Here is a 143,824-nt window from a genome sequence, read left to right as displayed (position 1 = left end):
GACTGGTGGGCTGCTGTCCATAGGGTTGCACAGAGTCAGACACGACTGAAGCGACTTAGCATGCATGCATGTATTGGAGAAGGAAATGACACCCCACTCCACTATTCTTGCCTGGAGAATCCCAGGGACAGAGGAGCCTGGTGGGCTGCTGTCCATAGGGTTGCACAGAGTCAGACACAACTGAAGTGACTTGGCAGCAGCAACAGCAATAAGAAGACTAGCTCCTTCGCCTGTAGTGGGTACCAGCTTTTCAGGGGCAGTTGGAAGTTCTCTGGAAGTGAGATCGCCATGCTGGGGGTGGTCCTGTGGGTGGGAGAAACCCTGCCAGGGTCAGGCAGACACATCTGGATGGATGCCAGGAGGAAGAGGGGTTTGACATTGGCTGGGAAAGATTGAGGGTGGGAGGAGAAGGGGATGACAGAGGATGAGATGGTTGGATGGCATCAGCGACTCAATGGACATGAGTTTGAACAAACTCTGGGAGATGGTGATGGACAGGGAGCCTGGCGCACTGTAGTCCATGGGGTCGCAAAGAGCTGGACACGACTTAGTGACTGAACGACAGCAAGTGGCATCAAGGGTCTGTCACTCACTACAGGTGTACAAGCCCAGCACCCGAAGCTCATTGGAAAAGTAAGTCTGTCCTTACCGAAGCTTTCAGCAAGCTGCCTTGTAGAACAAATATGGGCAAGAAGCATCTGGAGGCATCTCAGAGTCATCTCACCAGGTTCCCTGCATCAGAGCGCTCCTGTGATGAGCCCAGCACTTGTGGAGAGGGGAGAAGAGCTGCCTTCAGCTTCCTCATCGTTCCCCATGCCAAAAGTCATGCTAATCCCCTGACCACCCTCATTAAACACGCCATGCACCAGCCACTATGTCTGATCCAAGGGAAAGAGTCTCTGTCTTCTCCTGCTTTAAACCAACCTGACTATAAGAGACAAATGTAAATCAGTTCATTTCATTCAGGTTTATCACACTACATCACAGGAAAATTCTGACAAAACATGAAAATAATGGATCTCTCAGAAAAAGACAAATACCATATGATATTGCTTATATGTAGAGCTAAAAATGGTGCAAATGAATCTATTTACAAAACAGGAATAGAGTCACAGATGTAGAAAACGAACTTACAGTTACCGGGGGGTAAGAGGGGAAGGGGCACATTAGGAGACTGGAGTTGACATGCATGCTGAAAGTGAAAAGTGAAGCACCTCAGTTGTGTCTGACTCTTTGCAACTCCGTGGACTATATAGCCCACCAGGCTCCTCCGTCCATGGAGTTTTCCAGGCAAGAGCACTGGAGCGGGTTGCCATTTCCTTCTCCACATATACTACTATATATAAAATAGATAACTAATAAGAACCCACTCTATAGCACAGGAAACTCTACTCAATACTCTATAATGGGGCTTCCCGGGTGGTCCAGTGGTAAAGAATCCACCTTGCAATGCAAGGGACACTGGTTCGATCCCTGATCTGGGAAGATCCCACAGGCTGCAGGGCAGCTGACCCTGGGCACCACAACTAATGAGCCTGCCCTCTGGAGCCCAAGAGCTGCAACTACTGAGCCCACGGGCCTCAACTACTGAAGCCCGAGCAGCCTAGAGCCCAAGCTCTGCACCAAGAGAAACCACGGCAACGAGAGAGGCGCCAGTGCAAAGCAACGAAGACCCAGGGCAGCCAAAAATAAGTATTTTATAAAATACTGCATAATGACCTACATGGGAAAATAATCTAGAAAAGGGCACGTGTATATGTCTACGTATAGCTGATTCACTTTGCCATACAGAAGAAACAATACAACATTGCAAATCAACTATACTCCAATAAAAAATGTATGAAAAATGAGTTTGTGATCTTGGTTCTTCTATATGTGATGGGCGCGGATAAAGTAGCTCAGAGTAACTTATGCTTTAAAAATAGGGTGGTATGTCTGCCCATTAAATGCACGTTCCTTCCTTTTATAACACATGAAGCATGAATTATTGCCCTTGAAAGAAAATAAGTGAGAGATTGTTCTGTTCCTGCTGACTTGGGGCTGGTTTTGGAAAGGAGGTCAGGACAGTGACCTCAGAAAGTGTGGGCTCCTTTGATGAGACTCTGAGGAGGCGGGGGGTCTCATCAGTCCACACAGACAGGACAGCAGCTGCTTCTCATCCCTTCGGCTGGGTGCCGGGTCCCCTCCCCCTCCTAGGCAAAGCTTATGTCCCAAAGGAAGTGTGGCAGGTCTCTTGAGAAGGTTCGTGGAAAGAGCTGGTTGGTTCAAGAGTTTAGCCCAAGTGACGTCTGCTGGGAGCATCTTTCTCAACCCGCTGGTCACCATCTCTGTAAACTAGGCATCTTCAAGCACATAGCGCAGTCACTCAGCATCTCAGTCCAGGGCTTTGTGCAGAGAACTTTTCTCTCCTTGGCACTGATGGCTGGGGCAACAACAGAGCCATGCCGCGTACGACTGTGCCCGCCGTCACGGTCCTTACATGGGAGACACAACATGGAACGTGTTGACAAATAAGTTCCTACACAATTGACTTATATTCTAGGCACAGGTGGGGAACTCACATTTTAAAGGAAAACCGTAGGGGAGCCCTTAGAATTCATATTTGCTTTTCTCTGGTTTTATGTGGTTTGTGGTAAGAAGTTTAATATGTTTAATTTGGTTTTTTTTTCTATTTTGCCCCAGCATTCATGTATGGATGTGAGAGTTGGACCATAAAGAAGGCTGAGCACTGGAGAATTGATGCTTTTGAACTGTGGTGTTGGAGAAGACTCTTGAGAGTTCCTTGGACTGCAAGGAGATCAAACTAGTCAATCCTAAAGAAAATCAACTCTGAATATTCATCGGAAGGACTGATGCTGAAGCTGAAGCTCCAATTCTGGCCTCCTGATGTGAGGAGCCAGCTCATTAGAAAAGACCCTGATGCTGGGAAAGATTGAAGGCAGGAGAAGATGTGGACAACGGAGGATGAGATGGTCGGATGGCATCATCGACTCAATGGACGTGAATTTGGGCAAACTCTGGGAGACAGTGAAGGACAGGGAGGCCTGGTGTGCTGCAGTCCATGAGGTCACAAAGAGTCAGACACCACTTAGTGACTGAACAACAGCAACATATTTAATTTGGGGCTTCTCAGGTAGCGCAGTGGTAAAGAACCCGCCTGCCAATGCAGAAGACACAACAGACACAGGTTCAGTCCCTGGGTGGGGAAGATCCCCTGGAGGAGGACGTGGCAACCCACTCCAGTATTCTTGTCTGGAGAATCCCATGGACAGAGGAGGCTGGCGGGCTGCAGCCCGTGGGGTCACAAACAGTCAGACACGACTGAGCGACTGAGCGCACACACGTATTTAATTCAGTGACTTTGGGGTAAACACACAGCTCTTTCCTCTTACATATTATTCAAATATATTATTAATGACAAGACCAAACTTGGGGCGTTTGGGAGAACAAGATAGGAAGGGAATTAACATCACTCCCGAATTTGCCTCCAGAGCCTGGCCGGGAACAAGACCAGCACCCTAGCTTGGTGATTCCCAAGTTCCCTAACAGCGATACAAATACTGCCTGAGTGAGGTCCAGTTTTTTCATGGATTATATGATGATCAATTTCGAGGGCACGTCGAGGGGTAGAGAAGCTCATGATTAACTTCTTGGAGCGACCTGCACATACGTGGGCAGCAGAGTCGGTGGGGACCACATCTGCTCTGTGACAGAGGCACTGGTGGACTGGCCCTGAGAAGGTGGACGTGACCGCGTTGATATTCCCAAACCGTATCGGGAATGCAAATCCTATTCCTTCTGGGGTGTTTAAAGATCACACTTCTAAATCATAGAGCCATCTGCCCCAGTGCCTGTGGAATAATTGGGCTGGTTTAGAATCCATTTACGAGCGGCTGAGGCCACGACGCGGCCATCACGGCCAATGTTATGATATGATATTCACGGAGAATCGTCCCTTGGCTGGGACTCAGCCCAGCTTCTCGGGCACCACTGGCTCTAAGATCCGTGGAGATGTGGGCTTCTGATTGCTTCAGCTCATAAATATGCTAATCATGAACATCAAGTGACCACAGAACACAGATCTAAAAGAGATTTATGGGCGTATAAAAATAAAATGGATGGCATCGTCTACACCAGCAGAACATGTTAAAATTGAGGTTAGCACTTGGTGTCCGAGGCGGCAGAGGAGACAGGGACTCTTAAGGGCCTGACTTGTGGTTCTGAGCCTGAGTGGCAAGGGTGCGCTTTGGGGAAAAGCACACTCAGACGCTGGCATCGCCAGGAGGGGTCCCTGCCAGCTGTGGTGCCAGGTCAGCTGTTGGGTGGTGAAAGCGCACATTTGGGATGCTGTGTGGGGTGACTTCTGGGGGAGAGGAGGTTAACTCGGCTCCTCAGGGCCCAGGCTGAGGATGCCTTCTTGGCAGGCAGAGCCGAGGCTGGGCCGTGGATGTCCCAGCAGGCACAGCTCGCCCTGAAGGGACCCAGCCCTCGGAGGAGGCCTTGCCTGGCTGCTGCCTGTGCTCGATTTCTGCTCTGCGTGCAGTGCTTTTTGGAGTGGAGATACTTCTTCCCTGTGGCTTTTTATTATATCCGTATCTTCCATTACAAAATAAAATATCCTTTAAAGAAGGGCCTCCAAACAGAGGAATTCCCACCGAACAGAGATGCCAAAAACTGCATTCCTGCGTGCCAAGTCGCTCATTCATGTCTGACTCTTCACAACCCCGTGGACTGCAGCCCACCAGGCTCCTCTGTCCATGGGATTCTCCAGGCAGGAATACTGAAGTGGGGTGCCATTTCCTCCTCCAGGGGATCTTTCCGACCCAGGGATCAAACCTGTGTCTCTGATATCACCAGCATCGGCAGGCAGGCTCTTTACTGCTAGTGCCACCAGGGAAGCCAAAAACTGTAAATCTTCTAATTATTATCAGCGGACAAAACACGGCTCAGGAAATAGATGTACATTGTGACAATCATTGATTCGTGTGTTGTTTTTATGTAGAACAACTTCCCTGAAAGTTGGCTAAGAAAGAGACCAGAGAAACAAACCCCCAAAGATCAAAAGCCCATAAGAGGGATTCAAGTGTCGTGAAAACCAGCCTGTCTCCGTTCACAAGGCGCCCGTGTAGCCGGGGACCCTCCAGCTACGTTCACAAGGCCCCCGTTGCCAGCAGCAGGCTGGTTATGTGTCAGACACGGGAGGAGCCTCTCTGAGCCGCCTGGGGTTGATGTGGGATGCTCACGGAGCTGGCTGGAGACAGCGCTCTCCAGTTCGCTTTAGTCCACTGGTCCTGGCAGAACGCGGGCCTCAAGGCCATCAGGAACGCTGCATTGCCAGCAAGGTGCCCCCGCCCTGGGCACCACCTGTTTCCCGGGCTCCTGCCTTGTTTCTCAGCCTTTCTGAGTCTGCCACGCCTGCTCCCCACTCCGGTACGTCCACGGCAGCTTTCTCAGCTTCCCCTCCGCCTGCTGCCTGTGCCTGCCTCTCCATCTCGCTCTTTGGTCCTGCTCCTAACCCCCGTGACCTTCTGGGGTTTCAGATCCTGCCACTGGCGGCTTTATTCTCTTGCTACTTTCACGCCCAAACTCTCAAGACAGGGATTGTGACGGGCCCAGCCCGTCTTTGCAGGCCAGTCACCTTCACGGTAGCTGATCAACCACGGTCAGCCATGGCCTCTTTCCTTGGTGCCACGGGGGTGATGGCCACAGTGGTGTCTACGCAGAGGGCAGGCACATTGGCTGGCAGGTCCAGCATGACAGGGCCGCAGGGAAGGGTCTGTGAGCAGAGGGACAGGGGAAGGCTGGGGTGTCTGCTGGAGACTGCCCCAAGGAGGCGAGCTTTGAAGACAGGCGAGCTCAAGAATCTATACCAACTATACCAATCTATACCAACCAATCAGACATTTTAATAGTGCCCATGTTTGTTGCAATATTGAGCTCCTCTATTTCCACAGTTCACAGAATGTTTTAGAATGACCTCAAGTTTCACAGAAGGGAAGCCCTTATAGACTTCCCATGAGGGTGTGAATGCTTTAAGGGTGGTTGCTGTGTCTTACTTCCTCTGAGATCCCCAGAACTTATTCTAAGTTCTTCCCGGCACACGAGAATTACTTCAATAAAAAAAAAAAAAAAAAAACCCAAGTAGCCGAGAAAACAAAACGTAACAACAGCAAGATCAAGAGCTCACAGAAAGCGTTCCTGAGTCAGACGAGAAGGGGCGGCGGCCGTGAGAGCAGTTTGAGATCAGTCTGACCGGAAGACGCTGGCCTTTGGAGAGCCTGCCTCCCCTGGTTAAGTTCAAGGTTTCACTGCTTGAGCTCAGGTTCAACCACGACACACCCAGGCCCAGCCTGTGGGCTGCGTCTGAGCCACAGTGCCAGGCTGAGGGGCAGGGGCCCAGGGCTGTGTGACCCAGAGGGGGGTCTCCCAGCTGCCCACAGCTCCGTAAACAAAATGGACCGCATCCGATGGCCCCTCCTCTCAAGGAAACCAACCTTCGTGTGTGACTCCTGAATTCTTCAGAATTTCTCCCTACCCCCCACGTGCCATGCAAGCTTGGTTCCGTGTTTGTTTATCCCCTCTGAACAAGGAACCCAAAACCGCAAGTGGACAAAAGCATGGAGAAATCAATATTTTAATAGTACCCATGTTTGTTGAATTACTGAGTTCCTCTACTTCCACGGTCCACAGAATGTTTTAGAATGACCTTAGGTTTCACAGAAGGGAAGCCCTTATAGATTTCTCACGAGGGTGTGAATGCTTTAAGGGTGGTTGCTGTGTCCTACTCCCTCTGAGGTTCCCAGAACTTTTCCTACGTTTTTCCTGGCACTCAACAGAAACGTGATGGATGCCAAAGGGTTCGTCTCCTCTGGTTTCTTGGTGTAAACTGTGAGCAATGCCAGAGGCTGGGCTCTGATCTCTGTGTCTTTGGCACGGCAGCTGGAACCTCTAAAGCACCCAGAAAACATGTTTAAATGAAAGAATCGATAAAAACTAGGTGCTTGATGGTGGCTATTGTCTAAAGAATAAGCTGTTAGTAAGTTCATACTAAAGTGCAAATGACTGATATGACACGCTTTCTGAAAGCAGGCATTTGTTTGGGTGAGGAGCTGGTGTTCAGGAGAGAGCAAGGCCTGTGGGCTTTTGACAAATTGGGAAGGGAAGCAATGGATAGCAGCAAAGACTGGGATAGAAAGGGGACCCCAGACAAGAAATAACTGATTTTCAATTTTTTCCTGGAGTCAGCCCTGCATACTTTCAAAAATTTGATATCTTATTACAAAAAATAAAATAAATAAAATCTAACCTTGTATTGTGGGTAGAAAATGATTTGCTAACTAGTTAGACACTCTTGGTCAAGGCAAGATTAGAAGAACCACTTCCTTCCACCTGATTCATTCATTCATATTCTCTTAACTCTAGGCTATTAATGGCCCAGCAAAATTTTTGAGCAATACCCACTGTCCCTATGACTTTTTTCAGCTGGCTATCATAATTTCATCTTTATTCACTGTATCATAGTCATACAGGCCTGTTATATCTGTGGATGGATGAGGTTGCATAGAAAAAAGGAGGACTTCTTAAGGGAGATTTTTTTACATGAAAGTTAAAAGACTTCAGAGCAAGCACACATATGCTAATGACATACAAATGACATACAAATCATATGCAAATCTATCTCTCCTCTCCTCAGCCCTCCTCTGCTTTGATGTGGCCCATGGGAAGCATTCTCCTGGAGACCATTAATCCAAAGAGTTGATTTAACAGCTTTCCCATTCTTTAACCTTTTGTTATCTAATTGCCTTCATTAGCTTGGATAATGCATAAATGCATCCTAGAATTTCATAAATAAGAGCCCATAATTTCCACAAAGGGATTTTTATTTGGTGAGTACTCATATATATATATCGGAGAAGGAAATGGCAACCCACTCCAGTACTCTTGCCTGGAGAATCCCATGGACGGAGGAGCCTGGTAGGCTGCAGTCCATGGGGTTGTTAAGGGTCGGACACAACTGAGAGACTTCACTTTCACTTTTCACTTTCATGCATTGGAGAAGGAAATGGCAACCCACTCCAGTGTTCTTGCCTGGAGAATCCCAGGGACGGGGGAGCCTGGTGGGCTACCATCTATGGGGTCACACAGAGTTGGACATGACCGAAGCGACTTAGCAGCAGCAGCAGCATATATATATATCTGTGTGTGTGTGTGTGCGTGTGTGTATACACACACACGCACACACACATACACACACAGAAGCTCTATCTTGAAAGATGTAACAGAAATTAGAATGCAAATAGAAGAAAACTGTATTCATAACAGTTACCACTTTCAGATTAAGTACATGGATAAAAATGCCAGCTTTATGCCATTCTTTAACAGTTGTCCTTTGAAATTTATTGTTGTTGTTCGGTCACTGTCCCATCTGATTTTCTGGGACCCCATAGACTGCAACATGCCAGTCTTCCCTGTCTTTCACCATCGCCTGGAGTGTGCTCAAACTCATGTCCATTGAGTTGGTAATGCCATCCAACCATCTCATCCTCTGTCGTCCCCTTCTCCTCCTGCCTTCAGTCTTTCCAAGGATCTTTTCCAATGAGTCAGTTCTTCACATCAGGTGGCCAAAGTATTGGAACGTCAGCATGAGTCCTTCCAATGAATATTGAAGGATCATTTCCTTTAGGATTGACCAGCTTGATCATACTAACTCCCTTATGTGAGCTGTGGATGTCAGGCAAGTTGTTCATAAGTTTCCCTTTAGTATCTCTCCTTCTTGATGGTGGCAAAGAGCAGGAATATGAAAATATGGAAAAGTACTCAATGACAGGCTTTCTTCCTCGGCCATGACCTGCCCCCCACCTTGTTGTGGACAGAAAAAGAAAGGAGAGCAGTGAACTCTGTTTAGAAACGTGTTGCCCTCAGGGGTCTTATTAACATTGAATTGCATTTAAAGGAGATGAAGGGGGAAGCTTTATGATGAATCAACACTCACATTTGTTTGCATATCTGCTAATATTGTCCTTTCCTCTGCACATTATTTATCAACGGATTTTCTCACTCCCAGATTTACCTAAGAGCTCAACATCTTATCTCATGAAAATATAAGAGAATAGCCTCAAAACCATCATGCCCCTGTTGGTGGGAATGTAAACTGATATAGCCACTCACTGTGCAAGACAGAATGGAGATTCTTCAAAAAACTTGGAGTAGAACTACCATATGAACCAAAATTGGAAAAGGTCACATGTGCCTCGATGTTCCTTGCAACACTATTTACAATAGCTAGGACACGGAAATAACCTAGATGTCTGTCATCAGATGAATGGATAAAGAAACCATGGTACATATATACAGTGGAATATTACTCAGCCATAAAAGGGAACATATTTGCGTCACTTCTAAGGAGGTGGGTGAACCTAGAGCCTGTTGTACAGAGTGAAGTAAGTCAGAAAGAGAAAAACAAATATCACATATGAACGCATATATATGGACTCTAGAAAGATGGTACTGATGAACCTATTTCCAGGACAGCAATGGACACACAGACACAGAGAACAAGCTTACGGACATGGGCGGGGTGGGGGGGGAAGGAGAGGGTGGCACAGATGGAGAGAGTAACTTGGAAACATATGCACTACCGTATGTAACATAGATAACCAATGGGCATTTGCTGTATGACTCAGGGAACTCAACCCAGGGCTTTGTAACAACCTAGAGGGGTGGGATGGGGAGGGAGGTGGGAGGGAAGCTAAAGAGGGAGGGGACACACCTATGGCTGACCTGGGAAGGTGTGGCATGGGCCGACACAATACTGCGAAGAAAATTTCCTTCAATCAAAAATAAATAAGTTTGGAAAAATAAAACAGTTGTGCCTTTTCAAAGAGGAGCTGCCATCCCAGGCATGACTCTGATCCATAGCAGACAGAGCTGATCAGGCATAAGCAAACAAACAAAAAGCCCTGAAATGATGTATCTTGCTTAGGTTCATACAATGCAGATTCAAACCCAAAACAATTTAGCTTCAGAGTCCACACTTTTAATCACTAGGTTAGGCTGCCTTGTTTCTCACTGGATTCACATGACCCCCTAAAAACTTCTGCATTGTGCTTAGTCAAACGCAAGAGGGAATCCAAGGATTAGGTACTGGAGGTGGTCCAAGGCAAATTAGTCACCTTCCGAATTGGGCGGAAAACATACATCCAGAAGTACATCAAGAAATAGAAGGGCATTTTTGCTTATAATCTCGGTGCAGGAAGTGATGGTCCAATCTGGTTATCATCTGAGCTCCAGGGGGCGGCTGGGCTGTGTGCTGCCTGAGATATGAGTCTGCATTGCAGATGAAGGGCCCACCAATTATTCCCAGGGATCAGACTGAAGACTTCGGCTGAAGCCGGAACAGAAAATGCCTCAGGTTTTGAAAACTGTAGCCAGCGAAGAAGATAAGGTGGAAGGCAGCCAGACAAAAATCAAAAAGATCCATGGCTGCCTCGGACAGGGCAGCCTGTGATCTGCGATGCTGCAGAAAGCACGGGATCCAGAAGGGGAACGAGACAGTCGTCAGCGGGCGGGTCTGCGGCTAAGTTTTCAACGCAGGTACGTGTTCCTCCTTGGAGAAGAGCGTTTGGGGCCATCTCGAAAACCCTTCTTGTCAAGCCCACCTTGGTTACCGGCAGTACCCCAGGGGTCAGGCAGGGGATGCAGCTCCTTCCAGCTCAGAGGGAAGGCTGGACGCTCCCTGATCTGTCATTTACCACCTTCTCCAGTCTGCCTTCCTCTTTCTCCTCTTAAGTAAGTGTTATTCACTCAGTCGTGTCTGACTCTCTGCAACCCCATGGACTGTAGCCCACCAGGCTCCTCTGTCCATGGGATTCTCCAGGCAAGAATACTGGGGTGGGTTGCCATGCCCTTCTCCAGGGGATCTTCCCTACTCAGGGATCGAACCCTGGCCTCCTGCATTGCAGGCAGACTATTTACCATCTGAGCCACCAGGGAGGCAACTAACTACATTGGTCATCACAAAATGAGGTCACATTCTGAGGTCTTGGGGCTTAGGATGTCAATAGGTGAATTACAACGGCACACAATTCAACCCATAGGGAAACTTAGTGGCCTGAGATTTGACTGCAGTCACATGTCCTGTAGGTCTGGAGGTCACACGGAGCCCAGTGGGAACGGCTTGTCCCTGCTCCATGGCATCTGGGGTCTCACGTGGGAAGCCTCATGGTGAACCCTGGCTGGGAATCAATGAAAGGCTTGATGGCTCACGTGTCTGGTGCCTGGGCTGTGATGCCTCCTAGATGAGGACTGCTGAGCTGAGTTCACCCTGAGGTCTCCCATGTGGTGGGGCTTCCTTTCCATGTGGCTGCCTCTGGGTTGTCAGACTTCACCTGCCAGCTCCAGGCTCCCCAGGGGAGGGCTCCAGTGGGTGAGGCAGAAGGCGTGCCGCCTTTCATGGTCCACACTGAAGTGTCAGGGCATTTCCCCTCCTCCGCACTCGTCGGGTGAAAGCTGATGGAAGCTCCCAGATTCAGGGGGAGAGGAATTCAGTTAAAGGTGGTGATGAGAGAACGGCAGCATCACGTTGTAGAAAGACACACAGAACAGGAGATGTTGAGGGGACATTTGGGGAAAGTGCAAACAGCCCCAAGAATCCCCCTCCACACAGAGTTGGGGCTGGTGGGTCGTGAGGTCTTATATGGCCTGCCTTTGAGGATTTCTTTCTATCTGCCATCTATCTTTCCTTTTCCCTTTCCTTCTTCTTTTTTATTTTTGTTAAATATCTCCTTTTGTGTACTCTCTATTCTTTCTTGATCCAGTTTTTCCATAGGAAAAAAAAAATCTATTTGAGAATTCCTCTATGACATACAACAATACTAATTCACAGTTTCTGTCCTAGAGGACCCAGGATAAATCATATCAGACCCTGGTGAGACTTATAAAACAGTAACAGAGAGCCAAAGCAAAGGGAAACTCCTTGCCAACAAGTAACAATTCAGTGTTTGTGCTCTAAACGAACCACTGACCGCTGCAAGTAGCTTTCTGTTTCAAAGAAGATTGCACAAATCCTCATGGAAAAGTCAGTATGGAGTGTTTCCATCTCAGGGAGAGAAGATACAGGGAACACTACCTGTCAGGAGAGAAACTGCAGGCAAGCCTTTTCTGTCTCGAGATGGGGGCTAGCATTCACCAACAATAATTCAAATTCTTCCAGACCTCAAAAAGCCCTGTCTCACCTGCACCATCCTGACACTACAGGGATTTCCAGGTACGACTGTCATCCTCAGTAAAGCCGGGCTACGGGTTTCCCCAGTTGCCTACAACAGACTTGCATCCTCTGATTCCTGCCCTCAGCTCACACAGGGTAAGGATCGCGGTTCACATTCTGTGCCGATTGTCTGCGGTGGTGGCTTCCAGGACTGCTAGCCCTCTGGTCACTGGGGAACGCCCTCTCCCCACATGCAGGAAGCTGAGTTGGCCAACAGTAGGAGCTCAGTGCAGAACGGTTTTCTTCTGTATTCTGGAAGGGATCCTCAAGCCTGCTCCACGTTTCTGATTTATTTCTTACAGTATCAGTTCCCATATTAAGGGAAGCACAGTGACTGAAACCGCCCTCCTTGGCCAGGCACCGTAGTAACCATTTGCATGAGTTGTTTTGTGACAGGAGGTCCTGGTAAGGAACATGGAACTAATGAGTCACCACCAACCGGAAGAGTTCAGGAAAGGGTAAAAAGGGGCACAACATGTCCGACCACCTCCCAGAATCCTTCTCTCTGGCGTCCATCTTGGCTGGACAAGGCGTGCACCACCAGGAGGGGCTCTGAGTCAGATGACTGGCTGAAGACAACCCGGAAACTAATCCCATCACCTTGAAACCCGAGACTGCAAGCCATGTGGCAGAGCAGTCTTCCTGGGTTCCCTTACCCTCCTGCTCTCCACCCGGGTGCCCTTTCCCAATAAAATCTCTTGGTTTCTCACCACACGCGTCTCCTCAGACAATTCATTTCCGAGTGTTAGACAAGAGCCCAGTTTCCGGCCATGGAAGGGGTCCCCCTTCCTGCAGCACCACTGTTTACTCTTCCCCATGCCAAATCACTTGCCTTATTGCACTTCTTGAATTATTTTAATTTTTTTAATTTTCTCATCCACACCACCCTTGTCACAAGTCTTATAGACTTTTCCTTTGGTTTCTTGGAGACCTTTGTTGCATCCCAATAAGGTCATTAAACAATCTAGAAAGCATTATTCTGGGTGTTCAGTTCATTTTCAGAGGTCTTTCCTGACCCTGACAGGTTAGGGGGTGACCTCACATCCCTCACCTGTTGGGTCATTCCCACGCTTTCTCTATGTGTGCATGGGCATGTGTACTCAGCCTGAAGACTGTTCAGTCAGACTCAACACTGGCCAAACAGCTGATGGACAAAGTGCCAGCACCCAGCACCCCTGTGCCCCATGGACTGAGAGAGACCCTTTTACTCAAACGTTGGTGGAGGCAGCCTGGAGCTCTCTATCAAGATCTGCCGAGCTTCCATGTGGGGTGGTTTGCAGGTGGTCCTTGGACACCCTGAGCTGGCTGGGTGCACACAAATCTCCCCAGGCTTGGCCACCATGCCTCTCTCCATCCTCCAGGAATACCGTCTCATCGGGACTGTGCAGTCCAGACTCCCCCATGCTCCTGACCTCAATGTTCCATCATTGTTCTTATTTTTTTGTGGACACGCTAAGCATATGAAAAATGGTGATGGTGGTGGGTGTTCTTTTGGTATTGAGGGAGCTGTTCTGGACAGCCAACTGCAAAACAACCTCCATTTATAGCAGAAGCTTGGCTGCCAAGTTTCCTGGTCCCTGAGAGGGGAGTCGGGAGGGGTGGGGGAGAGATGTCTCCTTATGGCCGCCTGTCTGGCAGTCTACTGTTCGGGGCAGGAAAGAGAATGTGTGTAAGATGCTCATTTGTGTGTCTCAGATTAGCGCCCTGTGGATGAACTTTCCTTTCTACAATGTGTATAGTTAAGTGTGGTCATGCTTTGCTGTCTTTTGCTTTGTCTTGGAGTCCTGTTTCAGAGGCTGCTAGTTGGAATTCATGCTTGATAGCAGCATCCTAGTAGACTTTCTGGCAATCTTATTTCTCTGTCATAAATGATTTTCATTAGCTACACATATAAACATTACTGGGTGTCAAATAGTTACCAACCAGCTTTAATTCCATTGAACAGTGGACTCATCAGGGAATCAGTAACTTGTGGTTGGTTCTCAATTATGTGGGGGGACTGGCTGAAGTTAAGGCAGAAAGGAAGAGAGGGAGGAATAAGGGGAGAGAAGAGGGGGAGGTGAGGAGAGACTCAGAGAGGACGGTCTGAGCTCCTAAACCCAAAATCTGCCAGGTAATTAGAAACATGCATGAAATAAATGTTTCACTTACTGACTACCTGCATATCAGGAAGTAAAAGCACTAATTAAAAGAGAAAATGCAACATTTAAATAAGTCAAGCACATTTTGTTTCATATATGCTAATATTTTATGGTTAAGAGCCATAGCCAGAATACAAATGCTATCTGGACAGTTTTGTTGATATTTTTGTTATAAATTTAGAAGCATAGAACATACTAGGCTTTTTATAAACGTCACAGCTTATTAAGTCACTGGAAAGCTGGCAAAAATCCACAGTGTTTCCGTATTTCAGTAATAATTCCCAGGCTGTTCTTCTGTGTATTCCCTTCTCCTGCCAAGTGCCTCCACCAAACAATTCATTTATTTCACATTAACTTCAGTCGTGCTCCGAGTTACCTCATCCATAGCCTTAAAGGAATGCAGTTAGCCCTGCCAAGTATTTTTGCATGTTTCTGTTTTACTTATAGTTTATCTGCTGGTTTCCATAGCCTTTGATTCCTGACATTAACTGGCACAAGTCAGGATGTATTGGAACCTTCACCTACTTACTGCTAATAGATGTTCCCTGAATAGTGTCTCTGTGGGGAGACGTCCTGACCGTGCAGAATTTTCCTCCGATAGGTCACTGAGAAGTCTTCCTGACATTGAAATTTATTTGTCATTTTCCCTTCAGGAAGATTGTTCCCCAGGGTGAGTCGTTCCCTTGTACCAATGAATCAACCAGTCTGGATCATCCATACATGTGATTCAGTTACATCTGATTTTTATGAAAGTGGCTCAGTTTTGTCACATGCCTGCCATGCTCTCAGATTGCCATCAGCATGGAGAATTGCCAGAGATGATGTCTCGGTACGAAATCCTGTGACTTTTCACCGGGAACACATGGAAAATCACAGTATCTTCTGCCTGCCTAAAAAATAATGATGATTACCTTTAAACTCACAATGTATAAATTTTTGTCAGAAATTCTACTCACAAAGGAATGTGAGCTGATAGCTTTTTATGTCGACCTGAGGATCTCTGAGTGAGTCATGGCCCCAAGAGGGTTCGGGAGACTCAGGTCTAAATACCACCCTAATTAACATTGTTCAGTGCAGCTCAGTCACTCAGTCATGTCCGACTCTTTGCGACCTCATGAACCGCAGCACGCCAGGCCTCCCCGTCCATCACCAACTCCCTGAGTCCACCCAAACCCACGTCCATCGAGTCGGTGATGCCATCCAGCCATCTCATCCTCTGTTGTCCCCTTCTCCTCCTGCCTTCAATCTTTCCCAGCATCAGGGTCTTTTCCAATGAGTCAGCTCTTCGCATCAGGTGGCCAAAGTATTGGAGCTTCAGCTTCAACATCAGTCCTTCTAATGAACACCCAGGACTGATCTCCATTGTTAGACAAAGATGAACTCATTTGCTGTTGATTCACAGGGCACCTGAAACATGATTGCTCATTGTGAAGGGAAAGAAAACTACATTCCACTACACCATGTAGGCGAAATGTTAATTCTGGAGTTTATAAGACCTGATGAAGCTTGAACAAGCTAATAATATTTCACCAAAGAGAAGCTAATACCAGGTTGATGAATATGCCCAATAAGAAAGCATTTTCAATTCTGCATGACACGCTCTTGCCCCTTGTACTATAAATAAGAGTCGGGGACAGTCACTCACATTGCTGCAGGCTGGAATTGTTTACCATCTGAGGTCACTAAAGCTTATTCTGGATCACAGGTTAATGACCCAACTTTTTTTTTCTAGAAGGAATGAGCCATGGGTGAGTGTGTGTGTTAACTATGTCAGCAGCTAATTCAGTTCCTCTGTTCACTAGGTCCGGGTCTATTTTGAGCAAATGATATCAATAAAGTTGATAGAAGGTGCACGTGGCATCATCACCCGTGATGCCTGCACATGAGTGGCCACTTGGGGTTTTCTATACCAAGCAAAGATTTTGGCTTTGGTAATGAGAGATGCAGAAAGACAAAAAGCAAGAGAAAGAAACCCAAATACTAGGCACCGATAACCTAGAAAGAGGCAAAGGAAGGGTTGTTCTTGCTCAGTCACTAAGTTCTGTCCGACTCTTTGTGACCCCGTGGACTGCCACAGGCCAGGCTTCCCTGCTCTTCACAACTCCCAGAATTTGCTCAAACTCATGTCCATTGAGTTGATGATGCCATCCAACCATCTCATCCTCTGTCACCCACTTCTCCTGCCTTCAGTCTTTCCCAGCATCAGGGTCTTTTCAAATGAGTCAGCTCTTCATATCACGTGGCCAAAATATTGGAGCTTCAGCTTCAGCATCAATCCTTCCAATGAATATTCAAGACTGATCTCCTTTAGGATGGACTGGTTGAATCTCCTTGCTGTCCAAGGGACTCTCAGGAGTTTTCTCCAACACCACAGTTCAAAAGCATCAATTCTTTTGACGCTCAGCTTTCTTTATAGTCCAACTCTCACATCCATATGTGACTACTGGGAAAACCATAGCTTTGACTAGACAGACCTTTGTTGGCAAAGTAATGTCTCTGCTTTTTAATATGCTGTCTAGGTTGGTCATAGTTTTTCTTCCAAGGAGCAAGCGTCTTTTAATTTAATGGCTGTAGTGACCATCTGCAGTGATTTTGGAGCCCAGAAAGATAAAGTCTCTCACTGTTTCCATTGTTTTGCCATCTATTTGCCATGAAGCGATGGGACCAGATGCCATGATCTTTGTTTTCTGAAAGTTGAGTTTTAAGCCAAGTTTTTCACTCTCCTCTTTCACCTTCATCAAGAGGCTCTTTAGTTCTTCTTCACTTTCTTCCATAAGGGTGGTTTCATCTGCATATCTGAGGTTATTGATATTGCTGCTGGCACTCTCGATTCCAGCTTGTGCTTCATCCATCCTAGCGTTTCTCATGATGTACTCTGCATATATGTTAAATAAGCAGGGTGACAATATACAGCCTTGACATACTCCTTTTCCTATTTGGAACCAGTCTGTTGTTCCATGTCCAGTTCTAACTGTTGCTTCCTGACCTGCATACAGATTTCTCAAGAGGCAGGTCAGGTGGTCTGGTATTCCATCTCTTTCAGAATTTTCCACAGTTTATTGTGATCCACACAGTCAAAGGCTTTGGCATAGTCAATAAAGCAGAAGTAGATGTTTTTCTGGAACTCTTTTGCTTTTTTGATGATCCAGCTGATGTTGGCAATTTGATCTCTGGTTCCTTTGCCTTTTCTAAATCCAGCTTGAACATCTGGAAGCTCATGGTTCATGCACTGTTGAAGTCTGGCTTGGAGAATATTGAGCATTACTTTGTGCGGTAGTTTGAACATTTTTGGCATTGCCTTTCTTTGGGATTGGAATGAAAACTGACCTTTTCCAGTCCTGTGACCACTGCTGAATTTTCCAAATTTGCTGGCATACTGAGTGCAGCACTTTAACAGCATCATCTTTTAGGGTTTGAAGGTCACAAAACATAAGTCAGCTAATTTAGTTTAATTTTATGTTCTATTTGAGCCCAACAATGGATAGTCCCTCTGCTTGGAGTCAGAAAAATGTGACAAAGGAGAATTGTCAGTGCTGGGATTCCCCGATTAAACCTTTCTCATTCTTATGAATTACTCAGGAACATGAAAATGTTGAGGATGGTGTAAGTGCTGGTGATGTGGCTTTCTTGTAAATTTCCCTTCCTTCCAAAGTATTTGCAAGGCAAACTGTAGTTCCTCAGATCTCTTGAAATTGGGGCCGCTTTAAAACTGAGGTCCACCTTGAACATCAACTTGATGTTCTGAAGTCCCATAAGCTTTACTGGCATTGTTTCACTGCTTAAACCTTCTAGCAACAGACAAATCCCATTATTTTTCCTGTGAAAAGTGCTACCCCTCGAAAAAAGCGCCCTGTCCAGTTTCACTGGAGAGTCCCTTCCAGACTCCAAGGACAGTGTCAGTGATGTTTAAACCACTGCAGAGCTTTAGAAAGACTTCTTTTTCATAGGTCGACAAAACTGTAGTATCAAAATGTGATGAAAATACTGCCTGGTACACACACACACACACAGAAACACAGTGCAAACTCAGATTCATCTAAGAAAGCACATTTATGTGGATACATAAAAACGCTACTTAAAACAATGGCAAATAGAATTAAGGAGCACCAAATATCTGATTCTCCATGAACAAGTATGATAAGCCAGGGATACAAAGAAATTTTCCAGTGAAAATAGATATAATATGTACTGCAGAGGGGAAGAAGAAGAGCTTGTTAATAGGGGAACACTCTCCAAGGCTTTAGCATTTAATTACTTGGCAAAGACCTTGAAGATTGAAGTAATGTTACACGTTTAGCTCTTGAAATCTTTCTTTTCAGTGTATTTTTGTATGCTAAATTAAAAAGCCACTCACAAAAAAGTATTTTGTATCCATTCATTTTGTATGAATGTATAATACAATGATTCCATCTCAATATTAAGAAAATGGGAAACCCAATTAAAAATAGCAGAAAATTACAGAGACTTCTTACAAAAGAAGATGTACAAATGAGCAGACACATAAGATGCTCAACCCTGCTAGTCATCACGGAAATGCAAATTAAAACCACCATGAGATGCTAACACACAAACCCACACACACAGTAGAATGTCTGAAATCCTAGTTTCCTCACCTGTCTATAAAATCTATTCCCCCTTTTCCCCAGATAACCAACAACCTTGTTTCTGCCACTAGAGATTAGCTCAACTTTAACAGAATTTTATACGAGTGTGCACGATTTAATCTTTCACCTCTGTTTTCTTTTACTCAGCAAAATGATTGTGAGGTTCATCTGCACTATTGTGTGTGTCGTAGTTTATTCCTTTTATTGGCGAGTGGTATCTCACTGTATGGATATATCAGAATCTGTTCATCCTGCTGATGGGCATTTGGGATGTTTCCTGTTCTAGTCTAATAAATAAAATTGCTGTGAGCATTTGTGTACAACTATTTATGGGGTATACGTTTTAATTTCTGTTGAGTAAACATCTAGGAATGGAATAGCTATATGATAGATACCTTTTTTCTTTACATTTAAAGAAACTGCTAAAGAGTTTCACGAAGTGTTGAATTGAAGTCAACTGAAATGCTTTCTGCCCAGCAACACTCAACTTCTCTTGAACACACTCAATGATTTTAAAGCCCAGCACCCTGTTTGCAATCTCTTGCAGTCAGATGGTGGCCTTTTCAGTATCAATCAGGTCATGTCACTTCCCCCCTCAGCCACCTGCCGTGGCTGGATGAAGGTGGAACCACACAGAATCTCAACCCCAGCTGAATAACCCTAGCCTGTGAGACCTGGGACAGCCGCTCCCTGGACCGGCCACTCATCCCATCTGCGCCGAGATCCGCTTTGCTCCACACCTGGCTCCTGAAATAAGCCAAGCTTGTCTGGCTTCTGGGAATTTGCCCTTGGTCTTCTCCTTTCCCGGAACACTCTTTATTCAAGCATCTCATGAAGCAACTTCTTTGTTCTCTCTACTATCTGATCTCTTCAACAGAAACTTCCCTGAATGTCTCATCTCCATGGCGACCCAGTCTCACTCGGTCTACCCTCCCTTCTCTGTCCTTCAAGGCACTCTGCCGTGTGAAAGGACCCGCGTGTAGCTGACCGGTCCCTCTCTCACCAGAGCATACACCCGGAGGGCCGGGGACGTCCTCTGTCAGATGGTCCGGGTGTCGCTGCCTCTTCAGATCCCCAGAGAATCCGTGCTGGACGCCACAGACCTCTGGGGCTCATGAGGAGCTCACGGTAAACCTGGGTGGTTTCAGAGCCCCAGGCCATGGGCTTGGAGGTCGTGCTCAGGCTGAGAGGAGCCCTACTGACTTCTGGTACAGCGCCCGGAGCACACGGGTGGCCCAGTGCAGGAGACCGAGTGGAGAATTACACACGGGGTCCTAAGTCCTTCCCTAGAATGGACACCGGCCCTCTGCTCATCCTTTACTTTCAGGACGTGCGGCATGGCCCCTGCCCGCTCCGAGGGCACGTGAGGATGAGTGGAGGAGAAATGATTGCAGGAGGAGACAGATTGCAGGGGGCACCGACGTGCCCCCCTGCCTTTCTATTCACTGGACCCAGAGCATCTAGAACTCAGTCACCAGAGCCTGCCTTACCCTTGATTTGCGGTAGATGCTTATTCAGTGAGACTAACCATGTTCATATCTCAGTTTTTCTTGCCAGGAAGGCAAGGTCCTAAGAAAATCCCTAAGAACTGAGTGCCCTGGGTCCCACCTCCTCCTGGCACGTTTTCTTAGGCAGCGTTCTCTTGTGCTCCGCTTTCTCTCCCACTAGAGATGATGTACTTGGTTCTGCATTAACACGGCGCCTGTGTGCATGCTCAGTCGCTTCAGTCATGTCTGACTCTCTGTGACCCCATGGATTGGAGCCCGCCAGGCTCCTCCCTCCAAGGGGTTATCCAGGCAAGAATATTGGAGTGGGTGGCCATACCCTCTTCCAAGGGGATCTTCCCGACCCAAGGTTCAAACCCACATCTCCTGCCTTGACAGGCAGATTCTTTACCACTGAGAAAGCCCTAGCATTAACACAGCAGTGAGAAATTATTAACAATATCAGCCTGCCACGAAGTATGGATATTACACATGGTCGTTCCAGTCTGGGAAGGATATTTTTTCTTTCTGGTGCTTTACAGTTAGAAGGCAGGAGTGACCACCTACTTCTAAAAGGATTGTTTTCTCTGATGCTCTCTATCTTGTTAGTTTTCATCACTAATCATATTACTGACTTATACTGAGCAGCTTATCCTCTGCCCAGAATGATGGACTGAAGTTAGGAAAAAGCAGGCCTGTCTCTGAGTGTCCCTTCATTTCTGTTGGTACCAAGGTCGAGTCTGTGCATAGAATGATGCATAGCGTGTTGGAGGTCTGAGGATCTTCCATTCTGACTTATACAGGAGCAAAGCAGAAGCCTGGGAGGCTGAAGGAGTCCCCTGGTTACACCATTATCTAGGGGAGGATTAGCCATGAGAACTTGAAGTCCCCACTGCTAGCCATGAGCCAAACTGCCTAAGAAAAAAATAGGCAATCTTATTTTTAGTAAGTAGTTGGTTCTTTAAAAATTCATTCTTTAAAAGGCCGAAATAAGACTTCCCTGTTGGTTCAGTGGATAAGAATCTACCTGTCAATGGAGGAGACATGGGTTCAGCCTCTGGTCCGGGAAGATCCCACACGCCACGGAGCAGCTGAGCCCGTGTGCCCAAGTCCTGAGCCCACGTGAGGTGACTACTGAAGCCTGTGTGCCCACGGCCTGTGCCCCACAATGAGAGACGCCAGCGCAACGGGAAGCCCATCACCGCCATGAAGAGTAGCCCCCTCACAACACAAGAAGGGCTGCTCTCAGCAATGAAGACGCAGCACAGCAAAAATAAACAGATAAGAAAGGTTGAAATAATTAAACCGTGGTTCAAAAGGACACACACATCCCAGCATTCACTGCAGCACTGTTTACAATAGCCAAGACGGAGGCTACCCAAGTGTCCGTCCACAGATGAATGGGTAAAGAAGATGTGGTACATGCAGACAGAGGAATATTACTCAACTGTTCAAAAGAACGAAATCATGCCATTCGCAGCAGCATGGATGGACCTGGAGTTTATCAAACTAAGTGAAGTAAGTCAGACAGAGAAAAACAGATGCCAGATGATACCACTTATATGTGAGTCCAAAAAAAAATTATATAAACAAACTTATTTACAAAATAGAAACAGACTCACAGTCTTAGAAAGCAAATTTAAGGTTACTGGGGGGAGGGTGGGGGGAGGGACAGACTGGGAGTTTGGGACTGTCGCGTACCCACTGCTGTATTTAAAACAGATAACCTACAAGGGCCTACTGCATGGCACAGGGGACTCTGCTCAACACTGCGAAATGGCCTAAATGGGGGAAGAATTTGAAAAAGAATATAATAGATTCATGTATACACGTAACTGAGTCACTTCACTGTACACCTGAAAGTACCACAGCATTGTTCATCAACTCTACACCAATACAAAATAAAAAAAAATGTTTAAATCTATCTTAACTCAAAGATGTCGGTAGGAACACACTATCTTCTCATCAGAAAGAACATATCACTTAATTTCCATTGAAGTTGAGTCTGGACTTACAAAGCACTGGCAAAGCAAGCCCTTGAGGTTTCCATGAAATTTCATCCTGTATTTCTTGGAAATGACATGGAAATCCTTCGTCACTGAGAGGAACTAAGTGAGATGTAAATTAAACTTTCCCCAGCAATTGTGTATAATTTATAGATGTCAAACCCTTAGAATTGATGTCATTTTTACTCTGTAGGAGATTAAATTCTTGCTGGATCTTCATGAGCAGAAATCATGAAGCTTATATATTTTGGAACAATTGAAGAAAGAACTGTAAAACGAGAGGTGAAATTCTTTTTTCCCCTAAAGACCAACAAAATCTCCATGGCGCTGTCTGCTTAAGCAACACATTCCGACAAAGGCAATGGGGTGCAGAGGTTAAGAGCATGAACTCTGGAACCACGCTGTACCCGCCAACCCCGCTGCCTCTTACCGGCTGTGAGACTTTGCCCCTGCAGTGCCTGTTCCTGTAAACTAGGGATGCTAAGCCTAGTGGCACCTGCCTTAGAAGGTTGTTGGGAGGTTGGATGAAATGCTACAGAAGCATCAGTTATTGTGACCTGCTCTGTGTAGATCTGCGTTACTCACCTCTTTTTAAAAATATATTCTATGTATATTTTATTGAAATACAGCTGATTTACAATGTTTCATGGGAATAGCAAAATGATTCAGTTCGGTTCAGTTCAGTCGCTCAGTCGTGTCCGACTCTTTGCGACCCCATGGACTGCAGCACGTCAGGCCTCCCTGTCCATCACCAACTCCCGGAGTTTACCCAAACTCATGTCCATTGTGGAGAAGGCACTGGCGATCATGTCCATTGAGTCAGTGATGGTGATGCCATCCAACCATCTCATCCTCTGTCATCCCCTTATCCTCCTGACTTCATCTTTCCCAACGTCAGGGTGTTTTCCAATGAGTCAGTTCTTTGCATCAGGTGGCCGAAGTATTGGAGTTATATACCTATAAATACATCTATTCTTTTTCAAACTATTTTCCATTATAGGTCATTACAAGAAATTGAATGTAGTTCCCTGGGTATAGAGTAGGTTCTTGCTATTTATCTATTTTAATATAGTGGTGTGTATCTGTTCTTCCCAAATTTCTAACTTATCCCTCCTGCCCAGATGCCATCGGCAGTGGTGTTGCTGTCATATCTGTGGTCTCTGATGGAACAGAAGCACCATCCTCCCAATAAACACTGCCGGGTACCCACAGCCACCGTTCCTTGGAGGGATCTCAGATTTGAATATAGTGCACATAATTACATGACTAATATTAACTAATTACAGAGGTTGTGGGGGTCACCCCAAGCCTGAAAGTGAAAATGTTAATCATTTCAATCGTGTCCAACTCTTTGCGACTCCATGGACTATAGCCCGCTAGGCTCCATTCTTGTCCATGGGATTCCCCAGACAAGAATACTAGAGTTGGTAGCCCTTCCCTTCTCCAGGGGATCTTCCTGACTCAGGGATTGAACCTGGGTCTCCAGTATTGCAGGCCTATGCTTTATCATCTGAGCCACCAGGGAAGCCCTAAATGATCAAACTTTAGGTGCTTCTGACCTGCACGTATTTAGGAGGTGCTGGCTTAATAGATAGCTATTGTTGATGTAATGTCATCATCATGATGACCTTCATTATAATATATATTTTAATATGTACACAGGAATTGAACCGGGGTCTCCTGCATTGCAGGCGGATTCTTTACTAGCTGAGCTACCAGGGAAGCCCCAATATAAATTTTAATGTATCCATTCAATGCATTCAATATACATGTAATAATTTAACTGTGTCCGGAGAGCTAGGAAGAGTTTAATGCAGATTTTTCTTGGGAAGATACATTTATTAAGGCAATTACATTATTTTTATGAGTCTGGACTAATTATCAGATTATTTCTCCTCTCCTGAAAGGAGGAGGATCTGGACTGAGTACATCACACTGAGGGGAGGAAAGGGCAGAGAGCTGAGAGCCCAGGGAGGCTCCAGGGGGTGGCACTGGGCCCCTCTCACAGGACTCTGGGGGCTTTGGGGTCTGGGAAGAGGGAGAGAGTCTGGACTGTCCCCAGGATGTCCCTTCAACCCTGCTCACCCTTCAGTCCTGCAAAAGGAGATGGTACCTTCGTTGATGTGAAATCTCCATCAAGCAGCAGCTGAAACTGCTCAAGTGGCTAGAATGTGTAGTTCGTACCCAGCACCTAGCAAGATAGGAAGCAGCCCATCCCAGCTGCGTGGAGCCCAGGCTCAGCTTCTCGCCCTGGATTGCCATGACTTCCCTTTCTTTCCTATCACCCCTTAGTTATGCATCGTGTGTCTGGTTATAAGCAAAAACTTTCCTACACTTTCTTGGTCATCAAGTTAAGTGTTTGAGTTGAGTCATCTTCACTAGAAAAGAGCTCACATTAAGTATTTCTTTTTCTTTACAAAGGTAGAATATGAATATCATGCTTGTAAGAAAGGACACTTGTTTTGTGTACATGATTATATTTTCCAGACAGGAAACATTGTCATATACAGAATCACTGAATTACTTAGCTACAGTTTCCCTTTGTCTATATGCGATGTGTTTGTTACATGTTTGTCAACCAACATCCTGCAAGTAGCCAAGGAAGCTGTCGCTACTTTGAAATTCTAATCATAATAATTGTAAAATTACAGAGAAACTGATGGGCATGCAACAACCAGTTGATAGAATGTTGCTGGTGAAAAACAGATTTGTAAGAAAGAGACATGTTAGTCACTCACTCATATCCGACTCTCCATGACCGCATGGATTGTAACCTGCCAGGCTCCTCTGTCCCTGGGATTCTCCAGGCAAGAACGGGTAGCCACTCCCTTTTCCAGGGGGTCTTCATGACCCAGGCATCAAACCTGGGTCTCCTGCATTGTAGACAGATTCTTTACTGTCTGAGCCACCAGAGAAGCCTAGATTTGTAAGAAAGAGCGAGAGGGGCACCCTTACATCTACAACCAAACCTCTGAGAGTATGGTAAGGAAATGTCGCCTCACCCATTTTGTCTGATAAGATGCGGAGCTGGGGGAGAATGGGTCCAGATGTGGCAGCCCAACAGAGGGACCACGAGTGCTCCTGGGCGTGCGGAGAGGTCCCTGTCTCCTGCTTCCCAAACCCTGATAAATAGGAGGATGTGTAGGCAGGGACCCTTCTTTAAAAAAAAAAATTGAATATCTCTTTGGAACAACATGAGCTGGAAATCCTGATGGGTGAGCACCCCCTATAAAGAGACCTCTCTTCCGGCTGCCCCAGCATCCTACCTGTGACATTTGAGAGCCTCCTAGGGTCAGCGCACTGCCTTGGCCACTTTGGACCAGTTCTCATCCACACGCAGCCCTGAAGGGAGCATCTGGGGCAGCCCAGTGGTGTCGCCATCAATACAAGCTTCGTGGAGTAAGGCCACCCTTCCCTTTCCAAACTGGCTCCCTGGGAACTCCTTTCACGGTGCAGACACAAAGCTCAGCCCAGTCTCTCCCGGGCTCCCATGGTAACCTCTGTGGGCCTTCATCACAGGACTCCCAGGACTAGAATTGCCCCTCTATCTGCACCCTTTGAGGGCTGCTGGATCTGACCCTGGTAGCCAGGACATAAGGAGTGGGCAGTTTGTGTCTCTTCTCATGCCTTGCTTCTCAGCTTGTGACCCCCGAGGCACCGGCATCTCTGGGAAAGGCAGAGGTAGGACCTCCAGCCCCTGGGCCTGCAGAGTCAGCGTTCATGCAGTCAGAGGCCCAGGGATGCAGGTCCACGCCCAGGGGTGGGATGCGGGTCCATGCCCAGGGGTAGGATGCGCGCTCCTAAAGCCCTGAAGAGGCAACTGCCTCTGTTCAGGACGGTCTTCGCTTCCTAAACAAATTCTGGATCATGGGAGGGCTGGAGAGAAACGGAAACACTCACGTCTCTTTCATTCCTACATTGGAGGCCGCCCAACCGTGAACTCAGACATCAGGTCTCCTGATGTTCAGGTGACTATTTCTGGAGCATCGCTGAATTTTTTCTATGGAAAAAAAAAAAGAACTCAATGGTCTGCATACGACTTGCTTGTTTCTCCCGTTTTCAGCTGAACATTGCACCCCAAGAATGAAAGACGGAAACTGACTGTCATGAAATACAGCTTACTTCTTCTTCTAGAGATCAAGGGAAAAAAAACACTCTGCATCACCTTCCAAATGAATTGTACCTGAAATTTAACCCATTTACTGAGTTGCTTCATGTATCCTGTATCATCCCACACTGGAACTGGGGTGTCATGCCCATCCTTGGGCTTCCCAGGTGGCGCTAATGGTAAAGGACCTGCCTGCCAACGCAGGAGACATGAGAGATGCGGGTTTGATCCCTGGGTCGGGAAGATTCCCTGGAGGAGGGCATGGCAGCCCACCCAGTATTCTTGCCTGGAGACAGAGGAGCTACAGTCCATGGGGTCATGAAGAGTCAGACACAACTGAGCGACTGAAAACAACAACAAATGCACCCCCCCCCCACACACACACACATTAAAATAAAGACTAAGGACATGGCACTGTTGTGAGTTGAGCTTGACCAGGGGCCATCTCCCTCCATACAGCATCACTTTGGGATTATTCCATAATTCTGCTGCATCTGTTTTGTTAAAATTTGTACTGGGTTTAAAGCCAACCTCCCAGAGACCTGAGCTGTGTGTCTGTGACCTGTTTTCCCTGGAGGCACTCCCATCCCAGAGCCAGGCAGGTCTTGCTGGCCTCCTGGTCTGGAATTCTCTGCGCCCTTGCTATGTCTAAATGTGTGTGACTGTGTTACTGGCTTCTTCCATCAAAACCTCCCACCGCACTGACTTCGCCCATGTGACACGGGGCATGTTCAGCCACCACATGGATAACCACCTCTACCCCACACTTAGATTTAGAGTTTAAAACGTTAGAATGCCTGCCCTTGTGGCTCTTAAAATTCTGCTTTGACCTATTTCAGTACATCCATGTTTATCCTGGAAAGAAGCTAGCACAGTAGCCGTGGCTTCTGTTTTGAGTAGAGTCAGAGGCAGAGGGTGAGCGTGGCTCTCGCTGTCCCAGGCTGACCGACCCCACTCAGGGAAGCAGAGATGTGCTTCCCTGAGGTCAGGCGACAAGGCTCCCAGGGCCCAAAGGAGGCTATTTCTAGGCTATCAGCCAGCTGGCCGACCTGTGTCTGGGCCCCTGAATCTCACAGACATTTTCCTTTTACACATGGAGAGTGAAAAGGGGTGCATTGAAGAGAAGATGCTTTACTAACAAGTAAAAGATCTGTTCATGCCCCGCCAGTCCCTAAAGGTTCAGGATGGAGAGGGGACTGGAAACGCACAGAGAGCCCCCCTGCCCCCAGTCCCGGGTGCGTGGGAGGTCTGCTCTGCACCCCATCTCCCAGGGCACGAGAGCCCCCTGCCCCAGGAACGGTGGGGCAGGCATGGTGGCTGGAGCGGCGAGAGTCTATGAGCTCAAAAATGGCACAATAGCTCTTAAACAGTGACTCTGTGATTGGAAACCCAACAGTTCATTTTCTGAGGGCAAATCCTGGCGTGAGTCCCAAGGTGGAAACCACACCGAACAAAGGTGTCACCATCATTTATGTGGTCCTCCCCCTCATCATTCCCCCATCCTCCCCACCCTCCCCCACCCTCCCCTCCCCTCCCCCACCCTCCCCTCCCCTCCCCCACGCTCCCCCACCCTCCCCCACGCTCCCCCACCCTCCCCCACCCTCCCCCACAGATATCACCCTCTGATTCCCCCTGTTCTGTCGTGAAACACGTCTGGGCTTTCTGCTCTGGGGCCAGGCCTGGGCCAGAACAGCTCCCACTTGAGGAGACAGTAGTGGGGAGTGGACTCAATGGACACGATCGTGGGCAAACCCCCGGAGTCGGGGGGGTTTGCCCCACCCTCCCCCATGCTCCCCCACCCTCCCCACCCTCCCCCATTCTCCCCTCCATCCACTCTCTCCCTGTTTCTTTCTCCTTTGCTTCCTTTTCTCGTTTTTTCCCCTTCTATTTTTTAGACAAAGTACTCAGTGTCTCCATCAAATCCACTCCAAACGCGTCATTTTGAAGGGCCCCATGTATTAATTGGGCTCTGGGCTCTAAGTGGGGCAGACAGTCCTGTGTCCGTTATGCGGCTCTCCTGTTTGGACACCTGTCAAAGCCTTGCCAGACACCAGGGAAGGCCAGGTGTGTTGTGGTTTTCTTTTATCCATGAATCAGTATCAGAAAGTACTGGTATGGCTGGCTCTTAAGTTTCTTGGATTTTTGAGATGTTTTTCATACCAGTTCCAAAGATTGTTTTATCAGTGACCTTTGTGAACTAACTCTGCAGTAAACAGGAAAATATTCAGCCACTGTGAATTAAGTAATACTCTGAGATTGTCTAGACAGTGTGAGGAGGGCAGTGGATGGAGCGGATTCTTAGAAATGGGAAGCAAGTCAGCAGCAGGCTTCTCTACCAAGGGGACGCCCGTGTTTTCCTGTTGCAGTCTCTCTGTCCGTCTGCTCTGCACTTTCGCTTCTCCACCCTTTGGTCCCAGGACACAGAAGGATTTGTTTGTAGCCGGGTGTGTCTACCCTTTCTTCTGATTTAGTAACGGGGTGTAATGTCAGCGACGGGCTCATCTATCATATTTCTTCAGTCTCCTCGCTGCCTGGAAAAGTTAATAGGTGAAGAGTCGCGGGTTTTACAGGCCAGGAGAATGCGTAATCGTGGAAGGTAGGCTGTGGGGCTTTAGCTACAAAGAGGGGAGACTTGAAAGGGAGGACAAACAGATACGCTTCCTTGATCACGCTGTTGTTTACACACAAAACCCATCTTCAAGTGCTTTTCTCCTCCCAGTACACAAAACGGTGTGTTTATGAGCCTGTCTTTATTTAGAGCGTATTTACACGGTAGGTGTGAAATAAGAAGTTATGAAAAAGACCCGATAATCCGGTCATCATTTACTGAGAAATCAGGTGACTGTCTGATGAATGAATACATGCAAAACTACTGTCAGAAGAACTTTCTTTCTGAATGAAAACAAAATAAATCAGAGCTCTGTGTCAAGGTCCATTAGGAGCTACAAGAAAATATAAAGTAGGGCCTGGCCTGTGCCAAGCTTACTTGCATTTGGGAGCAAGGCGGCGTGCAGATGAAGATGGTAATGTATCACGTGGTCCCCTCGAAGGACCAGAGAGATGGGCTGATGGAAAAGATCAAGTTCCTGTTGTGCCCAGGACTCAGAAATGGGTCGGCAGTGGTGAAATGGCTCTGAAAGGAGGAGAAAGGGAAAGTGTTAGTCGCTAAGTTGTGTCTCTGACTCTTTGTGACCCCACGGACTGTAGCCCACCAGGCTCCTCCGTCCATGGGATTCTCCAGGCCAGAATACTGGAGTGGATTGCCACGCCCTCCTCCAGGGAATCTTCCCGACCCAGGGACCAAACCCAGGTCTCCTGCACTGCAGGCGGATTCTTTACCTGCTGAGCCACCAGGGAAGGGAGGGGAGCCCCAGACAGATGAGGAGGAAGAAGGACACAGCCATGAAGGCGGGACAGGGCGCCCTGCGGAGTCGGCAGGCAGAGGAAGCAGCGGCAGGCGAGGCTGGGTCTGGAGCCAGGAGGGCCCCACAGTGGGGTCTGGACCACCGGGGGTTCCCGAGAGCCCCCGCCAGGTCTCGCATACCAGTTCACTGGGGTTGGAGCTGGGACCCCTCCTGTCCCCGCTGTACCCCACAGAGGCTTGTGGGGCAGCATCTTCGCTGGGTCTGCCCCCCGCCCCCAGCAGACCAGGAACCAGGGACTCGTGTGCAAGCAGTTCACGTGGAAACAGGACAACAGGGGGAGGTCAGCCAACAAAGGAGGGTCCATTCAGGGACAAGGAGGCACTTCTGCACGTAGCTACCATGAGGCACCATCAGGGGGACGGGGACCCCTTGCAGCCAGGTGGCGTGACCACAGACCCACCCCGGGTCCTGGCCCCTCTGCGGTCAGGCTCTCCTGGGTCCTGCATGCCTCTGGGAGGTGGTCGCAGGGAGCAGAGGCTCAGCCAGCAGGTGGGCAGCTGGGAGCGTGGGAGCAGGCAGGGCTCGGCCCATCTTCACAGCAGCCGCGGGGCCCTGCTGGACGTCTGGGTGAGATGCGTGAGTAAGACGCCAGTGGCACTTCCCCAGGGACACCCAAGCAAAGCTGAGTCGCCGTTTCTACAGGGCTTCTCCACAGACTTGTTTTCAGTGACCGTGACCGGGTCCCTCATCTGTGGCCACCTTCGGGCATCAGGGATTATCGGAGCCTGGGGTCAGGGGTTGGAGACGGGCCCCTCCCTAGATGCCAGCACCCCTCCACCTGGGGGCGTCGGGGTTGAGGGAGGGGTGCAGGGGTGCCTGTTAGGACTTTTCAACGCTCCCCGGAAAGACAATAAGAGCAGACTAGTACTCTTGCCTGGAGAATCCCATGGACACAGGAGCCTGGTAGGCTGCAGTCCATGGGGTCGCTAGGAGTCGGACACGACTAAGCGACTTGACTTTTACTTTTCACTTTCATGCATTGGAGAGGGAAATGGCAACCCACTCCAGTGTTCTTGCCTGGAGAATCCCGGGGACGGGGGAGCCTGGTGGGCTGCCGTCTGTGGGGTCGCACAGAGTCGGACACGACTGAAGCGACTTAGCAGCAGTATGGAAAGACACCAGGAGGAGGATGTCAGGAATTTGGGGTCATTATTGGAAAACTGAATCTTTGAATACCATGTTTAGGAAGCATAACAACTTGTCACTTCCAAGGAAGATTCCCTTTGATCTCTGCCTGCTCTCTCCTCTGGGAAGAAGCTCAGTGGTTTCTGGCAAAGTACAAGGATGGATGTTGATGAACACGAGAAATGGGGAGCGAGCCTGAGCAGAGACCCCTGTCCCACTCCTATGTCCCTCGAGAAGGATGCCGGGGGTCTGATTAGTGGATTCAGTTAAGCCTGACAGAGAACCCCAGGTACCGCGGGGTCAGGCATCCCGTGCCGTCCAGCAGCCTCACCTGGCACTGTCTAGACAGAAACCTCCCCGGGGCCGCTGCACCAGAGACCAGGGTCTCCCCGAGAGGATATGAAGGAGCAGGGCTGACCAGCTTTCTCCGCAAGCCTTTAAAAAAGAACCTCCCTCCCAGCAGCACCCTCCCCGCTTCATCAGGACCCCTTCCTCACTTTGAAGCCCCTCCTTCCTTGTGCTCACAGAGAGGTTGAGCAGAGAGCGTCACGGCTGGAGAAGAAGTCAGCTGGCCACTAGGAAATCAAGTCACCAGATGTCCCCTAGCCCCTGCAGAGGTCACGTGAGCTGCCCGAGCCAGAGAAGATTTTACATGGAACAGAAGCAGAGACAAAAGAGGGTGCAGGGCCGTGGGGTGAGTCCCCCGTCTCTCTTTGTTACCATCCACACATGGTGGCTCAGAAGGGAAAGTGCCTGCCTGCAATGCAGGAGACCTGGGTTCGAGTCCTGAGTGGGAGAGATCCCTTGGAGAAGGGAATGGCAACCCACTGCAGGATTCTTGCCTGGAAAATCCCATGGACGGAAGAGCCTGATGGGCTAGTCCATGGGGTCGCAGAGTCGGACACGAGTGAGTGACTAACACTTTCACTTTTTTTTTCTTTTACATCTGAAACTAACATAGTAGTGTAACTCAACTAGACTTCAATAAATAAAAATGTGTATCATGCATAGGACTGCTGCCTTCATGTTTTCCAGCGCTAACCAGCAAAAACACCTGGAAGGTTGTTCTCACTTCTCCCCGCTTCTGTGGCAGGCCTAGAAACAGCAGGAGTGTGGATCCGTCTCTCCTTCCCAAGGCCTGAGGCCGGGGTGCTGTTGTTATCACTGTGCTGGGACAGGACAGTCTCTGCTGTATGCACGAAGAACCTTTGAACTTGAGCTAAAACTCTGAAAAAAGCACCGCCCCTGCCGCCCTCTAAGCCACGCCCGGGCTTCATTCCAGCGTCTATCCAGTGCTCACAGGTGCCGAGAAGACAGGCCAGGTGAACACAGACGCGCTCCAGAGGCCTGTGGTCCCCCGGAGGAGACCGGCCGCTTCCCCAGGAACCCCTGGGTGGGGGTCCCATGAATTCAACAAAGGCCAGCGTTGCTGTTTTGAGGGAGGGAGAGCCTGGGATTTTGGGGTTAGCGGATGCAAACTCTTATAGATACGGTGGATAAAAACAAGCTCCTGCTGGATGGTACAGGGAACTATATTCAATATTCTGTAATAAACCATCTAGGAAGAGAATATGAAAAAGGATGTGCTCAATCGCTCAGTTGTGTCTCTTTGTGACCCTGTGGACTGCAGCCCGCCAGGCTCCTCTGTCCAGGGGATTTCCCAGGCAAGAATCCTGGAGTGGATTGCCACTTCCTCCTCCAGAGGAATTTCCTGATCCAGGGATCAAACCTGGGTCTCCTGCAGTGGCAGGCAGATTCTTTACCACTGAGCCGCCCGGGAAGTCATGAGAAAGAATGTATATATATAAAGTGATTTCCTTGTGGCTCAGAGAGTAAAGAGTCTGCCTGCAATGCGGGAGACCTGAATTCGATCCCTAGATTGGGAAGTTCCCCTGGAAAAGGAAATGGCAACCCACTCCAGTATTCATGCCTGGAGAATCCCATGGACGGAGGAGCCTGGCGGGCTGCAGTCCATGGGGTCACAAACAGACATGACTGAGCAACTTCACTTTCACTTTCATATATATATATATATGTATGAAAAAGTGAATCACTGAAAAATAAATCATTTTGTTAATTTTTGCACTTACATCAGAAGTTAACACAACACAGTAGGTCAACTATACTCCAACTAAATAAATTTGAAACAAATTGTGCTGATACTACTTGTGTAGCCGTCTTAGCAACCCCAGGTAGGGGTCCTGTGCGGCCGGTGTAGGGCTGACAGGATGCGGCCCGGAGGTGAAGGGATGGTCCGGCATCCACCCTCAGATGTCGCGAGGTCAGGCTGACCAGCAGCCAGGTTTGGGGAGAACGGGTCCCCTATCCCTTCCCCCAGCACACAAGCATCTCCAGGGTGGCCGAACCCCAGGGGGAGGGACGCCGAGAAGAAGATCAGCCCGTCCCGGAGGGACGCACCGCTGTTTGCACGGATGCTGTTTCCGCTGTTTGCACGGATGCTGCCGTTGCACCATTTTCATTCATAATCGTGGTGACACGGCTGACGGTTACGGCTCCGTCCCTCGCGTGGAGGCTTCCTCTGTAAACAGGGTCCTCGCCTGCCTCCTCGGCCTCCCCCTTCTCTTTGACACTCCAGCTGATCCCTTTCGGATTCCGGGTCTGTTTCTGCAGTTTCTCGGCGCTCCCCGTCTATTCTCGAGGAGCGCAGGGAGGGCCTTCTGGGGGCTGGGGGAGCTGGGCGAGCCCTTTTGTGAGCCCGTTTCTCCTTTGTATGCCAGCCGCGCCCGAAGATGCCGGCTGCCTTTTGTCTGGGCGGAGGGCTGTTCCGTTGCCTGGCAACGAGCAGGCGCCTCCAACTTGAGAAACCACTTTCTCTTCCCGTCATGTGTGTGCTCGGCCAGAAAGACGACAGAGCGACTGGGGAGCCCGCGTCCCCTCTCCCGCCTGGTCCTCGCCTCCTGGACCGGGTGCCACAGATGGTTTCTCCTTGCAGCTGATGTCTGATAATGTTTCAAGGGACTGCTCTGGGTCGTTCCCAGAAAAGCGGCCTTTCTCTTTCTGTCTGGAAGGAGGCGGCCTTGTCTGCCTCAGGGAAGGAGGAGGGAGTGCTTTGGAGGGAGTGATGTTTTCCTCTGGCCTCTGGGTAGCCAGGCGGCCAGGCCAGGTGTCTGCCCCACGTCCTGCCATGAACCTGCCAGGCAGACGGGAGCACTGTGAGCCTGGCCCATTTCTATGCTTCCTGTGCGGCTGGCCGCTCCAGGCTGGGGGTTTTCTTAGAAATGATGATGACGACTAGGGTTTCTTCTCATCCATCTTAGACAAGACAGTCGCGTAACAGCCAATCCGGCCGGCTGACACAGATCAGCGTCAAGTCATTACCCCATTGTTGCTCCCACCTTTCTGTTTTTATCGTTTGGAGACAATCAAGGTGCTCTGAAGCCGGGTGACCGAAGGTCAAACTCCCTCGGAGTTTTATGAGCCCTGTGATCTGGGGGAGGAAGTAACAATAAAATCCTTCTAGTAAGTCAGCCACGTGGGTTGAGCTCGTTCTCCCTGCCAAGTATTGTGCTGAGCTCCAGCAGGACTGTCACAGCCTCATCCCACGGGCATCCTGGGCAGGTGAGTCACTCACCTTATCTACCCACTGTGGCTCAGTGGAGGATGATTAAGTTCCCTTCCTGAATCCAGAGACAGCCCTGGGCATCAAAACCAGTGGCCTCCCCCGGAGGACCTTGCTCCCTGCAAAGCGGCACATGGACGTGCCGTGATGCTGCGCCTGCCGCTGTCTGAACACAGTCCTGACTCACAGTTCCTAGTGCAGGCGCGCAGGGACGCTTTGCTCAGAGCGAGATAAAGTCAGTCCAGCTCAGCTCAGCTCAGCTCCCTAGCAGAGGGTACCAGCCACCCTGTGACCGCGAGCAGGATGGCCAGCAAGGGGCAGGAGCTTAGATCTTGTCACCCGAGACCCTGCGTCGATGACCAGCAAATCTGAATCAGAGATTCCGTTGCCCACGACTCTCGTAGCATTTGTTCTAACGTGCGTGCACACTCAGTTGTGTCTGACCCTTTGGGACCCCATGGACTATAGCCCTCTAGGCTCCTCTGTCCATAGCATTTCCCAGGCAAGAATACTGGAGTGGGTCACCAATTCCTCCTCCAGGGGATCTTCTTGACCCAGGGATCGAACCAGAGTCTCTTTGGACTCCTGCACTGGCAGGCAGATTCTTTCCAACTGTGGCACCTAGAGTCTAATAGTGCTTGCTTAATTTTTAATAAAAAGCTGATATTTCTGTGTATAAGTAAGTCTGAAACAGCAGTTGAATCTAATTGTAATTACTCCTGGTGACATCATTTTTGCCACTGCGTAATTTTTGGTTAAGGACCAACAATTCTACATAAAAAGGATACTAGATCGCTTTCCAAGTCTTAGTCCTACATCTGGAGCTCAATTATCGCAGCTGCATTTTTTTTTATTGTCCCAGGCTATGTGTTAAATACAAACTATATATGTACTTTGAACTGAGCTATAAAAATCTGCCACTAGGTATTGGACTAAAATTGTATTTTCCAAGAACAGGCTTTGATCAAAAGGTAGGATTTTATTAAAGGACTGCGAATATTTCATAGCCCTTCTTATGTGCTTGTCTGAGTGTGTGTGTGTATGTGTGTGCAGACACAAATAGTATCATCAGTCGGATTATGTTCCCCCAAAATCCATATTTTGAAATCCTAATCCCCAGGACCTCCGAAAGTGACATCACTTGGACATAGGGTCTTTGCAGATGTAGTTCAGTGAAGATGAAGTCACCAGGACGGACTTTGGTTCAACTGGACTGTGTCCCTAGAAAACGGGGAAATTGGGACACAGAAGCACATACACTGATAATGTCAGGTGATGATGAACGCAGGGACCAAGGTGATGTGTCTACAAGCCAAGGACCACCAAAGACCGCCAGTCAGCCACTAGACCCTGGGGGCGAGAAACAGGTTTTCCTTCCCGGCCTCAGAGGGAACCAGACCTGCCCACACCTTGATCTCAGACTTCCGGCCTCCAGAGCTGTGGGCCAACGCGTTTCCACTGTTTGATCCACTCAGTCTGTATAGTTTGTTACGGCAGCTCTAGCGAACCCGTATAAGTTTATAGATGACGGACGGATGGAGAGATAGATGACTGGCAGAGAGACGATAATTAGATGATTAGATTTAGCAACCTGCTTTGTATCCAGTCATTTTCTTTATACGTAGAGAATCAGACACGACTGAGCGACCCACACATACATGTATATATATGGTCTGTTTATACATATATATATTTATATATATGTGTGAATATCTATCTGTATGCCTGCCTACTCAGGCACTTCAGTCGTGTCCAACTCTTTGCAACCCCATGGACTGTAGCCCGCCAGGCTCCTCTGTCCATGGATTTCTGCAGGCAAGATTACTGGAGTGGGTTGCCATTTCCTTCTCTGTATATCTGTGTATTTCTATATAAATTTTTATTGAAGTGAAATATACATTCAGACAGGTGCACGTACTGTAAGTGGACAGGCTGGCAACTTTCTCAAAGTGGACGCACTTGTTAACCACCATCCGGAATAAGAAAGAGAATATGACCGGCCGCCCCAAGAGTCCTCCCTCCCATCACAATCTGCCACCTTCCCAAAGGTGTGGCTATCCTTATTTCTATTAACACAGGTTAGTTTGCTGATCTTGAAATTTATGAACGTAGAAGCGTATAATACGTCCTATTGTGTACCTGATACTTTTTCCTATTATGTTGTGCAGTTTGTCCATAGTGTTGGGTGTATTGGCATTTCATTTGTTTTCACTGCTAGACAATATTCCATGGTATGAACATATCACACTTTATCTGTCATTTTACTACTGAAGGTCATAATGTTGGCAACTTGGGACTCCCACGAATAATACTGCTGGAAATATTTTCGTTTAAGTCTTTGGTACACATTTGTATGCATTTTGGGTGAACATATGCTTAGGAGTAGAATTGCTGAATTGTAGAGCATGCATATGTCGAGTTGTAGAAAATACTACCACTTTCTACCGTAGTCTCAGTTCCACGGGCTCACCAACACTCATTCCAAATCTTTTCTTCCTTTTTTTTCCTTCTTGCTTGCTTTCTTCTGCTCTCTCTGTCTCTCTTTCCTTTTCTTTCTTCTTTTCTATTTCTCGTACTTGCAGCTATTCTGATGAATGTGTGCTGTGGCTTAATTTTATTTTCCTTTCCCTGCTGAGTTTGAGTATCTTCACGTGTTCTCATATGCTTATTGGCTACTTGGATAGACTCTTCTGTGAAGTACCATTTCAAGTCCAGACTTTTTTTTTTTTTAATAGTTTTCTTTTTTTCCCTTATAGATAAGCAGGCATTCTTCATTTATTCTGACAAGTCTCTCGTTAGCTATATGTTTTGCACCATCTTTGGCAGCTTTGGAGTTTGCATTTCCAAGTTCTTGTTTTTTGTTTGGCGTTGCTGTGTCTCATGAGGGCTGTGCTCTGGTTGCTGTGCGCGGGGCCCGCTCTCCGTGTGGTGTGCGGGGCTCTCACTGTGCTGGCTCCTCTCGCCGTGGAGCACAGCTCTAGGGCGCACACGCCTCGCTAGTTGTGGCGCAAGGGCTTAGCTTCCCCGCAGCACATGGGGTCTTTCTAGACCGAGGATCAAACTCATGTCTCCTGCTTCAGCAGGAGGATTCTTATCTGCTGTACTACCAGGGAAGTCCCTCCAAGTTCTTAATAGTATCTTTTCATGAACAGAAGTTCTTAATTTTAATGAAAGCTTATCTCTCCCCCCTTTCTGGATAGCACATTTTGCATTCTATTTTTTCTATAATTTTGCCTACTCCAAGATCATAAAGATACTTTATATTTCATGTTTAGATCTACAACCCACCTGGAATTTATTTTATGTATGAGGTGGGAGTCATAATATATTTGTAAAACATGGACACTCCATTAATTCTGCAGCATTTATTGAAAAGGTCATCCTTTTCCCATTATATTACTGTGTCATCTTAAACTTATATTAAATAAGTGCATATGAATGGGCCTTTTTCCAGGTTTTCCTTTAGTTTTTTATCCCTCTGACAGTAACAAACTATTTTAAAAACTGTAATAAAAGCCTTGATATCTTCTAGGACAAATTTTCCAATTTTTTAATACTTTTTCAGTATTATCTTGGCCATTCACAGTTTTGAAACAACTGATAGTGTTTTGATTGAGGTTGTGTTGAGTCTATAGAGCAAATCACAGACAACTTCCAGCCTCTCAGTCCATGAACATAGTATGTCCTTTTACTTATTTATATATACTTTGATTTATTTCTATAAAATTTTCAACTTAATTACTATCATTAGATTAATTCCTAGTTGCTGTCTTTTTGATGTTATTATACTTTGTATTATATCCTATTCGCTTATTACTGGTATATAGAAATAAAATAGGTTTTTGCATGTGAACTCACCAGTGAAATTGCTAATTTGGTAAATTGATTTTAATAGTTTGTCTGTGGACACATTTGGGTTTTCCATAGGTAATATCATCTTGTCTGTAATAAATACACTTCCGTTTCTTCTTTTCAAATCCTCATACATTTTCTTTCCTTAAGATATTGGCTAGAAACTCAAGAAGAACTATTCAGTAGAAGTGGTGGCAGTGGGCATTGCTGTTGTTTGATCTCTAAGTCGTGTCTGATTCTTTTGGGACCCTGTGGACAGCATAGCCCGAGGAGAGCCCAATCTCCTCTGTCCACGGCATTGTCCAGGCAAGAACACTGGAGCGGACTGCCATTCCCTCCTCCAGGGGGTCTTCCCTGAAGGCAAGAACACTGGAGCGGACTGCCATTCCCTCCTCCAGGGGGTCTTCCCTGAAGGCAAGAACACTGGAGCGGACTGCCATTCCCTCCTCCAGGGGGTCTTCCCGACACGGGGGGCGGGGGGGGGGGGACCCGGGTCTCCTCTATCTCCTGCATCGGCAGACTCCTTGCTGCTGAACCACCAGGGAAGTCCTGCTCTTAGGGAGAGACCTGTAAACACTTTACAATGAAAAAAGATGTTTTGTATAGCTGTAGTGCACCTTTATCAGACTAAAAAAAATTCTTTTTATTCCTAGTAATTTTTAAATCATATATGTATGTTGAATTTTATCAAATAATTTATTTGTATCTATTAGAATCATCTGACTTTTCATAACATAGTGAATTACAATAATCAATTCTTGAATCTTAAATCGACTTTGTATTCCAAAAATTAGTCTTGGCTTGGTTTGATGGATTACACATCTCATATATTGACTGACTCAGTTTTCTATATAATATTTCGTTCAGGGTTTTGGCATCTATATGAAAGTGGTGGCTTATAATCTTCCTTTTTGGTAATGTCCTCATTATATTTGCTATTATGATTATGCTGTTTTCATAAAAAGTTGAGAAATACTCCCTGTGTCTCTATGACCTGAAATAGTCTGTATAAGGTCAATGTCTTTTTCTTCCTTAGAAGTTTGCAAATTTTTACCAATGAAGCCATGTGGCCTGGATGTCTGTATGGGGATGGGGAATAGAAGTTTTTAATTAATAAATTTATTTCTAAGATATAAAGCTCTTCAAATTTTCTATTATTTTTGTCTTCATTTTGGTAAATTGTGTTCTTTCAGGAATTTACCCTTTTTATATAAATTTTCAAATTTATTGGCATAAGGGTTATATATGATATTCCTTACAATCTTTTCAAGGTCTATAATGTCTATAGTGATTTTCCTTTAGTGATATTCTTAATCTGGGCAGTATTTGTCTTCTCTCTCTCTCTCTCATTCGCTCAATCTTGTCAGGAATTTTAAAATTTTACTACTCCTACAGGAAAATCAACTTTTTAACGTATCTATTATCTTAATCGTATATTTAGGTTTTACTCTTAATTCTTATTATTTTTATTCCCTTTGTGTTTAATACGTTTGGGTTTTCAAACTCCTTGATCATTTACTGGGATTATTTAATAGTTAGCCTTTCTTCGTTTGTAACATATAAATTTAAGGCTATGAATTTCTTTGAGTCTGGTTTTCACCTCACAAGTTTTATTGTGCTGCATTTTCATTATGATTTAGCGAAAAATATTTTCTAACTCCCTTTGAGACAGCTTCTTTAACTCATAGGTTTTCTTTAAGTGTATTACTTAATTCCCAATATTTGGCAGTTCCTGGCTATATTTTTTAATTAATTTCTAGCTTGTTTCCAGTGTGGCCACATAACACAATTTTTAGTTTCAATGTTTTGAGACTTCTTTTTTTTTGAGATGTTTTATGGCCAGCATATTTTCAGTTTCATCAAACGTTTATGGGCTCTTACCAAAATAATCATATTCCTCTTTTGTTGGTTGGTGACTGCTAATTTAATTTTGGGCGCACTTAAAGAACACTTGTGTTCCTTGATTCATTCCGTTGGCTTCCTGGAGAAGAAGAGAACTTTAAATTTCTGAATGCTTACATAGCCATCAGCAAGAAAGACAAGCTCTGTTTGTGGGACGTGCTATCAGTCAAGCCAAGTGGCAGCCAGTCTGGGGACAGATTTGCCCTTCATCCGAGGCACCTCACATCCCTGGGTGGGGGATCTGGACTTGGAGGTAGACTTGCTCTTCTCTGCAGAGGCTTGCAGAAGTGCTCTTTTTCCTGTGGTCCTAGGTCTTCCTGTTCATCCTTCCTTTCTCCTCCAGTCCCCCGTCTCTCTTTGGCCAGGCTCTCATTGGTCCCTCTCAGAAATGACTGCCAAGCTTCATGCCAAGCTTCAGGCCAAGCTTCAGGCCAGTAGCCTCTTAGCTGGTCTCACTGCCTCTCATCTCACCTCTGCAAATAAGATTGTTTGTAAAATCCACACCACCAAGGTCACCCCTTACAGGGGCTTCCCAGGACCTACAAATAAAGCCAATCATGGCTCTATGACATCTGAGGCCCCCTGACCAAGCCCCACCCCGCATCCTGTCTCATCACCCTGTGTACCGCATGCGTGGCCATGGTTAGCACAGCCCCTCACTCAGGTTTTAGGCTGTGCTATCGGTGTGGGACGCTTGCCCCATCCTCACCAGGGCCTATTTAGTTCCACCTCCCTCTTAGCACCCCCTCTGGTGAGCCTCCCGACCCCCTCATGGCCCCACAGCTTGTCCTTTCCTGCCATCCTTTCCTGTTTTGCTCCCACTGCTCCATCCCTCTCCAGCGCGTGGTGTCCAGTGTCCTGCTCCGTCACACCACGATGCTGGCTCCTGAAATGCACAACCTTTGTTGAAAGCATGCTTTGGTCTCCTCCTTCCATGTGACTCCTTCAGAGTCACTTGATAAATGAATGTGGAATGGAATACCCTAGAGTTCTGCTACTGCCCATAGTGACTTGTAAAGTATGTGCACTTCTTAGAACCAGTTTTTCAAGTGAAATGAGTCATCGGAAGGTCAGGCTGGATCAACGTGATATTTTGTCAGTAAGTATGAAGCAGGAAGCATAAACAGGCAGTAGCCCAGAGCTGAGGATAAACAAGATTAAGGAGAAAGGGGAGTGTGGGTCGCCGTCCAACTTAGAAGATTAGAATTTTCACTTTCTGTGTATTAAAAATAAATCAACTATCTGAAATCCAAGGATGTGGTTAGTGTGTTCCCTCCCCCACCATCCCTTGGAGGGCTTGGCCTCTCGATGGCCAGCGTTTCAGAGTCTGCCTCTATAATCCTGAGCTCAGATGTAGCTGCAGCTTGGGATGCTTGAGATGGGAGGTATTGAATTGGCAGAGAAAAGTAACCAAGAAGAAGCTGAGACGTCTTTCCTGATTATATTTCACGTCCTCCTCCCTTTCTGTAAAGAAGGGGAGTGAACTGTTCTATTACACACCATGATGCAGCGGGCTTCTCATCAGTGCAGAGCCCAGCCTGGAAACCTTGATGCAGGGGTCAAGTCTGTGTGTCTTTCATTCCCTTCTTTTTCTGCCGACAACTGCTGCTATTTCTTTCCCCAAAATGACCACAGCTTAGACATTTCGTTTCCATCCTGTCCCCTGTAACCAGCCCTTGCCTCCATTGTTTCCTGCTGGTTCTCGGGCCACCAGTGTCTCTCCTCTTGCAGCCACTTCCCATGCCTCTGCAGAGTTATCTTCCTTAATCAAGGTGTGGTCACGTCACTCTGTTCTGAAGAGCACACGATGGGTCCACATTGTTTGGCCAGCCTCGTTCCATTCCCTCTGCCTAATTGTCAAATCACCTCCTTATCCAATCCTGTCTGCTTCTTTTTGCCAAAATCTAGTGCAGAGTTTGCATGACTTGGTGGTTAAGAGGATGCATTTGGCTCCACTGTTTGCAGGCTCTGACACCAATGACGCCTATGTGCCTGCGTATCCTCACAGATAAAGCAGGTGTAATAATATCTCCTTACAAACTGATGGTGTAAATTGAGTGATTCTATATATAATGGTACCATACCTGGACTAAGCTGTGAATACGAAGATAATACTTACTGCAAGGAAGTGGATCTGCTTAATTCAACCAGCTTGTGTTTGCACTTTCCTCTCAAATTCTACAGAATCATCTGGACTCTGGAGCCTTTCAAGACTGTGACCACATCCCAGGGTGCTCACAAAGATTAAGCTCTCCTCTGTGCTCTGCGCCCCTACCTTCTTGGACGGGCTCTTAGCAGACTGACAGGCTAGCAGGTTCTTTTGTGACGGTTCATTTTTGTGTGTCAACTTGACCAGATGTGGGGTGCCTAGATTATGCATTCTTTCTGGGTGCATCCGCGGAATGCATTTCTAGATGAGATTAGCATTTGAATCAGCGGCGGCGCAGTAAAGCGGCTCGCCCTCCCCCAGGTGGGGGCGGGGGGGTAGGTAGGGGGCATCCAGCCGTCCACCGAGGGCACAAGAGAACAAAAGGCGGAGGGCGGAGGAGCCTGCTCCTGTGCTGCCTGCCCTCCAGGCGGTGCTGAGGGGTGCTGGCCTCCACCCTCAGACTGGGATTCCTGCTCCCTGCTTCTCAAGCCTTTGGACTCAGACTGAATTACAGCACCAGCTCTCCCGGGGGTCTGCAGCTTCCAGATAGCAGATGGTGGGACTCCTTGACCTCCATAACTACTTGGCCAGTTCCTCACAATAAATATCTATCATCTATCTATCATCTTACTGGTTCCTCTGAAAACCCTGACTAATCTGGCTTGCAAGTAGTTTATGTTGATCTCCCCTAGCTAAATTTTAATCTTAATTTATTATTTATGAATCCATTTTCTCAGTGAATATTTATTGACACAGTGTTCCTGGCTTTGCAAACTTCTGCTTAGGGAACACATCCTTGGTCTACCTTGTGATCTGTTACTTTTATAATACAACAATAAGCTCACAGTCTAGAGCAGACTTACCCTTTTAGTACTAGATCATTAGTGCTTATGTTAATTACATCCTGGAAGCATCTGCGTTTGCATTTTTTCACTTTCGGTAAAATTTCCTGTAGGTATTTCTTTAGATATATATAAAATAAATATGTGTATAATATATGTATATGTACATTTCATCAAAAAAGTGAAAGTGAAAATGTTAGTCGCTTAGTTGTGTCTGACTCTTTGTGACCCCATGGACTGTAGTCTGCCAGGCTTCTCTGTCCATGGAATTCTCCAGGGGAGAATACTGAAGTGGATAGCCATTCCCTTCTCTAGGAGTTCTTACTAACCCAAGGATCAAACCTGGGTCTTCTGCTTTGAAGGTAGATTCTTTACTGTCTGAGCAACCAGGGAAGCCACTAATACATTTCATACAAGATATAAAAATTCTATTCATATATAAATTCCATTCATATATGAATTCCATATATGTGAGTTCGATCTCTGTCTATATATGCTTGTCTGGTGGCTCAGACAGTAAAGAAATCATCTGCAGTGCAAGAGACCCAGGTCAGGAAGTTCCCCTGGAGGAGGAAACGGCAACGCACTCTAGTATTCTTGCCTGGAGAATCCCATGGACAGAGGAGCCTGGTGGGCTACAGTCCATGGGGTCGCAAAGAGTTGGACACGACTGAGCAGCTAACATTTTCACCCCACACATTCTTACCTGTGAAAAACATTCGTTGGTTAATGCTTTCGAGTTTTCACTGTGCAGCAAGTGGTTGGTCTTCACAGAAGCTCTGGAATGAGGTAGCCCAGAAGCCCCTCTGTGAGAGTCACCATGAAAATGGGCACATCAAGTCTCTAAGCAAGCCTTCAGTAAAGAGAATGATTAACTTTAATTCAGGATTTTTCACACTTATATGGCCTTGCACAATTTTTCCTAAGAAATGAGGTGCCAGGAGTTCTTATAGCTAAAACTCTATCCCTAATAAGCAATTATTATGTGTTTGTGGGACTGAATGGACCCATAACAGATCTGAAAGATCAAATATTAAATAAATCGCTATGCTACCATGGCAATTTTACTATTTGTGTAAACATATGTATGTATATGGGCTTCCCCAGTGGTCTCTATCTGGGCCAGTAAAGAATCTGCCTGCAATGCAGGAGCCTCAGGAGATGTGGGTTCAATCCCTGGGTTGTGAAGATCCCCTGAAGAAAGGCATGGCAACCCACTCCAGTATTCCTGCCTGGAGAATCCTATGGACAGAGGAGCCTGGCGGGCTACAGTCCGTGGGGTTGCAAAGAAACTACTTAGCTCACAACAGAAACTACTTAGCGCGCGCACACACACACTTGTGTATATAAAAGTTAATTAGTGATTAAGCTTATTAACTAAATTCCTAAAGTTCTGTTCATTCATTCCCTAGCTGGTAGAAGTTAAAAACCATAATGGCATTCCTGTAGTATTCAAGTGTATCTTTTTTATTACCTGTCTTTTCCTGAAAATGTTAGGCGCCTATCTGATTTGGCTGTACGTGAACTTGAATAGTTAATAACCCAACCCCAAACTGTCCATCATTTCCCTATTTCAGTGCTAGCTTCATTTCACTCGGAATTCTTATGGTAAATGAAGAGTCTGTTCCTTGATTTTCAGCCAGTTGAAAGAATGCATAGGCTTTTACCATAAATTAGTACACTAACATGGCTTTTCAGATGTGTGGACATTAGGAAACACCCATTTTTTTTCTTAGGAAATACTGACAATATATCCTTTAGGGGTAGACAGAGTAATGGGCCCCACAGGTGTCTCTGCCAGTCTCCAGAACATGCAGATGGGATAAAGTTGCTGACCGGCTGGCCCTGAGATGGGAGGGCGCCAGATGACTCGATGGGCCCATGTGGTCGCGAGGGGTTCAGAGTCCGAGAGACACCCTGTGAGCCAGGCTCCGCTGGCCGCTGCCAGCCTGGGGGTTGATGGGGGCACGAGCCAAATAGTGCAGCCCTGCAAACATCCTGACTTCAGCCCCGTGAGACCCATCTTGGACTTCCCACCTGCAAGACACCAAGATAAAAAAAATGCAAATTTACCACCAGGTGTGTGGTTGCTTGTCCCAGCAGTGGTTGGAAAGTAACAGGTGCCCTCCCCCAGTGACTTGTGGGAAAGGAGGGAAGTGGTTCTTCTGAAAGTCAGTGTTGGTTTGGCTTCCCTGGTGGCTCAGCTGGTAAAGAATCCGCCTGAAATGCGGGAGACCTGGGTTCGATCCCTGAGTTGGGAAGATCCCCTGGAGAAGGGAAAGGCTTCCCACTCCAGTATTCTGGCCTGGAGAGTTCCATGGACTGTATGGTCCATGGGGTCACAAAGAGTCAGACACGACTGAGCCACTTTCACTTTTCAGGCTATTGGAGACAGATTTTTGCTTATTGTGTGTGCTCAGTCGTGTCTCTCTGGGACCCCGTGGACGGTAGCCCGCCAGGGTCCTCAGTCCATGGGATTCTCCAGGCAAGAATCCTAGAGTGGGTTACCATGCCCTCCTCCAGGGGATCTTCCTGACCCAGGGATTGAACCGGCATCTCTTAAGTCTCCTGCACTGGCAGGCGGGCTCTTTAGCACTAGAGGCAGAAAAAAGCTACCAGGGTCCATGAGGTAGGCACAGGGCTTGACCCAGTTGTTTAGCCCCGCAGACCCCTCCCCACCGCTCACATGGGGCCTGGGATCCCTCCCCACGGCTTTGTCCCTGGTTCCAGCATCAGCCTGGGGCACGAGGAGGAACCAGCCTCATGGAGACCTGGGTGGTCCCCGAAGCCCCCAGCTCCTGCCACCGCTCAGAAGCCACCTCCCCACCCCCACCCAAGCTGTCTCTGAGCTCCCTCTGCTCTCACAGTGAAGTAACTGCGCGGGAAGCTCACGTCTCTGGTTGTGAGCCTCTTTGATAGCTCGGTCCATTCCTCCGAGCCTCCCTTTTTTCATGGCCTTTCTCAGGATGTGAGTCGGGAGCCAGCCTTCCATCTTCGTGCAAACCCCTCCTGATGCCAAACATGCAGGATTTCACCTTCCGAAACGTCCCTTCCGGCTCCTTTTCTCACCTCCCCGACAGCGCAAGTCCCTGGGTCCGAGCCGCTCAGCGTCTGGTAGCAGAGGTTCCCCGGGGAGCCAGCCAGAAGCGCAAACCCAGCACCCGGCCGTGTGGGACAAGGTTCGCCTTCGTGCAGCTTCCGGGGCCTCTTCCGTGCCCATACAGTCTGAGCGCCATGGCCCACCATCCCCACCCTGCCCCCGGCGTCTCCACGCTGGCCCTCAGGACCCAGTCTGCCTCCCAGGACCTTGGTTCGCAAGCCTTCGTGGGCTTGCTTCCTCGCCCCCGCACCTGCATGTCAGATGCCCTGGGCTCTCTCGCCAGACCCTTCTTCTGAAACTCAACCTGTTCTTCTGGCATCTTCTCATCGATCCACATGGCTCCTGGGGTCACTTACCCATCCCTAAACCCAAGGCCCTGTGTCCAGCTGAGTGCTCTCTCCATAACTCCGGGCTGTAATGTATCTGCCGGTGGAGCTCTCCGGCCCCCAGGTCCCACCAGGCACACGGCCCCCGGCCCACAGGATCCAGCTCCGTTCCAGGCTATGCTCCGTTTCTGAAGGAGGCAGGGTCACTTCGACAGTTACCCTCAGGTCAACCCTGATTCGTATCTTTCCTTAATCTCCTGAGTAACCCAAGCCCAGCAATTCTGTTTAACGGGGAAGCTTGCTGTGCTGCATCCCACGGGGTCACAAAGAGCTGGACACAACTGAGAGACTGAACTCAACTGGGGCACCCCCGGACCTCCTCATTTCAGGGGACTCTCCTGTGACCCTCCTTCCCTCCCTCTGGGGCACAAGTGCAGCGCAGTCCTGCTGTCACCTCTACAGTGGCCTTAACTGGATTCTTGTCCCTAGTCTCAGTCCATTGTGACCCGTTGTCTTTAAAAAAATACGTAGTCCTGTAAGTCCCTTAATTAAGAACATGCAATGTCTCCCTGTTACCTATCGACCAAGGTCCAAATCTCTGTTAAGACATTCACATTTGCCTCTCATTTCTTTTAGTCTCCTTCTGGTCAATGTTTTATATCAGTGACTCTCAACTCTACCTGCAATTAGAATCATCTTTGGTGATTTAAGGTGACTCCCCCGGTGGCTCAGTGGTAAAGAATTCGCCTACAATGTAGGAGGTGCAGTTTCAATCCCTGGGTCGGGAAGATCCCCTGGACAAGGAAATGGCAACCCACTCCAGTATTCTTGCCTGAAAAAATCCCACGGACAGAGGAACCTGGTGGACTACAGTCCATGGGGTCTCAAAAGAGTTGGACACAATTTAGTGACTAAATAACAATGGTTATTCTAGAAGAAGGGGTTGAGTTTCATAATTGATACTTTAAGACAATCAGTGCCGGAGACCTGCTGTACATCAGAGACTCTGGGTATGGAGTGGTATAGACATTATAATAGGACTAGACAAAACTTCTTGAAATTCAAGGCCATACTACTTGCCATGGTCTCTAGCAGGTGGCATCCTAAGTCCCAACCCTAGCAAAGAATCATCTCTGTGAGGGAAATGAAAGAATATTCTTTGCTTTGCAAAGACAGCCCTTCTTGTAATAACCATAATGGATTTCACTTTCATTCCAACTTGGTAAAGATGAAAGTGAATGCAAGAAATTCAGTAAAATATGATCTTTCAGGAATTAAGACTTGCCAGAGGATGCATTAACTTAATTGGTCTGCATTAATAGAATGAGGCAAGTAAGGGTGGTCTTCATATGTATCATAAGAGGATATTTGTTGTATAGATTTAAGGGAAAATCATAAGGTGATTTGTGCATGTGCGTGTGCATCCAAGGATGAACTACTCGTGTGTGTGTGTGTGAGAGAAAGAGAGTGTATGGGTGCAGTTGTGTGGCTGTGGGGTCTTGAAAGCTCTTTTTCATACTTGATTTGTCTCTGAAGGCTGGTGAGCACAGCCGGGAATTCCGAGCAGGGACCAGCCACACCCTGATCATTTGCCAAAACCAGAGAAGGGGGTGCTCTAGAGCCAGGAAGCTCGAAAGGCTCTTTGAATTGATCTCCCTGGTGGCTTAGATGGTAAAGCATCTGCCTGCAATGCAGGAGATCTTGGTTGGATCACTGGGTCAGGAAGATCCCCTGGAGAAAGAAATGGCAACCCACTCCAGCATTCTTGCCTGGAGAATCCGATGGATGGAGGAGCCTGGCGGGCTATAGTCCATGGAGTTGCAGAGTTGGACACGACTAAGCAACCAACTCTTTCACTCTTTCCCTCCTAAAAACAGAAAAACTCAACTCTGGTGGAAATGAGCAATAGAAACGGACAGCAGAATAATCTTACACGATCTTATTCTCAGATAAAGTAGAGTAAGGAAGGGAAATGATGTTCCTACGTACAGCACCTCACACGCACACCCATTCACGACACCTACAAGAAACAGAACCCATGAGGCTTCAGCGTCAACCAGAAGGGATGAAGGAAATAACAGAAGATACTAACGAATGGCGTAACTCAGAATTAGCACAGCTCAGGGAGGTGGGGAGCGTGGTCAGGGATGAAGAGAGAAAATCATGTTGGAAGTGAGATCTAAATCAGAAGAAATACAAAGCAAGAAGAAGGGAACGTTTTAAGATCAAAAAGAAGAGATTCAAGACAAAGTGGAAAGATTGAGACAATAGGCAAGGAAGTTTCAAAAGAAGTATAGCATAATTTTCTAAAGAAGAGAGCAATGAAATAAAGGGTTAGAAACTAAATGTCAATCCATCTTCCCTGAAATAGAAAGGAAAGCCTATGCTACATACTGAAACGAGACCCAGCTTTCCTGTGGGGGTGAGCCCACAGGACCGGCAGGTGGTGACGACAAAGGGAGACCGACCCCACGTGTTTGACTTCTGTTTATGGGGACAACATCAGGATTCAAGAACATCAACGTGAAGAAGAAACCAGCACAGAGAACAAACGTTTCAAAGCCCTTTACCTAGTTTTGAAGTGTGGAGCCACGACATCGCTATGGTTTCTATACTTAGGAAAACTCACTTTCCGTTTGTGATGAATTTATCCAGATGCTCCATCCAGACAAACAATCTCTGCATGATGGATCTCGTCCACTGAGCACGTTGTCTTTCCGAAAGCCTTATCCAAAGACCCTTCAGGGAGGAGCTGGGCCAGCTCGGTACCATCAGCTCCGCTCCCACGGCAGTAAATTAAGAGCTCCGAGGGCAACCCCGGAGGAGGAGTAAGGTCATCTCCCCCCCTAATTAAAAGAAAACAAAGCTGTGTGGGCTGACGTGTTTACTTATGCTATTGACACGCATTTCCTGTTTGGAACTCTCACTGGATGCAGGGGTCACTAATGTTCACACCTGCCTTCCTTTTCTGGGACAGCTGTTTTGATGGTCTCACAATGAATGCTATCATTTCGTGTCACAGCCACTCTGGCACTTGTGATGTTCCCTTACGCTTTTCAAAGAAGAAGCTAGTAGGACCATGGGACCCAGCAGGACGAAGAACTGCAGATTTTTTTCAGACGTGAAAGAGAAAGAAGATGTCTGAAAAGTTCATTCTAGGCTCTCTGAACACAGCTAAGTGCTCTGGCACCACAGCTGGCCACTTAGTAAGTCCTTTCTGTATACAACTAGACAGCGGATACTGCTAAAGATAACGTGATAGAGTCTCCCAAAGGCAATAAAAGTCCACAGAAAAATTAGTTCTCCATCTTTTAGATCAGAAAGTAGGCAAGTTTGAAATATTTTATGAACATTTTAAGTATGGGATTTCTCAAGAAAGGGAGTTAACAAAGGAAATAGGTATTTTCTTATCCTGGAAATAAAACTGAAAGAAACAAACGAGTTATTTACTTTCTTACCTAATAAGTAAGTCAAGTGTAAAGTCCTATAGGTGATTTTCCAGAAAGGGAAAGAGAATTTCCAGAGAGGGCGTTACAGCTAAACTGAATGAGCAAATATTTGGGACAGACTGTGTGCAAAGCATTTCCCCACCCTGGAATTCCACAGAACATAGTGGTTTCTTCAGAAATAATAAAGGGCACTACACCAAAGTCAGAAACTAATTTTGACTTTTAAATATTAAAATTTAACTTTTGCCTATTGTTGATAGATGCCAAAGTCCACACAGTATCTTAAGGATTTACTTTGCTTGTATGGAAATGGAAGGAGAGTAAGAAATTATTTTTCTTTTTTAAATTTAAATACATATATATTTTATTGAAGTATAGCTAATTTGCAATGCTGTGTTAGTTGCAGATGTATAGCAAAGCGATTCAGTTATACACACATATATGCATTTACACATACATACATAGTCCTTTTCAGAGTCTTTCCCGTATAGGTTATTACAGACTATTGAGTACAGTTCCCTGTGCTGTACAGGAGGGGGCTGCTGCTTAAGGCACAGTTGGGAATAGCCCATAAATAAGACCTGGGGATTTAATGATCACAGTCTCCAATGCTGTACCATAAACTTCAAAATTGCTGAGACTAAGGTCTTAATTGTTCTCACCACGAAAAAGGAAATGACAGCATGTGAGAGGATGGCGGTGTTAGCTAACCCTGAGGGGGACTCACGTTGCAATAAATACATGCATAAAAGTCAATACCCCTTAAACTCACACAGGTTTTATGTCGATTATATCTCAATTTAAAAAAAAGACTTTTGTCCTGGAAGTGACATCCAAGTACTGACATCTGTTACCTCTCAAGAGAAAAGACGCACTTGTAGTGAAAAGTGGCAATTTTGACTACAGAATGAGAAGCCGTGGCTTTGCATCTGGGAGTGTGTGGAAGTGAGGATCTGCCTGGTAAGGCCCGTCTGTACCTGTTACAGCAGGAAATTGAGTGAATGTGACCATTTTGCCTTCTAACCGACTCTTTGAGCCCCCAGCTAATTCCTGCTTAACACCATTAAGTATCAGTGGTGACCTGCTGGAAGATTTTTGTTTCAATAACAAAGCAAACCCATGACTTGAGCTGGTGAGCGTCTTGGACCACCTCACACCCCCTGAAAGTCAAGGTCCTATGAGAGCAAGAACAGATGCTGAAGAACATTCTTGGCTGGCACCTTGGTGCTGCGATTTGACCCTAGAGGATTTTTTGTGTTTAGGAATCACTTGTGCCGTGTTGAAACTTTCCTTGGTTTTCTTCTGCTGCCCAACTTTGCCATGAGGTACATTGTTTTACTCTTTCACTAAGCATTCCGAACAAAAGAAAGAAAACTTGGCATTTTGGCCTATTAATTTTTAAGTGGTTTGTGATAAGTTAAATCAACGATAGTAACAGGCGTTGTCCCCAGACAGTGTGGGGCTTTGTAAAGAGAAAAGATGTTAGGTTGACAAACGCAGGTGTAGATCACTACTCTTTTTAATTATCCACTGTGCAACTTTAAGTGGCTTAATTGACTTCTCTGAGCTGTGAACTCATTCTCTGCACAAATATGAGCGGCTACACCTCCTGCTGTAGAAGAATCAAGAGATCAGAACCCCCAGGAGGGGTTCAGGAAGTTCTCCTCTTATCTTCTTTGTCCTTCGCTCAGCCTTGTGACCTCATTACTGTGGATAATTGAAAGTAGGTTGTTGCTGTTGTTTTAAAGTTTCAGGGGTCCTGCATAGGTCTTGGGTCAAGTATCAACTGACCCGGGATCTTCCTGCTCAGGAATGTGCAGATGGCTGGATGGACGGTGGGCAGGAGGGCAGGACAGGGCAGGCGAGCTGGCCGAACAGACCCAGATGGAGCAGAGAGCTGCCCTTCTCCCTGCGGTGCCCATGGGAGGGTCCTGAGCCCCTCTCCCAGCTTGGCTTCCAGCCTGGGCTTCCCTTGTCCTGTCTCAGGTTTCAAGGACACTGGTCACCTGGGGCTGGCACTCAGCCACCCAGAGCTTTCTCTCAGGCACTGCACGTGATTCACATCCTTCCCAAACACGGGGAAGACTGGATTCCTTCTGAATCAAGGGGGAGGGGGTGGACACTCGGGCTAGAATTTGCACATGTTTTGAGGTCTGTTTTGTTTTGCTGAGAGCTAGCTGGGTAAGGCTCACCGAAAGCATTTCATTCAAACAGTTTTTACAGAACAAAGTGTTGTGTATTTTAAAATGAAACCCAACAGGAGATGGCCAATGGCTCAGGGTTGGTGGGTCAGGCGTGGAAGCTTGGGGTCATCCAGCTGACATCTGGCCGGTGTGGCTCCTCCCGGACTCAGCCAGGGTGCCTTCATGCTGGAGATTTCACCGAGCACCCAGTGAGTCCACCTAACTTGAGCTCTAGTAGAGTTGGGCAGATGCGTGGCGAATTAAACACCTCTAATGACTCATGCCCTGGAGTGTTTTTATAGAATGTAATGCAGCAATTGGAGGCCGTGTTCCAGGCTGCCCTGTGAGAGGGCAGTGGAGACCTGCTCTATTTTTAATAAGTGAGGTCATGGAGTATTTATATGTACCCTTGGGGCGGCCCCACCACCGAAACAGGAACGTAAAAACGTACACTTTTGTGACCCTGTGGCTTGCCAACTTCCAGTTTCATTACATTTAAGCATTTTGTTACTTTGGTATAAGGCAATAGGGAAGAGAAACAAAAGAAAAAGCTTCACGGATGAAGAAAGCACTTTCTTTTTACCTCCCTCCCAAATGTCATTTTCTTTATTTAAAAAGATCAACAGACTTAGTCTATTAGTCCATGGGATATTATTTGGTGATTAAGAGAAATGAACTATCAACCCACAAACTGGCATGGAGGAATCTTTTTTAAAAAACTCTCTCCCAGAGCTTTCACTTCTACTTCTTTTTTATAAAAAATGTGTGCTGAAGTATATAGTCGATTTACAGCATCACGTATTTCAGGTGTACGGCACAGAGATTCGGAGACAGTGGGAGACAGCCCTACTCCCGAGAGACTGGGCAGAAAGGATGAGTCCCGTCACGTGGCGAGTGCTGTGCAGAGAAGGGGATCTTCAAGAGGGATGTCCGGGGCAGACTTGCAGGATCAGCAGGAACCAGCCAGACCCAGAGGAGGGGAGGGCAGGAAGGCTCCGCAGCCGGCCCCTCAGACTCCCTCCGGCAGCCCTCCAGGTGCCAGGTGGCTCTCCCGCCCCCAGCTCAGCGTGGACGTCTCAGCGACGGCTGGGGGCGCAGGGACCCTTCCTCAGCCTCTAGCGGTGCCTCCCTCCCTCCAGGGATCGTCCGTCACTGTGTGGATTATCCTTCAAGGGACCATCTCCAAAGTCCATTGGGGCAGTTACGCTGCTCGGTAAGCCCGTGGGCCATTGGAACCACAGCATCTAACACTTCTAACTCACCTGGCACATAGCATCACAGCCACGAGGGGTCTCGGGAAGCCTCCCTCCCTTCTAACGCTAAGGACCGAAGCCCTGAAGTCCAGTCTGGCTAGCGCTTTCCCTTCACAGCAAGGCTATTTCTCAGAAGCTAGGTGAGAAGGACAGAGGGAACTCGGGGAGCGATCGCTTCACTCGGGCACCTTCACTCTTCAATACTGTGTTTATCACATCAAGGGCACAAATCCTGTGTTTTGAGATCAGCCCGTGGATTGCGATGTACATACACAATCCAAGCCGTTCTCAGGATGCACCGCCCACCCCACACTCCTGCCCAGGTGTGGAGACTTCTGGGGGCATGTGACATCCCCCTGTTTCCTAGAAGAGAGCCTCTGGATCAGCGGTCCCCAGGCCCTGCCAGAAGTAAGACGCAGGGATGCTGGGCGGGGTCCCCAGAGCAGGTCCCAGCCCGCTAGCAAGGACTGAGAGCCGGCCCCTGAACCAAGCACCTTGGTTTTGTCTTAATTTACCTCCTGGACATTGTCTGTTGCTTTCTGTTTGCTGTATTGGTTTCCAGTTTTCTTAAAAGAAGACAGTGCAGTGCAGCCCTGAATATGCAGCCGGTGGCTGTCTCTGTGGCTGAAGTGAAAACAGGGCTGAGAAAGGCCCTGGGGGTGGATGGCTGGCTGACAGCATCCTCAAGCAAAGCGTCTTTAGAGGGCAGGTCGAAACAGTGGATCCAAGACAAAACCACCACCACCACCAACAGCAACAAAAAATCCCTGCCGTATGAAGATATAAGCTTTCCAATTTCAAACTTTTCAGTTACTCTGTTCATTGTGAAAAAGAAAGCTCCATTTTGCTGTGTATCTGCCTGTCTAGATCCCTCTGAGTTACTGTTTTGTTTGCAAACCCTGAGGGCTGTTGGTGTTGAAGGTGCTCTGTCTGTGCTGGTTCTCTGACGCTCAGGAAGCAAGCCGGCTGTGTGGGGAGCTCGGGCCGTGTCACCCTGGTCTGGGTGGCGGGGTCCCTGGCCGGCCCCGCTGCTCAGGTTTCAGCTGCAGGGTGGCCGGGGCATACACGTCACCACCCAGACCAGGGGGCCTTTTCTCAGAGGAAGGACCGAAGCGAAGGGAACATGCAGTTGTTGCAAACGAGAGGAGCTGAGACCAGGTTTGCAAACAGGCACGTGTGCAGCCCAGACGGGCCTTGGGGGTCAATGAGTCCCCTCAGGTCTCCGCCTCTGTGAGCCCGGCCCCGGTGGCGACTGGACATTCTTGGGGGGGGGACGCAGGCGAACGGGAGAGCTGAGGGCAGGGAAGGTGGTCTTGGAGATGCGGCTCAGGGGTGGTGCTCCTCTGGAACTCACATGGGCCCCGGCCATCCTTCCGCTTGCCCAGCTGTGTAGCTGCTTCTGGGTGTCGCTTCAGACAACACGTCTGGGAGACCATCGCCACCCTTGAGACCCTCAGCGAGCCCAAGGCGCTTCATCCAGAATGCCGATGTCACTGGGGGTCTGTCCTCTGCCTGTCCCAACAGAGCTGAGTCCTGGAGAGCAGAGGCCAGCCTGCACCTCTGTGCCCGCCAACCCGGCACAGTACAGCTGCTCATCAACATGGATAGAAAACAAGGTCCTACCGCATAGCACATGTTCAGTATCCTGTGATAAAGCATGAAGGAAAAGAATATTTATAAAGAACGCATATATATGTATAACTGAGTCACTTTATTGTACAGTAGAAGTTCACACAGCCTTGTCTCCAATACAAAGCAATTTAAAAAATAAAATACTCAAAAAAAAAGAAATTAACACAACGTTGTAAACCAGCTATATGCAGTCTGCTCAGTCAGTCATACCCAACTCTCTGCAACCCCGTGGATTGTAGCCCGCCAGGCTCCTCTGTCCACGGGCTTCAACAGGCAGGAGTACTGGAGCGGGTTGCCGTGCCATTTTCCGTAAATCAACTATACTTCAATTTAAAAAAAAAAGAAATACTTGAGATGAACAAGAGCCCGGGACCCATTCAGTAGGATGGGGGTGCTGAGCGCCAGCTCTCACTGCCCACAGCCCTCCAAGCTAAGCACCCAGTTCCTGGACCACAGGAAGTAGACCCCACACACCACGGTGGCTTTACTGTCTCTGTGCTTAAGCTAATCATTCCTACACACTTTTCCTGTTTTCTCTGAAATGCCTCTTGTCTTCCATAATCATATACATTTTGGAGCACTTCCTGTGCCTCTGTTCTATTGTTTGCTTGATTATAAAAAAGAGGCTGCCTTTTTTTAGACTGAGCTATGAATTAGTCTATTGCACTCAAGTTATGTAACAGGTTTCCTTTGAAACCGAATAGAAATTTTGCATTTTCATCCCCTTCCAAAATTTTATGACATAGCAAAAACGGGTTGCTTGGTTTAATTGATCCACAATATAGTTAATTCATTCAAGAAAAGTGCCCTAACTTTTCCTTTTATCACTCATGATTTCGTGAAAATGTCTTTTTTCTGTCAAACATGGATATGCTTAAGCTTCAGCCACTAAGGAAAGATGTTATACAAAAATATCTAATGACAATAGAAAAAACAGGCCTTACATATTAAATAAGAAAGTGTGTTAGAATTTCTATTACAATATGATCCCAAATGTGAAAAAGTTGGTAATCTTCTCTGGTTGGTAGGCTTATGAATGATTTTCATTTCCTTTTCTATGTTTCTCTGGATTGCTGTTTTCTGAGATGAACAGAAATCTCCTCGTATCAAGGGGGGAAATGTTATAAAAATCTTTAGCATTTTGGAAGCTTAAGCTCTGCATCTCCTTGACCATCTGAAGAGCGAGGAGCCCGTAATTCACAGGAAGACCAGACGACTCTCCAGAGGTGCTCAATCTTCACTGCTGCTCTAGGTTTACAGCAGGAGGGAGGTCATCAGTACTTAAGGTTAGGAAGGTGAATCTGGGAAAGACCGGAGTGCCCTGAACGAACAAGTCATCAGTGAGCAGGAGAGGCTGTGGACCCAGAAGCAGTGTCATTTCGGGGACTCACATATGCAGGGAGCTCTAAGAGAACAGCCCTCCAGGAAAATCACTGGGCGTGTCATGGAAGGTCACGCCTTCCACGGTGACTCTGTAGCAGCGCCCAGCGTTGCCCAAGGAAGCACAGCACCAAACCACGCTACGGCTGACCCGTAACATACGATGGCACAAGACTGAAGTGAGACAGACTCTCCCATCACGTCCACCAGCTCGAGATGCTTTTTTCAGAAATAACAACTCCACAAGGAGGAGAACATTTCCAAGTGTCTGCTCCATAAACCAAGCGTTTTACATATGGCTTTCTGTTTAATGTCTGGAAAATAAATAATATCCCCATTATACAGATGACAACACTGAGACCTGGGGAGTAATAGCCCCAGAGGGAGGAAGAGGCAGAATTATCGTCCACAGCTGCCCCCAGGTCCATCCAACCCTACACCTCCTCACCACCCTGCACCCCCTCAGCGACAAAATGTGGCGGCTGCACCCCCTTTCTAGAAAATGTTTGCTTTTTGGCCACATAGCACGGAGTGTGGGATCTCCGTTCCCTGACCAGAGCTCAAACCTGCACCCCCTGCATTGAGCACGGGGAGCCTTAACCACCGGACCAGCAGTGAAGTCCCAGCTGCACCATCGTGAACAAGCCTTGTCTCCTAGCGTCAGTTTCTGCCTGTAAAAGGAAGTGACTGAGTTAAATGGATTTTCATTTCTCTTCAGCCCTCGCATTTTATGCTTCTTGACTGATTTCACTCATATGCTAGATGACGGCTTAATACAGGTTTTAGTGAAACGCTGCACTCCTTTCGGCATTAACTGCAACCAGTCCCACGAGCAAAGCACAGCAAAGTCAAGTCAGGTCACAGGTTCAGATGACAGAGGATTCCAGAAAGGCCGCCACCAGAACTGCATTTCCAGAGGCCCAGGCTTCCTTCCCTGAGCAAGAGCAGGACGCCGGTGAGACCGGAACATTGCCTGCAGTGGGAAAGTGAGTTTCTGAGTGGCACACTTAACTAAGCTTTTACAGCATGATCGCGCTCTCCTTCCAAGAGTCACACGATATGTACCGTTGAGGATACACAAGTTAACTTTTCATCTTGTTGGAATTCTAATTTCCTCAGTCTTTAAAACAAGACCCCAAAATGGCAAACGGAACCCCTCCCTCCTTCCCTCGGAGACTGAACTAGGATTGAAATAAACATGTCCGTCACACATGAGCATGAGAAGAAATATTTTCAGTGCCTCCTAAGGGTCTGGGCTTGAGAGGCGGCTAGACAAAGAGAGGATGAACAGACTAGCGCTTTAGACAATGAGTCAGGCAGCCGTGGTGGCTCTTCTCCGGTTCAGGCAGCACTTGGACTAAGGTTTGTCTGCTTGTGATCTTTATCTAGAATTCTCTGTGTTTTTTATCCAGTGCTCAAAATGGGAAATTAAGTTCATAATTTTTATGAATGTGTTTGTAAAGGCATAGTTATTATTTTTTGAAGTTTAAGAGTTGCATGTGTATTTATTGGGGTATGATCGACATACATTACATTTACATTTCTTTTTTAATTTTCTTTTTTTAATTAATTAGTCTATTTTAATTGGAGATAATTACTTTACAATACTGCGGTGGTTTTTGCCATACATCGACATGAATCAGCCACGGTTATACAAGTGTCCCCTCATCCTGAAACCCCCTCCCACCTCCCTCCCCACCCCATCCCTCTGGGTTGTCCCAGAGCATGAGCTTGCACTGGCCATCTATTTTACATATGGTAATATCCATTTCAATGCTATTCTCTCAAATCGTCCCACCCTTGTCTTCTCCCACATAGTCCAAAAGTCTTAACTAATGACTGAGGACTGTTGGGACATAGAGGTTATTTGGGTTTTTTGGATAAAGGAACCTGTCTGCCAATGCAGGAGATGTAAGAGACGAGGGTTAGATGCCTGGGTTGGGGAGATCCCCTGGAGGAGGGCATGGCAACCCACTCCAGAATTCTTGCCTGGGGAATCCCACGGACAGAGGAGCCCGGCGGGCTACAGGCCATGGGGTTACAAAGAGTCGGACATGACTGAGCGGACAGGCATGTGGAGGGGTGTCTAAACTTCCTCTGTGTTCAAGGGCACACAGGCTACACCTGGTGGCTGGAGCCACCAGACTCGGCCTGTGGACAAGGACGTCTCGGTATCTGGGCTCAGGGGGGCGGGGAGGTCGTCTGGGATCCAGGTCTGCCGTCAGGCAGCCGACGGGTTTTTGCTGGTTCTGCCCCGCGTTTGAAGTCATGTGACCACAGACACGTTACTTACCTTCTGAGCCTCCGAGTCTGGGAAGGCGGTTGAGTAACCCTGCTTCTTTGTGAGATGGCGGAGAGGCTGGCAGCAGACAGCCCAGGTGACCGGCCAGCTGAGGGATGGGCACAGGCCAGGAGTCCACTGAAGGCTGACATCAATGGGGAGAAAGAGGGCGTGGGGTGGAGTGTCCTCTCCAGGGAATCCCGGAGGGGCTGGAGAGGGGCGAGGCGGGCCCTGACCAGGGAAGGCCACGCTGCTCGGAGGAAGCCCAGGGGTGGGTGTCAGTCACAGGGCTCTCCTTCCCTCCTGAGACTGGCGGGTAACACGGTGTTTTCTTTCTTTTTTTTTAAGCATCAGGCATTGGACGACTCCACCAACCACTCACCATCACCTCGAAAGTAACTCTCACTTGCATTTTCTCCGGGGCGCTGTTCTTGGTTCTTGTGTTTGCAGGAAACGTGAGTTCACAGACACGTATCTCCACTTGCCACGGGTCCCGGGTGCCATCTCTGCACTGGTCTGCCCCAGCGGCCCCTGCAGGCTGGAGAAGCTCGACGGCTGAGCCGACACCATCAGCCAGAAAGGCCTGGGGCTGTGGCCGGGGCAAACGGGTGACCTGCAGAGGCCAGGGGGCTGGCTGACCGGAAATGATGCAGCAGGGCAGGGCAGGGAGCGGCCCTGGGGGGTGGCGCGCTCCGGTGCCGAGGTGGGGGCCTGGGGAGCCCCACGACACCCTCAGTGGGTTACACTGTCCTTGCTTTTCTCCCAGATTCGGTCATGGTCTGCCCTGGCTGGATGGCTAGTCCTGGATGGACAGCATGCGACTGAATAATTCTTTCATTTAGAAGTATGAAATCGCACCATGTACTACCAAAAACACTCACTTTAATTTGAGGGAGGAAAAAGATAATTTCCATCGTTCATGGGCTCAGAGTGGAACGGAACGCAAGACGGAACCCACCGAATGGTTTTCATCGGCTTAGAAAGTGGACGCTATGAATTTTGGTAAAGATATATGATCTTGCAATGCTAGTAAGTCAGGTTTGCAAAATTCACTTTTAACAGATGCTGATTAATCTGTAGGCAGCCATAAAATAAGAAGTTATAAGTTTTAAAAGTTAATTGTTTTATAGCATCCAAAGCTGTCGCCCATTAATACTATTTCTTTCTGCAGACCAGCAAAAGCACAGATGGAAAGTGTTTTTTTTCCTGACCAGTTATACCATCATTTTACTTGCAATGAAAGAGCATGTCTGAATCAAAGGCTTACCGGGCGAAATAAAGCTTTCCTATGGGTACTCTTTAGGATGGTTCCATCACTGATTGTCCTGGCTCTTAATATTTCCCCACTGGTTTCAGTCACCGGTGAGTGTGTTATTTAGAATCTGATGAATTACAAGAGTTTTCAAAGTAAGAATAATTACATGATCCTTGTCTAGGGAGTGTGCCAGGGTTTTAATCTTATAATGGCAAAGATAAAATTTTAACCTTACGTATGCCTGAGGTTCTATTAAACTATAACATCCAGAGCAATTTGGATTAAACTGCCCTTCACTGTGTTGTCCTCAGGAGACTGTTGTGCTTCTGATGCTAATGGGAAAAAAAAAGTGTGGGTTTTGAAATAAATTGCCCACAAAACATAGTTAAAAAAATTCCCTTTCAATGGTGAGGCAGAGGGTTGGTGTCGATTGAACCAACAGATGAGCAAATAAAGCTGCAAGGGGAACTGCAAGTTGTTGTATCATTTCAGATCTGTTTTTAAAAGAAAGCTACAGACAATGGGGTGCACAGTGTCGCTGGGTGGGGTGACAAGGCAGAGACAGAACAGAGCGTGAGCCCTGTCGTGGAGGAGAGGAGTCGCGGAGAGTAAGTCATATCACCCGCGAAGCTGTTTGTTACTTTTACAGGAAAACAGTGATGTTTCCTTATCCATCAACCATGCTGTTTCTGCATTCCACTGGGGGTCAATGGGGGGATTTTCCAAAAAAAGCAAGTCTTGGATACTTCTTGTCTGTTGATCCAAGCAATTCATATCGTGTTTCCAATAGTTTGCATCTCAGTGTTTATGGATGGATGTCCAGCCACCCACCCCCTTGTGAGAAGGAACTGGAACCCTGCTTGACAGGTCTGAGGTCTGGAGGAAAGGGGCAGGACTGGGCCCCCATCTCAGCAGAAATCCCTCCAGAAATCAGGGCCAGCACGTGAGAGACGGAGAGGGAGGAGCAGCAAGCAGCAGGACCTACTGGGAAGACGTTTAAAATCATAGGGCGTCTCAGTATTCCAGGCGTGAGCCCTGCCTTGGGGCAAAGCAGATTCATAGGATCATAAAGAGACCAGCTGATTTGCTGACTTTCAAAGTATTTCTTATCGACAGGTCCTGTTCTCAAACGTCTTCTTAGTCAAGTCTCTAATACTGCAACGCGTGCTCATTGGCTCAGTCGTGGCTGACTCTTTGCGATCCCAGGGACTGCAGCCTGCCAGGCTCCTCTGTCCATGGGATTCTCCAGGCAGGAATCCTGGAGTGGGTTGCCATCTCCCACTTCTGGGGATCTTCCCAACTCAGGGGTTGAACTCATGTCTCTTGCATCTCCTGTCTTGACAGATGGGTTTTTTCCCACTGCACCACCTGGAAAGCCCATAAAATAACATTAGGAAAAGGGCTGCAAAATAAATAGTAAAAAAATACAGGAGGATCTGCTCTAGAGAAAGCAGGGGCCCAGAGAGGTGCATTCTAGATGGTTGTAGGTGGTTCTAAATCAAAACAGCGTACTTCAAAAGCAAGGGAATTGCTGACTCTGGCTGTTCAGCGTTCAGCTCAGTGGAAGCAGAAATGCTGCCAGAACCCAGGTCCTTTGAAACACAGTGGGACGATGTTCAGTCCAGCGCACAGTGTGTCCATGGGAAATATATTTCAGTAGGAAGTACATTGTTTAAGAAGCAGTAAGTAAGTAAAGTCGCTCAGTCGTGTCCGACTCTTTGCCACCCCATGGACTGTAGCCTACCAGGCTCCTCTGTCCATGGGATTTTCCAGCCAAGAGTACTGGAGTGGGTTGCCATTGCCTTCTCCATTAAGAAGCAGAGGGATCTACATTTCAGTGTACAAGACTTTCCATTAAATGGTTGAGTGAATATACCAGGTGTGAAAGGGGTCACCTTTTCTTGTCTGGACAATTATTGTCATGAGGGGAAAATTCATTTAGTGACACTGACAAAGAGGTGGCTGTTAACATGTAGACAACCGTCCGCACACGTTGGTCTTGTTTTTCACGTCAGCGCACTCGTGTTTCAGGGCATGGAGACCCCAAACATGCGTCACTAACCAGTCTGCTCTCTCCGCCCATCACCTGGAATCTTCTCCGAATCAAGGTGCTGTTATCCACGTAACAGTCTTCCCACTCTCTCCCTCTCAAGGTAACACTGCTGTCAGTCCAAAAGAGCCTGCTCTAGGCTCTTCCCTCGCTCTTACAGGGTGAGTACCAAGGATGTGTTAAATCACGGGGCCGTGGCTTGTCAGAAGCAGGTGTCCCAGCCGTATAAAAACTATCGTATCCGTGAAGACGAGCAGTCTCCAGGCGCTCTCTTCGTCTCTGCCCCGCATCTCTGTTCCTGGCACCGCCCTCCATGTGATGGGAACGAGCAGCCGTGGAGCTCTTCCTGGAGGGAACAGTCCCGCTCGAGGATCTGCAGGGATGGAGAACCAGCACCCGTGCCCTGCAGCAATGCCCGTCTCCCGGTCCTGGGAGTGCAGCCTGGCTGTGTGACGTCTCACCCTAGAGGACACCGGCCTGTGGGGCTCAGAGGCCTCCCCGCATCGTGTGTGTAACTACTTGTTATTTAAAGTCAAAAAGAGAGGCCGGGAAACCTTTCCTAGTTGGGACACGCCCCTTCCCCCATCTTTCGGGATACCCCACCTCCACAGCCCAGGTTGGCTGGCTGGAGATCTGGGGGTGAAGAGGGTGGAGCCTGGAGAAGCCAGGAGGCCCAGCCCCTTCTCCCCCTTCTCCGGGTTCAGAGCCAGGCTGTCCCCGCACACCAGCCCGAGGACCAGGGTGTCCACAGTTTTAAGGCATCTTTGCTGTTTTTCATTTAGTATCGGTGTCCACGTTCCCATACGACAGCGCTCTTGAGATGGGTGTATTTATTACCTTAGATGACAAACTCAGATTTTCAAGCACATGGCTTTTTAGGTACTTTTCTGTGTCTCACGCAAACGCCCGTGGTGATAACAGAGCTGATCAGAGGATGCTCTCTGGGCTCCCGGGGGCTGTGGGCTGGAGTCCAGCACAGTCCTCCTGGTCCATCTGATTGGAGGTGAGGAAATCTAGGTACTTTCCCCCACCGGCACTAAAGTCCTGGGTAAAATGAGTAATATCACAGGACACTGGGAAAACCCAACAAGAAATTTTCAAGTGTTTTCCCAAGCATTACTCCTCTGAAAAGCATTTATGTCCCATCACCACGTTTATTATAAGATGTATGCCTGTGTGGCATAAACTGTATATAAGGAACTTTTCCCTCTGAGATATGCAAAGTGTAAATCTGAAACAATGGAGCAGAAATAAAGCATCTTCACTAGAGGAATGAAGATACTGCATTTTTGACATGTTGGCATAGTCACTGTTAATTTCTTTTTTAAAAAAAAATTATTTTAGGACTTTTCTAGTGGTCTAGAAGTTAACAATCTACCTGCCAATGCAGGAGACACAGGTTTGATCCCTGCTCTGGGAAGATTCCACAGCCACCGGGCAAGTAAGTCCGTGCACCCCAACTACTGATGCCCGTGCTCTGCAACAAGGGGAGCCACTAAGTGAGAAGCCTGAGCGCCACAACTAGGGAGGAGGCCCTGCTCTCTGCAGCTAGAGAAAGCCCCCGAGCAGTGATGAAGGCCCAGAGAAGCCAAAAATAAAAAATTAAATTAAAAAAATTATTGTATTGAGGCGTAGTTTATTTACAACGTTGTGTTAATTTCTGCTATACAGTAAAGACACTCAGTTACACATAAACCTACATACTTCTTCCTATGCTTTTTCCATTACGGTTTATCACAGGATATTGAGCATAGTTTCCTGTGTTATAAGTAAGATCTTGCTGTTTATTCATCTTTAATAGTGTACATTAGTTAGTTAGTTAGTTAGTTCAGTCACTTAGTCGTGTCCAACTCTTTGCAATCCCATGGACTGCAGCATGCCAGGCCTCCCTGTCCATCGCCAACTTCCAGAGTTTACTCAAACTCATGTCCATTGAGTCAGTGATGCCATCCAACCATCTCATCCTCTGTCGTTCCCTTCTCCTCCTGCCTTCAATCTTTCCCAGCATCAGGGTCTGACGTTGTTTTTTCAAATAAGTCACTTCTTCGCATCAGGTGGCCAAAGTATTAGAGTTTCAGCTTCAGCATCAGTCCTTCCAATGAATATTCAGGATTGATTTTCTTTAGGATGGACTGGTTGGATCTCCTTGCTGTCCAAGGGACTCTCAAGAGTCTTCTCCAACACCACAGTTCAAAAGGATCAATTCTGCAGCGCTCAGCTTTCTTCATAGTCCAACTCTCACATCCATACATGACTACTGGGAAAACCATAGCTTTGACTAGACAGCCTTTGTTGGCAAAGTTATGTCTCTGCTTTTTAATATGCTGTCTAGGTTGGTCATAACTTTTCTTCCAAGGAGTAAGCGTCTTTTAATTTCATGGCTGCAGTCACCATCTGCAGTGATTTTGGAGCCCTCCCCAAAATAAAGTCTCTCACTGGTTCCACTGTTTCCCCATCTATTTGCCAAGAAGTGAGGGGACCAGATGCCATGATCTTAGTTTTCTGAATGTTGAGTTTTAAGCCAACTTTTTCACTCTTCTCTTTCACTTTCATCAAGGGGCTCTTTAGTTCTTCTTCACTTTCTGCCATAAAGGTGGTGTCATCTGCATATCTGAGGTTATTGATATTTCTCCTGGCAATCTTGATTCCAGCTTGTGCTTCCTCCAGCCCAGCATTTCTCACGATGTACTCTGCATATAAGTTAAATAAGCAGGGTGACAATATACAGCCTTGAAGTACTCCTTTCCCTATTTGGAACCAATCTGTTGTTCCATGTCCAGTTCTAACTGTTGCTTCTTGACCTGCATACAAATTTCTCAAGGGGCAGGTCAGGTGGTCTGATATTCCCATCTCTTTAAGAATTTTCCTAGTTTGTTGTGGTCCACACAGTCAAAGGCTTTGGCATAGCTAAGGTGGGGGATGTGGGGGGAGGATGGATTGAAATATTACACTGACTAATCCCAAACTTCCCATCCAGCCCTCCCCCACACACCCCCTACCTTGGCAACCACAAGTCTGTTCTTTATGTCTGTGAGTCTGTTTCTGATTTGTAGACAGGTTCATCTGTGTCATATTTTGCCACTATTAATTTCTTATTGTGTCATTACTTTAATGACTGTCAGATCTGCTATTAAAAAAGGTTCAGTTGTTAAAAAAATTTTGGAAAACAGTATTTAATAATTCTTAAATGCTGACTGCAAATGAAGCATGTGAAAAATTTTCTCAGGGGTTTAAGTAAATTATTACTAAAGAATTGAAAGTAAAAGGAAATAACTAATCCTGGTCTTTGAAGTCCATTTGGAATTTAATTGACCATTAGGCCACCAACTATCTTGGCACATGACCATTTAATAATGAGAAACTCAACCTTACATTAGGAATGAGAGTAGCATAATTCATCAAAAGCCACACACCATTTGCATTGCTTTCGGTGGAGATTTTGGGGGAAAAGTGCAGAACACACAGTTTTAAGTGATTTATGAGCTTTTTAGTAGCGTTATAGCCATTGAGTTCTGGCAGTAATGAGACTGTTTGTTGACAAGTTTTGTTTGACTTGGGCTGTGATGGCTCCTAGTCTGCTGCCTTAGAAGCTGAGGGTGAAGTTAATGAAGGCATGGAGGCAGTACTTTCTGAAAAACCTTAGTGATGCTGATAAAAAAAATCTTCAGGGTTCCCACCAGGCTGAGACAATACTACCGCCTTATGAGTGAGTGAGAGTCGCTCAGTTGTGCCCAACTCCTTGTGATCCCATGGACTATACAGTCCATGGAATTCTCCAGGCCAGAACACTGGAGTGGGTGGCTTTTCCTTTCTCTATGAGATCTTCCCAACCCAGGGATCGAACCCAGGTCTCCCACACTGCAGGCGGATTCTTTACCAGTTGAGCTAATTGAGCTACAAGGGAAACCCAGGAAAACTGCCTTATATTCAAACAAAATCAAGTTGGGAAATTGTATTGCTATTCTGACAAATTTCGTTCAACTCATATGGACCCTGTTATCAAGATATCAACTTAACAGTTAATTATCAGGCTTGAACAAGTATTACTCTCATGTTAGCACTGTGATATACGTATAACCTGGAGAAGGAAACAGCAACCCTCCCGTATGCTTGCCTGGAGAATCCCATGGACAGAGGAGCCTGGCGGGCTACAGTCCATGGGGTCGCAAAGAGTTGGACATGACTGAGCAACTAACACACATATGTATAACCAAGAAATATGACCAACACCATTTTTGCAAATTTTGATCTGAAAATGGACATAACCTTGGTTCCGCCGTTGGGCTCTCCATGCTTAGGACACTGGATAGATCCTCACCAGCTTCTCTGTCCTGAGAGGTGGAACCAGAAGCCTCAAAGGAAGGATTCTGTCTTCCCTTTGCGTGAGCTCTGCTGCCCTGAGAATAGCATTCTGCCTCTCTGGACTGTAGGTCTCTGCCCTTGATTCTAGAAGGTCATGGAGCATTGTGACTTTCAAGCTTTGTGCAGATGAGGACCATTCATGTAACATTAAAATCTCCAGCAACCACCATACAAAGAGCAGGATTTCCTTCCTTCTCCACCGATGAAAAGAAACAAATAAAATACATGCATTTATTTAACTCCAGTCTATAAAATCATTAGAGCTTTGACTCTTAGCTAGTAAGCGTTGTGCTAATTACATACTTGACATTATAAGTGTACCTTATTAGTGTACTGATTCTACAGCTGAAGACATTGAGACCTTGAGAGATTAATTAACTTGTTCAGGATCACAGAGCTGGAAAGATGTGGATTATCGAACCTCCAAAATTTACCCTAGACCCTAAACGCTATGTTCCAGACCTCGTGTGTGGCACAGACAGAAATGCCTATCGTAGGCTTCAGTGACACGTGAGTCTAAGGAAATTCTTCCTCGCCAGTCCCTGGGGCATCAGATAAGACGACTACACCTGTTTATTCATCCATAAGCACTGACATGGGCTTCCTAGGTGGTGCTAGAGATAAAGAGCCTTTCTGCCAATTCAGGAGACGTAAGAGACGTGGGTTTGATCCCTGGGTAGGGAAGATCCCCTGGATGAGGGCATGGCAACTCACTCCAGCATTCTTGCCTGGAGAATCCCATGGACAGAGGAGCCTGGAGGACTGCAGTCCATGGGGTCGAAAGAATCCAACATGACTGAAGCAACTGAGCACATTGGCTTACTCAGAAGCAGTGATGGGCTCTGGATGGATGCAGAGGGTAACAGATACATAATCAGTTGTGTTGGCAATCCCATCACTGGCTAATAATGGGTTTATTTTGATTCCCATGACTGTGGGATGCCTCAGATTAGAAATGTGGGAGGCATGTACGCTTTTGGAGAAGCTGACTTCAGATGAATAAACAAAAAGATAACTCGAAACTTCTTCACATGGACACCACTGTATTAATTATCAAATGGTATAAATGCCTACATTTAAGGAGGTTTCCAGGGTAAACAACAGGTAGGCAACATTCCCTGCCCAGATTTTCAGGTACGGCTCAACTGTCTGTGAGTATACTGTTACATAGTTGAGCACCTCTGAAATAATTTTGACTGTCTCTGCTAGAAGAACCTGATTTTCCACTGTGAACACTGGGCAGGTATAACTGAACACTGATTTTGAACTTACATCCAGTGGACACCAACTGACCTCTGATAATGTTTATGTCATGAACCCAACTCCATCGCTGCATCCAAACCAGAGTCCTTAAGCAGCTTTTTGCTGGATTAATCTCAGGTGGGATTCAGTAAGACTCTTTTACCTGTAGGACTCATTTATTGGGGTGCAGGGTGGAGGTCCCAACAGTTCCACACACAAGTTAATCAAGGGCACATCTTTTATCTCACTGTTACATGAGGTCGGCATTTTGTCTAATCGAGCAGCATCTTTCTAATGCCGCACTCCATATCCATACGTGTGTATTCATAGGGTGTTCTAGCTGAAATGTACATTCCAAGGTGTTATCTCAGTGACTGATGTTAAATTGTCCCTAATTGGAACATCATTGTTATTGTTTAGTTGCCAAGTTGTATCCAACTGTTTAGCAACCCCATGGACTGTAGCCCGCCAGGCTCCTCTGTCCATGGGATTTCCCAGGCAAGAATATTGGAATGGGTTGCCATTTTCTTCTCCAGGGGATCTTCCCAACTCAGGGATCAGATCCACATCTCCTGTATTGGCAGGTGGATTCTTTACCATTTACCAGGGAAGCACCCCCTCACAACAATTTGCAATATCTCAGTGTATTTATATAAATCCCATCACGAAAGTTATTTGAATGTGGTTTAAAAGAAATCTTCATTCCTAATTAATTTTTAACCACATCCTTTATTTATTAACTTGAATCTTTACTTCAAATAATCAGCAAGAAAAAACATTTCCCTACAGGAATCCACTGATGCTGGAGCGATCTTCATGTGAGACCACTTTGCAGATGCCAACTGTTCTCCTTTTTCCAAATTCCATTTGCTGTTTGAAGTTTGACTAGCAAGTATTTACCAGCAATTCATATTTTTAAAGGAGTAGCAGAAATTTTCTTAACAATGTTTTGAATAAGCAGGAATATTGTCTCAAAGATACTTAGATTGAAAAATAAATAAATTCTTCAAGAAAGTGTCCCAAGATGCAGAAATATGTGATGCATTCTCAGTAAGTGCCAAAAACAGGACACGCTGTGTCGGCTTCACTAATTGAAGTAAAAACAACAACAAAAACCCCTCCACCTTACGTGTTGTTTTCAGTCACAAGAAAGAGTATCTCAAAAAAAATTTTATTGACGTATAGTTGCCGCACAACAGTGTATGTCACAGGAGAAACAATGTGGTGATTCACAATTTTTAAATGTTACACACCATTTATAGTTATTACAAAATACTGATTTATGCTCCCTAGGTTGTACAATCTATCTTGGTAGCTTATTTTATCCCGAAAGTTCACCTACCCCTGTATTGCTCGTCCCCTTTCTAAACATAAAGAGTGCTTTTGAAACTTTTCAGTAGCCTGACATTTCCCTACAAATTCTCTGAACAAAAATCTATCAGTTCTTTTACTTTTGGCCAAAATAATATAGTCCAGCTCGGCCTCTCAACATTTGTTTTATATTAATATTTTACTGGCATTTTAGTTGCTGTACCTAATCTGTGGCTCATCAGATCATTTTGAACAAAAATTGAAACCAGTCATTTTTTTTTTTCCAAGGGGGCATATCCTCCAAAATATTTGACAGACTCAAGAAAAAGAATGTTTGGAAGGAGGCGTCCTCAAGTAATGAAGATCGACCAGGTTTCGGACAATGAGCACATCAGTGAACATGCCAGGTGTGGACTTTAGACTCTAATGGAAGGAAACGCTGTACAAACAGTAGAAATTATAAATAAACATATTCTTTGCAAGTTACATAGAAAACTTTGTTATGAAAAACACAGTAGGAGAGGGGAGAGAGAGCTGGGTGTCACGTGGGTGATGTCTTGATGCCGATGGGAGATCGTCCAGGGCAAACTCATGGCACCATGTGCTGGGGCTCCTCGCCTGCATCGGAAAGAACTTGACACTTTTTCACCCAGAATGAAACAGGGAGCCAAGTATTGCCTGAGAGAAAGCCCGCTGTGCAGAGGGAATGGAGAGACACAGCTGTCCTTTCTGGGTTAAATCAAGTCCCCCAAAGAGACACCAAAGCCCTAACCCCCTACAAACTGACAGACCACAATGATACAGCCATAAGTTGTACTGCTCACAAAATCCAGGCTTTGGGTTTACAGAGGTTGTTATTGTTATTTAGTCCCTAAGTCATATTCACTCTGCTACTCCATGGACTGTAGCCCGCCAGGGTCCATGGGATTTCCCAGGCAAGAATACTGAAATGCGTTGCTACTTCCTTCTCCAGGAGATCTTCCTGACTCAGGAATTGAACCCGACTTTCTTGCATTGGCGGGTGGATTCTTTACCACTGAGGCACCAGAGAAGCCCTTTAAACATGGTGCGTGCTTGCTTACTTGCTAAGTCACTACAGTCGTGTCCCACTGTTTGCGACTCCATGTGAGCCCTCCAGGCTCCTCTGTCCATGGGATTCTCCAGGCAAGAATACTGGAGTGGGTTGCCATTTCCTCTCCAGGGGATCTTCCCGACCCAGGGATTGAATCTGCCTCTCTGGTGTCTCCTGCATGGGCAGGCGGGTTCTTTACCACTAGTGCCACCTGAGAAGCCCTTAAACGTGGTAGAAGAGTGTAATTTTTTAGACTAGAAAGGTGCCTCAGCAAGTATCTAATCCAGGCACCTGCATGTGTTTAGATGGGAAGTATTACTACTTAGGGTAAGTGTGTTACCTGTAACCGCATAGCTATAAATTGCAGGAACAGAAGCAGAATTCAGAGGGTCAGCTAGTCCAGTGTTGCCGCCACAACTGCAACTCACGGCTTTCATGCCCGTCAGTGCCGGCATGCCGGAAACGACTTTAAAGTGCATTTCTCTTGATGTGTCTGTTAATGGTTATTTAGAACAGCTTACTTAACACTTTTTAAGAATCAAACAATATTAGAAAAAAAGTAACTGTATTATTGTATTTATGTTCTTTTTTCACCCATTTGCTTTTTCCACTAAATTGCAGCATTAAAAAAAAAAACCCTACAGTTATTATTGTGCCGTTTAGCAGACATAGTCACTTGGAGATTACTTGGAGGGAGACGGGCAGCCTGTGTAGCAATTTGCATTGAAATGTATGCTAGACGCTGGGTGATAATCTACAGACAGTGCATCTCCTTGTATTCTCTGCTCGTCATACACTGAAAGGAAATATTAGCCACGTGTGGGAGAACCTACACCATGGGCCCGCGAATGCCCGATCCTGTGTCTCACTCGCTGCGCGGGTGGAGTGGGTGGAGTTTCCAGCACGGCTGCCCGTGTCTGTTCTCGGCCTTCAGTTCGCTGTTCTCCTCGCTTTTGTGGTCTGTTTTCTCACGATTGCTCCTGCGGCACCTCTGCTGGCCCCTAACTCTCCAGTTCCTTATGCTGTGGGTCCTGACACTTCTCTTTCCACTAAGAACATTCTCCTCCATCCCACGTGACTCTGGCTGGGTGGTTACCTCTGGGACCCCTGTCCTCACACACCAAATGGGCCCCTGGCCGAGCCTGGCAATCCTGGTGTCCCGTTTGCCCTTCTCAGCAGTAGATTCAAGGCATAGAGACCAGGTAGGACCAGCTGGAGTCCTTCTGTGATAACCAACATGGAGATGCTGGCAGAGAGGCTCTTTCTGCCGCCGGGTCACTCGCTGTAAAGACCAGAGACCCAGTTGTCTTTCTGACCACGTGGAGAGAGTCGGCCTGCAGCTGTTGACGACAGAGCCAACGGGGAAAATGAAACCAAAGAAGCTGAGAAGGGGGAAGGGAGGGAGGGGAGGGGAGAGAGAGGCTGGATTATATCCTACCATTTAAGCTTTAGACTTCGGGTCCCAAAGTGCATCCCATCTAGATTTCCTGCTCCAGGTCAGTAAGTTTTTTTTAATGAAGTCAGGGCAACCCGTGGGTACCACGGGCTTCAAATGCCTTCTACGTCTTTTGCCCTTTCTGCTTCCTAAAGACACTCAAGCAGGTCCCGTGACTTTTCTGTCCCCCTCGGTCATGGGCACACTCACTTTCTCAGACACTAAAAACCCCGCTCCCACGCTGATCAAAGACGTCCCCTTTCTTCCTGGTCAGACAGCTCTTCCGTTCAGCTCAGGGATTCCCTGAAATGCAGGGATGGGCGAGGAGAGACGAAGGCTGGCATTTGTCCTGCAGTTCTCGGTGCCGTGGCTTTCCCCTGGGTACATGGCTTCCACAGAAGGGAAGGGAGACGGTCCTGCCTGAACAGTGTCATGGTCTGACTGTCTGTTCCTTGTTTGCCAACGTCTAGATACGGGGAATTTCCAAACTGCGGAGTCAGGAGACCCACCCTGACCCCGTCTTCCCCTCCACCTTCCTGGGAGAAGTCCTTTGGCTGCATCCCACTCAGCGACCTTTCCTGGTCCCCAGCTGGTCCCTGGGGAAGCCTGGTGCGCCCTTGCCTCTCCACCCCGATTTCCAGAAGAGCGTGTTTCTCCTCCGCTGCCCGTCTTTGTTTCTGACACTGCTACTTCAGCCTTCCTGCTTCTCCAAGGAAGAGCCAGTCGATAGTCTCTTCCTCCAAATACGCCCACCAACTCCAGGAGTTGGCCCCCTGGGGCTCCTGGAGGCAGACTTCTTGGTGCCGTGCAGGTCTTGTGAGGGTCTCGAGGGTACCTCCTCTTCGTAAAAGTGCATCCTTGGTAGTCAAAGATTCCCCTGTATGTCTGTCAGTTGACTTGAGAGCACAAAATCCAAAGTAGACCAGCAAGTGCCCTCAGGGACCACAAGCTCGGACATCAGTCCCTTGACTTGCTCGTCTCCTTTCATTATGGCTGGTGGCACATGATGGGTGAAGGATCTCAGAGGACCTTCTGCAGGGGCTGTGACTTTTCTTATCACCGATGGGGGACAGTCCCATCCCACAGTCTTGAACCTCTGAGGCACGAGGGAAGTATAATGTATTGATAGTATCTCAAGACAGTGATTTCAGCTTAGATTGAGTCCACGGCAAGCCAAGGAGTCCTGACAGGTACACCACCTGAATCTCATCCATTCCTGAGGCCTTGGGGTCCACTGTTTATAGAAACTAACTTCTCCCCTGGAAATTTCCTATAAATGTCAGATTGATTACTGCTGTCTCAAGTCCCTCCCATTCACTTGGCATCCCCTGGGAATTCCCCTCTGCTTACACAGAGGTCCCAAATACTCTCTTTCTCACTCTTTGGCAGCAAGCGCTGGATGGGTGTACAGACAAGTCAGTGCAGAGATGGACCCGCTGCCATTACCCTGGTGTGTTGGACCAGTAACGTTCCACGTGAAAGTGCGTGAGCAGGGTTCACTACTGCCAAAAACGTCAGACCGTTTTCCACCCCCACAGAAAAGTGCACAAAAAGTCTCTCTGTAGAGACTTGTCCAACCTGGAGAAGTAAACCTTATTAAATGATCTCAAGACAATGAGGACTCTCAAAGAAAGGGCAATGAGTTGACATCAGCTTGAAAACAATGGAAAGGGAAGTGGCGCATCCTCTGGCCAAGCCCGTAAAACAGTAAGGAAGGCGGGTCTTAGCTGCTACAAAGCCAGTGTGTTCGTAATGGCAACCAGGTCAACGCGCTCAACAACGCCAGCCTCCCCAGAAACCCTGGCTGTGTCCTCACCCACAGCATGGGCTCTTGCCCCCTCCACCAAAGCCACCACTATCCTGGTTTGACCCTGATCGCTTCCTTACATTTCTTTATTGTTGTATTGCTGTCATTCAGTTCATAAGTTATGCCTGACTCTTCGCGACCCCATGGATGGCAGCACGCCAGGGTTCCCTGTCCTTCTCTGTCTTCTGGAGTTTGCTTAAACTCACGCCCACTGAGTCGATGATGCCACCGAACCATCTCATCCTCTGTTGTCCCCTTCTCCTCCTGCCTTCAATCTTTCCCAGCATCAGAGTCTTTTTCAATGAGTTGGCTCTTCGCATCAGGTGGCCAAAGTATTGGAGCTTCAGTTTCAGCATCAGTCCTTCCAATGAATATTCAGGGTTGATTTCCTTTAGGATTGACTGGTTTGACTTCCTTGCTGTCCGAGGAACTCTCGAGAGTCTTCTCCAGCTCCACAGTTTGAATTGTTGTATTGGGTTGGTGCTGTATTGGGTTGGTCAAAAAGTTCAAAGATGCTATGGAAAAATTGGAAAGAATGTTTTGGTCAATCCAATAGTTAAACTTGGTTGAGTTTTCAATTCATACATCACTCCCCATCTAATTCATTGGCTTACTGTTCATCTGTTGGAGAATGTGGGCCATTTGTCCAGTTCTGTTTCTAAAGACTAGATCTTACTGATTGAGTCCAGACGTTATCTTGTGCCTTCTGAGTGTGGCTGGATTCAGAGGTTCATTCAGATTTGGGTTCAGTTCCTTCAGCGAGGCCACATTGAACTGTACCCTCAGAAGGTATGTTATGTCTGTTTATTTGTCCTTTTTGATGACTCGATCCAGTAGATCCACTGGGGATTGGTAAATAGTTTGAGTTAAAATTTATCATTTTGTTTCCACTTCTTAGCTAGAATAAGTTTATAAGAGCTTTCTCCTCATTTAGTCTTTTGTTAAATGTCTACAGTTGATGGCGGATAAGCATTAAAAGTGCTTGATTTTATCCTTTTATTTACTGAGGTTTCAAAATAATAGACTCGTTATTCATGCCTCTCAAGAAGTGACCAATTTGGTTTTTCAAAATATCATTATGATCACAAGGATTGAAGCCAGTATGATATACGTCAGTCTTTGCCATTTCTACCCTTATTCAAACTCAAATTGCACCCTTTTGGCCAAGGGGGTATTTGTCAAGTTGGCTCATTAGTTCTTTTGAAATAAACCCAGTCATCTTTTATTGCTTTGTAATTATCAGGAATTACAACATGTTTCAGGCTAATTGTGGTAGTTTCCTAAGGCTTCGTAGCAAAGTACCACAGACTGATGGTTTAAAGCAACAGAAATGTATTCTTCTAGCTCTGGAGACCAGAAGTCTGAAGTCAAGCTGTTAGTAGAGCTGCGCTGTGAAGGAAAGGACACGGAGAGCTGCCCCACACCTTCCTCTTGGTTTCCGTTGCCTGCGATCCTTGCTGTTCTGACTCATAACAGACCCGCGGCGCCAGTGGCCGCCTCCACCCGCAGGTGGCCCCTCCCTGGGGGTCATCAGGCCATTGTCCCTTTCCCTGCGTGTCTCTTCTGTAAGGACATGGGTGCACCACCAGCTGGGGTGTGTAAAAAAGGGAGACACACATGACCATCTGCTGTCACCCTCCTTTTTTTAATAGCTTTTTTAGGGGGTTGTTTTATTTATTTTTGGCTGCGCTGGGTCTTCATTGCTACAGACGGGCTTTCTCTAGTCTCAGCAGGAAGGGGCTTCCCTTCATCACCCTGCGAGGGCTTCTCGTTCTGGCGGCTTCTTTTGCGTGGAGCACAGGTTCTAGGTGTGTGGGCTCAGGAGTCGTTAGTGACTCCCCTGGTGTCCCAGTGGTAAAGACTCCACCTGCCACTGCCAGGGACACAGGTTCAATCCCTGGCCTGGGAAGATTCCACGTGCTAAAGGCAATGCTCCTTTGTTTGAGGGGTGCTGCACAGCATGCTAATTTCCCAGGATTTCGTGTAGCATAAGCCTGAATGCTAAGATCTTTCCTTGGGTCTTCACTATCAGAAAAGCCCAGGGAAAGAGCCAGAGAGGAGAGGTGGGCATTCTAGTTGAGGGGCTGCCAGCACGAGGCAAGCCGCGGCCCCTCTGAATGCACAGCCATCACTGTGGCCAGAAACAGGGACGAGGTGGGGAGGCTGAGAGGCTTGGCACAGACTCCTCGGAGGCAGGGGGCTGGCCTGGGCTCAGCCTCGCTCCAGAAGCAGGTGATACGGAACTGACAAGGTGGCTCTGCCATCACCAACACTCACCCACCGCCTCTGGGTCCTCAGTGGTTCCAGAGGTGCAGAAACTCAGGAACACGTGTCCTGCTCCCCAGGAGGGCACATCCAGAACGTATCACCCACTTCCCGTCGGCTGGGACCCCGTGACTCCCAGACCTCGGGCCCCCAAGGAGAGAGGGAGGTTGTGAGCCCACCATGACCCCCGGAAGGGAGGGAGGAGGCACGTCCTGACACGGATGGTAGGAGCTGCGCTGGAAGGACACACAGCGTTGTGTGTCGCTCTGGTGGCTGAAGGGTCGACGGGTCATTCTCTGAAACTCAGAGCACTAAGCAAATCACACTCAGCTCCTTAAAGAACCTGAGGGCTGGAGGCGATCTAAGGTCACTGTTCCTTCGCATCCCATCCTCCCGTCTTCCTCCCCCAGAGTTTCTCCCAAGGTAGGAACGGAGGGGGATCCAGGACCCTAATCTGGGTTCCTGGTGTGTGTTAGCCGTTCAGTCATCACCGACTCTTTGTAACCCCGTGGACTGTAGCCTACCAGGCTCCTCTGTCCATGGGATTTTCTAGGCAAGAATATTGGAGTGGGTTGCCATTCGCTTCTCCAGGGGATCTTCCCAAGCCAGGGATCGAACCTGCATTGCAGGCAGATTCTTTACCATCGGAGCCACCAGGGAAGCCCCTCCTGGTATGTAAGCCCAGATTCATCGCTGCACCATTACTGTAATGTCTCTCCCAGCACACAGCTCAGCATGCTGCACGCAAGAGTACCAAACTGGCCTTTTGCTCAGCTAATGGTCGGAATGTGAAAAAGTTACACTGGCTGTGTGCATCCTGAGCCCACCTGTGGCCACACAGCTTTGGGGGTGGGGTGGCCCTGAATCTCCGCTGCGTTCCTCACCAGCTCTGGGATTTCAGATTAAGCGCTGTCTATGCCTCAGTTTCACCACCTATAAAATGGGAATGGTGAAGTGTTTGGGACCATCCCCGCTGTATCTTCTATTTCCTTGACCCTGTTTTGTGTCCTTCCTCTTTGGGTCCTCATTAGCCAGGGTTCCTGTGTGCAGGAGGGTCACAGATGCGCAGCGGAATGTGTGGACCACTGTCCGTGTCCACTGACAGCATCTGCCGAGGCCAGAGCGCTTTGGGGACACTGACCATCAGACAGTGATGGCGATGCTCACGGGCCAATCTGGTTCTTCCAAACATGTCGAGCTTGGTGGCCCGTGGGCAGCGAGTGCAGGCCGGTGAAAGGGCCAGGTGACTGCGGTGAAAACATGGAAGGGTGTGTGGCCATAAGACATTGCTGACACTGGGAACATTTTAAAGCAATACGGTTTCCATTTTGCACAACAGCACACAGGCATACAAACAGATGGCCAGAATGTCCTCAAAGTGCGGACGGTGATCGTCTCCAGGTGATATACTCACGTCGGGTTTTACTTTTCCTCTATTCACTTCTCTGCGGTCTAAAGATTTTCTTCCCTAAGCAATTATTCCTTCAATAATCTAATCAGAATACAGAGGCAGCATTTTACACAGCAACAGAAATCATCCATGGTCTCAGCAAACACGTGTTTACACACGGAGGTTCAGTGGTGGCAAAGCCTCACGTGAAAGTGAGCGTGTGCTGCAGGAAGTCAACGGGGGAGATGAATGTATGGTCGTCATGAAATAATTATGTGGTTGGGGGTTAAAAGCCTCTTTGGGCAATCAAATTAGGGCGTTCCCCCAGACACTGTTAATGCAGGAGCGTGGGTACTGATGCCTTCTGTTCAAGGGCATCCCGGGTGACTCCAAGTCAGGGCCCAGCACCTCCCAGAACCCTCAGGAGAGGCTGGTTGGTTAAACTTTTTTCGGATCTGGTGGGATTAGGGTACTACCTGGTTCTCTTCCCCTTAATGTGGGAAGGTCAGCATTTTGTATTTCAGCCTCACCTTCCCTTTTTTAATTTTCTCCATCCATTTCTGGTCTCTTTTTGAAATAAGAACATCTTTTGGAAGCAAGATTATGCTTTTGTTTGTCTCTTTAGTGCTGTAGGGTAACCACGAAATTACTTGAACCCTCTTGGTAGAGGTGAGAGCTTTAACTAAGGTGTGTTCTTTTAGGTAGAATTCACATAACATGAACGACATGTAGTAACATTCTCATGGGAGACAGTTTTGAAACAAAATTTAAGACTTTATTTTTTTAGAGCAATTTTAGGTTTACCACAAAATTGAAAGGAGGGTTTAGAGGTTTCCTCCACCCCACTCCCCACGTATAGTCTCTCCTGTTACCACATCACTCAACAGAGTGATACAAGTTTACCACTAGTGAACACATATTGACACATTATAATCACCCGAAGTCCACAGATCACCTTAGGTTAACTCTCGGTGCTCAGTCGTCTATGAGCTTGGATAAATGTGTAATGACACAGAACCATCATCACATCAAACGCAATTTTATTTTCACTGACCTAAATATCCTCTCTGCCCTGCCTGCCCACCTCTCCTCCACCCCCAGTAACCACTGGTTTGTTTATTTTCACTGTCTATGGAGACAAAACTATGGAGTTTTGCCTTTGCCAGAATGTCATATAGTAGGAATTATACAGTAAGTAGCTTTTTCAGATTGGCTTCTTTCACTTATTAACGTGCATCTCGTGTTCTTTTACACCTTTCATGGTTTGAGAGTTCATCTTAAAAGAAATTAGAGAATAATATTCCATTGTGTGAATGTACCATAGTTTATTTATCCATTGATCTATGAATGGTAGTCTTGATTGCTTCCGTTTTGGGCAATTACGAGGAGAGCCGCTATAGACATTTGTGTTCTCATTTTGCATGGACATAAGTTTTCGACTCCTTTGAGAAAATTCCAAGGAGCATGACTCCTGGATGGTACGCTATGATTAGGTGTGGCTTTGTAAGAAATTGCCAAGCTGTCTTCCAACCAGCCCTGCCTTCCTCCAGCATCTCCGGAACTCTTCTGTGGTTCTCTCAGGCTCCCAGTCACCGTCCACCTCAGTCTGCCTCATCTGAACCTTTCCTCCCTCCTGAGGATGCTGCTAGTCGTCCACCTCGGCTTCCCTCAGAATTCTGTGTCCTCCTTCGTCCTCATCGCTCCTGCCAGGACAGTGCTTGCAACCCCTCATGGAAGAGCTTCCCTCGTTCAAGTTCATCCTCAGGGATGAGGCTCACCTTTCCTGTCTTCTCTGGGCTGCCTTCTCACCTACTCCTCTCCACAAACACCTCAGCTGAGGAGCCAGCTCCCGTCTGGACCCACAGAGGCTTCCCTGTCACCAGATCCGCCTCCCTGGGTCCCTCAGCATCGCGATCCCCGAGGCTCTCCTCCACGCCTTCTCCTGATCCCGAACCCTGCTGCCTTCCCCTGCTTCCAAGGCTGCCTCCCCCAAGTGTCCTCTGCAGCCTCCCCTTCCTGACTTTGAAACGTGAGCATGGTCCGGGCGCTCTTCCTGATCTCATCTCTCTCACTGCGAGTTTAGTGGATTGTTGCTGTTCAGCCGCTCAGTCATGTCCAGCTCTCTGCGACCCCATGGACTGCAGCATGCCAGGCTACCCTGTCCTTCACTATCTGCCTAAGTTTGCTCAAACTCATGTCCATCAAGTTGCTGATGCCATTCAACCATCTCACCCTCTCTGTCCCTTTTTCCACTTGCCCTCAATCTTTCCCAGCATCAGGGTCTTTTCCAATAAGTCAGTTCTTCACATGAAGTGGCCAAAGTATTGGAGCTTCAGCTTCAGCATCAGTCCTTCCAATGAATATTCAGGACTGATTTCCTTTCGGATTGACTGATTTGAGCTCCTTGCAGTCCAAGGGGCTCTCAAAATTCTTCTCCAACACCACAGTTCAAAAGCATCAGTTCTTCGGCACTCAGCTTTTTTTATGGTCCAGCTCTCACATCCGTACATGACCACTGGAAAAACCACAGCTTTGACAAGACAGAGCTTTGTCAGCAAAGTGATGTCTCTGCTTTTTAATATGATGTCTAGGTTTTAGGGCATTCCACAGATAACTACTGCTATATGCCTGCACTCCCAAACCGATACCTCCAGTGCAAACCTTTATGACAGCCTACTCAGCAAAACTTTCAGCATCTCAGATCACAACCACAATCTCACTAAGGTCTACAGAGCCGTTAAACATTAAAATACATTACTTTTACACCTCTGAATATTTAACAGACTCTTGTGTTATATTTTCCCTGCTTAAACCATATCTTGAGATGTTATGGTATGAATAAAGCTTCAATATTCATGTCACAGTTGTATAGCATTGCATTTATATATGGTTTGACCAGTTCCAAATTGCCGACCTTTGACTTGCTTCCAAAGTTTTGCTGTTCCAGAAGAGAATGGAATGAAGGTCCTCCAGTACATACTATTTCTCACATGCACATCAGGTTCTGTTCTCAACAATAAATACTCTTGTAAGGCAATCATTTCCCATCCGTACCAATGGTTCTTAGACATGAAATTGTCAGTCAAGGAGCACAGGCATTTGTCACTTTGATAGACACAGTCGGATTGCCCTGCGTGGATGCTGTTTGGGTCTGTACCATCAAGCAGCCTTGTATGGGAACCTTTCCTGACATCCTGACAGACTCACGTGTAATCCAACTTCTTGATCGGTGCCAATCTGATGGATAAATGACTTTATCACACTGTGGTTTTAATCTGCATTTATCTTATTGTGAGAAAGGTTAAGCAGGCTGTTATTGGTTTAAGACTTTCTTGCATTTATTTTCATCACTGTGACCTTTGTGTCCAGATCTTTTACCCCTTTTTATATTGTGTTTGTGGTCTCTTTGTTACTGCCTTTACAGGAAACTTGAACATATGAAATAAACATATAATTAGCACTTCCTCTGTGATAATGTCTGTGATTTCTTTCCAGTTTGCTGTCTGTCCTTTGATTTTGCCTTTACTGTATTTTTCTGCACAGAATTCTATTTCAGAAAGTTAAATTTATCATTTTCCCCTTTCTCCCGCATTTTGTGGTTTCATGTTTTAACATGTACATCTTTGATTCACCTGACATTTTCATGGAAGGAGACAGGGATGTAATTTTAGTATGTCTTCAGATACATTTTCCGGTTATGCCAACAACATTTATCAAATAGTCTTATCTTCCTGAGACATGAAATAAAATGCCAGCTTTACAGTACACCAACCTCCCCTGTGAAGCTGGATCTATTTCTGTACTAAAGGCCGCTGGCCCTTGGCTTTGCCTGTGTACACACAGGCTTTCTCTGCCCTTAGTCTGTGAGCTTCCCCGGGGAGCTGAGATTTCACTGTAATTTCCTTATGAGCTGATCACTTAGAGACATGCTCGCTGGAAGAGAAGGTGAGCTTTGGGGGTCCGTGACTTGTGCCACAGAAAACAGCAAGACCTGCTTCTGTCCCTCTCGTCCCTGTCCTGAGGATCACGGGGTAACACGGAGCATCCCAGTGGGTGTCCCTGCAGTGGGGGCTAGGGTGTCCTGGCTGGTTCACCGGACATGGGGATCCACCTCTTTGAAGCAGGAAATAAGCAAGCCTGCTGTCTGTCCTGGAGGGAGCCATCCATCACTTTATTCCTTTTGTTGTTATTGTTTAGTCACTCAGTTGTGTCTGACTCTTTTGCGACCCCATGGACTGTAGCCCGCTCGGCTCCTCTGTCCATGGGATTTTCCAAGCAAGAATACTGGAGTGGGATGCCATTTCCTCCTCCAGGGGATCTTCCCAACCCAGGGATCGAACCTGGGTGTCTTGAATCTCTTGCATTGGCAGGTGGATTCTTCACCAGGGAAGCCCTCATCTCTTAGGGCAACTGCTACAAGCTCAGTGTCCAGAAGGGGCTAGCATCAAGGGGACCCAGGGACCTGCACATCCAACTCACCCAGCAAGAGGTGTGGGGACTGGAGACACTCCTGGAAGGCAGCCCCTCCTAAGAGGCACAGCTGGGTGGCTGATGTAGACTTGCATTTTGGAGTCAATAGGATCACACACACTTTAGCACAAAATAGATGCTTAAGACATTGATAAATCTGATAGAATCAACTACTTTATTAGGTTAATATGAATTTATCCCCAGATAACATGACTGGGAACCATTTCTTATTAATAGTATTTCCTACAAACCAGGTAGTTCCTCATATTATAGACCTTCGGGGTCATTGTCCAAAATATTAGCTTAAGAAATTAACTTAAAAAATATGCTTAATAGAATTACTAATGTTTGACTAGTTGAAACGAATTTCCACTAAATGAAAGAGACTTTCCTTTTTTCCCCCCTATTTTCATTCCCAGCGGAGTGGGTTTAAGCACTCTAAATCTCTCTTAAACAGATGTGCCTTGTTTATAAAATGGGCATTTTGTCAGTGAAGTGAAATGAAGTCACTCAGTCGTGTCTGCCTCTTTGCAACCCCGTGGCTCCTCCATCCATGGGATTTTCCAGGCAAGAATACTGGAGTGGGTTGGCATTTCCTTGTTATTATCACTAAAATGTTTTAACGATGCCTTGTTATGTGTGAAACTGTAGTCCAGTCAGGACTGCGAACAGTATGCAGAAAGTCAGCTTGTGGAGACAAAAACGCATTTCCCCCTCCTCTGAAAGTAGCTGGAGATTGCAAATGGCACTTAGAAAAGTGAGCCTGCTGAAGAATTTAGAAGAAGGGGAAAAAAAAGAACCAATGGAAAGCAGCAGTGAGGCACAGTAGCAAATAGTTTAATTACAGTTGGGAAAGATTTTTACATGAGTGACAGGAATTTCAGCCCCATTAAACACGGGCTGTCACTGCAACTGAACATGGATGAGGACACGGAGGTGCTCTTCCACGACCAGCTGGAGGTGCTTTGATGGCCCAGGGTCGCCTGCAAGTCAACCTCAATGCTAACTGCCTAACGTCAAGAAAATCAACATCCATTTAAAACAAGATTAATGCGAAAGTTGCCTCAGTTTACCTTCTATTTGTTCCCACGTACCCCCTTTCTTTGTTCTAACTACAAATGGGATTTTAATCAGAAGATCGTTCTAAGTAACCAAGATGAAGTTCATGTCTGTGTTTTTCTTATTATATCTTCATATCACCTTTTCCTGGAATTTTCCTGAACGTTATAAGATATGATATGAGGAACTTTATGAAACTTCCTGGGCTTAAAGATGAAAATCACTTTATCTACCATATCTTATTAATTAGAAGAGGCTAAAATAGCAACATTACAAACTAAAATATAGCATTAAGAAAATTAAGAAAAATGCCATATGATCAGTGTAATAACAGACAATTTTTGTTTCCAAATTACATGTGACAATACTGTAACAAAAGATACAAAAAAGAGAAACTCCTCCAATGTAAATCATTGAAGGAAAATAGTACTTTATTATTTAGATAGTAAACCAAAGGGGCAAAAACCTATGTTCTAGATAATTCCTAACACGTTTGATGTTTAAACAGATAGTTAACATACATTTAGTTATTCGATGCTTGCTGACTTTTATCTCTTGAATTGAGAAAGATACAAATTCAACTGCATAATAAAGAATAATCCTACTTTTCTATTATTCTATAAGTAAAGAGTAATGTCACTTTTAACAATGACGCTCACTAACAATCTGCATATTCGTTTCCTTTTAAATTTATACCACAAGGGATACAGTTGCCATTTTGGAATTGGAATCCACTTTTAGTGTGTAGAAGTTTTCAAACCAGGGACATATTTGCCAAAACAAAAACAGAATAATAAAGTAAAAAACCAATATATGTCATTTTCTGTATGCTGCTCAACAGCAGTGAAAAACACGGCTTTTTAATCCCGACTACTGACTATCTAAAAAGATATTCTTGTAGTATCAAATGTACTTTCAAGAAATTTTCAGTATATAATTCCTATTTTTTCTCTCTCTTCGAGCAAGGTGATAGGCTGACATTTCAGTGAAGAGCTAGTCGACATGGAGATGCAAGCTGCTGTCAGCACACCAGTGATTCTTAGAATGTGTTTATCTGAACAGAAATCTCCATTGAACATGTAACAGCCAGCGGGAAATGGTGATAAGTGGCATCTGCTTTAACTTCACAAGTTCTTGCTCTAATTATTTTCTCATGAACCTCACGAATCCCTCTTTTCCCAAATTACTTCAGTTGAGTTAATATCATTTGTGTTCCAAGTGATTCAAACAAGGCAAAAAATATCCTACTCATAAAAATAGCTAGTCATTCTTAAACATTGTATATGGGCTCATAGGACCCAGAAGGGGAATTAAAGATCTACCTGGACGCTCCCTTGTGTCAGAATCATATATTTATAATATTGGCATTATGGGAAAATGATACATGTTTATTATATTATATTACAATAATATATTGATATACTGTTATAATATAGTTATAACTATACTGTTAGTGGTAAAGAACCCGCTTGCCAATGCAGGAGATGAAAGAGACTTGGGTTCAATCCCTGGGTGGGGAAGATCCTCTGGAGGAGGGCATGGCAACCCACTCCAATATTCTTGCCTGGAGAATCCCATGGACAGAGGAGCCTGGCGGGCTATAGTCCATAGGGTCGCAAAGGGTCGGACACGACTGCTGACTGAGCACAGACATAACTATACTAATTATATTAATAGCAATAATATAAATTATATTATTTGATTTGATTCTCACAGACTGGTGAAAATCAAATGCCATAACATGTAAACACACTGGAAAACCACTCTTATTAGTTGTTATTATTATTATTATTATTGCTATTTTATGTATTAAGCTATTGTTTTGTTTTTCTCTTTCATCCAGGTTAAAGGTACTTGAAGAACAAACTTGGTAGCAAATAAATTATGTCTTCTGATCCCTTCACACTATTTGGATAGCTTAGCTCAAATACCATCACTAACTTGAATCTCTCTGTCATTGGCACTGCCTAAAAACTGAGTCTAGAGCAATTATGAAAGAAGGTATAATTTATACTTTTAACTTTGATAAATAAGCTATGAGTTCATAAGTTCAAATTAATCAAAAAGGTAGGCACACTTGACATTTCACTGCCATTTGTCTTTTGTAGCTTTTAAAATGTTATTGATAGTTCTGAAAATGTATTTTCTTTCCTCCATACTTTTTCAAATGTTACTTTTCAAAATCTCTTGAGATGACTTTGGCTTATTCTTAAAAAAAAAAAAGAAAGAAATTGATAGGTCAATTTCATGGAGAAATACAACCAAAAGTTTGTATCCTGATTGTAACCCTGAGGTTTGCTCCAGGATATATTTGAAAATAATCTTGTTTAGATTCTTATTTTTAATTTGTTGGTTAGGTAGTTTTCTAAAATCTTAAAGGACAATGACATGCATTTTTTATATAATAGCTGTTTTAAGTAACTAAAGATGCAAATTGAGATATAAAGTGTATTAGAAAATGTGACCATATTAGCTTGATACTCAATCCAAAAAGAAAAGAAAAAATTATTAAGCTTACTAACACAGTCATTTCTCATTTGTTACCTGACACTGTCTTTAGTCACTCCTTAATGCTATTTCTCTTTTATCTCAAGCAGTTTCTATCGACTCTAAATGTAAAGATTTATGCCCAGCCAGGGTCGGTGAGCTTGCAAGCAGCTTTGCACAAAAGCAGGCACCTCTCCAGCTGTGAGAGCTCGCAGGGGAGCTGGTCCTGCCTTGGGAAGAAGCCTTGCCAGTTGGTGGCAGCATTCACAAGAGCGGGTCATGTTTCCTCTCTTATCTGTAGGTTGGGTTTCAAAACAACTCTAGAAAACAGACTGAAAGGCGAGCCTGGAAACAGCACGTGAACGACTGCAGAAAAGTGGAAGGTTTCTGACTACAGCCCCAAAGCACCAGAGCATCTGGCGACAAGCAGGCAGCCGCTGTCCTATTTACCTCCTGAGCAGTTTGCAAAAACAGGGCGAAAGCTGGCTCCTAGAGCAAACAGCGGAACAGTGGGATCAATGAACTCCGGCTGATCTTTCTCCTTCCTTAACATTTGGGCTGTGTTCAAGGGCACTCCCAGCTGCCTCACTGCTCATCGCCTTCCCCTCCCAGAAAATATAGCTGTGTCATTTTAGAGCCCTTTTTTTTTTTTTTTTATGTCACCTGCTCAGGAAGTACATATTGAGAAGCAGACACTTTAATTCTGATCTGATAGAAAACAAACAAACAAACAAATAGAACATAAACAACACTTTAACTCTGCAGCTACAACATCGCAGGACATCAATTTAGTCATGCAAAACGTAAGTATATTATATTTCAGGGCCGAGAATTCTAAGGAAGAGGGATTCCCTGCAAAGGAACAGTTTTTGTTTGTCTTGATGATCCAATAATGTTATATAGCCGTTAATGTAAACTTTTAATTTCAATCATGGAAAGTCTTTGGGGAAAAAAAAAGTGTGTGTGTTTTAATCTAGAAACGTATTCTCAAAATTCAAACACAACAGAATTCAGGGATGAATGAATAAGAAATCTAAAGTCACTGATTGCAGTCACTATGTAATTGCTTGTTTATATGTTAATATTTCTTCAATATAATTCTTTTAAAAATGAAAATGTTCTGAATATTGGATTAGCTGTCCTGGTGCTTGCCACATAACTGAGCATTATTCTGAGCAGTATTAATTCAGTTTATACATTTTTCAGTATCTTGAGCGTCAGAGTAGGTTGCTCAAGAATATATGCACATAAGAAATCATTTACTTTAGAAAACTCTTCTTCCCCAAAAGAATATTTTAAAAAAAGGATTATTTAAAATGCATCAGGATTTTTAAAGAGCAAAATAAATACTGAAGTGGAAAGCTTTACCACTTCCAAGAAAATGATACAGCCTATGAACAAACCCTGCTTTTTCAAATATTTGCAAAGCCACCCCTTGACAGTAAATGATCTGAATAGCAGTTACATTCTTTCATGTAAAACATTCTGTTGCACAGCACTGGCGTATTACAAAACCCTTGTGAAATTTCAGTTGAAACATATTAACAAATATATTTGTGAGGAAAAACTAGCAGCTAAAGTGTAGGAAGTCCTCATATGGATCCTAGATGAGGGAAAGTCTGTCCTTGGAGTTCATTCATCACAGAAAGGATAATGTATTACATGAGCAACTGAAATACATTATTTAATACAGCAAACTTGATAGAACGCTGCTGCTCTTTCTAAAGACTAGGACATAGACCTCTGATGTTAAAATCTCTACTCCCAAAATAGATTTTAAGTTAAAGCTACTCTAACTGCTCATATAATATTTCACTGACTGATCAGCTTAGTCATTCATAAATGAAGAGTCCATCAAGACAAAAAATACTGTGAAACAGCTACAGGGTTAAGAATTAAAAACAAAAACCAAAAAAACTTCTCATGTTAACGTTTCTCCTGTTATACATGCTTCCTTATATGAAACAGAGAATAAAATTAATGGTCATTATTATTATTACTCCCTGGAGAAGGGAATGGCAACCCAGTCCAGTATTCTTGCCCTGGAGAATCCCATGGACAGAGGAGCCTGGAGGGCTACAGTCCACGGGGTCACAAAGAGTCAGACACAACCGAGCGACTAACACACATTATTATTACTATTGTATTATGAATTATTGTATATTTTTAATATCACACTTTTACAACATTGTCTACTCTATGAAAGGTAATTGAATTATTCCAGAAAGGACTTTTTGGTTTGGTAAAAAAAAAAAATCACTGTGTAAGATTTTATATTAAAACAACACAAAATCAACCAAACAAAAAACAATATTTGTTCGAAGATATGGGCATTTTGTTATCCATTCGGGTCATGGGAAAAAATTTCATCCAGGCTCTAGCTGGCAACAGGCCACACGAGCAGCACCCACCCCTGCACAGGGAACAGGTTGGCAGATGTTGTTAGCTGACTTTTGCTGGAGAACAGTTGGAAAAATCACAAGGTGTCAAACAAGCTTTAAATAAATAAATAGCTTATTTGGCAATGGAAAGGGAGAAAGACAACCAGTTCCTTCGTTGAAGAAGACTGGGATGTTTCTAATTATAGAGTCCCTTTCTGCTGGTTTCGCAGGCTGACTTCTTAATGAGAATGGAAATTGCACTCCCACACTTGCAGCCAGAGGTTCTAGGACTTCAGAATGACAATTAGTTTGCAGTTTTGCTGCAGCTCTGTGATCCCAGAGGAGGAGAACACCACTGATAGGGAAGATAAACTCTTCACCCTAGCTTGTCTGTCCCTAACCAGGGACCGACTAACTAGTATATGGGGGATGTCAGCTGCCAGCAGAGAACTTCTGACACCATTACTGGAACGCTGGTACTGAACACCCATTGGAACAGCTTTAAGGGAAACAAACAAACAAACCAAAGATGGACTTGTTGACATCCGAAGGGCACAGCAACTAAATAGTCAATGAGTATTTGAAAACTTAATTTTGTTTGAAAAGCCAAAATCAAGTGGAAAAATCCTTTCTTTGAAGAAATTATTATGGCATGATTCTGGAAAGAGGTTACCCTGCAACCACCCTCTGCTTGCTAGGGTTACGGAGACTTTAGGCAGGCCCCTTACTGGGAACCATTACAGAGCCAAAAGAACTGGGCCACATTGTCTTGAGGATCCCAGAGGAGAAGCCCCATCAACTCTCCTTCTGGGTGGACGGCTTGCTAGGCAACATCTGTTACCATGAAAGGGACAGCAAGATCTAAAACGAATAGAACACACACACACACACACACACACACACACACACACACAAATGTATGCACACACCCATGCCCACACACAGAAACGTGCATGAGCATGCACGCGCGCGCGCGCACACACACACACACACACACACACCTCGCCACTCCTAGAAGTATTATTTTGTAAACCTTGGTTTGTTTAAAATGAAGGATCGACTTTGAACACACCTCTCTGAAGCAAATTCTATGATAACTTTTGTGTCATTGACCCTTCTTCTGTTTGTTTACGTTACTCATCAGTAACCATAATTTATATAGCAACTAACAAAACTACTACGATCTTTCCGTAAGTAGGGATCTCTCGGCCCATATTAACTAGCATAATTTTCAGGTCACATTTTTACAAACATGTTAAAATATTTATCACTTTCAAAAATTACAATATTAAATTATTTTTCTTAAATGTAAGACTCCATGACATTGAAAACGAAGACTTTTGTAAGGTATAGACGGCATTCAAAGGCAAACTTCCAGGAGTTACAAAAAAAACACACCATTTTTATTTCAAAGCATCTCATGAAGACACAATTAAAAAAAAACCAAAAAACCCGACCAAGACTTATGTCTGTAGCCTTTTTAGTTTCCGCAGGATTGGTAGCCTGCTCGGATCTGAACTCGGGGACTCCCACCCTCAGCAGCAGCCCTCACAGTCATTTAGGAGACGCGTTATATGGTGGGTCCTTATTTGTAATCGACTTTGAAAGTCACAGAAGCCACGTAGATGGAAGTATCCGAAGCATCCAAGGGCATCTTTCACGCGGCACCCGCTGCAAGCGCGCTGGGCCGGGGTCGGCGGGGGGCGGGCCGCGGCCGCGGGGACCCGGCTCGGCTCGCCGGAGCCCGCCCTCTTCCCGGCCCGACGGAAACTGCAGTCTTCTCCGCCCGCTCGTCCTCCCGTTTCTCCTGTTACATCCAGACGATTTCAACTTCCCGAGAAACTGACAAGTGAATGGCGCTGATGACGCCCCGGAAAGGGCCCACGATCGGGTGCGGGAGAACGGCAGCCCTGAGCGGGTGGGACCCCGGGGGGCGCCTGGGGCCCGCGCGGCCCGGGCGTGGGGGCGCCCCATCCGCGCCCCTTGCCGACCCCGGCTCCCCATCCAGGAAGGGGCTCGAAGCTGCTATCGATCCTGAGCTCACCGGTGACGAATGGGATGCTCGTAAACAAGCCGCGGGCCGGGCACCCAGGGAACCACCCAGGCGCGAACACGCCGAGGCGGCGGTGGGGGGGCGCGCGCCCACCCCCAGCCCGGGTACCGGATCCGCGCGCCGGAGTGTGTGCTGGGGGGGGCGAACAGGGAATTTCGAGGGGGCAGCCAAGTGCACTGCCTCGTGCAGGCCCCAGCCAGTGGGGCGGCGGCGAGGCGGTGCGGGGCCCGGGGGGTGCCGCCGCCTCCCAAGCCCCGAGCCCGGGCTGGCGGCCCCGCCTTGATCTCGGTTGGCCCCCGCCCCCTGCAGCGTCCCCTCCCCGGCGGAAGCTCCGAGCCCGATTAATTGAGTCAAAGGCGGGAGGGCCGGCCCCCGCCCCTCCCGCGCGCCCCTTTTCCCGCCCTGGGTGGCATCTCCTCCGCCGGCCTCCGCAACGAGCCTCTGATTAACGAGGCCCGGCCGCCCCCGCCCCGCCGCGCCGCGCCGCGCCCCGGCCCGGCCCGGGCCCCCAGCGGGAGGGGGCCGAGGAGGGGACGGCGGGAAACGCGGCCCCGGAGAAAGGGGGGCGGGGCGGGGGCGCGCGGCCCGCCCTCTCCGCGGCCCGCGCTCATTGGCCGCGCGCGCCGTCCGTCGGGGGGCGCGGCGCCAATGCGGGCGGCGGGGCGGGGCGGCCGCGCCGTGTGTGCCTGCGTAACGCCGAGTCACATGTTGTTTTGCTCTTGTTAGTTCAGTCACTCGGTGCGCGATGTGTTACTCACTGTGCGGCGGGGACCGCGACGAGCCCGGGTCGCCGTTGGCAGCGACAGCAGCAGCGGCAGCAGCGGCAGCGGCAGCCCCGGCGGCGGCGGCGCGGACCCCGAGTACCCGGGCGCACCCCGGCGCCCCGGAGCGCAGCGCGGCGGCGAGACCCGTGCGGCCGCGCGCGCCGTAGGCTCGGCCCCGCGGCTTGGGGACCCCGACTCTCGGCCCAGCCAGCGAGTCCCCCAGGCGCCGCCCGAGAGCCCGGGAGGCAGCGGCCGCGGGCAAGCCGGGCCGCGGGGAAGGGGGGGCGGCGGCGGCGGCCACCGCCCGCGCCGGGCACCTTCTGGGGCCCCGGATCGCGGAGGGCGCTGCGCCACCGCGCGGGTGCCGGCCCCCGCGGGGCCTCCCCGAACCTTCCCCACCTCCTGGGCCCGAGGGACGCGGGCTCCGGCGGGCGAGCAGCGGGTGGTGGGGAGCCGCCCGCGCCCCCCTGCGCTCCGCCCCCCTAGGCCCCCCGCCCCCGCCCCCGGCCCCTCCAAGCCGCGCCGGGCGGCGCGGCCTGAAGCGCCCGCGATGGCGAGCCCGCCGGAGCACGGGCCCCCCGGGCCGGCGGGCGGGGACGGCCCCAACCTCAACAACAACAACAACAACAACAACCACAGCGTGCGCAAGTGCGGCTACCTGCGCAAGCAGAAGCACGGCCACAAGCGCTTCTTCGTGCTGCGCGGGCCCGGCGCGGGCGGCGACGAGGCGGGCGCGGGCGGGGGCCCGGCGCCGCAGCCGCCGCGGCTCGAGTACTACGAGAGCGAGAAGAAGTGGCGGAGCAAGGCGGGCGCCCCGAAGCGGGTCATCGCGCTCGACTGCTGCCTGAACATCAACAAGCGCGCCGACGCCAAGCACAAGTACCTGATCGCCCTCTACACCAAGGACGAGTACTTCGCCGTGGCGGCCGAGAACGAGCAGGAGCAGGAGGGCTGGTACCGCGCGCTCACCGACCTGGTCAGCGAGGGCCGCGCGGGCGCCGGCGACGCGCCCCCTGCCGCCGCCGCCACCTCCGGGTCCTGCAGCACCTCCCTGCCCGGCGCCCTGGGCGGCTCGGCGGGCGCCGCCGCGGCCGATGACAGCTACGGGCTGGTGGCGCCCGCCACGGCCGCCTACCGCGAGGTGTGGCAGGTGAACCTGAAGCCCAAGGGCCTGGGTCAGAGCAAGAACCTGACGGGCGTGTATCGCCTGTGCTTGTCGGCGCGCACCATCGGCTTCGTGAAGCTCAACTGCGAGCAGCCGTCGGTGACGCTGCAGCTCATGAGCATCCGCCGCTGCGGCCACTCGGACAGCTTCTTCTTCATCGAGGTGGGCCGTTCGGCCGTCACTGGCCCCGGCGAGCTGTGGATGCAGGCCGATGACTCGGTGGTGGCGCAGAACATCCACGAGACCATTCTGGAGGCCATGAAGGCGCTCAAGGAGCTCTTCGAGTTCCGGCCGCGCAGCAAGAGCCAGTCGTCCGGCTCGTCGGCCACGCACCCCATCAGCGTGCCCGGCGCGCGCCGCCACCACCACTTGGTAAACCTGCCCCCGAGCCAGACGGGGCTGGTGCGCCGCTCGCGCACCGACAGCCTGGCCGCCACCCCGCCCGCCGCCAAGTGCAGCGCGTGCCGGGTGCGCACGGCCAGCGAGGGCGACGGCGGCGCGGCGGCGGCGGCGGGGGCCGGGGCGGGGGCCGGGGCGGGGGCCGGGGCGGCGGCAGGCGGCAGGCCGGTGTCGGTGGCGGGCAGCCCCCTGAGCCCGGGCCCGGTGCGCGCGCCCCTGAGCCGCTCGCACACGCTGAGCGGCGGCCGCGCGGGCAAGGCGGCGCTGGCGCCGGCAGGGGGCGGCCTGCAGCACAGCCGCTCCATGTCCATGCCCGTGGCGCACTCGCCCCCGGCAGCCACCAGCCCCGGCAGCCTGTCGTCCAGCAGCGGGCACGGCTCGGGCTCCTACCCGCCGCCCCCCGGCCCGCACCCGCACCTGCAGCACCCCCTGCACCCCCAGCGCCCCTCCAGCGGCAGCGCCTCGGCCTCGGGCTCCCCCAGCGACCCCGGCTTCATGTCCTTGGACGAGTATGGCTCCAGCCCCGGGGACCTGAGGGCCTACTGCGGCCACCGGAGCAACACGCCTGAGTCCATCGCCGAGACGCCCCCGGCACGGGACGGCAGCGCAGGCGAGCTGTACGGCTACATGACCATGGAGCGGCCGCTGAGCCACTGCGGCGGCCGCGCCTACCGCAGGGTCTCTGGGGACTGCGTCCCGGACTTGGACCGAGGGCTGAGGAAGCGGACTTACTCGCTGACCACGCCTGCCCGGCAGCGGCCGGCGCCTCAGCCGTCCTCCGCATCCCTGGACGAGTACACGCTGATGCGGGCCACCTTCTCCGGCAGTTCCGGCCGCCTGTGCCCGTCCTGCCCCGCGTCCTCTCCCAAAGTGGCCTACCACCCGTACCCTGAGGACTACGGCGACATCGAGATCGGCTCGCACCGCAGCTCCAGCAGTAACCTGGGCGCGGATGACGGCTACGTGCCCATGACCCCAGGCGTGGGCCTCCTGGGGGCTGGCAATGGGAGCTGCAAGAGTGACGACTACATGCCCATGAGCCCCACCAGCGTGTCGGCCCCGAAGCAGATCCTGCAGCCGCGCCCCGTGCCCGCCGCCTTGCCCCCTGCGGGGGCCGCGGTGCCCACGCCCGTGTCGGCGGCTGGCAGGGCCTTCCCGGGCACCGCAGGGGGCTACAAGACCAGCTCCCCTGCTGAGAGCTCCCCCGAGGACACTGGGTACATGCGCATGTGGTGCGGCTCCAAGCTGTCCATGGAGAGCGCCGACGGCAAGCTGCTGTCCAATGGGGACTACCTCAACATGTCCCCCAGCGATGCGGGCACCGCGGGCACCCCGCCCGACTTCTTCTCGGCCGCGGGGGAGACTCTGCGGGGCGTGCCTGGCTACTGCTACAGCTCCCTGCCCCGCTCCTACAAGGCTCCCCACGCCTGCCACGGCGACAGCGACCAGTACGTGCTCATGAGCTCGCCCGTGGGCCGGGTCCTGGAGGAGGAGCAGCTGGAGCCGGCCCCCGGCCCCGCGCAGCCGGCCAGTGCCTTCCCGGCCGCGGCGGCTGGCAGCGGCCACCCCCAGCCACCCCATCCCGCCGTGCCTTCGTCTGGGAGGCCCGGCGGCGGTGGCGGAGGTAGCCGCCCCGACGGCTTCCTGGCCCAGCGCTGCCGGGCAGTGCGGCCCACGCGCCTGTCCCTGGAGGGGCTGCCGGCCCTGCCCCGCATGCACGAGTACACGCTGCCCCCCGAGCCCAGGAGTCCGGGCGAGTACATCAACATCGACTTCGGGGAGGCTGGCGCGCGCCTGTCACCGCCGGCGCCCCCGCTGCTGGCCTCGGCCGCCTCCTCGTCCTCGCTGCTGTCCGCCAGCAGCCCCGCCTCGTCCCTGGGCTCCGGCACCCCGGGGACGAGCGGGGACAGCCGGCAGCGTTCCCCGCTCTCCGACTACATGAACCTCGACTTCAGCTCGCCCAAGTCGCCGCAGCCGGGCACCCAGGGCCGGGACCCCGTGGGCTCCTTGGACGCTCTGCTGTCCCCCGAGGCCTCCGTGTACCCGCCGCTGCCCCCGCGCCGGGCCGCCCCCTCCTCGGCCCTGCAGCTGCCGCCCCCGCCGCCCCCGCCGGGCGAGCTGTACCGCCTGCCTGCGGCACCCGCCTCCCAGGGCCCGGGCGCGGCCTCCTCCTCGTCCTTGGACACAGGGGACAACGGTGACTACACCGAGATGGCCTTTGGTGTGGCCGCCACCCCGCCGCAACCGATCGCGGCGCCCCCGAAGCCCGACGGCGTCCGCGTGAGCAGCCCCGTGTCCGGCCTCAAGAGGCTGAGCCTCATGGATCAGGTGTCCGGGGTCGAGGCCTTCCTGCAGGCCGGCCAGCCCCCAGACCCGCACCGGGGGGCCAAGGTCATCCGCGCGGACCCGCAGGGGGGCCGCCGCCGCCACAGTTCCGAGACCTTCTCCTCGACCACCACTGTGACCCCCGTGTCCCCGTCCTTCGCTCACACCCCCAAGCGTCACAACTCGGCCTCAGTGGAGAACGTCTCTCTCAGGAAAGGCAGCGAAGGGGGCGGCGGCAGCTGCGGCGGCGTCCTGGGTGGGGGCGACGAGCCCCCCTCGTCGCCGTGCCAGTTGCACCCGCCGACGCCGCAGCAGGCGCGGGCCTGGATGCCGGCTCAGCCCGGCGGCGGCCTGGTCGGCTGTCCTGGGGGCAGCGGCTCGCCGATGCGCCGGGAGACGTCCGCCGGCTTCCAGAACGGCCTCAACTACATCGCCATCGACGTGAGGGATGAGCCGGGGCTGTTGCCGTCCCCGCAGCAGCATGCGCACGCGCAGACGGGCGACAGGAGCGCCTGGGGCCGCGCACGGAGCCTCGGGGGTCTCATCAGCGCCGTGGGCGCGGGCAGCCCCGCCGGGGTGTGCGGAGGGCCGGGCCCCGGCGCCCTACCCGCCGCCAACGCTTACGCCAGCATCGACTTCTTGACGCATCACCTGAAAGAGGCCACGGTGGTGAAAGGTGAGGGCCTGGGGTCAGGGCGTCTAGAAACCGCTTCCCTTCGGGGGTACCTTGACCTAAGTGCCCAGGTCCTGGCACAGGGTTCTCGCTTTGTTTTGCGTTTGGCCCAGTGTCTGTCTTTCTCCAAAGACCTCGCCAGAGCGCTCAGGTCGCCTTTGAGTTGAACAGTGAGTCTTCTGACCCCGGAGGCAGAACTGTTTTCTTTGGCCCCAGAGCCCCCCTCCGCTTCCCGTCTGTGAACACCTGGTGGTGGGGGGGTGGGGGGCTGTGTCCCCCCCCAAGGTCAGCCACTCCCCTGAGAGGTGGCCCAGGGGGTCCTCCCTTCTGTGAGGTGGGAAACTTCCCCTGGGAGGGACTTGCTGGCTGCAGACGTCACCTTTTTCTTTGTTTTCCTGGAGCCTGGCCTGGCTGATTCTTGCTGAGCCTCAAAGTTTATAAAAGCAGGCCCGAAAGTTGTTTAGGAAAGGAGCATCCATTTTGGCTGGCCGTTGCAGGGAGCCCTGAGCCATTTCAAGTTTACATGGGGGCCATTGGAGCTTTTCCACCAGAGACGTGCCTGTTGTCTAAGGGGCTGAAAGGGTGACGCTGCTTAAACGCAGCTCTGGAACTTGAGCCCCGCTGGGGGTCACCTGGAGAGTCTGAGGCGGGATGGCCAGCCTGGGTGAGCCCCCAAGATTCTCACGCAGTGGGTCTGGGATGTGGTTCCCAGTGTGCGTTGCTAAGAAGCTCCTGATGCTGCTGGTTTGGAGGGGCCCTTGCTGGGGACGGAGTTGGGGGCACTTGCCCCAGTGAGACCGCCCGGAGGAGGTCTCAGAAAAGACCTGTGGGGTCAGCCTAGGTAGGCGCAGTCAAGGAAAGCGGCCAGTGGGCGGAGCCCAGGCAGCAGCATTTTCCCCGTTGCCCAGGCGATGAGAATTGGGCTTCAGAGAAGACAGTGAAAGACGGACACATGGGTCTTTTAAGGAGCAGTCACGGGAGATGGTGCCCAGTGGTTTTCCTCCCCGTCTCCTCACAGATCCCCAAGGACAGAGGTATGCTTGCCTTGAGCTGGTTGTCTCAGACCCTGAATGACGAGGGGGAAGGAGGGTAGGCTCAAAGAGTTTCTTAATTTTATAGCTGCTTCTGTGCAGGAAGATAGAGGCGCTGTGGGAACTGCAGAGGATAGGGTAGTGAACAGTGCTCAGATGCTGGCCTGAGGTCAGCAGTCGGCAGGTGTCACAAGGTGACGATGGAGGCAGCTTGGGGATCTGCACACCTTGTGTTCTGGAAGCAAACAGATGCGTCTGCTGCGGGGTAAATCCAGCATGTGTTTTCTTGCATCCGTGGGATTGAAAGTTGCAGCTGGGTTCAAGAGGGAGGGGACATGCACACCTGTGGCCGGTTCACGCTGATGTACGGCAGATACCAGCACGGTATCGTCAAGCCATTATCCCCCAAACAAAAATAAATTTAAAGAAGGAAAAAAATTAAGTTATAGCTGTAGGGTGGATACCCAGTTCTTCTTATACAATAGAGGAAAAGCAGTTTGCTTCTTTTACTGAAATCATGGACTACAAGATGAAAGCAGGCACAGAGAACTCTCAGGGACCTAGTGACGCCCGTTGGAAGGCGTCAGGATGTGCCCCGTAAATGATGACGCTCAGCTGAAGGTCGCTTTGCTCAGAGGCACTTAAGCCCTACAGGTGCGTCTGAAAAATTGCTGGTGTGTCTGGGAGTTGAGGGATTATTAGCCGCCGTCCAAGACACAGGCCAGATAAACACAGCAGCGTAACTAGACTTGACTGGGGGAAAATCTGCATGCACGGGAAGGGGTATAGACCGTAGTGAGCACCAGAGCACATCTATAGCTGAAATCTGATTCTCATCAGGAAAAACAGCCTGAGAACACAACACCTTTTGCAGCCTCTGGTGGAGCAGGCAGGAAAAACCCGGACTGGATTGCGGAGGGCCCTGGGAGGGGGTTCTCAACAGCAAGCGGAAGAGGGAGCTGGGGTGTGTTCCTGCAGGCCTGAAAGAATCCAAGGCCTTTCGGATAAAGTAGATACATTCAGAAACATGATTCACGGCTGATATAATGCCCTTTTCAGATGAGGGAAAATTTTAACCTGCAAGAGATAAGTTTAGTGGGAGGCCTGGTCTGGCTTGTTTTGTCCCCGATTTCCCACCAGTATAACATTCCTCTCAACCTATAGGATTCAGGGCACTGAAATCAAAACAGTTTGTACGTTCCGTGGTCACTGAAATCGCTTTGGATTGCTGTTTGTTCAGAGTCTCTGTGGTCGTTACGGTAAACACCCTCTTAAGAAGGAAAGAAGACTATTTTTAAACAAAATAGATAACTACAATTGATCCATTGTGTCCAAACCATATTTTTTTTCTTTCTTTCAAAAAGATCTACCCGCTAAATGGATTTCTAGTAGACTAATTTGAGCACAGAGAACAGTGAACTAGGGAAGAGGAGGATCTCGTTTTAATTAACGGGGGAAGCTTAATTGTGTTCTCTGGAGCCAGAAAGGGACTGTCGGGAAACCTTGAATGAGCATCCACATTTATTTAACTCCTGTTTGTGCATAGACATTGGTTTGTAATGCTCATAAATAAAAAGTCCACAGGAGATAAGTGTTCTTTGAGAGCATGATTTATGGAGGGAAGACTTGCAAAGCATTTCTTTGAAGATAAAATGGAAAGTGAGCTTCCTGAATCGTTGAGTGCACTGCCCTGACCCTCAGAAGTGGCTGTGTTTCCACACCAGCTCCTTGGGTTCCATGTGGAAAAACTCCACGAGCTCCATTGACTTGGACTCATGCGGGGTTGCTTGGGTACTGTTTGGCATTTGGATAAGCGGTGACAAAGAGTTAAGTTTCCAGCAACGTTTGCTGGTTGGTTGTTTCCAGTAGAATTGGAGCTGGGGGTGGAGTTGCAGCGCTGGAGCCAATTAAAAAGTTAGTACCCCTTAAATGTACCCCTTAGACACCCAGACATGTGTTTATGTCTTTGTAGGTCGTCCAGAGAAGATGAAAATTTAACTCTAAATTATGCATCTCACTTGGGAGCAAGGAGTAGGTAGTTATCCTGTGTTTTGTGGGTGTGTTTATGGAAAAGTGTAAGCCATCTTTATGGTGCTGTTTGGGACCAGACATGCTGCTGCTGAATTTACTGAGCATTAAAGCCGCTTTTTAAAATTAACTTTGTGTGTTTGGTTGTTAGGATTATAGATTGTCATATACTGTAAACTATGCTATTTTAGTATTCCTCTTTGGTGAGGTTTTTGTTCTAAAATTGGTGTGTGTGTATGTACAAGGCGGATTAGATAAGAATTACCCTGAAAGCATCTGTATTTAAATTTGTTTGATAAAAGGACTATTTATTCACATCCCACAGAAAGAATCGTGGGATAAGAGAGCAACACCATCACAATTTATGTTTAAAAGTGTTGTCTGTTGAAGTCTTCAAGCAGGGGACCTGAATATTTTTAGAACTCCAAGGAGATGGCTTAACAAACCACACACACTTTATTTTCTCTGTCCTGCTTGCTTTTCCGCTTTGGTTGGCCGGCTCTTATCATAATGAGCCAATCGTGTGCCCGGCTCCCACCCTGTTCCCAGGAGCAGACAACTAAGGTGCTAATGAAAACACACACAGGCTTTCCTGAATGAAAGTCACATGACTTGTTCTAGTTCCTTTAGTGAAAGAGAAACCTTTACCAAAATAGTACTTCGGAGAAGGAGGCAGGGTGTGTGGAACACTAACCCAGGAATCAGGAAACCAGGTTTCTAGTTGCTGATCTTGGTGAGTCACGGACCAGCCGAGTCCCTCTCTCTCACTTTCTCCGTCTGCAAAGCAAGGTCCTTATTACCCTCTCCTCCTGTGCTCCACGGGGAGGTCCAGGAGCTTGTCCACATCCAGAGAGCTTCAGCTCCTCTAAAAGTATGCCAGTAAATCCCGGGATGCTGTTGATATTTATTACTTTGAAACCGAAAGTGTGTGCAGGAAAGACACTTCTGTCGATGTGTGTTCGTAAATTAAAACAAAACCCCAAACCCTCATAGTTGTCTGAACATGGAGCCAGTACCTTCCTGAGAAATGCAGGCCTCTTCTATTTGGTTTCACTCCAGTCTCTAAGAGCCATTGTTTTCTCCCATCTCTATTTCACTTGAGTTTTTTTTTTTTTTTCTCATAGATGATTATCAGTTGTCACATAGTAGTGTAGTAGCGTAACAGCGAAGGAAAATAGCATTCTAATCCTGAAACTATATCAGGACCGCACTTTCTGATGACCTTTTATGATGTGGTCATATATTAAGAGATATCGTCGAGATGAAAATGGGTAACTGGAATGTAGATTTCTCAGATTGACAGTGTTGGCCCTTCCTCTGGGGTGCATCAAGAGAAAAGCAGAACCCTGAAACTTCTAGCTGCTGAGTCATCACTGTGTGACTGGGACTTCACTCCTCGGGGTTGACTCGATGAGAGTGGTCCCTCCTGCACTGGTTTTGGTTTGTCTGGTTGTCCCAGCTGGTCAGGAAAACCTCCAGTGTTTGATTCTTTCATTCTTCCATGGGCCCACCACCCTCCTGAAAAGGAATTTTAATAGATAATTAATGCTTTAGTTACTTTAAACCTTAGTATTAAAACGAGTCTCTTTCTGAAAAGAACTTGCAGAAGCCTGAGGACCAGCACGGGGATAATGGATTTCTGTTAAAATTCCCTCCGATGCATTTTCTGCAGAGGCAGAGTTCCGAGAGCCGGTTAACTTTTGGTATCAGGTTTGGCAGGTGGAGAGGGTTTTTATTGTGTTTTTTGGGGTAGAATTAAGTGTTCCCATTTCACCTTAGAAAAGTAAGGGAAAATGTACCTTGACTCTTTTTATCTGCTTTGCCAAGTACATGGAGTAGGGGAAAAACTGAGCGGGAAAGAGACCGCGGTGTCCTGCCCCCACAGCTGGGTCTTCACCAGGGCCCCTGTAATAGGTGAATTTCTGTAGACTTTATCTGCTGCAGACATGAGTAGAATGTTTTTCCATACAAGTTGGGGAAGGCTTTTAACGCTGGCATTTTTCATCTGCCGAACAGTTTTCTGAACCTGCAAAATCAGTGGTTATATACCTGTTAACTGATCAGGTTGTAGCTTTTCTGAGAACAGCGCTGGCCACATTTCAGTGCGAAGATTCTTTCTGTGTTAAGTTCATCAATTTGGATGCGTTCCTCAAGATGGCAGTGATTATTCTGAATCACTCAAGGCTGACTATTGTAGACAGAGCTCGTCTACAATAGATTTGTAGGTTTGTTTCTGGAGAGAACTGGTGAAGTCATCAGTCAAGATCGAGGAAATGCTGAGGCTGGTAATTGCTCCTGACTCTTCTCTGTCTTCCTGGCTTCCTGGCACAGACTTGCATTAACTGTGCGTGGAATTAAAGAGCACAGAAGGAAGTGTGGACAGAGGGAGCTGGAGTCTGTTGGAAACTACTGTTTGCTCTGTGGGTGCAAAGTGTACGAAATACATCTGTTCTTGCGGGGTCGGGGGGTCTCATTTAATGGAATTCATTGAATTCCACTGAAATGTAATTGGGTTAAAACTTGTAGGCTGCATGTTTACGTGTGTTGTAACAGTCAAGTTAGCGGTTCTGATTTCTTTTCTGTTGGATTAGGAAATGTTAACTTGGTATCAAGTTACTCTTGCCTGTGCAGAGACTTTAAAAGTTGACCAGGCAAAGGTGTCTTCAAACGTGGCCCAGTGTTCTCATGCAGGTGTGATATTTATGCCCGTAGACAGGATTTAGAAAATATTCTTTGCTTATGGTGCTTAATTTGGAATATTTGGTCAAATATTGTGGTCTATAACATACATTAAAGAATGATTACATGCATGGCATTTTGTAAACACTGGGCTTTTTAGTATCAGTTTTAATTAAAGAGTACCAAACTTTCCATAAAAATTATTATTTGGGAGTGATGTGTGTATGCATATATGTGTTTAGTTTCATAATTTCTTATCCAGTTGTACTCCAAGAGGCTTAATGTGGATATTTCTTTCATAATTCAAGCTCCAATACTGAATAATAATGTTCTGTAATCATGTTGAAACTTGATAACCTTGAGTATATCTATAGTGTTAACTGTCAATTTAGTCTATCCATTAGATATTGGTACAGATACTTAAGTGAATTACTATAGTACAATGTTAAATTCCAGTTCTTTTAATGTGAAAAAAATAGGTACTATATAGAGTTCATTATATTAGTGATTTTAATAATTATCTTAAAATCCATATATGTATCTTAATAATGACTTACATTTTTGCATAGAATCAATTCATAATTTTTAATATTTATAAACGTGACCTAGTACTTTTGCAATGCAAATTCAAAAGTCCTTACTTACATCTGCCCAATTTTTTTGCCTCCAAATTATAAGTGTAACTGGTAATCCCCAAAACTTGAGGAACAGTGAATGAGGCTGAAAGAATCCTACTAAAGTTGAGATGATGAAAATGCAACCGTTATTCTGGTCAGTGTTGAAAGATAATTGCATGTCCCCCTCTCTCCCCTTTCAGTCAAAACAAGTGTTTAAAATTCAGAGTGGGCTTTTTGTCACTGTGTAGCGTTCGGAGGTTTTAATACGCAGAGTCTTACGATACTCGCAAGCCCTGCCTCAGAGCAGAGCTGCCGGGTCCCAGCTTCTGGAATAAGGAGCCTGCAGCTCAGAGAGTCCCGGCGGCTTGTCTCGGAATCCCTGACCGGGAAGGGCGGCGGTGGGTCGAACCTCACAAATATGCCGTCTTCCCACCTGACTCCTGGCTAGTGCATCCCGTCTTCTGCAGGCCCTACACACTGTCTGCTTTGGAAGTTCATATGCCGTAGCGATCTTGGAATTTTCTGTAGACTCGCCTCAGGCAGCTTTCAAGTTAACAGCTGGCTTGTTACTTCACTTGGTGATACTTACTGAATCTCCCTGTCTTTTCTTCTATACATTATTCATTCAGAGTAAGATGGGGACAGCAAAGCAGGAAGACTGGGCGATAAAGGAAAGCGCCCTCATTTATTTTTTTAATGTATTAAATTTTTTTTTTTTTTTTTACATTTTTGTTGGTCTGTAATTGACTGATAATGTTGTGTTAGTTTCAGAAAGCTCTCTTATTTTTTAAACTGGTTTCCACACCTGCCAGGTTGAAGAGCTCAGGATTCAATATTATTTTCAAGGCTCTGGTGGTGTTGGTGGGTTTCAGAGTTGAATCAGGTCGTTGGTTGGTCATCTGTTTTGGGGATCCCAGGCTGTCTTCCTGGACTTCAGTGACCTGCAGAGTGGACACTTATATTCCTCAGCTGTCTTTGCTTTCACAAAACACACTGTATGTTTTACCTGATAAGATACCTCCCCCTGCAACACCAAATGCTTGAGAACTCTCTCCACACAGTGTGGTGACAATCAGGAAAAAAAAAAAAATCCAAGGTCATTTTGAGGAAAAGGGGTTGGGAACCCTCAGGTCTGATGAAACTCATCTGAAGGTTGTGAAAGTGGGGTGGGGGCGCGGTGAGGTGGGCGTCTTCTGCAAGGTCACTGATTTAATTAGTTGGTAGCAGTGTTTGTAAACATTCTCAGGAAGGAATGGGGTGTTCTGTGTCTCTGCGGGCCTCTGTGCGGTGAGGAAGACCTTGCTCTTCCGACATGGCCTGCCCCCTCTGGAATGATGTATTGTCTGTAGAAGTGCTATTTAGTAGTCTTTTTTTATTTTGGAGCCTCTCAGGAAATTGCTTCGTGCGTGTGCTACAAGGTGTGATGGTGGACAGAAGCAGAGAAAGCAGACCCTTAGGTGAGGAAGGAGCCTGTGCATCAGGGTGATGCCCCAACGCCCACGTGGGCAGCGTCTCCTGTGGGTGTAGAGGGCAAGGGCTCGGCGGCCAGTCCAACTCACGTGCTTCCTTGTAAGAAAAAAAGAGAGAAAAAAAAGAACCTTCTTGGGGTAATTCAGATCAAAAGACCTCACGATCTGGGAAAATGCAGGTCCTTTTTCTTTGTTGGTGGGTCACCTTGGTCCGCTGAGCCAGCGTCTGGTGGTCTGTGTTCAGTCATCCCGTGAGGGGTCCTTAAGATGCATCCCTTTTCTAAGTGAAATATCACGTACTCCTCATTACGGATACGTCCATTAACAGTTTCCTAAGAAATGAGTCATCACTCTATTGGATGATGAGTCTGTTCGAAAACGAACAATTTTAGAATTTGCCTGAGGACCCATAAGTAACTCATCAGTGGTGCTAAGTGGTGATCTTCTCTGGAGGGGGTCACTTCACCAGTGCCCTTCTTGTTTTTGAGATCTTTTTCTTTTTTTTTTATGAGGAAACAAATGTATTTACTTACCTTCATTGTTATAGGATGAGAAATGATTTTTCAGAAGGCGCTGCCTTCCTAAGTGGTGACTCCGAGCCCCCTTCAAAAGGCAGAAAGGAAGATGTAAACATACGTAACAGTTCATACAACAGCTCTCCACGCTTGGAAAAAAGGGTAGTCGGGGCTCTACCGCCTCGCGCCCTGGGGAGTGGTGCAGGGCTGTGTTTACAGGAGCTGTCAGTCTCGCCAGCACCCGAGCAGAGACCACTTCCTTCCTGGCAGATGCAGCCTGGGGGTCAGGCTCCTGCCATCAGAAGCATGTGCATGAGCGATTTCCCGCAGCATCGCTGTCGGCCGGCGCAGGGTAAACAGGCCGGGAGTGAATGGAGTGATGAAACTGCCCCTTGGGATCCGACAGAAGCTGAATTCAGGGGCCCTGTCTTGGGGCGATGGCTCTGGGGAGCACTTCCCCGGTTAGGTGGAAAGCGGATGGGAATCGAGATGCGAATGTTTGTAAATGAAAGCCGCAGCATTTCCCTGGAGGTGGTCTGACGCCTCCCCTGAAAACTTGCCGTCCTGCGAGGACCTGGGCCAAAGTGCTGGCTGCCCGGCCCGGTGCTGGTGATGGAAAAGCCACTGAACGTGGAGGCTGCGGTCAGCGACCATCTCGCACCGTGGAGAGGCCCTGACCTACCCTGGGAGGGACACAGGCCCAGCGGAGGCCCCACGCGGTCCCTGCTGCTTCCCTCTCGTAGGGCTTCCGGAGCCCACGGTGGATGGATGGATGTTGGGGGAATTGAGAGGTGGGGGAGAAGTTTTGAAATTAGGCCAGGATGTTCTCCCTAAATTTAAAGACTATGCAGGTAGTGTTTTAGAAACTCCAGGCAATAAGCAGGATTAAGCAGGGAGCGGATTAGAGGCTGTGGTGCAGGTTGATTTTGTTCTGGGCAGTACAGCCCAGAACTCCTGAACTGCTAAGATGATGGGAATTCCTAGGAAGGGAAAGGAGTCAGTTTCTTACACCACAGCCTGGATGCATTTCTTCAAAGATAAACTGTAATGTGATTTGTGGTGGGGCCATGCTTCTGTTTAATTCTTATATGATGTAGGTACTTTTTAAAATTGTTTTCCAGCATGAAAGAGACCTAAAGTAACACTTTCCATATTATGCAAATGAAACGGAAAACAAAGCCGTAAACTACTCATAAGCTCTTAACTCATAACTCATAAGCTCAGTTATATTTATAGCAAGTTTTTTAAACAAATATCTAATCAAATATTCCTATCAAATAGGGTTGGTAAAACTACTGCAAAAAACTCTTCTTACTTCACCAGTTAAACTTTTAATAAATGTATAGCTCAGTTGAAAATATTTAGGTGGATTTTCGTAAAATATCTTAGTTACAAAACTTCAATGTCTGTCTCTTCTTTCTTTCGAATATTATAAAATGGAAGTGGACGTTTAGCTCAGTCAGTTTCAGAAAACCCCCCTTAACTGGTTGAGTAAACAAAAATTAAATTCTAATAGTGAATGATGTGAATATATTCAATATGAAATATCGGCACACTCCTATAAATAGCATTCATGGATTTTGAAACAGTCTTTCAATTTCATTTATTTTGACAGCTGTTTGAAATGAGCATTTTCTTTCCAAGGTGAAAGTTCACATAGCTTCCAAGTCGATAGATGTTCCGGTGTTGAGGATCGTATCAGAGCTGTGAAGACACAGAATCAGGGACAGAACTTGATGCCGGTTTACTTCTTGCTTCTTACCACAAGCATTTTAGCCTGTAGGTCATGCTGGTTTATGAACAGACTTGGTTCCAAATGAAATATTGCACCCTAGTAAAATACCCACATGGAGCGTAATACCCGGCATGGAGTGTTTCATTCAGCCCCTGGAATAATTCTGGGTGATGAGCGTGCATCTTCGCCCCTCGAGTCTGTGGCCATTCAGCTGGGATGCTCAGAGTTCATCTTTGCGTTCCTGCTTGAGCCGTTCTCGGCCAAAGATACAGGATGGACTGTCGCTGCTGGGTCTGCAGGTGCCTTTTGCTGGAACATCCCGATGGGACCACAACTTAGAGTGCCCCTCCTCCGCCCCCTGCCCCCCCCCACACACCTGGGGTCCATCCAAGGAACTGGGATTTCTACAGAAGTTTCTCCTCTGAGAACCCCTAGGTTTGATTCTGCTGCAGCCCCAGCCCCGAGCTGCCAGCCCCTCTGAGCTCTGGGCGGTCTCACCTCACGACTCCCAGCATTGCTCCGTGCTTCCTGTCTCTGCTGTCCGGCCCCAGGAACTTCGCTAGGTCCCCGGATCCCTTCGCCTGCCTTCTGAATCTCCTCTGCTCAGCCGCAACTCCTGCTGGAGAGAGACGCTCCCCTGCGGCCCGTGCGAGGGGCGGCTGGCGGGACCCGTGCCGCCTGGCCACCTGTCCCTGCCTCTCGGAGCCGCGAACGTGAGCGCGCGCGGTGTGTTCAGGGCTGTGGCCGTCCATGAGAAGTCAGCATTTCGATTTCAGTTAATATTTTTCTCATAAATGATCAGTAGACATTTCACATAATCACAATTCTAATTATAGGTCAGGCTTCAACCTTGCTCAGGTTTTAGATGTCCGGATAGATTCTAAGGCAAGTTCTGTTTTCACGCCTGAAACTGCTTGGCACACCCTGACTTGAGCCTTTTTTAAAAAGTGTGTGTTTTATCTGTTTTTTTTTTTCCTCGAAAAAGCAAGCAAACAAATGACAGGAACTCCCCTTCAGGGCTCCTGGGAAGAGAGAAAGGTGGGCTTGGGAGCAGGAGAGATGGAGGCGGGGGAGGTTCCTTCTGCCGTCACATTTCAGGTTCAGCCAGCTCGCTGTGCGCATGCTAAGTTGATTCAGTTGTGTCCCCGACTCTTTGTGACCCCGTGGACGGTAGCCCGCCAGGCTCCTCTGTCCATGGGATTCTCCAGGCAGGAATACTGAGTGGGTTGCCATCTCCCCGTCCTCCGGGAGGTCTTCCCGACCCAGGGATCGAACCCACGTCCCTCATGTCTCCTGCCTTGGCAGCTGGTCTCCTTATCACTAGTGCCACCCGGGAACAGAGATGCCAATTGTGACGTGCTGTGGACTTTAAAACTGTCACCCGTTTGAAAAATGCCAAGGTGCAGGCTGGGATGAAAGAGGTTTGGCTTCCAAGTGGAAAAACAAACGAAAAAAAAGCACCACCAACCCCCCCGCGCCGAAAAGGTACTGAATCTTCAAGCTTACCTTGGAAACTGAGGAAATAAATCTAATATTGACGTGTGTTCAGAGCATGAAGTAATACAGGTGATAACAAGTGTTCCAGAAGGGGAGAGGGGGGCAGAAGGTGAAGAGGAGGCGAGGTCTGGGGATGTTTACGAGGAGAGTCCGTATGGGCAAAGGGAGTGACTAGGGGTGCAAAGGCCCTGGGGCAGACAGTCGCTGGTGTGCCCCAGGTCCAGAAGGAGACCCGTGTAGCTGACTGGGAGAGAGCAGAGGGCGCTGAGGACAAATGAACAACCGCCCGTGACGTGTGGGGCCTGGTGTAAAGACTGTGTTAGTACTTAACAGCACAGGCAGAAAATGTAGTTGCTTTGGAACACCATGTAAAGCATTTAAAAGCTTTTCATATCATTTCCCCATAGAAGCCTTTTTTATTCCACTTAGCATGGTCTATGTCACCTCTTGACTTTGCTTCTCAAAGACAGCACATCACAGGTGGAGAGACCCCAAAGTTGTCTGGGGGAAGGAAGCTGCTGAGGGGTCACTGGGGTCGGGAGGGCAGAGGGGGACGTTGTCGCAGGGTGAGCAGTAGCGTCCAGGCACCCGTGTTCAGCCCCAGAATTGCGTACTCCGCCACACAGACGTATCTGGAAAGCGCCTTACGATCTGTAAAACGTGTTTAGTTGGTATTTTGTCCTCAGGACCTCCACGGAGGACAAGTCCTTGTTCTTGTTTTTTAAAGGGGCCGTCCGAGGGTGAAGGGGTCCGGCGGTCGGTGGGCCTGGGGGAGCCTCTGCCGGGCTGTGGGGAGTGGTGCTCTGGGCGGCTCAGGCTGCCTGGGGTTCCGTGCCCTCCTGGCACCCTGGTGCCCTCCTTTGAAAACCGGGTCGGTTACTCCTTTCCTCCTCAGTGCACCCGTCTGCCAGCTGCGCTGTCGTGTAAGGAGCCCCAGGTCAGGCTCTGCTGTGAATGGGTCTCCTTCCTCAGCCGACTGGGGAACTAAAGTGATAGGTAAGCCAGTATTCCCTGTATTTCTGGGAGATGGGACCTCAACAGGGAAGCGCTCATGGGGTGATTTTGGAGCTGAGAGTGTCAGAGCCCAAGAAAAGCTAGTGAATCACATGGTAAAGACCCTCCCCTCCTTTCAGCCTGTCTTCGAGGGAACTGCAGACTAGATACATAGACTTGTATGTGGTTATTTGTAACTTACTTGACTTTTAAGGACTTAACATGGGTTTAAGTCTATCTTTAGAATGTAGGCTGAGTTTTACTTAATTTTTCTTAGATGCGTAAGAAAGCGATGCTCTGGGTGAAGTGTCTTAACAAACCTCATCCATTTGAACAACAGAAAAGCGACCATGTCGTCCTAATTATTTATGTCTAATGTATCAGTGTTATTTCTTCCCCTAGGGGCTGCCGTGACATCGTCCCAGACCAGAAGTGTGAAATTCCGTTTTCTCTGTCAAGTGTATATTTCAGGAAACACGCTTACGCGCGTGGGTCTCTTGATGTCTCTGGTTCATAAAGTCGCTCTAGAGAATTTGATGGGTAAGGAGTCCCGGCAGGAGGCTGCGTGTTCGCGAGTCGGGAGTTTTGTGACCAGCGCCCGGGGTCTCGGTGGGGACATGCGGCCAGGGCCTGTGCCTCTTTCTCTGCGTCTGCCTCCCCGGCCCTGCAGGTGGAAATAACTGGCTTCACGCGTCGTCTCGTCACATCCGTCCACAACATCTGACGTGTGGGCAGGCTTACTCTTGTTTCTCTCAGTCACAGTCCAGGACACCTTGAAGCCTCCTGTCCCGTTCACGTTCAGCTCGATGTGACAAGTAGAAATTGTAAAATGCCCGGCTGCCCTCTACGGACAATGGAGAAAATAAGTTATTTTATCTTAATTCACGTAGAGCGAGTGTCACAAAATCGTAAAGCTGTGAAGTGTGACGAGGCGGGAGGGAGCTCCCGGGACGGGGCATCCTTGTCTGCACGATGATCTGCTGAGGGGGGACGGTCCTGCGTGCGTGATCTTGGGGCGTCGTTGTTGTTGCGTGCGTCCTTCTGATTCCTGAAGAGGTGGGGGGGAGCCACCTCCATTCTCAAGAGTTGTAGAGATCTCCGGCCCAGCTTTTGGAGCCTGGGATGTGCGCACGTCAGTCAGCACTTCCTTTTACTCTAAGAAATGTCTTTACACTGAGTTGATTGTTTCCCCGCTGTTTTCTCTGTAACTCTTCAGCGGCTTGGGAAGCTCTCTTGGCACGGCTGGGTGTTGAGTTCCTGCCCTCTGCCTTCTCTCCAGGGGAGAGGGGCGGGGGAGCGGGCCTGTGATCACGGCTGTCCCAGCCAGCCCCCTTTGTGTGCCGTCTGGACAGGACTGGGTGTCCTCCATCTCGCGCTTGCGGTCCTCCCACCTGGAGGCGCCTCCCTGCTCCCTGTCTGACAGCTGGCGGCCCTGGGCCCTCCAGGAGGGGCTGGGGGCCCAGGGTTCCAACTCAAGGCTCCCACGGATCTCCCGAGGGGCCCGGGTGTGTGGGGTCCCTCCCAGCAAGTGGGTTGAGGAAGAATTGTGCTGAGGTCAGGCTGTGCCGAGACTCCATGGTTCTCTCGGCAGGTTTGCCCAGACGAGGCTCCAGTTCTGAAGACATAAAGACGCTGCGGCCCGTGGGCTGAATGAGGGTACCCGGCAGCTTCACCTGGCCGACCAGGCAGCCGATATCTGTAGGTGAAGCTGGGCGGGGGGCAGACGGTCAACTACAGGCCAGGGGGTACTGGGGTCTGGGTTCCCCTGGCCCCTCTTCCCTGGGAAGGCGTGGCCATCAGCTGCTGTCTTCCCCTTTTTTGTTTCCAGTAAATGAACCTGATAAAGGTGGCCTGAAACTCAGCACGTTCCACTTTTTGTTACTGAAATTTCTATCAGGGGTACTTTCATCAGGCTGTAAATGGCTCTCATCGGCCACAGAGGAATGTAAACGTCTGTCTGCGCTGCGGGGCACGGCTGTGTGTGACCCCGAGGGAACCGAGGTCTTGTGCCCCGTGGCCCACCTGGTGGGGGGCTCCGCCCAGACGCGCGGGCCGTGCCTGGGGCGTGCAGAAGGTGCTCAGGCCAGGCACTCTGTGCCGCATCTGAGAATGTTAGCTTCAAACGGTCCAGACTTACCCCCATCCCCCACCCCCCACCCCCATCAAAAAACAATTCTGCTTCTGTTCTGCTCCTTTCCAGTGAAAACAAGTTTATTCATTTTTTTCCGGGAGCTGTTTGCCCTCGTGTTTGTGCATTCATGGCCTGTTTACTTGCTGCCCGAAGCTGCAGTTGCTGGTGACGTCACTCACGGGTGTAGGTTTGAATGGACGAAAGGCCACGATGGCAGATGTGCCCCGAGACTCTGGAGCGCCGGGCTGCCTGGCTGGGGGCCCGTGGCCTCTCCTCTGCAGGCAGGCCCTAGATCTCAGCCTGAGGGCCGCGTGGATTCTTCCCCCAAGAAAGGGAGCCGGCCGCTGGTCAGGATGTGTCGTCGGTGGGAGATTGACCCACAGTCTGGAGGCCGAGGCTGTTGAGGCCCCCGGGGTCTGTGTCCGCTGATGGAAGACGGTTCAGGTCACTGGCTAGGGGGTGGCGGTGGGTCAGAATATGTTCCCCTTTTTTTCTTTAAATCCTTTTTTTTTCCCCATATGATGATAAACAAGTCTTTCACGGCTCCTATTTTTAATACATTTCCAAGTTCTTGCATCATCCTTAAGTATAAAAACAGAGTTTCAGATTCCTGAAGGTGTATCTTTTTCACTATACTCATAAGTATGTTTCCTATTCAGTGGTATTTTAGAGGGGGTTTGAGTTGTGCTTGGCATAATTTCAGATTTCCAGAAAATGCTCATTTCAATTTCAATAATAAAAACAAAATGAATCAAACTGTAAAATATAAAAGACCTGATAGAAACTCTTAAATATTTAAATATCCGAAGGAAAGAATATTTGAAATGTTATGTAACAACAAGATATTTGGGGATGGTTATATTTTGAATAAATTGTTATTCAACATTCTTTTCACTTTATAGGTAGGTAGGTTTAGTCACTAAGTCATGTCCAACTCTTGTGACCCCATGCACTGTAGCCCACCAGGCTCCTCCATCCATGGGATTCTCCAAGCAAGAATACTGGAGTGGGTTGCCATGTCCTTCTCCAGGGGATCTTCCACAGTCAGGGATTGAACCCGGGTCTCCTGCATTGTAGGCAGACTCTTTACTGACAAGCCACCAGGAAAAGCCTTTATAGGAAAACTATAGTATTTAGGTTTGATAGTTTCCACTTTATGAGAAAAGTATAGTATTTAGGCTTGAGAACTTCACCTAGACATGGTATTAACATTTTTATAGTATACCTAAATATACAGCCAAGGAAAGAATTGTACCATTCATAGCATAGTTGGAATTTTAATACAAGTTCTATCATTTGGCCCAAAAACATTTATTGTTTTCGGGGGCAGACACATAATACTTAGAGTCGCATTTTGCAATGACCCAAGAAAGAGAAGAGATTTGGACCCTTTTTGAGTTGCAGATCTAATGTATGTAACTTCTTTTTGAGTTGAAAGAGCAGTACTGTAGGATATATTTAGTTATAATCCGATTTATTCGATTCTGCTATGTTATTCATGAAACATCAAATAGACGTGTAAGGAAAGCCGCTTCCAGAAGAGCGTGGTGGCTTCATAAGTGACTTTATGACTTGCTCCCTCCTTCTCAGGAGGGTCTGTAACCGGATATGACTTGCTCCCTCCTTCTCAGGAGGGTCTGTAACAGGGTAGCAGGCTGTAAGTGGATGGGATCAGATCTCGAAAGCACACAGGCTTGCAGGTAATTTTCCAAAGGGCTTCCTGTGAGTCTCGAGGTGTAACCCGTAGAGGGAAAGGCAGGGTAACTCACAAATTTACCCTTCCCCCCCCGCCCCTCGTGTTCCAGGGCCACAACGTCTCTGTCACCCTCACTCAGCCCCACCATTGAGACTGAGAAGCAGCTGCGTCTGAGGGAGTGACCCAGGCCACATTCTGATAAAACGTCATTTCCAGAAACGGGCAAGGGCCGGGTTTGGTCGTGCGATGCTGACCATTCTCAGGAGGCCACTCGTGTGAGGTGACAAAGGGCTCCTTTTCTCCTGGGCTTCGGAGAGTCCTGAGTCCCTTTTGTGCTCCTTGAGAAGATGTTATCCCGCTTTTCTGCCTCTGAGAACTGACACCAACCCGGGGGTTTTGGTTTCCGTTGACCTCATCAGAGCTTCGTGAAGGACTTGAACAGGCACGCGCTGAGTACCGGGTGCGAGATGGTCCAGGCGCGCCAAGCAGAGATCCCCCATCTGCAGGGTTCCGTGTCCTGGGGGAGTTTACAAAGAGCTGATGGCCGCGTGTAAAGGTTTAGATTCCAGGACCCAAAAGGAGTCCTCCTCCCTCCTCCCCGAGTCCCTCCCGTCTGTTATTTGCAGAAAGGGGCAGCGATGTCCCCGGTGCTGCAGTGACGAAACTTCTGGGAGAAGTTAAGGATTATCCTTTCTCGCCGATTAGCTCCGAGGTGGCTGGCAAGTCATGGAGGCTCCCTCATCTGGTTTTACCTAGAAAAGACCTCACGTTTCAAAGTTTATAAGAGAAGAGTCTGGGCTTCCCAGGTGGCTCAGCAATAAAGAATCCACCTGCCAGTGCAGGAGACATGGGTTCGGTCTCTGAGTCAGGAAGAGCCCCTGGAGGAGGAAATGGCAACTCACTCTAGTATTCTTGCCTGGAGAATTCCATGGACAGAGGAGCCTGGCGGGCTACAGGCCATGGGGTCACAAAGAGTCGGACACGACTGAGCGACTGAGCACGCACACAGGCAGGAGACGGGTCCGCGGACAATTTAGGGGCCTTTTTGCCTTTTGGGTCTTTTGAGTTGAAGCAAGTGCTTAGTCGCTCAGTTGTGTCCCACTCTTTGCGATCCCATGGACTGCAGCCTACCAGGCTCCTCGGTTCACGGGGATTTTCCAGGCCAGAATCCTGGAATGGGTTGCTCTGCCCTCCTCCAGGGGGATCTTCCCAACACAGGGATCGAGCCCAGGTCTCCCGAATTGCAGGCGGATTCTTTACCATCTGAGCCACCAGAGAGTTGGAGCAGAATCAGTATTATTTATCCTGTCATGCTGGAAAAGTCTTGCCTTGAAAGAGTAGCTTATAGGATCCACACATCAGGCTTTCAAATAACAAACAGGAAAGGAATGAATACTTAAGTATTAGGACATAAAGCCAGTGCAGGCTGTTCACTGTGAAGTTCATGCGAATTGCTGTGGATAATTGGGAAGTGGGGGGGTGGGATTTGAAGTGTGTTAACAAACAGTCTGGGCTTCCCTGGTGGCTCAGCTGGTAAAGAATCCACCTGCAATGCAGGAGATCCAGGTTCGAGCCCAGGGTCAGGAAGATCCCCTGGAGAAGGGAGTGGCAACCCACTCCAGTGTTCTTGCCTGGAGAATCCCATGGACAGAGGAGCCTGGTGGACTGCAGTCCTTGGGCTCACAAGGAGTCGGACACGACTGAAGTGACTAACACGCACACGCACACGCACACACAGTCTAGGACACCTGGTTGCTCTCTTTGGTGATTAAGGTCTCATGTGCAGGATTAAACTCAAGCTAGAGAAGGAGAGACGCCTTTTATTAACCCCAGCCTCATGTGAACACTTGGTTGTCTCATCCTGTTTCCTGTTGTGTCATTAACATCAAGTTGCAACTTGATGCCAGGAAATGTCTTTAATCTCAAGCATTTGGGATGAGATGATTTTAATTGTGGAGATGATGAGCTCACCTCCAGAAGGTTCTAGGTCTTCCACAAGTCAGGCTGGTCAGGTCACTGACGGCAGTTGTTCGTCCTGGGGACTCCGTGCTTCCGTATTTTCCTTGGGAGTTATTTTTGTTTTCCACTTGCAAAGTTTAAGTAACCGTTTTTCTTAGAATCCTTGGCTTACTTGTTATCACACCCAACCTTACTCTTTTTTTGTATATCCTAAGACTGTTTTTGCTTTTAGTGAAGTGGGGAGATACTGAATTATCAGGTTGTCTTTTCTAGGAATTTCTCATGTAACTGAAAAGTGTGTTTCCTACCATCATTCTCTGTTTGACATAAGAAGTCTGTAGGACATGTTTGGGCTCACTAGAGGGTTTAGCTCTTTTTTAATCGTGTTTGCTACTAGAAATATAAATGTTTATTTTGAGAAGTATAATGTTTCGGTTTTGTCATGCAAACAAGTGTCTGTGCTGCCCCTTATTCAGATCTCCCTGAAAAGACTAAACCGTGTGTACCTGCTACTTGGGTTTGCTTTGTGTTTGGTGCAGTGCTGTTCGCCGAAGCCCTGGGAGACCCCGTTCCCTCCCAGGGAGGAGGCCTACCTGAGCCCCACACGGAACTCTTGTCTACATCCAAACCCAAATAATCAGAAGAAATCACTTTAAAAAGCCGTGAGTCAGAACATGCTCCAGAATGCTGTTTGAGTTTTTTTTTTTTTTTTTGCCAGAGCACATTTCCCTGATTTATTTCTGAAACCTTCTCGACCCACCGCTCACCACATTTTCCATCGCGGTGTTTGGAATCTTGGAGGCCAGCTCGGTGGTGGTGTGACGTATGTCCTAGTCTGAGGCTTGGCAGCTCCCCTACTTGTCTCAAGGACAGAGTTTTTCAGTAATGTGTTTCCTTTTTCTTTCTTTCTCTAAAAAACAGAGCGAATTGGAGGTGGGTCTTTGCTGACAACACTTGTGCCCATCTGCATTCGGGTTGATCTTTTAAATAGAAGAGAAAGGGCGGAATTAGCCCTGGTCCCCAGGGAGTTACAGGAACTGACAAAGGACTGTATCTGTCACGTGGATGGCATTTGTCACCTGTGACAGAGTGAAAAGAAGGTGGGCGTGGCTGGGATGTGTGACGTGCCATGTAGAACAGCTTTAGTCTTTCTGCTGAAACTTTTTTTTTTTTTTTAATTCAAGTAGCTCTCCATCGATGCTTCTGTGAATGGGTCTCTTTACACAGCAGTGTCTAAGCTACAGAGCAGTACAGCGTGTAATTCTACGACCAGTTCAATGTGCGTCAGTAAGTTTCCACTGTTTCTAGACGCATTACCTCCAGGAGCAGAGTCCGGATTAGCGCATGTTGCTCTGTGATTTTATTCATGGGCAGCCCGTGGTTCTGGCCTCATTTGCTCCTCACATTACCCCTGCACCCCCTCAGCTCAGAGAACGTCTCACATCATAGTGATCGGCGCTGTGGAGAGATCAGAAAATTAATCATTTGTTCTTTGCCTCTAGTAGGATTAACGTAGATGCTGGAATCCATCGTTAATATTTATAAAGTTGAGGGGTGATGATCTAGAAGATTTTTTTTTTCTAGTTGGCTAAACCAGGCTAATTTTCAGAGGGAGGAGTGATTTTAAGCTTCCCTGGTGGCTCAGACAGTAAAGAATCCGCCTGCAATTCGGGAGACCTGGGTTTGATCCCTGGGTCAGGAAGATCCCCTGGAGAAGGGAAAGGCTACCCACTCCAGTATTTTGCTGGGAAAGTCCCCATGGACAGAGAAGCCTGGCAGGCTGCAGTCCATGGGATTGCAAAGAGTCGAACATGACTGAGCTACTAACACTTTCACTTTCATAAGTTAATAAATACAAGGCAACAGTGGACTCAGGTCCTAGGTCCCAGCTCCTGCTTCTGGCCCCTTCCTGGGATGCAGGATGCGGGATACGGGATGTGGGATGCAGGATACGGGATGTGGGATGCAGGATGTGGCTTGCAGGATGGAGCGACAGGACTGAGGGTGGTTCTGGATGCTCGCCTGACTGCAGAGAGGCTGCTTGCTCAGCACATTTGAACCCTGTATCCCAAGCATCTCCCCTGAGCTGTCCCTGCACCTTCCTCCTGCCGGTCCCCTCCTGAGGATCCTGAGTCAGGATTCCTGCTGGAGCACATTCATGAGGATTGCCTTGTAAGTCGGGGGTGAATGTCAGGGGTTTTAGCAGTAGGTGACGTGGGCGGCCTGGACCGATGTTCTGGGGGGCCGTGTGGAGGCTTCCTGCCCTGACAGAGGTGTTCCGGGGCCGCTGTTGTCTGACCCAGCGGGAGACAGCTGGCACCCACGTGGTGCCGCTGTGTTGGTCCAGGACACATCTACACGCTTGGGTACATCTGCGTTTGAAGCACCGCACGCCTCTCGCCCAGACGCCCGTCTCTGAGCTGGCGCCTGTCCCCGTGTTGGCCTCAGCCTGCCCACATCCTCCTCACGTGCTGTGGGCACACCCCGCCCCCCGTGATGGCGCGTGCGGTGTGTGCGCGCGTCCTTGTGGCTCCCCTGGCCACGTGCGGGACCACGCCCCTGCCCTTGCCCTCCCCTTGGAAGCCTGGGGCTGCCCAGCCGTCGGCCCAGCGCCTTGGGGAGCTCTGCTCCTCGCTGTCCCCACGTCTGGTTGTGTCCCTGTGCGTGTGCCCTGGGAAGAGCTCCTTCTCCCTTCGCTGTGACCACAGCTGAGCATCCTTCAGAACGCAGGCATCTGCAGAGGGCAGCGCACCTGTGAAACAGGTAGTTGCTTCCCTGCCGGGAAAACAGCCGTCCTGTGACTCCCATTCCGGTGGGAACCACCTTCCTCAACTTCCCATCTTCCTGCGACCTCCCGGAGGCGCTGCTTGAGAGCAGAGTTGGGAAGAAGGCCAAACGGTCCCCGGGAATGAACACACGGCTCACTTCCTGCCTTCTAGCAGCTCTCATCCTTCCTGACGCTAATGCTTGGAAATTAAAGTTCTGACAGTTGTGCGGCGTGTGCTTCAGAGAAATGACGCATTCAGCTTGGTTAGAACTGACGGAGTTCTGATAGTAGGAGTTCTTCCATAGCCATAAAACATCCTTAAAACAGAGCGAAACTGTCCACGGCCCTGTGAATCCGCAGATGGTAAAGGAAAGTAAGTTTTTCAGCGAGTATTAACCCTCATTTATATGACTGTGTGTTTAGAGTTTGAGGGGTTAGAGAACTTACTTGCTTAGCTGTTTTCAAGGTAATGGGGTTGAGTGTTAACACGAGATGATTTAGCCACATTTAGCTAATCATTAGTATAAAGATAAACTCTAAATGGAACTCTTTCTGTAAGTGTGACCCACAGGGTCGTGACTAAGTCTGCAGTGGCCACGGGACTCTGCCCACAGTCAGGGCCGGATTGGCACAATGCAGACTCATTCAGGGGGAGACTCAGTTCAGGTGGTTCAGTCGCTCCGTCGTGTTCGACTCCCGTGACCCGTGGACCGCAGCACGCCAGGCTTCCCTGTCTCGCACCATCTTCTGGAGTGTGCTCAAATTCATGTCCATCGAGTCGGTGATGCCATCCAACCATCTCATCCTCTGCCGCCCCCTTCTCCTCTTGCCCTCAGTCTTTCCCAGCAGCAGGGTCTTTTCCAGTGACTTGGCTCTTCCCATCAGGTGGCCAAAGGATTGGAGTGTCAGCATCAGCCTCAGCCCGTCCAATGAATATTCAGAGTTGATCTCCTTTAGGATGGGCTGGTTTGATCTCCGGCAGCCCAAGGGGCTCTCGAGAGTCTTCCCCAAACCGCAGTTTGTAAGCATCAATCCTTGGGTGGCTCAGGTGGATTTTGACAGTTGCTTGTGTAACTAACGGATGCAAGCCCTTGAGTTCTCAGTTGAGAACTTGAAATAGGTGGAGCCACATCTTTGCTTTGGAGGAACTCTGGGCCCTGTTCTCCATTACACTTCATGTTCTGAGTCGTTTACGTGTTAGGTTTCATAAGAGACATAAGCCTTTTTAAATATAATAAAACAAAGTGGCACTGTGTCAAAATACCACATTGTTGGGAACTTGTGAAAAAGTCATGAAAAATGACAGTGTTTATGATGTGGGCAGACATCGCGCGTCTATGCCAGCTCTGGTTTGGGCACCGCCTGGCTACAGGGCAGGTGCTCACTCTCGGCCGTGGGACACCCTGGACATTTCCGTCTCACTGGGATTAGCCCTCAGAACTCAAGGTGAACAAAAAACAGTAGATGTGCAAAGAAGTAAATCTGGGAATATGAACCGGTCATTAGAATTGTACGTGATTTTAGAATAATATGCAGAGATGCTGGTTAAGTAACTTACAGCCTCGCAGGACGACGCAGTTTTGTTTACGATGGCGCGTGACCCACCAGGCACTCGTAAGGAGGGACACTCAAGCTGGCGCTTTCGTTTAAGAGCCAACAGGCTTAAGAAGAAAAGAGGCGGTGTGCTGTGACATGTCAGTCTCCCCTGACACGTGTGTCCCCTGAAGAAGGAGCAAACACATCCGGTAGAAGTAGCTGAGGGAATGTGGACAATGTTGAGGAAGTTTAGTCTTTCAGCCCGGAAGGGAGGAAGCTCTCGGAGCTGGTGGGCATCCTGCCAGGTAAACCCCCCGGGGAGTCGTCGGCAGAGGAAGGGAGTGTGGAACGGGAGATTTTGGAATCTAGGGTCATTTTAGGAACAGGGAATATTCATTGGAAGGACTGATGTTGAAGCTGAAACTCCAGTACTTTGGCCACCTAATGCGAAGAGCTGACTCATTTGCAAAGACCCTGATGCTGGGAAAGATTGAGGGCAGGAGGAGAAGGGGATGACAGAGGATGAGATGGTTGGATGGCATCACCGACTCAATGGGCATGAGTTTGAGTACACTCCCGAAGTTGATGATGGACAGGGGAGCCTGGCGTGCTGCAGTCCATGGGGTCGCAAATAGTCGGACACAACTGAGCGACTGACCCGAACTGAACGAGGAACAGGGTAGATGATCCATGAGAAGGGTTTCCTTGTGGGGGCAGATGTGTGGACTTGTTACTGCTCCCCCTTTCTTACTATGACACATTTGCGTAATACACGTGGTGAGGTTTTCATTGCCTCCGCAGCCCTGCGAGGAAGGCAGTGCTTCCTCCCCCTACGCCCTGCCCCACCACCATCCACATGAAGGTCTGAGCCCCGGGCGGTGAGGGGGCTGTGGCTAGGTCACACGGCCTCTCCCCCCACTGAGGGGAGAATCCTGGCTAGTTTTCTTGCATTGAAAATATGACCCTCCCTTGGTGGATCTCAGCAACACACTGTAAATCCATCAGCCCTGCTTCCAGGGACACCAAAGGGGAGTTTCACCCATCGAGTGAGTAAATGTTTGCTTCCCTAAGAGGATCGTTTCCTGCAAAGTAACAAAAGACGGTGAAGAGGGGCCCTTGCCTCCCCACCCAGGGTGGCTCTGTGCCCAGTAGCCCACTGACGCGTCTCCTTCCTCTTGCAGAGTGAAGACCTGTCTGGCTTCATCCCTGTGACGACACGCATCACAGAAAACTTGGGAAGAAGATGCTCAGCATTTTTTTTAAAAACACATCGGAAGCTGCTTGCCATTTCCTTTTGGATCTGAGCGACTGCCGCGTGTGGATGCGCCTGTGACCCAGTGAGACGTGGATGCGCCCGTCCCCCCGGTCTCGGGGGAGTGCAGTCATCCTCCTTGTGCTGTTTGTGTTTTGGTTTCCGACAACATGAGTGGAAGGAGTGACTCACAAGAAGATTGGACAGTCTTGGTTGTGGCCAGTGTCTTTGTTTCTCCTCGCCCTTGTTTTGACGCAGCAGATGTACCCGCAGCATGCTAGGAGATTCTCCCAGCTCTCGTTCAAGTGGTAAAATCTGGTGTTTACGGACATCCGCTCAAAACTACCACCGTCCTACCTCAGTTCAGGTGAAGCCGGGTCGGCATGGTTGGTGGGGGGGTCCCCCTCTGCTGGCTGAGTCTCCAGCGTGGTCATCTGCCTTATCCCCCGGCCCCGGACACAGCTGCTCATCGAAGTCCAGCCCAGGGAACTATGTGTTGACTCCCACACAGAGCCCCGTGTGGGACTGATGTCTCTCCATGGAGATGCAACTCGAGATTGGACTCTGAAGATGGATGGAAAAATAATAATTATTATATGTAACTGAAGCAGGCTACTTTTGCAAATCATCAACTGTACGGGGTTGGGGAGGGTGGGAGGGGCGGGGTGTGGGAAGGCTGGGGTGGGGGGTGGGGGGTGAGTATCTCTTTTTACCTTTAAGAGACTTGTTCAAGCTTCTCTCTGTAGATGTTTATGTAGGCACTTCAGATTGCAGACGCCTTTGATCCTATTGACAAGCTCAAACGTCTCTGCTGTCCTTAATCTTGAGCTTGCATTTCTCTAACCAAAAATTCATGTAGGCACGCGAGCCGTTCCAAGACAGCGGTCAAGGGTTTGGCAGGTCTCTTCTAAAATGTGTTATCTTGATGACAATGTGCTCGTGTCCGGCCACGAGGCTGCCCCAAACAACAACAAAGACACAGAAAGACAGAAAAAAAACGAAAAGGAATTGATAAAGAAGGCATCCTGGGACACAGAGGAAGCAAAGCGATCTCACAGTACATGTCACTTGTCGGAGAAATTCCCGACAAGGCGACCCCTCTTCTGTGTGTTTTCAGTGTTCTGGAAAGATCCGTGTGTGGCGATCACCGAGGGCGTCCCTAGAAACCGCCGCCCTTGACCTGCAGAGTGTCAGGTCATCTCCGCGCCCCCTTGACACGCGGCCGAGGGGGCTGTAGGCGCCCCCATGGGCCGATGCTCAGTGCCTCTTCTCTGAGAGCCCTATAGACGTTACGCAAATTCGTGGGCGATACGAATTGGGGTTTTTTTGGGGGGGGGTGGTAGGGGGAGAAAAAAATATATATATAAATATATAGATATATATCAGTATAGAGTAATGCATTCATAAAATGAGGCTTTTCTAGAGGAAGACCAAAAAGATTCAATGTCTTAAACCTATATTTAATCGCAATGCAAACGTCTTTCTCCTTCCACGCTGACCTTTCAGAACAGAGGATTGTATCGCAAGACAAAGTTGAATGTAAAGTGACCGCCCTGAACGTTTCTCAAGTCTCGCTTTTCTGGAATCACACAGCACAACCGTGCACAGACCATCGATGTTGGTTTGAAGGTCATTTTCAGTGTGTAATATAGAGAGACTTTGTGAAAAAGATGTATAAAGTGTCCTAAAGTTTTGGTTTGGTTCTGGGACTCGGGATGGATGGAGTTGCTATGGAAACTGCCCGTCCCCGCAGGACTGACTGTGGACCCTGCCGGATGCAGCGTCAGACTCCCCTTCCCTCACGTGGTCCTGCCACCCGCCCCGTGGTCATGTTCCTCCTGCCGCTTCACATGAGCGACATAAAGAAGTTGATAATATACTAAATTTTCTTCTATCCTGTACATTTCAAAAAATAAAAAAGGCATATGCAATATTTACATTTTTAATTTAGTTTACAGAATGGAACCAAAATGTATAAATGTTATGTTTGTTAAAACTTCACAATGTATATTGGGTCTTTGTACATTTTGCCTGACTTACCTTAAATTTAAAATATTTTTTGCTATATAAACTTTAACAGTTATTAAACAGTGTTTTCTTTTTGGGGGTATGTATTGTTTCTGGAGATCAAGATGTTAAATATATTTCTTGCTATCGTGATATGGCAAAAGACTGACTTCTGCTGTCTTCCACTGTCTCTGCTGTACATAAGGACCGACATGGCACTGCTGGAAACCAGACTCCACGGAACTAGACTAGTGCATTGTATTTAGTCTGTATTGATCATGGATGCTCTCCTTAATAGCCATATGCAATACAATAAAATACATTATTTATGAAATGAAGACCGCCTGCACGATGCTTTTTCCTGTGTGGATAATGAATTTGACATCAAGCCATTCTGCTGGTGTTCGGAGTCATTAAGTAAATATTTGGCTCTTTAAAAACGTTTTGTTACATCTTCATTTAATAGTTGTATTCTGGAAACTAGGAAATACGCCCCATGCCACAACGTGTATGAAAAGTCAATGTATTAAGAAAACAACAACAAAAATACTCACTTTACCAAGCGTAGAATCATTGCAGGCATACCGGATGCTGTTTTGTTTTGTTATTTTCTTTGTTTATTGCCTTGATATTTTTCTGTTATTTTATTTATTTTCTTGGCTGTGCAGCGTGAGGGATCTTAGTTTTCCCCATCAGGGATCTAACCCCCGCCCCCTGCAGTGGAAGCTCAGAGTCCCAACCGCTGGACAACCAGGGGAGTCCTGGATGCTGTTTTAAATGCTGTGCAAGTATTAACGTCCTCGTGGTTCCTAATAACCTTCGGTGGTGAGAATCGCCATCCTACTTCATAGACAAGCAGACTGAGGCACAAACCGGTTAAAGGACTTCCTGGGGTGGGGGCCACAGAGCTCACGATGGGCGGAACCAGGACTCGGGTGCAGCAGCGCACCCCCCGAGTCCGTACCTGTGTGCCTGTTGCGGCCTGAGTCCCGAGATGCAGGTTTCGGACAGACAGCATCCAGGGCGTGGGCTGGTCACAGCACCGGAGGCAGGAGGTACAGAAAACAGGAAAAGCACCTCTAGTGATTTTTATCAAGGACAACTTGACCTCCTTGTTAGAAATCACTTTTTTTATACATCCTCTTTACTGGCATTATATCAATGGAAATGCAATAACGTGGGTGTCATCTCTTTTGAACAAATAAGATCAGAGCAATGTGGAAGGTGATTTTTGAATGATGGCTTTTAAATCTCAAGCCCTGTAAGCCCCGTGGGGCATCTGGGAGCTTGGTGATGACATGCGGCCTGTTGGTGCCCATACTGGTTGTTCTGGGGGTTCCCATTAGTTACCTAGAAGATGGCTTGATCTGCAGGGTTTGATGCCCCTGAAATCTGTTATGTTAGTGATGAGAGGACTGTCATTTTAGGGGAGGCATATAAGGCAAGAATCAGAGAGTGTCTTTACCCATAAACGTTAACTGTAAGTAAAGAAGTGAGGGGTTTTTATCAAGGTCCTGTGGAAGCTGGAAGTATTCACCAGAAACCAATTTCTGAACTTGGAGAATGCTAGATTACAGGGCATCCCAAGATGGAGGCTAAAGGCTCCCCACATTGATTGGGGAGAGCTTGATTCTCAGCTGTTCGTGGGCAGCGTGGAAGATGTGGATTGGCATCTTCAAGGATGACAGCACCTGTGAGCTCCCCGGCAGGATCATAGCTGGTCCGTCTCAAAGCCCCAAGTCCCACGTTAAAGGTCACTTGGCAAGTTTGCAGGCTGCTCGGGCCGGCTGTTCACTGCTTTGTGTGTCTAACCCTGAGCTGTGTTAGTGTTGACTTCCTCGTCCATTCCACCCTTCAGGGCCACCGGTTGAAAGACAAAGGGGGTCATGGCCTGTTTAGATCTCGAGGGCACTGGGTCCATCGCCCCTCCTTTAAACAGTGCGTGTGATCAGTCAGTGCGATCCCAGATCACCAGGTTGTGGGTTTTCTCCACGGTTGGACGGCGTCATCGGCTCAGTGTATTTTCCTCATCCGTGGGTCTAATGGTCATTATCGCATTGTTGTGATCTTGTTACGATGACCATCATCGTAGTAAGGCCCAGGCTGTCCAAACCAAGCGAAACACACGAGTCATGACCCCCATTCTCACAGGGTATGAGCACTTCCGGGCTGGGGAGCGGAGATTGGCACCTCCGTTACAGTAACTGAAGATAAGCTTCTAATCAAGTTGCCAGCTCTCTCACCGTGTTTTCCATCTGCCGCCTCCCTCCACTGTTTGGCGAGGCCAGAGGATACCCTGAAACCATCACACCCACAGCAACTTTACAAGAGTAGAGATTTGTTTTATAAGTGTCGCGCCGGGCGTGAGAAAACGTTGTCCCCCTTAAAAATCGAGAGAGAGGCCAGGTTGTTAGTAATTTACAAGAGCATCACACAGCAAAAACCCAGGAAAGGCTCTACCTTTACAAAATTCTTTTATGGATTTTGTGGTCGCAGCCCTCTCAGACCCCTTGCAAGGGATGGAGGAGCCCTGGGCTGGGACCCAGCCAGGAGCTACCTGAGGGACCCCCTGGTCCCTTCTCGTGCAGGAGTCCTGTCCTGGCAGAACCAGCAGATGCCACCTGGCTGTGCCCAGCATCCTCTTCCATCGGGGAGCTGAACCTGGTGGTGGGGTTTACCCCGAGCCCCATGGCCGGCCTGGGCTCCTCTGTCTCCCCTTCTGGGCGGAGGGGAGCAGGGACCCCCACCCCGGGCCTGCAGCCCTCCCACCACCCTTTGAGTGTCCCCTGAAGAGGCCCAGCAGCCGCCAGGCTTTGCAGGATCCGTGGGAGATGTCAGCTCCTCTGCGGCGGGCAACCGAGATTTGTTTCCCGCTCTCAAAGCAGACCTCCCGTCTGGTTTAGTTTTTGAAAACACTCAGCTCCAGGCTGGCGGACCTCGCTTCCTGCTTTCATCCACTCGGCCTGGACCAAGGACGTCCGGCCAGCGGCCGGGGCAGCCCTTCCAGGGCAGCACCTAGAGACGCGCAGAGGCCCGGCGACCTCGTCCGCTCCCTCTCCTCTGGGTTGCTCACTAAGTTCGGTGACTTTTGCAGACTCTCCTGAAGGACAGTGAGTCCCGCTGGGGCCACGGGGACATAGTGGGAAAATAGTGCATCTGCCTCCAGCTCAAGCCCGCCCTCACTTACCGGGGTGTGCAGGCTGGCGGCTCCTGGGGGGCCCCCAGGGTTTGCAGGAACTCTGGAGTCGCTCTGGTGACGGCCCCTGGCTGGCCTCCTCCAAAGGGTCCTTGGATCCTGGAGGAAGCTTTCCACCGCAAATTTTTCCAGTTAGCAAGCAAAGCCACTCCCTGACCCCTCCCACCGCTCAACCTTCTTGCACGCAGATTCCCCTCAGTCAAAGGGATGCTTGCCTCCTGCTCAACGTTTTCTCCTGATCACCGGGAGGCACCCAGGTGTGGCTCGAGTAAATACCTGCCCCCCGAGGGCAGCACGCAGCCGGGCAGGACAGCTGGGCAGGGCGCTCTCTGCACCCAGGGTGGCTCACCCGGTGACTCAGGCGGGAAGCAGGGCCAGGCGGCGGCTCCGGGCAGAGGCTCCAGGGTGCTGGTTGGTTCGGTTCTTCTGGGAAAGGGGTTTCACACTCCACATTCTTTCTGTGGGGGCTTCCCAGGTGGTAGAGAACCCGCCTGCGGATGCAGGAGACACAGGAGATGTGGGTTCGATCCCTGAGTCCGGAAGATCGCCTGGTATAGAACATGGCAACCCACTCCAGTATTCCTGCCTGGAGAAACGAGGGGCCTGGTGGGACACGGCTGAGTGACTAACCACAGCGCAGCGAATACCTCTCCTAGGCACCCGCCTGTAGCAGGCACAGGTCAGTTCAGTTCAGTCGCTCTGTCGTGTCCGACTCTTTGTGACCCCATGGACTGCAGCAGGCACAGGTCTTTCATAAAATTCCCTAATTTTATGTTAAATGACAAGCATGGAGATAAGTCAGATAAGAATCACTGGAGATGCTTCCCCCAATTCCCTAAACAACATTCTGTGAGACGGACGATCGTATCAACCAGCAACTCGTTTGGTTTCTGGAGCTGCCCATGGCCAAGTTCTCATAGGGCCCCGTGTCCGCCCCTGAGAGGTGATGGGGGGCCCGGCTCATCAGGAGACGGCGTGTGTGTCTCCTCTCCCTACCCGGGCCTGGCTGTGACCCGCTGTGTCTGGGAGGACATGGAGCCAACGGCAGGCAGCAGGCCTGGTCCCCCGCGAGCCTGGCGGCTTCTGCCCGCTCTCCCGGGGGAGCAGGCCCAGGCTGGTCTCCTGGCTGATGGGGGAGCCCGTGGAGCAGACACCGGTCCGGCCGGTTGTCCCCACCCCGGACGAGAGCCCAGGCTAGACGAGGAGTCACTCCGCTGACTCACAGGCTCAGGGCCTGCCCTTCAGAGCAGAGGGAGAGGTGTGTCCACCCCGGGCATCCCTGCTGGCTCTGTGGGCGGCGTCGGGGGGCAGGACGGTCTCCTCCTGCACTTTCTCCAGCAATCCCCCCAACCCTGACCCCACCCTCGGTTACCACTGCGCTTCCCTTTCCTCCGCCCCCCAGCCCGTCCTCCCGCAGTGGTCCCACATGCCTCTCCATCCATATTACAGAGTCCAGCGGTCAGCCTGGAAAGTCCACACACACCTCACCTCCTGACCCAGGGGACCCCGCAATCAGGGCCTCCTACAGGGGACACCCGCCCTCCCCCTCCTGCCCCCCACCCCGGCTCCCCGTCACATCTGCGCTGTCTCTTCCCAGGTCGGGCCTGTCAGTGCTTCGTTACTCCTTTCTTTGTTGTTGATTCCCTGCCACCCCCAGGATGCCCACCAGGGTTTTCTCATGCTCCCCCAGTTCGGCCACCCCCCCAGCACCCTTTCTCAGCACGGGAAGGGGGACCCCGTTTCCACACGGTCGCGTCCCCCGTGCAGAACACCCGCCCTCCCGCCTCCTGCCTCAGCTGGACAACCAGCGGGTGAGCCGACCCTGCTCCAGGACTGGGACGACGTGCCCATTTGTTTGAGTCACTCTCAGTCTAGCTGGGGTGAGAAAGTCAGCGAGCCCCCCTCGGGCCTCAAGTAGAGAGCAAAGACCAGTGGAGGCCGGATGCTGGAGCCCCCGGAGCTGCTCTGTAGAGTCACAGAGAGCTCTTGAGAGAGAACCTGTCAGCTCCGTCTTGGAAGGAAGATGGACTCCCCCTCTTCCGGGTGGAGCAGGGCAGACCCACGGTGACCACAGGCCCCGCTGGCCGGTGATGGACCTGCAGCACCTTCTCCGCGGGCTGGTCACGGACGAGACCCTCCGGCCTGCGGCCATCCTCACACGGCTTTCCTGAGAACACGATGGGGGTGCTGGGGGGAGAGCTGCCCCTGTTTCCCCAGGAGTGGGAGTTCAGAAGCGTGTGCTCGGACCGCGCGGAGCGCATCAGGCTGCACACCTCCGCACGCACGGGGCTGCCTCCCCCGGGCTCCAGCCTCCCAGCTGGCCTCCTCCTCCTCCAGCCCTCCCTGCATCCTCTGCCCTCTGACCCTCGTGGACCCCAGCGTGCCTTCTGTGACCTCCTGGGTCTGTGTTTCCCTCCTCTGCGACCTCCTTCTTGGCCTCTGCTCCCGCCTCTCTGCAGCTGCTCCCCAGCCCACAAGCCAGGATCGCACACGGACAGGCCTGCAGGCTGCCTCCTTCTGGATTTCTTGTTGTTCAGTCGTTCTGTCTTATCCTCTGAGTCTTTGAAAAACCCCATGGACTGCGGCTCGCCAGGCTTCCCTGTCCATCACCAACTCCCAGAGCTTGCTCAAACTCATGTCCATCGAGTCGATGATGCCACCCAACCATCTCATCCTCTGTCACCCCCTTCTCCTCCTGGTTTTCTGAATGGCGTCCTAAATCTAACATGCCTACAAGTGTATCCCTGTCTTCCCTGAAAACCAGTTCCACCTCCTGACCGTTTCCTATCAGTCAGTGAGGCTGACACTTCCTTCTGATAGCCCCCGTGGCCCTCCCCACTCCCATCCATTTCTGTCTTTGGGGTCTCACCCAGCTTCATCCCTTCCTTCCCCAACACGTCACTAATTCCACCTGCTCCACTGGGCAATCTGCTCCAGCCTGTCTCCCGTCCCCACCCTGTGTGGCTGCAGATTCATCATTCTGACGCTCAGCTCAGATCACGTCAGTGCTGATGCACAGACCCTCAGGAGATCCCTCTTGGTACCCAGCAGAGTCCAAGCTCTTCTCCTTAGGGTTCCAGGCCCTCACAATTCAGCCCCATCTGCAGCTTCTCATCTGAGGATCCCAGGGGCTGTGTGGTCCATGGACAAGAAGAAATCAGGAGCGCCCCTTACACATTTACGTGTAGGGAGCAACCCGCTCCCTCCCCACAACAGATGTATATGTTTAGAAAATTGACTCAGAATAAGAGTATGGAAGTAACTGGTTTTCTAACTCAGGGATAGTCCTTGTGGAAGTGTGAACATTTTCTAGAAGAGTGGATGGGGCAGTCCTCCGTGGGTGTGGAGAAGTGAACAGCTTGAGGGGAGCTTCAGCCTTTCAAGGGGCCGGCCTCTCCCAGGCCAAAACTTTGCCCCTGTGCCGCTGGAGCTCAGAGGATGTGAACGTTTGGGTCTTCAGAATCATTTGCGGACTGGTGGGTTGATGTGAAGAGGCCGTTCTGTAGGGTCTGGGGTTTTGATAAATGACGTTCGTGGCCAGTTTGCTCAGCAGCTACACTTTGCTCTCTGCTCTGGCAGGTCTGTTCTTGGGTGATAGGATTATGTGTGACTCAGACAAACATCGTAAGCACGCATCATCTCTTTTTGGCCATTTGGATTTAATAAAGCTATGCATAAGAAAACTAGATGTTTGTTTAGACCATCTAACCAGCTGATATTGGCCTTTTGAGAAGTTCTCTCCCTGAATTCTTTCGTTCATTGAAAATTATGTTAAACCTCATAACGTGCACATTCATAGGTGTGGAGACATGAAGGGGAATAAAATCACAGTTTGTGTTGGGGTTGAAGGGGCGGCAGGTCCAGCGTTCCCTCCCCGACCCAACGCATCTTAATGGAAAAGGACGGACATTGCTCCCCAAACCCACTTCCTACCCCATCAGCAGCAAATGCAAGGGTCTCCTGACTCTAGTAAGTCAGACGCTTCATATCTTACTTGGTACTTAGGTGTGCCATCCTGGATTGGTGTCAGAAGGGCGGACACACAGGGCAGCAGGCGGAGACTGGCTTTACGTCCACCCTTTCCTCTCCCTCCAGCTTCCTCATGCTCTCCCTCCATCTGTCTCGCTCTCTCCCCCGCTCCTGTTCCCAGCTCTCTCTCTTCCTATGTGATCTTTCAATCATGCAGATTTGACCTAACGCTGCCTGCTGCCTCGGAGCCCCTGACCTCCCCTTCCCCTGACGGCGCCTCTCCAGGTGCTCCCCAGAACCGCCCAGGCCCCCACCCAGCCTCTGGCTGCTCCCCCGCTGCCCCCGCTCGCCGCTCCTGCTGCCATTCAGTTCACTCTTCATTAGGAAGCATCGTGCCCCTGTTAAGAACACAGGTCAGATGTGTCCCCACATCACTTGGAGGCAAAGTCTACGTCCTGGAAACCTTTCCAGCTCCATCGCTGGCTCTGCCTCCCCGCCCCCGACTCCAGCCCTGCGTCTCCCGAAGTCTCCCTACAGGGGCTGGTGCCTGTGGACACCTCCCTCTGCCCACCGCGGAGGGCAGCTCACCTGGTCGTCTGTTGGAGGGACGTCTGTCTGAGCTGAGCCCCCACCCGTCCTCCGCCACCCTGAGCCCCCGCTGCCCCAGAGGGGCTCCCTCTCACGTCTTCAGGCACCCTGCTCCCCCCTGCCCCCCAACTTCCCCACTGGGCTTCCTGGAGTTGGCTCCTGGGTGAAGGACTTGAACCCAGATCTTTGCCTCAGGGACAAAGATTGGAGGTGGGAGACTGAGATATTTTCTCAGTCCGTGCTTCCCTGGCTACTATTTAAAATGAAAACTTGAACATTGCCTCAATACTTCATATGTGCTTTCCTGTCTTGCTTTTTCTCGCTTGTCCCTCTTCCCAAGACCATGTGTTTCCCTGATTGATCTCATGTGCTGGCCATCTTTCCTACAAGAAGGTAAGTGACCCACGGTAGTGAGGTCTGCCTTGTTCACACCTGCTCTCCAGACCCTAGAAGAAGGGTGCCCTGCATACAGTAGACATTCAATAAATGCTCTGTGAATCTTCCATCCTGGCAAAGTGGGACCGTCTCAAACAGGTGTAACGTCACAGGCTCTTGGAGTTGGAAGGAGCCTCAAGAGTGCTTGAATCCTTTTTCTCGGTGCAGAAATCCTGGGTAATCGATGAACTCCGTCCCCTTGCGTTATTTTGGGGTTAGGGACTTGAAACGGCACACAGCCTGTTCCTCTGCTGGAGAGCCCCAGCTCCAGTCCACAGACATTTCTAAGAGAATGCCGATGCCCATGCAGGCCTCAGTGGATGTAGGCAAGTTCTCAGGCTGCCAGCCCAGGACTCCAAGAGGTGCCAGCCAAGGGGCAGAGCTAATGCAGGATGAATGAGCCGGAGGGTTGAGACTGGAGACTGATGGGTCCTCCAGACCATAGCAGGCCCTGCCTCTGGACTGACTACATTTCCTTATTAAATAAACTAGTTTGGTACAGGGTTTCTGACACCCTAACCGACTCACGCTAACTATGTGGGTTGGTGGAGGGGTGTATACTGTAGACATATACTCAAAGCATAAGTCAACAGTGATGGAATTTCTGCAGGTACTTTGTGTTTAGGGGTGAATGAGAGCACCCCTAAACGCTCATTACAATGAATCTTGACCCTCATTCATCTCTTTTGAATTTTATAAATAGACGCTGATCTTCCCGACCTAAGGATGGTCAAGCAGATTCTTTCCCACTTGAACCACCTGGGAATCCCAAGTAGGGAAACAGAGTAGCTCTATTTTCAGTAAATCAACTGGATTTCCTTATTTCTACTGCTGTCTACTTCCACATGTTACATAAATTTGGGAGTAATCTGCTCTTTGGCTTAGAAACTGAATTGCCTTTGTTACAGATGACTAATTAGCCTTATATTTTGCATTGTTGAATTTAAATCGCCTGACCCTTGATTTTATAGGGAACAAAGTTCTCTAAAATCACAAAGAAAGACGTATCCTTAACATCATCCAAGAGGTTTATGGATACAGTCCAAATTGTAATTCAGAACTGAAAAGGATGTATTAGGCTAAACTATCTAAAACCTAAGGCAGTAACTACGACTTAACTTTGTTATCCTGTGGCAGATTCATGAACCACATGTGCGTAACGAGGAAGTCCTGGCATTACGGTGTATCTGAAGCACCACTACAAATCTTCAATTTAAAAACGTGATATTATAATATTGGAAGTGGCAAATTGAGGATGCACAGTCAGAGACTGGAGCAGGTGAGGATGCACAGTCAGAGACTGGAGCTGCCGGAAGCTGAGTCTGTTGTACAGTTTTGCAAGGTGAGAGTTCAGGTTTCCATGGTTTTCAAACTTTGAGCCACTATGATTCCCTAAAAATACATCATCTGCTGCTGCTGCTAAGTCTCTTCAGTCATGTCTGACTCTGTGCGACCCCATAGACGGCAGCCCACCAGGCTTCCTCATCCCTGGGATTCTCCAGGCAAGAACACTGGAGTGGGTTGCCATTTCCTTCTCCAATGCATGAAAGTAAAAAGTGAAAGTGAAGTCCCTCAGTCGTGTCCGACTCTTAGCGACCCCCTGGACTGCAGCTCACCAGGCCCTTCTCGTCCATGGGATTTTCCAGGCAAGAGTACTGGAGTGGGGCGCCACATCATCTAGACAAGTCAGTTTATTCTTTTTTTTTTTTCACTTTTTAAAAATATTAGGGTATAGTTGGTTTACAATGTTGTGTTAGTTTCTGCCGTACAACGAAGTGAATCAGCTATATGTAGTCCCTCTATTCGTGAAATGTGAGTTGTTTGTGAATTTTCCAGACACAAATTTTCTACACAAAAAGAAAGGAACAGACTTGTGGATGAGATGCCTACAGATTCAGGAAGAGATGGACGCCCTTCCAGCAATTTCTACAACTCAACTCCCTTAAACTACACTGCATGCTCGTCTTTGGGGGCGGGGGGTGGGGAGGGAGTGATGGATGAATTTTGAAAAGCTGCGTTGAGGTGTGTCTCCTCCAGCACGATGCCAGTGAGGGCGGCCAGGGTCCTGGGGCAGACTCGGGAGAGGTTTAATCCTTGAACCCTGCGTGAGGGAGGCAGGGGCCCCGCGGGGCGGCAGGCATGCAGGGCCTTTGCCGAACCCTGGCAGCCTGCAGGCATTCCTGATCGGGGAAAACACTTTAATTAATATGTAAAACAGCAGTGGGAAGGGCAGCCAGGTTAATTTCCAAACCACATCACTGCGGGCTGCATTCCGGTTGTGAAACCCGGGGACCCTTCCTGGGGTTGCAGTTAAAGGCACAGAGGTGCTTTTGTAAGTGTGGGAGCCGCCTCCGAGGTGCCCGGGGCCCTTTGATCTGCCCCCACCGTGGCATTCCTCTTCCTGTGCTCAGCAGCGTGGCCTCGGCCGGCCGGGCAGGCTGTTGTTTCTAATCTGCAGCACGCCCTCTGCTCTCTCCCACCGGCCGCTGGCAGTTGTCCGGGACCAGCCTGAAAGCGCGTTGATGGGGGAGAGTGGCGGCCTTTCTTGCCCTGTCCTGCGGCCTGCTTTCCTCTGCTGCTGCCTCTGCCTGCGGGATGTGTGGAGGGGGCCCTCCTTGCCTGGGCTGAGGCCGGAGCTCCTTTCCCAGACTGAGGTCTCCAACCCCGGGCGGAGTGTGTCAAGTCCCATGCTGAGCATCACGTGGCCTCTCCAGGGAGAGGTGTGTGAAGGAGCTGGAGCCTTCCCTGGCTTGGACTGGCCCTGCTTCCCCTGGCGCTGGACCACTTAACCCTATTAAAGAACAGGCGCAGCTGAGACGCGTGGGCCTGTGGACGCGCGTGCCCTCCTGGCTGGGCCAGCTCTCTGGCACGTCTGTAGGCCGCCCTCCTCTGAGGCTCCCCCTGAAAGGAGAAGCCTGTGCACAAGTGATGCTCTCTACTTAACCTCTCAGTATCCGGTCAAGTACCCCGTCCTGCCCGCTGGATGCCATGCATCTCCAAAATCAGATAGGGACGTTTTCTTGGGTCATGGACATCTTTTAATAATTAAAGCTCCCCCCAGGAAGAAAACCACATTTTTGCCTGTATGCAGAATTTGCCCCCGTCTTCCTATTTTCCACACAGCCCGGTTCAGCCCAGTTAAGGCGTCTCCACCAGGTCTCTGGCCCGTCTCCTTGGTCACCGCTGCCACCGATTCCACTGGCCACCTGGCTCTTGTCTGGATGGTTACTCTCACCGCCCCCCAGCCCTGGCACTGGTTAGCTTCCCATCCAAGATCCTGGCAGGTGTCTTGCCTTGAGCCCCAGAGCCCCCCGAGGGCCGTTACGATGAAGCCCCAGCACCAGCTTGGCAGCACGGCCGGCTCCTCGAGTCCCTCCCCTCCTCTGGGCATGCCAAGCGCCTCGGGTTTTCCCACACTTGGCCACCCTGCCCTCCTGATCTCCCCACACGTCCCGTCGGCCCCGTGTGAGTCCCCGATTTGTCTGACATGCGGGCCTTTCTCACTCCCTCTGGGAATTCCTGGCTCCGGGGGACTCACGTGCTCCCTGGAGCACCACCCGGTCAGCCTCCCATGCCGCCCAGTGTGGTCACTGGTGGCTGAGCGCCTTCTGCCCTCGACCTTGGGCTTCTGCAGTCACCGTTTCTGTCGTCTGGGTCCTCCTCACTGACCGGCCAGGGCAGGGGCAGCCTCAGCCTGGGGCAGCTTCAGGTTTCCACGGGAAGGACTGTTGTGGGTCGGAGGGGTGGTGAGCTGGGGAGGGCGCTTATCCTGAAGCTGAATTTCCTGTCAAGGACTGCATGCCATGCCGCGTGAAGTCCCTTCAGTTGTGTCCGACTTTGAGACCCGATGGACTGTAGCCTGCCAGGCTCTTCTGTCCATGGGATTCTCCAGGCAAGAATATTACAGTGGATTGCTATGCCCTCCTCCAGGGGATCTTCGCAACTCAAGAATCAAACTCGCATCTCTCAACGTCCCCTGCATCGGCAGGCAGGTTCTTTACCACTAGCGCCACCTGGGGAGCCTGGCAAGGACTATGTTCTAGCTTATATCCAGTATATATCTGGGGTGGCTTGAGGGCTGGAGATTATACAGGTCAAGAGCTAAGGCCCCAAGCCCGACCCTGCAACTGTTACCCAACTGGTCGCCCAGACCTACACCTGGGCCTGGTTCTGCAGCCTGGCTCAGAGTCCACCCCACGGGACAGCTCTCTGTCCACCTGCATTCAGAATCCTAGGGAGAGGAAGGAACGTGGGGTGAGCAAAATGCTGCACGTATCCATGTGTCTTGAGCTGGGCTAGGTACTCAATCTCAGGGAGCCTCGTCTCACTTATCCAGCCAGTTGGTTCAATAATACTACATCTCAGGGTCATTGTGGGGGTTAGAAATATCACCCCAGTTGGTTCAGTAATACTACATCTCAGGGTCATTGTGGAGATTAGAAATATCACCTGCTTAAAACATTCAGCACATTGCCTGCCACGTAACGTATGTGGAATAAAAGCGGGATGTTGAGGGAAGATGGCTTCCTTCCAGGACCACACCTCGCCTGGGAACGGTGGGGCCTTAGATGTCTGGGGAGGGGACAGAGTGGAGGTCTGTTGGGGACTGGCCCACCCTCACCATCACTGGTCCTCACCCATCTCTTGCTCCTTGACCAGTGGCCACAGCCTGTCCATTCGCGTGAAGGCGGAGGGTCTCCATGGGGAAATGAGGCTTACATTTAAGGTTCATTCACCTGATTAGCACCCAGCAAGATCTGCATCCCTCTGGTCAGAGATGCTGGGGCTCAGAGAGGCTCCTTCCTGCTGCTAAGGTTCATTTTTGTGTGGTTCTGCTATTTCTTCCTTGTTGAAGTTTTCTCTAAGACTTCAAGGAGGTCTGCAAGAAGGCTGTGAGGCTGAATTTTCCCTCTTGTCGCTGATGATGCCAACTTTGTACCTCTTTCTCACAGGTCTCCCCTCCGAGCTCCAACCTGGAGAGCGTCTCTGTGGAGCTTATATTAGGGTAATTAGGGTCCCCCCTTGTTTAGGGGGCCTTTGCTACTTGGCATGGACTCCCATCCGTCACAGTAACCCAGAGGCTTATAGTAATAATAATTGTGGTTTGCAGAGTACTTAGGTGCTGGCCTTGAAGCCTCTCAGAGCCTTTGAGGTAGGGGTCCCGATTTGCAGCCGTGGAGACGGCTTGATGAGATGAATGTCTCACCGGAAAGCCAGCTCCCCACCCCCAGCCAGTGGTGCCCTCAGGGTCCCCTCAGACCCGGCTGGCTTTCTTCCTCCCAGAACCGGGAGCGTTCAGCTGATGTTGTTGTTGTTCCAAATTGGATTACACATAAGTTCTCTCTCCCTCCAACATTCAGCAAGCTTCCTGGCAGTCACTGAGGACTCCTGGCCTAATTGTTGCCACGGGTGATTTTCTCAGATCGCTGCCCTGGGCCCAGGGCCATCGCGCCGATTTACCACGCTCAAGAGATGCCTTGTTAGAGCACAGGTGACCTCAGGTCATCCACCCTTGATCCACCTCCCGCTCTGAGCCCCAGATTAAACTTAGGAGTTGCTTAAGGCAAGGTGGACCCTTCTCATTCCTCCGGGAGGGGCAGTCAGCCTGAGCTCCCGGGGTGAGTGGCTCTGCTTGTCTCTGCCTTCGCCCCAGACCAGAGCCATCTGGGGGCCGGCTGCGGCTTCTGCGCCAACGTCACGGGTGATCGCCAAGGACTTAGAATAGCCTGGAGGTTAAAATGCTGGACTTCAGATCCCAAGGGGTCCCACTGCCCTGTCCTACTCTATCAGAACACTTAGCACCCACTTCCTTTCTTAGCAGATAGATTTATGTACTTGAGTTACATTTTTTTTTTTTAACACCAAAAGTGTTTTGTATTGGGATATAGCTGATGAGCACTGTTGTGATAGTTTCAGGTAAACAGTGAAGGAACTCAGACATATACCTGTATCCATTCTCCCCCAAACTCCCTTTCCATCTAGGCTGGCACATAACGAGGAGCAGAGTTCCATGTGTTATACAACAGATCTCTGTTGGTTATCCATTGTAAGTACAGCAATGTGTACGTGACCGTCCCAAAGTCTTCAACTATTCCCTTCCCCTGGCAACCGTGAGTTCATTTTCTAAGTCTGTCAGTTTGAGTTACATTTTAATGGTTAGAAAAGTAAAAAATGATCGATTTGGAGGGCCCTGTATGGTTTTATGGTGGCTTCCCAGATGGCCCTCGTGGTAAAGAACCCTCCTGCCAATGCAGGAACCACGGGTTCAATCCCTGGGTTCGGGAAGATCCCTGGAGGAGAAAATGGCAACCGACTCCAGTATTCTTGCCTAGAGAATCCCATGGACAGAAGAACCTGGCAGGCTGCAGTCCATAGGGTCGCAAAGAGTTGGACATGACTAAAGTGACTTAGCACGCACACATGGTTTTATACCTCCCCTGCAATTCTGCTGTCAGGTTCGGAATCAAGTGAACGAAAGAATGAGTAAATGAACGAAAGCTCGGAACCTAAAGAAATTAAGCACTTGAGTAGAGAAATGATGATAAAATATGTAATTGAATTTCTGCATAGGGTCAATTGCTGCTACTGATGCTAAGTCGCTTCAGTCGTGTCCGACTCTGTGCGACCCCATAGACGGCAGCCCACCAGGCTCCACCGTCCGTGAGATTCTCCAGGCAAGAACACTGGAGTGGGTTGCCATTTCCTTCTCCAGTGCATGAAAGGGAAAAGTGAAAGTGAAGTCGCTCAGTCGTGTCCGACCCTTAGCAACCCCCTGGACTGCAGCCCACCAGGCTCCTCCATCCATGGGATTTTCCAGGCAAGAGTACTGGAGTGGGGTGCCATTGCCTTCTCCAATAGGGTCAATTAGAGCTTCTTAAAAGCTTGGGGCAAATTGGAAAGCATTCACAATTTATGGAGAAAATAAATCACACATTTTCAAACATCTGACACCATATATTAACTATCTGAGATTTTAAATGTCTCTACTGAAAAGAGAACACCCCCCACCCCGCCCACTGTTGGTAGGAATGTAATGTACATTGGCAAAGCCATCATGGAAAACAGTATGGAGATTCCTTAAAGAACGAAAAATAGGATTATTCTATAGTTCAGCAATTCCACTCCTGGGCATATATCCTGAGAACACTCTGATTTGAAGATACACGCACCCCAGTGTCACAGCAGCCAAAACCTAAATGCAACCTGGAGGTCCATCGACAGAGGAGTGGGTGAAGAAGATGTAGTACATATACATCCATATATACAGCGGAATATTGCTAGGCCATAAAAATGGTGAAGTAATGCCATTTGCAGCAACATGGATGGACCTAGAGATGATCATACTAAGTATAGTAAGTCAGACAGAGAAAGGTAAATATATGCTATCACTTATGTATGGAACCTATAAAAATGATACAAGGGAACTTACTTACAAAATAGAAACAGACTCACAGACATAAAAAACAAACTTCAGGTTACCAAAGGGGAAAGTGTGTGCAGGTATAAATGTGCTGCTTGGGATTAGCAGATACATGATTACATATGAAAGATAAACAGCAAGGAACTGTATAGCCAGGGAACTGTATTCAATATCTTGTAATAAACCTTTGTTGCATTATACATTACAGTAATACAGGCTGAGGGCAAGAGGAGAAGGGGGCAACAGAGGAGGAGATGGCTGGATGGCATCACCAACTCAATGGACATGAGTTTGAGCAAACTCCGGGAGATAGTGAAGGACAGGGAAGCCTGGCATGCTTCAGTCTGTGGGGTCACGAAGAGTTGGACATGACTGAGCAACTGAACACAACAATAAATCCTAATGGAAAATTAGAATATACGTACACATATAATTGAATCACTGTGCTATACACCAGCGGAGAGGGCAGTGGCACCCCACTCCAGTACTCTTGCCTGGAAAATCCCATGGACGGAGGAGCCTGGTAGGCTACAGTCCACGGGGTCGCTAAGAGTCGGACACAACTGAGCGACTTCACTTTCACTTTTCCCTTTCATACATTGGAGAAGGAAATGGCAACCCACTCCAGTGTTCTTGCCTGGAGAATCCCAGGGACGGAGAAGCCTGGTAGGCTACAGTCCACGGGGTCGCTAAGAGTCGGACACAACTGAGCGACCTCACTTTCACTTTTCCCTTTCATACACTGGAGAAGGAAATGGCAACCCACTCCAGTGTTCTTGCCTGGAGAATCCCAGGGACAGCGGAGCCTGGTGGGCTGCCGTCTATGGGGTTGCACAGAGTTGGACACGACTGAAGCGACTTAGCAGCAGCAGCAGCAGCTATATACCAGAAATTACCTCAACATTGTAAATCAAGTATACTTCAAAAAGTAAAAAATAAAAACCACTTGGGAGTACAAATTTTTAGAAATAAAGTAGAATGACTCCGCTGTAGACTAGTGTTGTTCTATGACTGGGACAGTCAGGGCCAACTGGGACCCCGCACAGTTTATTCCAGCGGCTCAAACGGTCTCATCTGACCACCTTTGTAACCTGCTTGTCACTCGTTTCCCCCTGCCTTTTCTTTGTCTTCTTGGAAAGTATCATCTTAGTAAGGGGCACCCATCACGTTTGCCCGAGTGTTGAATTTAAGGGAGCCCAGAGGTGAATCCTTCACATTGAATTTTGCCTATTAATGAATGTCCGTATAAATCAAGGCTCCCACAGCTCTGACATGAATAAAATATTGCACCTGGAGGCAGCAGGATGTGCTGTATTTTACTGTCTTCATTAATCTGCAAATTTGCCGTTCAGGGTAGAGGCTGCCCATCACGGCAGCGAGGAGATAGTCTACTGTTTTCTCGGATCAAGATCGTGTTCTTTATTTGGTAAGGAGCATCTCTTTTCTCTGATAAACACCTCGACGTACTTTTCTGAGGATTTACAAAGTCACTTAGTCATATTCTGCCTCAGGGCTTGGCTAAGTCCTTGAACCCTATCTTTAGGGGTCTACTACCCAGAACCTAGACAGCATCCACTAGACATCACTGCTGACAAAGGTCCATATAGTCAAAGCTATGGTTTTTCCAATAGTCATGTACAGTTGTGAGAGTTGGACCATAAAGAAAGCTGAGCGCCAAAGAACTGATGCTTTTGAATTGTGCTGGAGAAGACTCTTGAGAGTCCCTGGGAATGGAAAGACATCAAACCAGTCAATCCTAAAGGAAATCAACCCTGAATCTTCATTGGAAGGACGGATACTGAAGCTGAAGCTCCAGTACTTTGGTCACCTGATACAAAGAGCTAACTCATTGAAAAGGACCCTGATGCTGGGAAAGATTGAAGGCAAGAGGAGAACAGGTCGACAGTGGATGAGATGTTTAGATAGTATCACTGACTCAATGGACATAAATTTGAGCCAGTTCTGGGAGATAGTGAAGGACGGGGAAGCCTGGCATGCTGCAGTCCATGGGGTCACAAAGAGTCGGACACAACTTAGTGATTGAACAACAGCAGCAACAACCTTTTACTCAGGTCAGACCCCATATAATTATAAAGACCCCTGTGTGGTCAACAGAGTTAAGACTGGATCCCCAGGCGTGGTCACAGGCCAGGTTCCGTGAATGAGAAAAAATCTAAGCTTAAGTCCAGGTCTAGGCAGGAAAGTTACTGTGAACTCTGGAAAAATTGAGACCTTAAATATTTTGGTATAGTCCAATTCAGTAGCGAAAGTGACCTAGTCTGACAGTTATTCAGGATGTACAATATTTCTTATAAACTATCTTATCTACTGAGCAGATTCTTCCGCAGGGCCATCTGCTCAGTTCTGCAGCCCTCAGCTGTTCTTGGAACTGAAAAAAAAGAATCCTGCTATGGGGGAAAAAAATCAATTACTTCTCTTATAGAGACATAGATTTAATGTGTCACAGGAATAGATACTGTAGAAATCCCTAAATTGATCACACTGATTATGTCTCCACTTGATTGAGAGATCTTAGGGTAAATAAAGCGTGGCTCCATGTAGGAGCCGTCAGATTATGTAGGTTATCATTTTAATAACAGATTCAGCAGTTTTAGAAAGTAGAGTAAGAACGCCATGGCATTTTCACACTGGAATAGATTTCAGGCATCTTTCCTGTCGTAATGTCTTGTTGAGGCTCTTTTCCCGGTGTTTTTGAAACTGTGGTTCTCTGCTACTAGCAGTTTCAAAAATAAAAGCTTTGAATTTGGCTCCATTTGGGGTTCAAACAAATTAGTGCAGTTTGTTCTGGTTTGTGCTGGAGGTGCTGTTTGGTCCAAGTCTTGGCGTGGATGCTGTGTTTGTGAACAGGGCCTGCTTCAGCTGAGTAGGTAACAGGAAAGGCTTGACTGGCAGCGCTCGGCGGTAATTACCCCGGTACCTTTGTATTGGTGTCCACAGGGACTCTACACTCCCTCCCAGAAGGGAATGTGGGCTTCCCCAGGATGTTCAGGCTGAGCTTAGGGAGAGTAGGCAAGGGTGTCAGTTGGTGGATAAATACAGATGTTGAGATGCCTGACTTCCGCTCCCAGCCCAGCACACCTGCCCAAGGGTCAGACTCACACCTGTTGGTGCTTCTGCGGGGTGGGGGGTTCTGAGGGGGAGGGCGCTGATGAGCCCCACCGATGGGTCAGTGTGTCTCTTCTGCCAGGCAGCACGCTCAGCCCCTCTTCCATCCACGTGAACTTGGTGGTCCCACCAGCTCTGCCCTAGGTCATAGCACCTGCGTTTTCACACCCGAGGAAGGTCAGGCTCAGAAAGGACCAGATTGGAAAGCTCCACGACAGCCAGTGGTGGAGCTCATTCAAGTTCTTTTCAGCTCCCAAGTGGTTCTGTTTTCTGCCTCGTGGTCTCCGTAAATACAGGTGGATGGTAGCACAAATAAATTGTTAACTTCAGCATTTTTACAGGGCAAACATCTGTGAAAACCACAGTAGTCTGATTATAAAAATCTCATGTATATCAAATATCTTAATATGGTACAACCAAGTGACGGCCATCCATGTTACCTGGACACAGCCTATGGTTGGCCAAGCCACGTTTCCGTCAAGCGCGATGGCAGCCAATAAGCCTGTTATATTTGAGAAGCACTTGCCCTCATCCTTGCTACAAGAGGGGCCTTTTCTGAGTAACAAGAAAGACAATGGAGCCGCAGTTGAGTTTTTGGTTTACTGGAAGTGGGCTGACCCACGGGACAGGGGGAAGCTATTCATGTAACAGGGAAGAACACTTTCATTGCTTTCTTTTTAAGAATGGAGGGATTTTATTTATTGATTTATTTTGGTCTGGCTGGGTCTTCGTTGCTGTGCAAGGGCTCTCTCTAGATGCGGTGCACAGGCTTCTCACTGGGGTGGCTTCTCTTGTTTCGGAGCATGGGCTCTAGGCACAGGGGTGCAGTAGCTGTGGCTCGTGGGGCCTACAGCGTGCTGGCTCAGTGCTCCGAAGCATGTGCAATCTTCCCAGACCAGGGATTGAACCAGTGTCCCCTACACTGGCAGGCAGATTCTTACGCACCGCACCACCAGGGAATTCCCTAGGGAAGAACCTTTGTATTCTATTCCAAGTTCATCACTAAAGGGGTGTTGCCTGTAAGTTTAAATTCTACATACTGGGCCATCTCTGGGAACCCTGCCTCCCAGGTAATGAGGGCTAAGCTAAAATACCTTTGTTCAGCTCACAGGAGACATCCTGACCTGGCCCACCTGTGAACGGATGCAGGAAGGAAGAAATGAACACATCCCTTCTGAAGGCTGACCAGAGCCAGGACTTGACCCCTTCCCCTTCTAGTATGAAAGAAGCCTGAATTCTAACTCAGGGAAAGTGGGTCTTTGGGGTGCTAGTCCCCCATCTTCTCGGTTGACTGGCTTTCTAAATAAAATTGCTATTCCTTGTACCAGCAGCTGGTCTTTTGATCCACTGGCCTGTCATGTGGAGAGCAGTACAACTTGGCCTCCGTAATAGTCACTCACGACTGTTTTGTTAGGCTCCCTTCATCTCCTGCCCACGAAGGTGGGTAAGGCACAGCACTATTCAATTGATCAAGTAAGACCTAAGTTTAGTTATGGACTCCATCACAATCTAGGTACAAACCTAACTGATATAAATCTCTGTTTTCATTTGCTGTGGGTTAGTTAAATCAAGCAGGCAACTAGAATATGCAGCCAATGCAGAACATGAATGAAATAGATACGTGAAGCATTTGTAGCGCATGTGGTCATTGATTTCAGTGCAGAGTAAAACTCCTACGGTGTGGTTTGCTATAGAGCTGTTGTTTTTTCCACTTTTTTAAAATGAAGGAATGATATTTTTATTTTATTTATTCTTTGTCTTTTGTTGTTTGTATTCCTAGGTTGTCCTACTAGCTTTACTCACAATTCTAACTCATCGCCCTTGGCTGTGTCTTCATATATCATTACAGTCACCCTTTAAATGAACAAAATGGTCCCTTTGAGCCATGGAAGAGGTGAAGGACCTTTTGAAATAAAAACACACTGGTGCAATGCAGCCAGAAAAACCAAACAAGTTGCAGCCAAATCAGAAGTGACTGGTTCAGTGGAGGTGCACCTGCCAAATCAAAGCTGCCAGCTGGGAGATTCTTACGCATTTTCCTAAGTGGCTGTTGTATAAAATATTGAGGCTGTATATGTAAGCAACCATCACTCTGATATTTAAAGAGCCTTGTCCTTTTATTTTTCCTTCCCGGAATGGGAAGGCAAGAGACTGGGGCTGACATATCGAGGACGAGAAACCAAATCAAACAGTGACTTCTTCTTTAAAGTAAGCAGAGCAAAGTCTTCCCACAGCAGATGTAACCAAGAGCTGCCTTTGTGTAGACAAAGAGGTTAGGAAAACAAAAATCTCTTCCACTGAAGTAATTATCTTTAATTACTAATTGCTTTTAATGTTTTTCATTTGCACAGAATCTTAGGGGTAAATGATGCTGACAAAGACTGATGAAAATGGGAAAGGCTGGTTTTAGATTTGGGGAGGGGTGGTGGTTCTGAAGGACTACCCTTCTACTTTGCCTACACGGACCCTTCTCCTTCAAAGCCCTGCTGGGACCCCTCCTCTCGAGGAGCCCTCCCCCACTCCTACCAGTGCCTGGTCCTTCCCATCCTCTGAGATCCACAAGGTCAGCTGTCAGAGCTTCCACCTCGTCATGTGGTCGAGCCCTTTCTCTTTAGCTGATAACCTGGGGGACAAGGGGACCTCCATTCAAGGTTCATATTTAGCAGTGGAATTTGACTAACTCTGTTTTGTGTATCGTCCCCATCACATGGTCTGCACTGCAGACAGAAGGGAGACTGTGGATGCTGGGTTGACCGTGAGCAACCGGTGCGTGGAAATGTGGCCAGGTGACTTGGGCACTCTGGCTTCAAACGTATATTCAGATATTTGGAGCAAAATCAGACAGTCTCTCCAACAGGTGGTAAAATTTGATCCTTCTGCCACCAGCTGAGGGTGACTGGGCTGTCTGCAGAATCGCAGTTGGCAGAGGACTTGACCTCTGCTCCAGGTTGTGTGTGACCAGACGCCGGGTCTGGTGCATTGCCGGTCTTTGGCTTCTCAGGTCTGACCCTGGTGCAGCTAACAAGGTCCGGCTCTTCCAAAGTGGACCCGTTGTCCACGGTTAGCAGTGTAACAATGGGAGCCTGAGGTTTCCTGATGAGATCATGGACCTTCCAAATCCCACGACCGGCCCTTTATCACTGCCCTTGACCAGACTCTGCCCAGGAGTTCATGACCTTTGTTACCACAGGTACTGCCAATTCACCTGTTCATCCCAAAGGCAAATTCTTGTTCTGGATTCCATCAACGTTTGTTACAAATATCGCGCACAGCACTAATTTCCTCCTCCAAAGGCAGTAGGCTCTCTCTTCTACTAGTTTTTACGAAGTTCTGAGAACTGTTTAATACTCAGTACACAATTGGTATGTGAGACCAACTGTAAATTCCAAGTGCAAAACTAAACCTTAAGTATAGACAGTGTTTTGCCCTGGTGATCAGCACAGTGGTGGTGTATCTCCACTAAGTGGGGACTGTGTGGATGGATAACAGCACTGAGAAATAGATTTGAGGGACTTGCCCGGTGGTCTCGTGACCGAGACTCTGCACTCCCAATGCAGGGGGCCACGTTCAATCCCTGGCCAGGGAACTAGATCCCACACGCTACAGGTAAACATCTTGCATGCTGCAACAAAGATCGAAGGTCCCACTGAAATATGTATTTCAGTCCTTTTGGATATGCTTTCTATTTTTTTTTTTTTTTTGCAAAATACATATTTTATCATCCCAAGAAAACATTTGTCTCACAAAAGTGTATTGAAATATTTAGGTTGGTAACTCAAACACAATTTTCCTTGAAAACAAAGCATGATTTGTGTTCAGTTTCACAGGGTTCTTTGATTCTATTACATACCCCTGAGATTTATATTTTAAGGAATTTCATCTCTTTACCCTTTCCGTAATTCATGGTCAACCATGAATCAAGTTCCAGAAACTACGAGGCTGTTTTGCCAAATCAATAAGAAACTGATAATGCCCCCTTTTGGGGTTTTTTAGTATTAATAACAATTAATAATTATATAGATATGCCATGCACTGTATGCCTCTAAAGTATAGAGCAAAACACTTCAACACACTATTGCATATAAACCTCCCAGTGATCTTTATGCGTTGGGAGCTGATGAGATTT

At 48.7% G+C, this 143,824-nt stretch overlaps 1 protein-coding gene and 2 long non-coding RNA genes across 3 annotated transcripts; 1 reads left to right on the top strand and 2 right to left on the bottom strand.

Annotated features, from left to right (window-relative positions):
* Positions 1-29,339: 29,339 nt before the first annotated feature.
* LOC145529184 (uncharacterized) lies at positions 29,340-34,533 on the bottom strand. Its single transcript, XR_014070991.1, has 2 exons — positions 33,577-34,533; positions 29,340-29,741 (listed from the first exon to the last, which is right to left on the bottom strand). It is a non-coding gene; the product is annotated as an uncharacterized LOC145529184 (long non-coding RNA).
* Positions 34,534-55,488: 20,955 nt separating this feature from the next.
* LOC145528404 (uncharacterized) lies at positions 55,489-91,493 on the bottom strand. Its single transcript, XR_014070381.1, has 3 exons — positions 91,374-91,493; positions 59,100-61,710; positions 55,489-57,779 (listed from the first exon to the last, which is right to left on the bottom strand). It is a non-coding gene; the product is annotated as an uncharacterized LOC145528404 (long non-coding RNA).
* IRS2 (insulin receptor substrate 2) lies at positions 90,985-121,302 on the top strand. Its single transcript, XM_081546713.1, has 2 exons — positions 90,985-95,055; positions 118,887-121,302. Exons 1-2 carry the CDS (start codon positions 91,041-91,043, stop codon positions 118,889-118,891), a joined length of 4,020 nt encoding a protein of 1,339 aa, XP_081402839.1. The 5' UTR covers positions 90,985-91,040; the 3' UTR covers positions 118,892-121,302.
* Positions 121,303-143,824: the final 22,522 nt, after the last annotated feature.

The sequence above is a fragment of the Giraffa tippelskirchi genome, chromosome 12 (genome assembly GCF_054371585.1).
Source record: "Giraffa tippelskirchi isolate mGirTip1 chromosome 12, T2T-mGirTip1v1.2.pri, whole genome shotgun sequence".
NCBI classification, from domain to species: Eukaryota; Metazoa; Chordata; class Mammalia; order Artiodactyla; family Giraffidae; genus Giraffa; species Giraffa tippelskirchi.
The sequence above is the reverse complement of the archived record's forward strand: the minus strand, read 5'-3'. Positions and strand labels throughout refer to the sequence as shown.

Bases quoted from the DNA above. Each gene is read 5' to 3' on its own strand.
- IRS2 (XM_081546713.1), top strand. From the start codon at position 91,041: ATGGCGAGCCCGCCGGAGCACGGGCCCCCCGGGCCGGCGGGCGGGGAC.